The 113,596-nt window shown below is 42.1% G+C and overlaps 1 protein-coding gene and 1 non-coding gene across 3 annotated transcripts; one reads left to right on the top strand and one right to left on the bottom strand.

Annotated features, from left to right (window-relative positions):
* Positions 1-19,805: 19,805 nt before the first annotated feature.
* On the bottom strand, positions 19,806-98,637 carry SMIM14 (small integral membrane protein 14). Of its 2 annotated transcripts, none has more exons than XM_008017607.3 (5): positions 98,366-98,637; positions 64,770-64,879; positions 43,047-43,095; positions 24,984-25,126; positions 19,806-20,542 (listed from the first exon to the last, which is right to left on the bottom strand). In XM_008017607.3, exons 2-5 carry the CDS (start codon positions 64,842-64,844, stop codon positions 20,510-20,512), a joined length of 300 nt encoding a protein of 99 aa, XP_008015798.1. In that variant the 5' UTR covers positions 64,845-64,879; positions 98,366-98,637; the 3' UTR covers positions 19,806-20,509. The 2 variants fall into 2 exon arrangements, with proteins under 2 accessions (XP_008015798.1, XP_008015797.1); XM_008017606.3 differs by having other exon boundaries at positions 98,102-98,487.
* On the top strand, positions 80,570-80,632 carry LOC119627755 (U7 small nuclear RNA). The gene has a single exon (XR_005243990.1). It is a non-coding gene; the product is annotated as a U7 small nuclear RNA (small nuclear RNA).
* Positions 98,638-113,596: the final 14,959 nt, after the last annotated feature.

Genomic DNA, 113,596 nt, shown 5'->3' with positions numbered 1-113,596 from the left:
CAGAGGGAGGCTTTACCCTGCAAAGCCACAGGAGTGGAGCTGCCCAAGACCATGGGAATCCACCTCTTGCATCAGTGTGACCTGGATGTGAGACATGGAGTCAGAGGAGATCATTTTGAAGCTTTAAGATTTGACTGCCCTGCTGGATTTCAGACTTGCATGAGTCCTGTAGTCCCTTTGTTTTGGCCAATTTCTCCCATTTGGAATGGCTGTATTTACCCAATGCTTATACCACCATTGTATTTAGGAAGTAAATAACTTGCTTTTGATTTTACAGGCTCATAGGCAGAAGGGATTTGTCTTGTCTCAGATGAGACTTTGGACTGTGGACTTTTGAGTTAATGCCGAAATGAGTTAAGACTTCGGAGGACTATTGGGAAGGCATGATTGCTTTTGAAATGTGAAGACATGAGATTTGGGAGGGGCTGGGATGGAATGATATTGTTTGGCTCTGTGTCCCCACCCAAGTCTTATAGCTCCCATAACCCATGTGTCTTGGGAGGGACCTGGTAATTGAATCGTGGGCTGGACGCGGTTGCTCATACCTGTAATCCCAGCACACTGGGAGGCCAGGGCAGGAGATCTCTTGCGATCAGCAGTTGAGACCAGCCTAGCCAATGTGGTGAAACCCCATCTATACTAAAAATACAAAAACTAGCCAGGCGCGGTGGCGGGCACCTGTAATCCCAGCTACTTGGGAGGCTGAGGCATGAGAATCACTCGAACCTGGAGGTGGAGGTTGCAGTGAGCCCAGATCACACCACTGCACTCCAGCCTCGGCGTCAAAGTGAAACTTAGTCTCAAAAAAAAAAGAATCATGGGGGATGAGTCTTTCCCGTGCTGTTCTCATGTTAGTGGATAAGTCTTACAAGATCCGACGGTTTTAAAAATGGGAGTTACTTCTCTCTTCTCTTGTCTGTCGCCATGTGAGACATGCTTTTCACCTTCCACCAGGATTGTGAGGCCTCCCTAGCCACGTGGAACTGTAAGTCCAATAAACCTCTTTCTTTTCTTTTTTTTTTTTGGAGACAGAGTCTCGCTCTGTTGCCCAGGCTGGAGTGCAATGGCATGATCTCGGCTCACTGCAACCTCTGCCTCCCAGGTTCCCGCCATTCTCCTGCCTCAGCCTCCCGCATAGCTGGGACTATAGGCACCTGTCACCACACTTGGCTATTTTTTTGGTTTTTTTGGTTTTTTAGTAGAGATGGGTTTTCACCATGTTAGCCAGGATGGTCTCAATCTCCTGACCTCGTGATCCATCCACCTCGGCCTCCCAAAGTGTTGGGATTAAAGGCGTGAGCCACCACACCGGACAATAAACCTCTTTCTTTTGTAAATTGCCCAGGTATGTCTTTATCAGCAGCATGAAAATTGACTCATACAGTGATCCATTACCAAGGGTAAAATTCTCCTGAGTGCCGAACAAAGAGATAAACTACATTTGAGTTTTGGGTAAGTCCCCTATAATGATGAATCAAGAATCCTCAAATCTATCTTGCCACCCATTTAATATGTATGAGAAGTTCTGAATTCCAACAGAAGATGCCATGTAAATCAGCGAATTTGATTCTTTTAAAAGCAACTTATAAAATTTACAAGATTTATTCAATAAATCAGTTCAGCTTTGGTATATCAGACCTTATAATGAACCATTTTTCCCACTTCATCTTATGCAATCTTTAATATTTTCTATTTTTGTCAAGGATATTAAACCTACACCTGGAAACATATTAAATGCCAACTTAAAATGTGAGAAGCTTTGGCAGAACTCAGACCCATTTTCCCAAATTTCCAAGCTGTTTAATCACACTGATTTAGACACTCTGGATAGCAGCTGGGATTGTAGTTATCTTTATGCTTTGAGTTCTCTAGTTTTGTCTGCAAGTCTTATAAAATATCTTGTTGTTTCTGCATTGTGACATTGCTGTCACTAGTGGCTTTACCCAAAGATTTGTTTACAGATAGAGCCAAGTTAGTTTAGGTGAAAAGGTACAAATCAGAGTTTAGTTTCCCTTGTCTGATGTTTGTTTTTGCCAAATAGAGATAAAGCAGAATTAAATGGCACCAATGGTTTGATTAGTTGAGCAAATGATTAAAGTGGGAGGGACATATATGAATACTTGTTAATGGACAGCATCAAGATTGCTTTGCATTGCACTGCTAGAAAGGTAAAGAATTGTGTGAGGCAGTATGTAGTTTTTAAAAATTCTGGTAGAGGTATACAAGCAAGACCATTTGCAGTGGCTCACACCTGTAATTCCAGCACTTTGGGAGGCCAAGGCGGAAGGATTGCTTTAGGCCAGGAGTCCGAGACCAGCCTGGGAAACACAGTGAGACCCCTGTCTCTATATTTAAAAAAAAAAAAAAAAAAAAGTATACAAGCAAAAAAGAAATTATGGGCCTAAGGTAAGCCAGTGGGAGTGGATGCTGCAGTTGTATGGAAAACAAGATTATTGGAGGATAGGTCAGGGGACCGAGTATTGGAAGTATTACCTACTTAGATATTGATATCACCAAGAGTCACAACAGGAAGAGTATTGAAAAGAGAGGCAGAGTTCAGTGCTAAAATCTTCAAGGAATGAGGAAGACTGATACAGAGGTATACACAGTGGACCACTGAAAGATAGGATATCATGTGGAATACTCTGCCAGCATGAGCTCCAAACAAGTTGGAGAGTTTTAGGGAAGACAGAAGAATAGCAGCCTGGCAGCCAAAATAAGTAACAGATAATGCTTATGCTACCTCTACATTCTTTGTATAGCATTTGGGGAAAAAAAAAATAGCTCCCCTTTGAGAGGGCAGTGGGAGCATCAGTGCTGATAGGAGATGCCAGGTTTTGATGAAGAGAATATTCAGAGATTGCCTGTAATCTCAATAATTTGGGAGGTTGAGTTGGAAGGATCACTTGAGCCTCGGAGTTCCAGACTAGCCTGGGTAACATACTGAGACCTCCATATCTACAAAAAAAAAGAAAAAAGAATTAGTTTGGCATGGTGGTGTGCACCTGTGATCCCAGCTAGTTGGGAGGCTGAGGCAGGAGGTTCATTTGAGCCAAGGAGTTTGAGGCTGCAATGAGCTATGATGCCCCCACTGCACTCTAGCCTGGGTGACAGAGCAAGACCTTGTCTCAAACAACAACAATAAAAAGCTGTTCCCTCACCCTAGACCCATATCTCACTCAAGAGACTACCTCCATTTCTCTGCTCCTTTTCATTGTAAAACTTCCCATTACTTGTACTTTCTTTCCTTCCTTATCCTGATTTCTTTCATTAACTATCCTGGTGGATTTTCATGCCCATCACTCCACCAACACATTTTATTAAGTTCACCCACTAATAATTTCTGCCAAAATGTTCAATTTTCCGTCCCCACGATTTGACCTAGCAGCATTTGATGTTGAACCCCTGCTCTCGGAGATTTGCTTTCTTTTCTGGGCTTCGAAGACATTTTCTTCTTTCACTGGTTGCTGCTTCTCAGTCTACTTTGTTGGCTCCTCTTCCTCTACCAGAGCTCTAAGTATTGCATCACCCTAAGTCCCAGTCCTGTGACTTCTTTTCTGTATCTTCACTCTCTCCCTAAGTGATTTTACCTAGTCCCAAAGATTCAAATACCATCTACATTTAGTTGGCCTTTTTTTTTTTTTTTTCTGAGACAGGGTCTTGTTCTGTCTCCCAGGCTAGAGTGCAGTGGCGCCATTTCAGCTTACTGCAACCTCTGTCTCCCAGGTTCAAGCAATTCTTGTGCCTCAGCCACCTGAGTAGCTGGGATTACAGGCATCCCGGCTAATTTTTGCATTTAGTAGAGACGAGGTTTCTCCATGTTGGCCAGCCTGGTCTCAAACTGTTGGACTCAAGCCGTCTGCTTGCTGTGGCCTCCCAAAGTGTTGGGATTACAGGCATGAGACACCATGCCTGGCACTGATTGGCTCTTAGTTTATATTTCCTTTTATGATGAAACCTTAGCTCCACACATTTCCAACTCTCTACTAAAGATCTCCACTTGGCTGCCTAGCAGGCATCTCAAAATCATCACAGCCAAAAGCTGAATTACTGAGTTTCATCTGTGGCAGTGACTTTCAGCTGACCCCATGAGCCACATATGTTCTTTCTCTAGTAAAAGAATCCCCAAATTTTGCTGCGAAGATATTGTCCCAAATGAAGACTACATTGTGCAGCCTCCTTTGGGTATTGTCTTGTGACTAACTTCTGGCTAAGGGGATAAGAAATGGAAAGGATATGTACAGCTTCTATGACAAACACATTGCTTCTATGACAAAACATTTAAATAATGAGGCAGACCCTCCATATCTCCCTCCCCTCCTCATCCTCCTCTAGCTGGAACATTAACCCCATGGATGTGGTGGTGAACTATCTTTGACCCTGCAAAGAAGTGCAGCATTGGGTGGACCATGCACAACCAGTTTGAGAAGCACTGCTCTAGGGTTGGGGGAGCAGTAATAGAAAAGAGTGTAGGTTCTGAATACCTGAAGCATACATTTTAGCTCTAGACTGCTTATATTTTTGTTACGTGAAAGAGAACTTTTAATCTGGTTTAAACCACTGGATCTCTTTATTCCAGCCAGTGAATCTATATCCAACTAATATTTACTCCCAATCTGCTCTTTCCCACCCCTCATTCCCTTACTATAAACCTTTTCTATCTCAATTTATATCATTAGTTGCTTTGCCCCCAAACCAGATGTCACTTTTGTTTTCTCTTTTCCTTCCCCTTCATAGCCAGGCCGTCACAGTGACGTATTGGCTGTACCTCCAAAATATATCCCAGATCTGATCTCTTCTTATAATTTGTACTGCCACAACCTTAGTCAAAGCCACTAACATCTCTTATCTGAACTCCAATGGTTTACTAGTTTTCTGCCTCTCTTCTTGATACAATTCATCTTTCTACATAGCAGCCAGAGTAAGATAAAATCATAAATCAGATAATATAACTGCCACCCCCTGTACCAATGGCTATATTTTATACTCAGAATAAAATCCAAAATCTTTATTTGGCTTCCAAGATCCTACACCTTACTTCTGATCTCATCTTGTACCTGTCATTTGATCTTCAGTCCCTTGAAAATGCCAAGTCTATTTCCGTTTCAGGGCCTTTGTGCTTATTACTATTGTTTTTTTCTCTTGGAAAACTGCCCAGATCTTTGCTTAGCTGAATTATTCAGAACCCAACTCAAATATCATCTCTTTAGAAAATTCTTGGCCGGGCGCGGTGGCTCAAGCCTGTAATCCCAGCACTTTGGGAGGCCAAGACGGGCGGATCACGAGGTCAGGAGATCGAGACCATCCTGGCTAACACGGTGAAACCCCATCTCTACTAAAAAATACAAAAAAAAACTAGCTGGGCGAGGTGCTGGGCGCCTGTAGTCCCTCCCATCTACTCAGGAGGCTGAGCCAGGAGAATGGCGTGAACCCGGGAGGCAGAGCTTGCAGTGAGCTGAGATCATGCCACTGCACTCCAGCCTGGGTGAAAGAGCGAGACTGCATCTCAAAAAAAAAAAAAAAAGAAAAGAAAAAAAAATTCTTTCAGAGCCAGGTGTGGTGGTGCATACCTGTAATCTCAGCTACTCAGGTGGCTGAGGCTGATGGATCTCTTGAGCCCAGCAGTCTGAGGCCAGCCTGGGCAATATAGCAAGATCCTGTCAAAAAGAAAAAGTTACTTCACCATGATTATATTTTAATTTCCCTTCAGCAATTAGAAGTCACTGAAATTAATTTACCTTATTTGTTGGCATTTGTTGGCATTGTGCAAGTAATGCTTGCACCCAGGAGGCAGAGGTTACAGTAAACTGAGATCACACCACTGCACTCTAGCCTGGGCAATAGGGCGAGACTCAGTCTCAAAACAAATAAATACATAAAATAATTTTTGGAGACAGAGTCTTGCTCTATTACCCAGGCTGGAGTGAAGTGGCGTGATCTCGGCTTACTGCAATCTCCGCTTCCTGGGTTCAAGTGATTCTCCTGCTTCAGCCTCCTGAGTAGCTGGGATTACAGGTGTGCCACCACGTGTGGCTAAATTTTGTATTTTTAGTAGAGACGGGGTTTCGCCATGTTAGTCAGGCTGGTCTCTAACTCCTGACCTCTGATCCGCCCACCTTAGCCTCCCAGAGTGCTGGGATTACAGGCGTGAGCCACCATGGGCCCACAAAGCTATTTTACTTAGCATTTTTTTTCCCGATGCTAAATTGGGAACTACTGACAATACTATTGACAATACTAAATATATTTTTTAATTATTTTACTTATTTTTGAGACAGGGTCTCACTGTGTCACCCATGCTGTAGTGCAGTGAACCATCACCCCTCACTGCAGCCTCAACCTCCCCAAACTCAGGTGATCCTCCCACCTCAGTCTCCTGAGTAGCTGGGACTACACGCATGCACCACCATGCCTGGCTAATTTTTAAACTTTTTTGTAGAGACGGAGTTTCGCCACGTTGCCCAGGCTGGTCTCAAACTTTTGGGTTCAAGTGATGCAATTGCCTCAGCCTCCTAAAGTGCTAGGATTGCAGGCGTAAGCCACTGTGCCCAGCCCCTTTTTTTTTTTTTTTGAGACAGAGTCTTGCTGTGTTGCCCAGGCTGGAGTGCAGTGGCACAATCTCAGCTCACTGCAACCTCTGCCTCCCAGGTTCAAGCGATTATCATGTCTCAGCCTCCCTAGTAGCTGGGATTACAAGCATGCACCACACGTGGCTAATTTTTGTATTTTTTGTAGAGACAGGGTTTTATTATGTTGGCCAAGCTGGTCTTGAACTCCTGGCCTCAAGTGATCCACTCACCCCGGCCTCCCAAAGTGCTTAGATTACAGGTGTGAGCCACCATGCCCACCAACCTATTTTTTATTTTAAAAAATTGACAGCATACTAAATGTTTGTAATGCAAATGATAAAATTGCTACAATGAAAACAGAAGAAGGTGAGAATTAGATGAAGAGTTGATTAAGGCAACTATGAGTCACTGTGTTAGGGCATGTATATTATGAAAATTATAGCAGAAGTGATAAAGGGTGACAATTGTTAGCTATCTTCAGTGAAAAGCTCTTTGAATACTTTCTTTTTTTTAATTTTATGATTTTTTTTTTTTTTTTGACAGAGACAGGGTCTCACTGTATTGCCCAGGTTGGTCTCGAACTCCTGGGCTCAAGGGATCCTCTTGCCTTGGCCTCACAAAGTGCTTGGTTTACAGGCATGAGCCACAGTTCCTGGCCCTCTTTGAATATCTTTAGTGCTTTTAGAGATTAGCATCAGAGACTTATTAATACTAGAGGGCACAAGGAATTAGCCATTGCCAGTGGACACCTATATAGGTGTGACTATGTGACTCAGTTTTAAAAACATTTTGACGCAATGAAAAAATTCCTTGGATGTTATAGAGGACGAAAATTGTAAGTCCTATTCATTCTTTAATGGAGAAACTAAAATTTATAATATTACTTTATTTAGCCCAAGATTTTCTTAAGCTTTGCATTTTCTAATTCAGCTTTGGCTTGCAGAATCATGCTTGAAGTTTGAGACTGCCAGCTTTCAACAGGCAGTTACTAGTGAAACTCTGGAAAGATGAGAAGATGTTGACATAAGTGTAACGTGAGACAAAGCAAAGTAAAATGTAATTTTTAAGTAAACATTGCCGGGTGTGATGGTGGCTCATGTTGCTGTCGGTTGTTATGGGAGTGAACGAAGGGGGACGAATGCAGAAATGAAGACAAAGACAAAAAGAGAATTTTTGGAAGAAGGGGTCAGGGGGCTCCTTGCTTCTAGTGAGCAAGGGCCCTGAGCTTCTACAGCCATTCGTATTAGGTAGAAAGAGCAGGGAGGGAGAGGTAATGGTTGGTCAACTGCTTGATTTATCACAGGTACACATAATTGCTTTCTTTGTACAACAAGCTTCAGATGTTCCTGTAGATAATCACAAGGAACACTGCGCTTGGGGCATGACTGCCCTCAGCACCCCTTCTGGTGGCAGACACAGTTGTTAGTTTTCCAACATCCTGCTTTCATGAGAACAGTTTTCTGTTTGCTCATATGGCCTCCAGTGGTATACTGAGTTGGTCACAACCCACATTCTTTTGGCCTGTAACATCTCCCCCTTTTTGTTTTTTCATTATTCGAATAAAGGTAATTGCAGGTTGTGCAGCTCTCAATTGCCATTTCGTGGTCCAGCTGATTTTGCAGACTATGAACAAAAAACAAAAACATAATATTAATCCCATAGTTACAAAAAAGACATTGAGGTGCTATTTGAAGTAGGTCCAAGGGTTAAGGCTCTCTAAACCTTGCTGGAATTCTGCCTAAGCTTTTAAAGAGGACTGAAATGCTTCAGTCTACTTATTCAAGTTAAGGATTTTACTTTGTAAATCATTAATATCAAAAGTAACATTGGATGTGAAAGCTCCCTGTAAATGGGCTTTTACAAGGCTCCACGGATATTCACTTTGGTTATATACCAAATTGGTCACACAAATATGAGTATGATTAAAATGACAATGCAATTGCTGCTGCAACTGCAAATTTTGTACTTGTTCTCCTAGCCACAGAACAGTAGTCTTTACGTTGCCACTTCTATTTGTATTTCGGTGTTAATTTTATTTTGAAGCGTCCATGCCTGGTCGGCTGTGCATGTCCAGTTTGCCACATATTGAGCTGTTTGAATGGAGCTGTGCATTGCTATTGAGGACATCACAACAGAGGTTATTAATGTAACTAAGGAGACTACAGCAAAAATGATCATGCCTAAGGCTCTATGAGCACGATGAGTAAGCTGAGTAAAAAGGAGTTTCATAAGCTGTAAAGCGGGGGTGACTGCCCAAGGATTAGATAAATTTATAGGAATTCATAATCTGGAATGCAACCTAGAATTATTAGGGTGGATATGTCATATGTTTGTGTTGTGCTATAATTAAGGCGATATAGTTGACAGGAATCACAAGTGAATTGGGCATCATCTACCTGGAGTTGGTTCTTTTTTGCTGCTAAGAAAACATAAGGATTAGCAACACAAATTGTAAATTGAGTGGTAATATTTTCTACAAGGGTAACATTAAAACTGCATTTAGCACAATTACTATTATTGGATTGTGTCCCAATCCAAATGCTGCCATTCATAAATGGGAGTGCTGCTTTCCATATTGACTCCTGAATTGGACCTCTCTTTCCTTGATAATGCCATTGAGGCAAAGGTGGGCTAAAGCCTGTGCTGTGTCAAGCAATTTGGGCAGCAGATTGAGATTGAATCCCAATGTGATGTAGTGAGGAGATGTTAAAGTTTTGCCACCAGTGCCAGTAAAGTTCATGCCATGAGGTCTGATGCTCCTGTCTCCCAACCAAATGACCACAGGGACCCCAGTCAATAATGTCTGCCATCAACATGGACTGTTGTCTAGCTAGGGAGCCAAGACACTGGGTCCAAGAACGGGGGTTAGAATTATCAAAGGGAGCCCATTCTGTATAATTAACACAATTTGGGCGATGGGGCCGGGAGTGATTAGTAACTACACCAGTAATATTAATAGAGCTAAGGCCCAATAGGTACATATATTTTTCATGGTAACTCAACCATGCCTGGGATTGAATTGCAAGGCAACTGCAGTTGAGTGATGTATCCTGGGTGATGCATAAAGGAAGTCCCACCCATGGAGTGGTATAATTGATAGCATTGTTCTGAGAGTCTAATTGCTCTGTGTCAGGGGGAGTTAAGGGTCCTGGTGCCCATGCTCCTTGATCATGATATATATCAGGAGGAGTGTCACTCCAGAGTACCAGTTGTACTACTGGGGGGATTAGGAACGTATGCCCAGTATGTTTTTGCCTCTGCACAGGGAAAACATAGCACACAGGATATTACAGCTAGCATGGTCATAAACATGGAGTCAGGGGTTTTTGTCTGACCCTGATGCTCTAGCAGTTTCTCATCTTCTTGTGTGGTTTTCTTGATCTATAAAACACAAGCATACCCTTGTCCCCATGTCAGTAAATCTACCAGGCCTTTTCATTGTCCTTCTTCCAGGGATTTCCATAATACTTTTGGGTAAACTTTCCTTTTTCCCTCTAACATTTGCCAGTGTCATCCTACCGGATGTACCAGGAGTTACGTACCAGGAGTTAAAACATTTAAAGTAAATAATGTACCAGGAGTTAAAACATTTAAGTAAATAATGCTAAATGTAGTATTGTTTGAGGTGGTAACTGGTCTCCTATAACCCCTTTTGGTTTTTTCAACATAGGTTGTAACATTTGATGTGCTGCTCTATAATTCCTTGTCCTCGAGGGTTATGAGGAATTCTTGTTTTGTGAGTGATTGCCTATAACTAAAAAATTTTGAAAAGCGTGACTAACATAAGCAGGTCCATTGTCAGTTTTTAATTGTTTAGGGACCCCCATATGGGCAAATGACAACAGACAATGTCGTTGGACATGGCCAGCTGTTTCACCTGTTTGACATGTAGCATGCAGCATATGAGAGTAAGTGTCTATAGTCATATGAACATAGCTAAGTTTGCCAAAGGCTGCTATATGTGTTACATCCGTTTGCCGGATTTCATTTGGAGCTAAGCCTCGTGGGTTACATCCTTCTATGGGTATAACACCAGCGACATGCTGACAAGTGGGGCAGGCTTGCACAATAGCTAGAGGCTGGCTTCGAGGCATTTGAAGCATATGAATAAGGGCAGAGGTGTTTTAATGCAGTAATGAATGAGAGGCTTGAGCTTGCTGAAACACAGAACCAATCAATTTATCTGCTCTATCATTACCTAGAAATAGTAGTCCAGGAAGTTGTGTGTGAGAGCGAATATGAGAAATATGAAAAAGGAGCAGCATGAAAGCAAACAGCTTGCTGAAGTCTTGGAAACAAGTTAAACAGTTCTGCTTTTAATAGCGGCAGTCTCAATGTGACTGGTTACATTAACAACATAGGCTAAATCACAGACAATAGGAGAGGAAACAGTGAGCTGTAAAACCTGAATAACTGCCATTAATTCTGAGCGTTGAGCTGAAACACCAGGGGTTTTTATCATTTGAGTATGCTTAGGTCCATAAAATAGATGCTCAGCTTTGGAAGAGCCATCAGTGAAGTAAGTCCGGCCGCCTGGAATAGGCGGGTAAAAGGGTAAACTTTATAAAATTGCAAAACTTTGTCTGATGGATAATGATTATCTATAATTCCTTTGCTTCAGCCAACATTGTGGAGCGATGAAGCTCAGTTCCCACATCCTGACAAGCTTTGAGAAAATTTCCTAAGCTTTTTGTACATCTCACAGGTGCCAGTGCACGTTTACAATCCGTGTTTACATTTTCAAAAGCTAGTTAAGGTTAGCATTTCTGTAGCCATGGTATGAGGAATCTGACGCTTCACTGCCTCTTGTAATCTTGCAAGAAAATGTGCATAGGGCTCCTGTGACCCTTGCGTGATATGTAAAAAAGATTGTACTGGGACCCTTTCCTCTGGAATTGTGGCCCAGGCGTGTTTAGCAGCCAAGGCACACTGCTTATAAGCAGCGTCTAGGAGTGCCATTTGATGTTCCAGGTCTGAATAGGGGCCACTACCTGACAGCATCCTCTGTAATGTCTCCGTGTCCAGCAGCACGATTCTGTCTAGCCTGGTCTGCACACAGTTCTTGCCAATTTGAATTCCATGTCAGGTATGCACTAGCAGATAAACAAGTGCAAGCCAAATGCTTTACATCAAAGGGTGGAAGGCGCATAGCGCCAAATATAGATTCTAGCAATCCTAAAGTAAATGGGCTTTGTACTCCATTATTAACTACACTAGCTTTTAATTCCTTCAGCACCTTAAATTCTAGTGGGGTGTGTTCATGTATAAGCTGCTGTGGATTATTTGGATCGGGCCTTATGGAAACAGGAAAAGCGCAAGTTCCTAAGGGTTCTCCAGCTATAGCAGCAGAGTGTAAAATTCTTTGTATTGGGGTCTCTATTTCTGCTACTGAAGGAGGCAGTTTAGATGTTTCTGCTACTAGAGGGGACAACACAGGCCAATTTTCATCCTCCTGCTTCAGTTTATTATTTTTAATTGGTGCTGTTGGGGGAAAAGATTATTTCAAATTTTTAGACTCTGAACATGACTCCTGCTGTCTAGCAGAATAAGGAATGAATAATGGCAGAAGAATAGTATGAACTAAACTCCAAATATAAAAAAGAAAAGAAGTAGCCAGATTCTTCCCCCGTATTACCCTGATTCAGAAACTTCCCATTCCCAGTACCTCTTTAGGGCACTGACCTTGTATCAGCTGCCGGCAGACTCTTCCCAGTGTTTCTCGTTCTCATTCTTCTTGTCAGTTTCACTTTCTCTGCTCTAGCAGAACTTCACTTATGTCCCTGTCCCGGGGGTGACTTGTCGCTGTCGGTTGTTATGAGAGTGAACAAAGGGGGACGAATGCAGAAATGAAGACAAAGACAAAAAGAGAATTTTTGGAAGAAGGGGTCAGGGGGCTGCCTGCTTCTAGTGAGCAAGGGCTCTGAGCTTCTACAGCCCTTTGTATTTATTAGGTAGAAAGAGCAGGGAGGGAGAGGTAATGGTTGGTCAACTGCTTGATTTATCACAGGTACACATAATTGCTTTCTTTGTACAATAGGCTTCAGATGTTCCTGTAGATAATCACAACGAACACTACGCTTGGGGCGTGACTGCCCTCAGCACCCCTTCTGGTGGCAGATGCAGTTGTTAGTTTTCCAACATCCTGCTTTCATGAGAACAGTTTTCTGTTTGCTCATATAGAATCCAGTGGCATACTGAGTTGGTCACGACCCTCATTCTTTTGGCCTGTAACAGGCTCATGCCTGTAATGCCAGCACTTTTGGAGGCCGAGGCAAGAGGATCACTGGAGCTCAGGAGTTGGATGGAGACCAGCCTGGGCAACACGGTGAAACTCCACCTCTGCAAAATTAGCCTGGTGTGGTGGGGTACGCCTGTAGTCTCAGTTGCTCATGGGGCTGAGGCAGGAGAATAGCTTGAGCTCCAGAGGTCGAGGCTACAGTGAGCCATAATGGTGATGCTGCATTCCAGCCTGGGTGACAAAGTGAGACTCTATCTCAGGAAAAAAAAAAAAAAAAAAAAGGGCTGTTAGATGAAAATGAAGACAAACAACATTTTCAAGGATATAAATCTTAAACCATTTGTTGGGGGTATAGGCTTTGGTGTCAGATTTCGATCTGTCCTGTATTTTGTAACCACAAATTGTCCTGGCTGGATTAATTGTAAGGAAGCCCCTTTAAACACATCTAGACTTCCAAAGTTTGTTTACATACTAATTAGTTGTCATGAAAAGCTGCATTCAACCCAGGGTCTGAGATGCTTTTTGTATATAAAGTGCTTCTCTTTCTGACACTGACTGAATTACATACATAACAGATTCATTTATTTAAAAACAATTTAAGAGGCTTTTTCTATAATGCTGAACCTGCTGTATGGTATTTGTGTTTAATTCTGGTCAAAACTAATAAACACTGCAATTCAAAACCATTAATCATCAAGCATAGACCAACTATCTGAGGTTATGAGCACATATTTAAGAGGTTAGACTCTGGCATTCCAGATATTGCAAATAATACTTTTCTCATTTCTAAATTTCCTAGAAATAAGTGGAGATTTGTATAAGGAAATAATACTCTGTAAAAAATTCATTTTTGACTCAGGATCTGGCTCTGTTGCCCTGGCTAGAGTGCAGTGGTGCCATCACAGCTCACACAATAGCCTGGAACTACTGGGCTCAAGCCTCCCTCCCACCTCAGCCTCCCAAGTAGCTGGGACTACAGATGCAGGCCATCATGTCCCGCTAAGTTTTATTTTATTTTTGTAGAGACAGAGTCTGTGTTGCTCAGGCTGGTCCTGAACTCCTGGCATCAAGTAATCCTCCCACCTCCCAATAGAACATATACTGATGGTCGGGCATGGTGGCTCATGCCTGTAATCCCAGCACTTCGGGAGGCCAGGGCGGGCGGATCACGAGGTCAAGAGAGCAAAGACCATCCTGGCCAACATGGTGAAACCCTATCTCTACTAAAACTACAAAAATTAGCCAGGCATGGTGGTACGCACCTGTAGTCTCAGCTACTCGGGAGGCTGAGGCAGGAGAATTGCTTGAACCCTGGAGGTGGAGGTTGCAGTGAGCCAAGATCGGGCCACTGTACTCCAGCCTGGCGACAGAGCAAGACTCTGTCTCAAAAAAAAAACCCCAAAAAACCCCACAAAAACAAAAACAAAAACCATGTATTGATATGAAAGTTGTTTTATCCTGGCAGGGCACAGTGGCTCACGCCTGTAATCCCAGCACTTTGGGAGGCCGAGGCAGGTGGATCACGAGGTCAGGAGTTCAAGCCAAGATATCTGGCCAAGATAGTGAAGCCCCGTCTCTACTAAAAATACAAAAATTAGCCGGGTGCGGTGGCAGGTGCCTATAATCCCAGCTACTCGGGGAGGCTGAGGCAGGAGAATTGTTTGAACCCGGGAGGCGGAGCTTGCAGTGAGCCGAGATTGTGCCACTGCACTCCAGCCTGGGTGACAAGAGTGATACTATGTCTCAAAAAAAAAAAAAAAAAAAGTAAGTTGCTTTATCCTTAAAACGACATACATTGTTTTCACCCCTACATAATCCTTGCCTCCCAGACATCTCCCCACTAACTTCAGGAGACATCTTAATTTGGCATCTGATGGTTTGAAATAGTTTCTGTAATCAAATCCTGAATAAAATCCATTTTAAAGCCTACAGAAAATTAAGAAACAAGTCTAAAAATTTGTTGAAATGTTTATTGAACGAACATAATACATTTGTCTGAGAAGAGATATGCACACTAAAGTCCCCTACAAGCAACTAATGGGAAAAGATCACACTGGTAACTCCAATTTTTAAAAATATGGTCATGAAAGATAATTGTAGTTGGTGTTTATGAATCATCTTTTGGGGGGAAAAGCCCCCAACAACTCTACAAATTGAGATCCAGAACTGAGAAAATCATCAGGTGAAATACCAGGACCAAAAAACTTATTTTATTTGAATTCCACTTTCTGAGAAGAAAACTAGTATTGCGGCAGAGTCATTTAATGAAAACTTACAGTTTCACTGAGGATTCAGATACCCGTTGACATGTACATAACAATCTTTAGATTGAATCATAAAAAGTTGACTGTCTACAAGAAGTTATTTCACAAATTTATCTATTTTAAATAACACTTAAGTTATTACATACACACTGACATCAAAATCATGCCAGAGCAGTGTTACTAGTTTTACATGTTTATGAGTATTCATGATCTTTAATGTCTGGACACATTCTAGGTCACAGAACAGAAGCAAATTTTCACTTTTGTGTGTTTTTTGGTACAGTGACATGTCTAGCTCCTTTTCAGCAAGATATATCTGCTTAAATAATTAACACTATTGGATATTAGTCCCTCAAAGCAAATGTCTATTTTATCTGGTATTCTAGGAAGAGAGAGAGAGAGAGAGAAAGAAAATAACCAAAGAAATGTGACTGCAATCTAATTTCCAAGAGAGAAGCTCTACTTCTGAATACTGGCCCCATACTACATATTTTATAAATATTTTTCTCACAACTTTTCTTAAAACTTAAGTTCTCTCTTAGAAATGTCTTTAGTTAGGTCTTACAAAGAAACTGTTTAATATAGGATGTTAACACTTACTAAGCAAAAGATGCTTGCTTCTCTTCCCACAAAAGCCAAACAGAAAACAAAGAGTGTTACTAATATTTTCTATTTATTCATTAATAAAAAGTGCATAGTACAAGCCCTTTATCCCAATCCAAGTACTCAGAAAAAGATTAACAATAGACCCTGGATGGCACAGACATGATTTGTTTGGCATGACTGAAACATATAAAAACAGTAATTAACATTTAGCATATCACACGACCACTTTTGCTTTTAACAAAGCAATCTTCACACATTTAGAAATATAAGACTAAATTTACTATTGCAAGAACAAAAATTTAACCCATTAAACTGTAAACTCTTCATTTTTCCTTCTTCAAATTACTGTTTTGTGTCTTAAACTGAGCTGGTCAAATTTGAGCACATAATTCATGTAGAGTGACAGACTTTCATTTAGAGTGACAGACTTCCAAGGTTCCTTTGAAAATTTAAGATACTGGTAATTTCATAAACACTCCCACACCACATACCACAAAAACACTAAAAGTAACCATAGAATAGCTGTATTCAATAATTATTTTGTAAAAAATCCACATTGTAAAATATGACTTGCTGACCATGGGACAGTGCTTGGATAGATAACATGAAAAAAATGAAAAACATTTTTTTTTTTTTTTGAGATGGAGTTTCACTCTTGTTGCCCAGGCTGTAGTGCAATGGCATGACCTTGGCTCACTGCAACCTCCGCCTCCCAGGTTAAGTGATTCTCCTGCCTCAGCTTCCCAAGTAGGTGGGATTACAGGCATGTACCACCACACCCAGCTACTTTTGTATTTTTAGTAGAGACGGTGACCAGGCTGGTCTCAAACTCCTGACCTCAGGTTATCTGGCTGCCTCGGTCTCCCAAAGTGATGGGACTACAGGCATGAACCACCGTGCCCAGCCTGAAAAAAATCTTTTACTAGAAACAGTTCCAATGTTAACCTTTTCCACATGGAAAACAAAACAAACAAAAAACAAAACAACCTCCCACCATTATTGTGCATAAAACAAAAAAAGCTTTTTTACTTTTTTCTTTTTGGCAGAGACAGGGTCTTGCTATGTTGCCCAGGCTAGTCTCAAACTCCTGGGCTCAAGCAGTTCTCTTGCCTCAGCCTCCCAAATTGCTGGGATTACAGGCATGAGCCACCATGACTGGTCTAAAACAAAATAAATTCTTAATGACGTGTGTGGAAAATGTTTAAGAGCCAAAACTGTGAAAATGTAAGCTTTATATTTCTTTTTTCGCAGATTATTTAAAAAGGATTGTAGCCACAATTCAGGTGAATGTTTACAAGCCAAATAATGACTTAAGAGTGTGCTCAATAAAAAGGCCACAGGTAGAAGCTTTAAGAATTAAATAGAATAATATAAATTACTAGGTAAACAAGAATATTTCATGTATAGTACACTGTTTCAGGAATGCAGAGAAATTTTACAAGAAACCCAAGACTAAATACTTCATTAAGAACACTGGTTACCAAGTAAATAGACGGTTCATGTAGGAAAAAGCTAATACACATAGACGTAATGTCAACTAAGTGCATGTGACAGAAATGAAGAACTAGGAATAAGAATCTAGATTTTCCAGTCAGGCACGGTGGCTCACGTCTGTAATCCTGGCACTTTGGGAGGCCATAGTGGGTGGATCACCTGAGGTCAGGAGTTTGAGACCAGCCTGACCTACATGGCGAAACCCCGTCTCTAACTGAAGATACAAAAATTAGCCGGGCTTGGTGGTGGGCACTTACAATCCCAGCTACTCGGGAGGCTGAGGAAGGAGAATCGCTCGAACCCGGGGGTGGATGTTGCAGTGAGCCAAGATCGCACCATTTCACTTCAGCTTGGGCGAAAGAGCAAAATTCCATCTCAAAACAACAACAAAAAAGAATCCAGATTCTTAGGTGTAATACTAGACATTCTGTGTCCAAGTTTCAGCCACTTCTTCCAATAAAGCCTTCTAAAGTCTTTTTTTTTTTCTTTTTTTTTTTGAGACAAGGTCTCACTCTGTCACTCAAGCTGGAGTGCAGTGGCGTGATCTTGGCTTCCTGCAACCTCTGTCTCCCAGGCTCAAGCGATTCTCCTGCCTCAGCCTCCTGAGTAGCTAAGACTACAGGCTGTGTCACCAAACCCGGCTAATTTTTGTATTTTTTGTAGACAAGGAGTTTCACCATGTTGGCCAGGCTGGTCTCAAACTCCTGACCTCAAGTGATCCACCCGCCTCAGCCTCCCAAAGTGCTGGGATTATAGGTATAAGTCACTGCGCCCAGCCCCCAAAGCCAATTTTCAATTATTTGTGAGCCATAGATTCAGTGACTACATCAGTATCTCTTGCCAGGGATTGGCCTTCTAGCAGCTCAGAGAACAGATTGTTAGGATATATATATGGGCAAGCCTTCTAAGTTCAAGAGGCAAGAGCAGAAAATGGAATGCTATAGGGATTTGGCTCCATCTTAAGCCATTCTGGCCCTTTCTGCTCTACTTCACCAGCTGTAGAGTTAGGAAGGCTTCCAGTAGGCCACAAAAACCTTTATTCTGTGGGGCTCATTTATCCAGGATTTAACTTACCTGTGTTATGTTACCCATCTATTAACACACGTAATTCAGAGTTGGTTATATTATTTCAAGAAATTGAGCACAAAGCCAAGATGTGTACAAGGAGGAATTCAAACAATCAATATTGGATTATATAACGAAAAGATACCCTTACAATGTTTATGATCTAGAATGTAATCATAATAAAGGGGAAAAAATCTCTTATGAGTATCACAATTGTATCAGAGACTATTAAACAGTACAATGATACAGAGAATTTATTCAATGCATACAAGTAATTTACCAGATCTAAACAGTGAATAGACTGACCTAAGGGGAAAAAAATCCTTACATTGATAGCAAAATATCTTCTAGCCCCCATAAATAATCTGCAATCATTTGCTAGGAAAAAAACTTCATAACCACATGGGTCATGCAGACATTTTTTAAAATTTATTTATTTTTAGACAGAGTCTCACTCTGTTGCCCTGACTGGAGTGCAGTGGCACGATCTCAGCTTATTGCACCCTCCGTCTCCTGGGTTCAAGCAATTTCCTGCCTCAGCCTCCCTAGTAGCTGGGATTACAGGCACACACCACCATGCCTGGCTAATTTTTGCATTTTTAGTAGAGGCGAGGTTTTACCATGTTGGTCAGGCTGGTCTCGAACTCCTGACCTCAGGTGATTCGCCCGCCTCAGCCTCCCAAAGTGCTGGGATTACAGGCGTGAGCCACCGCGCCCGGCCCATGCAGACATTTTTAAGTGCTATTGGTATTCACTTTATTTCAAACTGAGCAAAACAATACAACCTTTTACTTTTTTATACATTTCAAAATTTCTCTCATATTAACATTCCTTCCTACCCCAATCCATCCCATCACCAAACAGGAATAAGATAAGGAGTGAAAAAAAGATGTTTGTTTCTCATTTTCCTTCTTTTCCCTTGAAGTAAACCTGTTACTTATCAAAATTTTTTATAGGTCAGAGGATAACAAAGGACTCAATGGAGTAAATAAGTAAATAGGCATTCAAATATCAGTAATCTAACAGGCCCTAATACAGCTTTAAAATTTTAATTTTATTTTTATTTTTATTTTTGTTTGAGAGAGAGTCTCACTCTGTCGCTCAGGCTGCAGTGCAGTGGTGCGATCTCGGCTCACTGCAACCTTTACCTCCTGGGTTCAAGCAATTCTCCTGCCTTGGCCTCCTGAGTAGCTGGGATTACAGGCACATGTACCACGCCTGGCTAATTTTTCTGTATTTTTAGTAGAGACAGGGTTTCACCATGTTGGCCAAGCTGGTCTCGAACTCCTGACCTCAAATGATCCACCCACCTCAGCCTCCCAAAGTGCTGGGATTACAGGTGTGAGCCACCGCACCAGCCTAAGATTTTCATTTTAACAGGCAGTGTTAGAACAGAAAAGAAACTTCCCAAGAGGCACTCATTTTAAAAATAAATTATAGCTTAAATTATTATGTGGATTATACCAGCAAAGGCAGAAAGAATTAATGTTTTCCTCCTTTCATGAACCTTGTAAGGCTAGTGTTGAGTGGCTTACAAATGTCATATAATGGACTGTAAATCATCTGCCATATTGATCAATCGTGTTTATTTAAGGTTTTCTTAACATTAGAGATTTTTAATGAGAGTATAAAATTAGTAAACAACCATTTCATTTTTTTCTCTTTTCCTATTCTAGCCACATAAGCCAGTTTAATCCATGACACAGATTTCAGCTGTAATTTGCAAAACAATCCAAGAGCTACCACAGTCCCCAAAACTACAGAAAACTGCCATCCACAAATTAACTACCAAGGTAAATGTAAATACAACGTGGTTCTAATTTTCTTTCATACAATCCCAGACAACCTCAAATAACTTTATAAATACCTCATGAAAAAAAGCAATTTAAAAAGCTATCAAATCTATTTAAAATATATAAATGCAGACCTCTCAAATTTCCTTCAATCAGGCCAGAAATTATCACAAACATTATAATCACAGTTACAAACAGAATGAGTGGAATGTTTGTAAGTTTAGGACAACCAAAAAAGCCCCATGTAACTTTTTAAAAATATAATCATTCACTCAAATATACTGTAAATAGGAATGGCAGTAACACAGGAAGCAAAAATAAACTTGCAAGTGAAATTTCTAGAAGCTCATGAAAACAATACCATCCCATATTGCAGATACAAAAGGAAAAACAGTTCTAATGGGGTTAAGAGTACTCTGGTCATCTTCGTTCGTTTGGTCGTGCAAGGTGTTAACTATTTTCACTTCCCGTATCACAAAGTTAGTCCACAGGAGGAGCTGGTGGATCTTGTCCCTGGCATTAGAAAGAAATAAATTATTTAACTGACTTTTAAAAAATTTAAAATTTTTTAAAATTTATTTTAGTACTTTTTAAAAAATTGACTTATTAAATCCCAGTGCAACCAATCTAACACATAGAGAAAGAACTGAGCAGCAATGCCCCCCACCATCCCATCCCAAATATATGCTTATTTGGACTTTTCATATGTTTTTACACGAGGGAACACTAGATTAAATAACACTGTGATTTTCCACCATTTGTCTTATTTTTCCCTGTAGAATGGAAGAGAGAGGGAATCTGTATAACAGTGATGTTATCATGCCTGCCAGCAACCACATTAGCTGACACACAGTCTGCATTGCATTAATATGGTAATTTTCAAAGTGTCACAGATATAATACTTGCAGGATTATGCATTGACATCTTGACTAGTTAACCAGGAGAATGTAATGGTAAAATTTCCAGGCTTGCTAAACAATTCCGGAATTTTTTTTTTTTTTTTCTTTTTTGAGACAGAGTCTCACTCAGTCGCCAGCCCCAGGAGTGATCTTCAAACTAATGAAAGTATCTTCATCCCTCTTGCTAAGGTTGATTGGCTAAGCGAAGTACTGTATATTTAAAATGAAGCTAGGGACTTTTGTTTCTCAATACTGAATGTCTACGAGGAAGCATATAACTGCAGTTGCTTCTGGCAGTCATCCTATGACCCTAAGGGGAGCCCATGTTGGAATGAAGTTGATAGTAAGAGGAAAGAAACTGGGTCTTTGATGACACTGTTAAACTTTCTTAACACTGACCCTACCTCTGAATTTTTTTGATGTGTAAATCAATGAAGCCACTTGTTTTAAACTGCTTTGGATTGACTTTTGCTAACTTGCAATAGAAAGCAAGTGAACTATAAAGGAAAGATCAGAGTTTTTAAGATTCTCAAGATTTTATTTATTTACCCTGAAATGATGTAGGAGGCCCGAGTTGGGGGTGATCAGTATTTCTACTTGGAATTAGTCTCAACACATTTTCTTACTTATTCCTAAGATAGTGGAACTACTATTCCTAGAAACACTGGTCTACAATGAATTAAGGTCCAGGAGAGTATAATCTTGCATTTCTGTCATTTTAATAGTTTCTTTTTTTTTTTCCTTGAGACAGTCTCACTCTATCGCCCAGGCTGGAGTACGGTGGTGCGATCTCGGCTCACTGCAGCCTCCACCTCCCGGGTTCAAGTGATTCGCCTGCCTCAGCTTCCCGAGTGCTGGGATTACAAGCCTGTGCCACCACGCCTGGTTAAATTTTTTTGTATTTTTAGTAGAGACGGGGTTTCACCATGTTGGTCAAGCTGGTCTCCAGCTCCTGACCTCAAATGATCCACCCGCCTCGGCCTCCCAAAGTGCTGGGATTACAGGTACGAGCCACCACACCCAGCCCATTTTAATGGTTTCTAAGTCAGATTATTGAGAATTCTATTTCTTTAGCTCCAAACATTGAGGAAGTTACTCTTTGATATGAAAGTAACAAAGCTATACAAAGAAAGTAAGAAAGACAGCTAAGGAATAAACACTTTATCAAGACAATATGCAAGCTGTTTTATAAATACTCTCTTCTCCAAGAAAAAACAAAAATAAATGGAAAGCTTTTTATATAGTGCTAATAATGCCTTCTTTCTTTCTTTCTTTCTTTTTCTTTTTTTGTTTTTGAGACGGAGTCTCGCTCTTGTTGCCCAGGCTGGAGTGCAATGGCGCGATCTCGCCTTACTGCAACCTCTGCCTTCTGGGTTCAAGCAATTCTCCTGCCGCAGCCTCCTGAGTAGCTGGGATTACAGGCATGAGCCACTGCCTCCGGCCTATAATGCCTTCTTTCTTAAAGTTAGCATGCTATGTATCTTTTTTGTGTATGTTTTTCTTTTCGATTTTTTTTTCTTTCTATACTACATATGTTCTACTCCTTTAAAAACAAAACAAAACACTGACCAATTAACACAGCATATTTGCTTTCTCTTATATAAAAAAATGAGTCTAACTGAACTTCTGATATTAACACCACAACATTGGAGAAAAACAATTATTTCAGGAATTCCACATGGTAAAGGTTGGAAAAGAGAATTAGTGGGATAATTTGGTATTCAACAAGTGAATCTGGTCAGGCACGGTGGCTCATGCCTGTAATCCCAGCACTTTGGGAGGCAAATGCAGGCAGAGTACCTGAGGTCAGGAGTTCGAGACCAGCCTGGCCAACATGGCAAAACCCCATCTTTACTAAAAATACAAAAATTAGCCAGTTGTGGTGACACACACCTGTAATGCCAGTACTTTGGAGGCCGAGGCAGGCAGATCACCTGAGGTCAGGAATTTGAGATCAGCCTGGCCAACATGGTGAAACCCCATCTCTACTAAAAATCCAAAAATTAGCCAGATGTGATGCGCACCTGTAATCCCAGCTACTCGGGAAGGGGAGGCAGGAGAATTGCTTGAACCCGGGAGGCAGAGGCTGCAGTGAGCCGAGATTGCACCACTGCACTCCAGCCTGGATGACAGAGTGAGACTCCATCTCAAAAACAAACAAACAAACAAAAAACGAGCAAATCTATCATGGAAATTTTCCCTTTTTTTTTTTTTTTGATGCTCTATCATCTTATAGTTTTTTTAATTATAAATTTTAACATTTTATTTATTTAAATTGACAAATAAAAATTGTATATATTTGTCATATACAACATGTTTTGAAATATGCATACATTTGTAGAATGGCTAAATTGAGGTAATTGGCATATTCATGGAAATTTGTTTTTGTTTTTGTTTTTTGGAGACGAAGTTTCACTCTTGTCGCCCAGGCTGGAGTGCAATGGCGCGATCTTGGCTCAGTGCAACCTCCACCTCCTGGGTTCAAGCAACTGTCTTGCCTTAGCCTCTCAAGTAGCTGGGATTACAGGCGCCCACCACCATGCCCAGCTAATTTTCGTATTTTTAGTAGAAACAGGGTTTCACCATGTTGGCCAGGATAGTCTCGAACTCCTAAACTCAGGTGATCTGCCCATCTCGGCCTCCCAAAGTGCTGGGCTTACAGGCGTGAGCCACCGTGCCCAGCCTCATGGAAATATTTTTAAAGAGATAATATTCAAATTCAATGTTAAAAAAAACACACACATAAATACTGGTTCTGAAAAGGATTAAAAGGAATCCTTTAACAGAGGTTCTTTTTTTTTGAGACACAGTCTCACTCTGTAGCCCAAGCTGGAGTGTGGTGGTGTGATCTTGGCTCACTGCAACCTCTGCCTCCTGAGCTCAAACGATTCTCAAGCCTCAGCTTCCTGAGTAGCTGGGACTACAGGCGCACACCACCGTGTCCGGCTAATTTTTTGTATTTTAGTAGAGACGGGGTTTCACCATGTTGCCCAGGGTACCATGTCCGGTTAATTTTTTGTATTTTAGTAGAGATGGGGTTTTACCATGTTGCCCAGGGTGGTCTTGAACACCTGAGCTCAGGCGATCTGCCCGCCTTGGCCTCCCAAAGTGCTGGGATTGCAGGCGTGAGCCACCGCGCCTGGCCAACGGAGTTTCTATCAAAGATAGTACTGAAAACTCCCTGTTGGGTCACTTTATCACAGTTTTAATTTAGAAGGTTCTAAAAATGGTTGTAATCATGACTATCAAGATTTATCAACATGAATGATTCTGACCTCTCCTTTTGCCAGCTCAGTTGATTTGTTGCGGTACAGAAATGGAAAATGGGTTTGAGAGACATAGGATGGGAAAATGAGGAAAATAAAATCAGACAGGCTCAGTGTCTCTACTGAATAGCTAGGACAGAAGGGGGTCAAACATTTGAGCTGAAGCTACTAAGAGTTTAGGGGCTAGAAGCATGAGAGGCAAGGGATCAACTGTGAGGTGGACAGAACTGAGTAGTGGAGGATTGAGATTTAAGCAATATTGCTGTGGATTATGAAATGGATTATTTCATAATGCTTCTCATGCGAGTAAAGATTGGAATTCAAGCCTGGGCAACCTGGCAAAACCCCATCTCTACAAAAAAAATACAAAAAACTAGCCAGGTGTGCTAGTACATGACTGTGGTCCCAGCTACTCAGAAGGTTGAGGTGGGAGGATCACCTGAGCCTGGGAGGTAGAGGCTACAGTGAGCTAAGATCGCACCAATGCACTCCAGCCTGGGCAGCTGAGCAAGACCCTGTCTGAACAACAACAACAAAAAAATTGGAATTCATTTTCAAATTAATTTTTGGCTTCTGGTCTGTGCTTCTTTCTGCATTTAACTCCACAAAGATTAAGCCATCAATTAAATCTTGGAATTGCAAGATTTAATAGAACTACATAGGTAGAATACTCTATGAGTTAAATGTAATTTAACTAATTTAGGTATTTTAGTCAAAACCAAGTCCTTCCCTGCCCCAGGTCACATACATTCCCTTACCCAAAAAGCATTTAAAATGTGCAATACTTACATTATGAGGACTGGTTGGCTTTCCAGGTAGGTTGGATCCTCTTAGATTCGGAGGTCTCAGTAAGAACAAGATCAATGCAATAACCATCCAGGCCACTAAGATCATAGTAACACTGATGCCATTATCACCAGAGGGTCCTGGTACTAAAGACAAACAAAAAATGTAGCATGTTCACAACATTGTTAAAAGTAAAAATAAATTCTAATGTTTAAATGTCAGTTTCAAATATTGTATTAATATAAAAATTGTATTGATAAATTAGAGAAGTACATATTATGCCTTCAATTTCCCTTTCCTCCAGTGAGAACATCTAAAAAGTAAATGATGTTAAATAGTCATAAACCAAAACCTAGTAAGTTTTTGTTGTTTTTGTTTTTTGAGACGGGGTCTTGCTCTATCAAACAGGCTGGAGTGCGGTGGCTCAATCGTAGCCCACTACAGCCTTAAACTTCTATGCTCATGGGATCCTCTCACCTCAGCCTCCTGAGTAGCTGCGACTACAGGTGTGTGCCACCATGCCCCATACCCCAAATTTTTAATTTTTGTTTTTAGGAGAAACACTTGTGTTGCCTGGGCTGGTCTCTAACAATTGTTTGTTTTTTTTTTAGATGGAGTCTCACTCTGTTGCCAAGGCCGGAGTACAGTGGGATGATCTTGGCTCACTGCAACCTCCACCTCCCAGGATCAAGCAATTCTGCCTCAGCCTCCTGAGTAGCTGGGATTACAGGCATGTGCCACCACGCCCAGCTAATTTTTGTATTTCTAGTAGAGACAGGGGTTCACCATGTTGGCCAGGCTGGTCTTGAACTCCTGACCTCAGGTGATCCACCCGCCTTGGCCTCCCAAAGTGCTCGGATTACAGGTGTGAGCCACTGTGTCCAGCCCCACACCCCTAATTTTTTTTTTTTAATTTTTAGTAGTGATGACGTATCACTATGTTGCTTGGACTAGTCTCTAATAAATTTTTTAATAGTACAATAATTCTTAATATTTTGGGGTAACAGAATCATGAGAATTTGATAAAAATTAAGAACTCTATTTTAAGAATTCATGGGGTCCTTCAACAGAGGCCTTGCAAGGCAAGCTGGCCGTGCCATGTTTGTAGATTAGTGAGGCTAGGGGCCCTAACTTCCCTAAGATCTACTTTTCTAGCTACCTCTGCCCTGTGTCTGGCACCTACATCCTTCATGATTGTTCTTTTTGATCCATTCTGGATTAAAAATAAATATGAAAAGCACTCATGTATACCAAATTCCACAATTTTGCATATAATTGTGGAAGGTTTAAGGACCCACAAAGCCACGAATCCATAGATTTGCTGAGATCTATGAATCTGAGTTAAGACCACAGAAAAAACACTCTCCTTTGGGGGGAAATCTGCATCTTAATTACAGAGACATCATGAAAAAGAAAGGGAACATCCGGGCTGCATAATATATACATTAAAAGATCCCTTTAATTACAGTCTCAACCAAAGAGATGACTTTGGCCTTCTTTTTCACACAAGGAAGTTGAATTCAGGTCTAGATATTTTAAAATTTAATCAGTTTTTATCTTCTATCAATTTTTTGTCTTCTATGTATCAAGAGAAAAAAGCTAGACAGGGATGTATGTAAGTATACAGGTATCAGTTTTTCCTGGCTCCTTGACATAGCCATGTCTTATTTAATTTGAAATAACAAGTGCCTAGCACAGTGCCTGATATGAGGTTAACAAATTTCTAATAAATGAAACATAGATTTTTTATTGAAGTATATTAGAGAACTCAATTTTCAGAAATAAAAATGGCCGGATGCGGTGACTCACGCCTATTATCCTAGCATTTTGGGAGGCCAAGATGGGCAGATTGCCTGAGCTCAGGAATTCGAGACCAGCCTGGGCAATATGGTGAAACCCCATCTCTGAGGGGAAAGAAAAGGAAAATCCGTTAGATAAACAGTTAAGGCTGGGCCCCGAGAAGTGCTTGCCTGAAAAATCACAGCTGCTGCAGCTGCACAGTTAAGTCTGGACAGATAAGGAGCCAGCAAAGCAAAGAAGCCTTTTTGTTCTTTGTATAATTAGTGAGCTCCCAGGAAAAAGTTTCCTCACCTTTTCAGGCATATACACAGTGGGCTCCGTGGGAACTTGTACAGGGAGGAGTGGGGCTTACCTAAAAAAACCCACAGTTATACAAACAAGAGAAGCTGTGCTTTGTGCTTAGAAACAATCCCACAGCTGGAAAAAGGGAGTTGCACAGACAGCTTTACTGATAAGAAAAATTACTCAATCAGTTACAAGGAGGAGAGCAGTTTCTTTTTTTTTTCTTCTTTCTTTTTTTTTTTTTTGAGACGGAGTCTCGCCCTGTTGCCCAAGTTGGAGTGCAGTGGCACGTCAGCTCACTGCAACCTCCACCTCCTGGGTTCAAGTGATTCTCCTGCCGCAGTCTCCCCAGTAGCTGGGATTACAGGTGCCGCCACCATGCCTGGCTAATTTTTTGTATCTTTAGTAGAGATGGGGTTTCACCATGTTGGCCAGGCTGGTCTCAAACTCCTGACCTCATGATCTGCCTGCCTCGGCCTCCCAAAGTGCTGGGATTACAGGCGTGAGCCACCGCGCCTGGCTGCAGTTTCTTATAAAAACATTTTGCATTCCGTTGTAACCACGCAATCCACTCGGACTCCCCTCTCTGCAGAGAGCTTTCTCTTGCTTATTACATTTTCGCTCAAACTTCACCCTTATGACCATGCTCCTTAATCATTTTGGAAGTGAGACAAAGAACTCAGGGTGATACCTCACAAGAGAAACTGTTATATTAAGGTGCATTAGTGAGACTGCAAAATCTCTACGAAAATTAGCCAGGTGTGGTGGCGTGTGCCTATAGTCCCAGCTACCCGGGAGGCTGAGGCACGAGAATTGCTTGAACCCAGGAGGCAGAGGTTGCAGTGAACTCAGATTACACCACTGCACTCCAGCCTGGCCGAGAGAGCAAGACCCTGTCTCAACCAAAACAAAACAAAACAAAAAGAAAACAACAACAACAACAAAATGAAAAGAAAAGAAAGAAAAAAAAATTATAGATTAGATTTCTAGAGGAAAATGTAGTATCCCTAGGTGATTACTAAAATAGGTTGTCAAGACTACAGCTGTTTGGTTTTGATCTCCTTGCCTCAGGAAAAAGTAAAAGAAATCCAGACAAGATGTTGAAACTAATCTGATACACTGCATTGGGGTCAGTGGGTCCAGGGCCCAATTCTATAAAAGGAAAGGAATTGGTGGCACTGCTGAGGCCAAAAGGCTAGTGATAAAAGGAGACAAAGTCAAGTTAAGAGTTGCACTGGCCCTGCTGCAAAGAAGTCTTATGGCAAACAAATTAGCACAAAATATACATTAAAAAGAGCTGAGCTGGCCCAAGGCAGGATGGACAGGAATGCTTGTAGCCTCTGTTCCAACCCGTCACTTCCCTAGAAACAGCTAAACAGGCTGGGCATGGCAGCTCATATCTGTAATCCCAGCACTTTGGGAGGCCAAGGCGGGCAGATCCCTTGAACTCAGGAGTTTGAGACCAGCCTGGGCAACATGACAAAAACCCATCTCTACAAAAAATATTTTAAAAAATTAGCCAGGTGTGCTGGTGTGCACCTGCGGTCCCAGCTACTCAGGAGGCTGAAGTGGGAGGATGGCTTGAGCCCAGGAGGTGGACGTTGCAGTGAGCTGTAATTGCACCGGTGCACTCCAGCCTGGGCAACAGAGCCAGACCCTGTCTCAAAACTGAAACAAAAACCAACCACTTTCTTCCATTGTCTTCTGTGTCATTCCCACTGTCTGATCTAACAGTTGGATACTCCTCCATCAATAATTCTCTATTTCTTTTTCTTTATATCAACAGTTCTTTTTCTCTCTCTCTCTCTCTCTTTTTTTTTCGAGATGGAGTCTCGCTCTGTCACCAGGCTGGAGTGCAGTGGCGCGATCTCGGCTCACTGCAACCTCTGCCTCCTGGGTTTTATTTGTAGTAGAGATGGGATTTCACCATGTTGTCCAGGCTGGTCTCAAACTCCTGACCTCAGGTGATCCACCTTCCTTGGCCTCCGAAAATGCTGGGATTACAGGCGTGAGCCACTGCAACTGGCCAACATCAAGAGTTCTTAAACAATGGTATACATCAGAGTCACCTGAAAACTTCTTAAAAATGCAGAAATCTGGGAAACACGAGGTCAAGAGATCACCTGGGAGGCAGAGGTTGCAGTGAGCCGAGATTGCGCCACCACACTCCAGCCTGGCGACAGAGCGAGACTCCGTCTCAAACAAAACAAAACAAAACAAAACAAAACAAAATGCAGAAATCCCACCTTTGCATTTAACATATTCAGTACTTTAGTATTCCAAACAAAAATCATGAGCATCTCCCCCTGCCCTACCCCTTTCCACCCCAACTACCAAACTGGATTTCCATTCATCCAGTTGCCCAGGGCAGAAACCTAAGAAAACACCTTTTTTTTCTCTCAACAACCCTGTATTTAATACATTATGAAGTTTCTTGCAATTTTTCCTCCTAAATATCACTTGTATCTGCCCACTTTTAGCTCCATGTCCCCTCCTGCTCAAGCTACCATCACCTCTTATCTGGTCTACTGCAGTGGCCTCTTAAGGGATCTCCCTATATCTACTCCTGCTTCCCCTGTGTTCTATATTGTCTCCAGAGTGATTTGTTTTTCTTTTTTTAAAAGCAAATACATGTTGAGTGTCCCTATGTGAAATGCTTGGGTATACAAGTGTTCCAGAATTGAGATTTTTTCAGATTTGGGGATATATGCAATATACTTATTGGTTCAGCAGCCCTAATCCTAAAATCCAAAATCTGAAATGTTCCAATGAGTATTTCCTTTGAGCATCACGTCAGCACTGAATAAGTTTCAGATTTTGGAGAATTTCAGATTTTCAGGTTAGGGATATTCAACCTATATTTACTATTATATAGTAATAGTACTTTTTTTTTTATTTTAAATAATTTTTTTTATTTTAAATAATAGTTCAGGCCAGACCTGATGCGGCTCATGCCTGTAATCCCAGCACTTTAGGAGGCCAAGGCAGGAACATCCCTTGAGCTCAGGAGCTCAAGACCAGCCTGGGCAAAATGGCTGGTGCTGAACTTCTGGCCTCATGCAATCCTCCTGCCTGGGTTTCCCAAAGAGCTGAGATTACAGGCGTCAGTCGGTAGTCATGCCCACCCATGACTTTCTAATATTCTTTGCAAGTAAAAAATTCTGAAGCTTAAGAGAGTTAAACCTCAGATTCCAAGTTTACTAATTCATATTTCTAGACAAACAATACCTGATCCTTTTTTAGAATCTCATGCCGGGCACCGTGGCTCACGCCTGTAGTCCCAGCACTTGGGAGGGTAAGGCGAGTGCATCAGCTGAGGTCTGGAGTTCAACACCAGCCTGGCCAACATGGTAAAAAACAAACAAACAAACAAAAAGTCTCTACTAAAAATACAAAAATTAGCCAGGCATGGTGGCGCACGCCTGTAATCCCAGCTACTCGGGGTGTTGTGGCAGAAGAATTGCTCGAACCTGGAAGACGGAGGTTGCAGTGAGCCAAGATCATGCCACTGCACTCCAGCCTGGGTAACATAGTGAGACTCCATTTCAACAACAACAAAATAGTAATGTCCACTTCTTTTTTAGAATCTCACAATAGTAATAAGACTCTTAGTTCCCTTAACTATCTCCTAGCTTGGTTCCTATTACAGGTTTTCCTACTTGCTTATCGCTGCCAGAAACGTCTGCTTAAAACTTCTTGGCTGGGTACAGTGGCTCATGGCTGTGATCTCAGCACTCTAGGAGGTTGAAGCAGGAGGATCCTTGGAGCCCAGGCATTTGAGACCAGCCTGGGCAACATAGTGACACTCCTGTCTCCACAAAAAAATTAAAAAATTAGCTGTGTGTGGTGGTGCAGGCCTGTAATCCCAGCTACTTGGGAGGCTGAGGTAGGAGGATCACTTAAGCCCAGGTGGTCAAGGCTGCAGTGAATTGTAATCACACAACTGCACTCCAGCCTGGGTGGCAGAGATAGACCCTGTCTCAACCCCAAAACAAACAACGAACAAACAAACAATCCCCTCTGTTTTTAACACATCTCTGCTGATCAACGTGATAACTGTTTCCACTGCCTACTGTTTCAACTCTGGGTTTTTGTTTTTGTTTTTATTGAGTCAGTGGCTCTCTCTCTCTCCCAGGCTGCAGTGCAGTGGCACAATCACAACCCACTGCAACCTTTGCCTCCCAGGCTCAAGCGATCCTCTCACCTCAGCCTTTTGAGTAGCTGGGACTATAGGAGTATGCCACCATGCCCGATTAATTTTTTAATATTTTTAAAACTATTTTTTTATTATTTAGAGACAGGGTCTCACTATGTTGCCCAGGCTGATCTCGAATTCCTGAGCTCAAGTGATCTGCCCACCTTGGCCTCCCAAAGTTCTGGGATTACAGGCATGAGCCACCCCACCTGGCCCTAATTTTTGTATTTTTAGTAGAGACGGCGTTTTGCCATGTTGCCAAGGCTTGTCTTGAACTCCTGAGCTCAAGCAATCCATGCACCTGAGCCTTGCAAAGTGCCAGGATTATAAGCATGAGCTACTGTGCCCAGCAATTCTAAATTCTGTAGCTCAGCCTTTCCTCATACGATTTGGCCTTACTCATCTAATCTTACCTCTTACCACTTCTCAGAAAATGCAGCCGCTGCTTTAGTCACCCCCCATACCCCTTCCTTCCTTCCTTCCTTCCTTCCTTCCTTCCTTCCTTCCTTCCTTCCTTCCTTCCTTCCTTCCTTCCTTCCTTCCTTCCTTCCTTCCTTCCTTCCTTCCTTCCTTCCTTCCTTCCTTCCTTCCTTCCTTCCCTCCCTCCCTCCCTCCCTCCCTCCCTCCCTCCCTCCTTCCTTCCTTCCTTCCTTCCTTTCATTTTGAGATAGAGTTTTACTCTTGCTGGCCAGGCTAGAGTGCAACGGCACGATCTCTGCTCACTGTAACCTCTGCCTCTCAGGTTCAAGTGATTCTCTTGCCTCAGCCTCCTGAGTAGCTGGGATTACAGGTGCTCACCACCACACCCAGCTAGTTTTTTGTATTTTTAGTAGAGACAAGGTTTCACCATGTTGACCAGGCTGGTCTCGAACTCCTGATCTCAGGTGATCCACCCACCTCAGCCTCCCAAAGTGATGGGATTACAGGCATAAGCCACCGCCCCTGGCCCCTCTTCTTTCTTTAGCCAATGATTCCCTGGCCTGGCTATGCATCAGAATAGCCTGTGACAGTATCAACACCACAGATTCTAAGGCACTGCCTAAGACCATCTGATTCAGGAGCAGCTTTGGGATGGGAACAGGAACCAACGATATTTTTTAAAAGCTTTCCAAATGAATCTGATGCAACAGTTGAATGCGAACTTGTCTGGCAGCATTTGCCAACTATGCAAATTCAGTCTTCCTGGGTTACTCATTATTTCCCTGTCTAGCATGTTCTTACAACTAACTCCATTTATCCACCTATATGCTATATCCCTCTTCCATAAAAATCTCCATTTCCTCCACCCACTTTTTCCTCTGCCTTCTCTGGACTAGTGTAGCATTTCTAGTTTGAAGGAAAGGTTTCCTGTCTCTCCTAATTAACTTTTTAACAACTGAAACCATCTCATAGCTGTTTGACTATACCACCCCTTAGATATATAATCCCTGAGCCTCAGTTTCTTTTTCTTCTTTCCTTCTTCCTTCCTTCCTTCTTCCTTCTTCTTCTTCCTCTTCTTTTACTCTTCCTCTTCTTCTATTATTATTATTATCATTTTGAGATGGAGTCTTGCTCTGTCACCAGGGTGGAGTGCAGTGGCACAATCTTGGCTCACTGCAACCTCCGCCTCCCAGTTTCAAGCGATTCCCCTGCCTCAGCCTCCCGAGTAGCTGGGACTACAGGTGTGTACCACCATGCCAGGCTAATTTTTTGAATTTTAGTAGAAACGGGTTTTCACCATGTTGGCCAGGATGGTCTCGATCTCCTGACCTCATGATTCACCCGCCTGGGCCTCCCAAAGTGCTGGGATTACAGGTGTGAGCTACTGTGCCCAGACGAGCCTCAGTTTCTTTACCAGTGAAGTGGAAGTATTTCCATCATCTCAGAGCAGCTACGACAATTGAAATGGTCAATACATGACAAGCAGTTAGTGAAGTACCTGGTACACAGCAGGTAGTCAATAAACATTATCCATTAACTTTGGGAGGCAGAGGCAGGCGGATCACCTGAGGTCAGGAGTTTGAGACCAGCCTGGCCAACATGGTGAAACCTCGTCTCTACTGAAAATATAAACCTTAGCGGGGTGTGGTGGCACGGGTCTGTAATTCCAGTTACTCAAGAGGCTGAGGCAGGAGAATCGCTTGAACCTGGGAGGTGGAGGTTGCAGTGAGCCGAGACTGCACCACTGCACTCCAGCCTGGGTGACAGAGTGAGATTCTGTCTCCACAAGAAAAACGAAAACAAAAAACACCGTATCCATTACCAGTATTAGGATCAATTAGAATACAGAAAAGTGATAATGGGATGGAAGGAGCACAACACTTGGTAACTAACTGGACTGGTGGGAGGAGGAGGAAGAAAAATTAGTGAAGGATGCCTCTAAAATTTTCTGAAGGGTAACAGTAAGTGGTAGAATTTCTCTACTTAAAAAGCTAAATGGAAACAGTTTTCCTGACCTCCAAGGTTTGATAACATCATTTTCTCCTATCCTCCAGTAATTCATGGCCCATCTCAGAATAGGATACTAGGTGAACCAATTAAAGTAGAACCTCTTGGTCACAGCCAGTCGTTTTCTGTTTACAACAGTCCCATGAAATTGAGATTGACTTTGGGATGTACTATCACATGGGCATAGCATGCAAGATTATTAACAAAAAACTGGAAACAAACCTAAACGTCTGCCAAGAGTGCCTGATTAATATATTATGGTACATCTATACAATGGAATTATTATAAAGCTGTAAACAATTTTTGAGAAAGTCTCTATGAGGTATGCTTTTTTTGACAAAAAAAAAAAAAAAAAGAAAGCAGGTGAGGAATGGTGTCTAAAAAGGGGAGACAAGGCTGGGCACAGTGGCTCAAGCCTGTAATCCCAGCACTTTGAGAGGCCGAGGTAGGCGGATCACTTGAGGTCAGGAGTTCAAGACCAGCTTGGCCAACATAATGAAACCCCCTCTGTACTAAAAATACAAAAACTAGCCGGGTGTAGTGGCTCATGCCTGTAATCCCAGCTACTCGGGAGGCTGAGGCATGAGAATCACTTGAATTTGGGAGGCAGAGGTTGCAGCGAGCCAGGATGGCACAATGGCACTCTAGCCTGGGCGACAGAGACAAATAATTTACAGTTGCTTGTACATGTACAAAGACACTCTGGAAAGATACAGAGAAGACCAATAATGCCTGGAGAAAGGATCTGCGTAGTTGGGAGAATATGAGGCAAGACAACTCTTCACTGTATACTAATTAACTTCTTGATTTTTGAACCTTATGTAAAAAGTTAATAGAATTAAACAAAAAAAGTAACCTAAAGTATCTTGGGGTTGAAAACACTAGGTATCTGAACTGACTTAGACTCCTTAAAATATTTAGGGACAGGAAATAAGAGGGTCACTATAGGTTTTCTGTGATTATTCACAGTCCCTCATGACAAGACCTACTCTTTAGAAAGTCTCAGAACACAGGAAAACGAGAGTTGGACTGGCCTCCTCACACTCTCTGACATTGCATGCAGCTGACAAATATGAACATCAGGAGCAGCTTTTTTTTCTTCTAAGACGGGGTCTCTAGGAACTCCCTATATATTATTTACTTTAAGAAGTTAAGTATTTTTCACTTTATGGCCTGGAAAGATATCAAATCATAAAAATGTAGAGGGACTTTATACACCAAAATATAGCATTTCCTATTTTGCTTATACATTAAGTTTTTGGTTACAAGCAAACATGAGTAGAGTTGATGGTCAGAGACCTCACAAATAAAATGCCAAATGGAATATTCACAATGCAGTCGTTAACTGAGCTGGACACCAAGAAGATGAAAAGGTAGAGACAGGCTCTAAGAGCTGACCCATCCCGAGAGATTATTTGTATAAACTTATATAGGTTTCCACTGGGGAAAGCAAAAACAGAATAGCAGTGAACGTGGACAATACACCGGTATGCTCTAACCCTGTAATTTTTGGTCCTATATAGTAATTACATTGTCCTAAGCAAAGCTACCAGTTTTCAAAAAGCTGAGTCAAGGGTGATCTCTATCATTCCCTAATGTAGACCTGTTATCCTACTACAGGCTGAGTATTCCTACTCTAAAAATCCAGAATGCTCCAAAATCCAAAACTTTTTGAGCTGACATCATGCTCAGAAGAAATGCTTATCAGAACATTTCACATTTTCAGCTTAGGGATGGTCAACTGGTAAATGAATCTGAAAAAATCTGAAACCGAATACCCTTCTGGCTCCAAGCATTTCAAATAAGGGATATTCAACCTATACTTTCATATTGTGTTCTGCGAGGGTGCCCCCTGGTGTTACTTCAGATTAGTGTTTTTTAGAGAAAGATAACCTGAATGGAAAGCATCCTCTCTTTTGTTTAAAGGATTCTATTAAAAAAGAAATACATGACATTTTAAGCAGGGGGCTAAGGGAAGCCTCACTAAGAAGGCACTCTGGAGTAAAGAAGTAAAGAAAGTGAGGGTGTCATTTGTGAGATTATCTGAAAGGAGCACATTTCAGGCAGAAGGAACAGCGAGAACTCCTGATTCAGGAGCCTGTGGGATGTTCATGGAGGCCAACATGGCTGAAGTGGAGTGACCTGGGATTGGTGGTATAGCGAGGTGGGATGTAAGAAAAAGATTAGGCTGGGTGCGGTGGCTCACGCCTGTAATCCCAGCACTTTGGGAAGCTGAGGTGGGAGAATCACTTGAGGCCAGGAGTTGAAGACCAGCCTGGGCAACATAATGAGATCCTATCTCTACAACATAAAAAACAAACAAACAAACAAAAATCAGCCAAGTGTGGTGCCACACACCTGTGGTCCCAGCTACTCAGAAGGCTGAGGTGGGAGGTCTGCTTGAGCCCAAGGGGTTGAGGTTATAGTAAGCCATGATTGCACCACTTCACTCCAGCCTGGGCAACAGAGTGAGACTCTGTCTCCAGAAAAGAAAATAAAAAGATTAAATCAAAAGAGTAACAGGATTCAGATCATGTTGGCCTTATAGGTCATAATAAGAACCTTGGCTTCTATTACATATTAAATAGAAAACCACTGAAGGGGCTTTTTTTTTTTCTTTTTTTTTTTTTTTGAGACAGGGTCTCACTCTGTCACCAGGTTAGAGTGCAGTGGCTCAATTACAGCTCACTGCAGCCTCAACCTCCCAGGCTCAAGTGATCCTCCCAACTCAGCATCCAGAGTAGCTGGGGCATAGGCACAGGCTACCATGCCTAGCTAAGTTTTATATCATTTCAACATGTTGCTCACGCTGGTCTTGAACTCCTGAGCCCAAGTAATCTGCCTGCTTTGGCCTCCTGAAATAGGATTATAAGTGTGAGCCACTGTGCCCAGCCACCTCTGAAGAGTTTTGAGCAAAATGCAGATGATATCTGACTCTCATTTTGACAGAACCACTCTATCTGTTGTGTCCTGAAGAAGGAGAAACAGAAAGACAGTGATCTGGTTTGGCTGTGTCCCCACCCAAATTTCATCTTGAATTGTAACTCCCACAATGCCCATATGTCGTGGGAGGAACCTGGTGGGAGGTGATTGAATTATGGGAGCAGGTCTTTCCTGCGCTGTTCTCATGATAGTAAGTCTCACGAGATCTCATGGTTTTAAAAAGGGGAGTTTCCCTGCACAAGCGCTCTTCTCTTGTCTGCCACCATGTGAGATGTGCCTTTCACCTTCCGCCGTGACTGTGAGGCCTCCTCAGACACGTGGAATTGTAAGCCCAATAAACCCTTTTCTTTTGTAAATTGCCCTGTCTTGGGTATGTCTTTATTAGCAGTGTGAAAACGGACTAATACAGACTAATTAGACAGACTAATACAACAGAACCTGTTGCAATAATCTGTTAACATATGAGATGATGATGGCCTAGAACAGGGAGGAGGCAGTGCGATAGTGAGAAGTGGTAGAATTTTGGATGTATCTTCAAGGTTGTGCTTGCTGAAAGGTGACTGAACAGTGTAAGAAAAAGGGAAGCCAAGGATGAGTCTCAGAAGGATAGAACTACCATTAACTGTTATAGGAAGGATCTCGAGAGGAGCAGAAATTCTTAAGATGTTGAGTTTGAGGCACCTTGTGAGACATCCCAGTGGAAATGCCCAAAAGACAGTCATCAGCATACACGTAATGAGTCATGAGATCAGATGAGATCACCAAGCGAGTGAGTGTCTAGAAAGGGAAATGATCCAGGGGCTGAGTCCTGGAGCATTCCAAAAATAAAAGCTAAGAGGTCAGGGGGACAGACAGAGGCACCAAGAAAGAAGACAGCAGGTAGAAAGACACAATGCAGCCAGGCACGGTGGCTCAGGCCTATAATCCCAGCACTTTGGGAGGACGAGGTGGGTGGATCACCTGAGGTCAGGAGTTCAAGACCAGTCTTGGCAACATAGGGAAACCTTGTCCCTACTAAAAAATACAAAAATTAGGCCAGGCGCAGTGGCTCACACCTGTAATCCCAGCATTTTAGGAGGCCGAGGCAGGTGGATCACGAGGTCAAGAGACCGAGACCATTCTGGCCAAAATGGTGAAACCCTGTCTCTACTAAAAGTATAAAAATTAGCTGGTGTGGTGGCGGGCGCCTGTAGTCCCAGGTACTCAGGAGGCTGAGGCAGGAGAATCGCTTGAACCCAGGAGGTGGAGGTTGCAGTGAGCTGAGATTGCACCACTACGCTCCAGCCTGGCGACAGTGTGAGACTGTCTCAAAAAAAAAAAAAAAAAAAAAGCTGGGGATGCTGGCACACGCCTGTAATCCCAGCTACTCAGGACGCTGAGGCAAGAGAACTGCTTGAATCCAGGAGGTGGAGGTTGCAGTGCGCTATCATGCCATTGGGCTCCAGCTTGGGCGACAAAAGCAAGACTCCATCTCAAAAGAAAGAAAGAAAAAAAAAATTAGCTGGGCATGGTGACATGCTCCTGTAGTCCCAGCTACTCAGGAGGCTGAAATGGGAGGTTTACTTGAACCTGTAAGGTTAAGGCTGCAGTGAGCCGTGTTTGCTCCACTACACTCAAGCCTGGGTGACAAAGTGAGACCCTGTCTCAGAACAAAACAAAAAAAAACAAAAACACCCCAAACCATATTCAGTGCCAAATGCTAACGCCCAAATAGACTGTATAAATAAGAACATACGGGCTGGGCAAGGTAGCGCACCTCTGTAATCCCAGCACTTTAGGAGGCAGAGGTGGGTGGGTCACTTGAGGTCAGGAGTTCGAGACCAGCCTGGCCAAAATGGCGAAACCCCGTCTCTACTAAAAATACAAAAAATTAGCCAGGTGTGTTAGTGCATTCCTGTAATCCTGGCTACTTGGGAGGCTGAGGCAGGAGAATAGCTTGAGCCTAGGAGGCGGAAGTTGCAGTGAGCTGAGATCACGCCACTACACTCCAGCCTGGGCAACAGAGCAAACTCCATCTCAAAAAAAAAAAAAAATATATATATATATATATACACACACACACACATACACACATACATTTATATATGTCTTCACCATTTACTCTTTGGTCTGTGTTTTAACAACGTTGAATCTACCTAGCAGCTGCTTCTAGGACTAAATGAATAAATGACATTTCTGATATCACAATGATTAAACACTGTTCTAAAACAATGGAATAACATCTGTGAAAAGGGGAAGAGTAAAAAAATAAGACAATGGAATGTATACAAAATAGAACTACAGAAATGAAGGGCAGAAGTGAACCAAAGTAACCAATGTAAAAACAAGTCAGGAGAAGAGAATAAAACATATATTTCTTCAAGGCTTATTTCAATTCTTATGAAGCCTCCAATTCCCACAAGCTTAAAACACATATTTAATTTTAAAAAATAACTTTTTCCAATTGAATAGTAACACATGTATCTAAATATAAAGATAGCTACAAAATATATGTTTTATTATTTTAAGAAAAAAGTATAAGCTCACTGGAGAAAATTTAGAATATAAGAAAAATAATTCTATCCCTCACAGTAAACTACTGTTTAACCATTTAAAAGCCTAGCTCTCAGAAAGGATTTTTACCAACTGCTAAAAGAATTGGAGGGAAAGAAAACCTTGCCGATATGCCTAAATGAACGTTCAAAGTTTCACCTTTCTTTTTAGAGTTAGGAAGTCACATTTTACCTACAGGAATGAATATATTTGGTTATAGGTGGGGCTGGTTCAAGAGTCACAAAAGCCGCACAGGTAATAAATACCTGTTTTCCCATGGGGAGGTTCAATAAAATTATTTTCAACTAGGAAAACAGGTTTTAGCTTTACCTGTTGAGGCAAATATTTGAGCTGTACACTGCAGGTTAATGAATGCTACTGGAGAAGTAACATAAAGAAGTCTGGAGGGAGGGAACCACCACCCATTGTCCTAACAATGCATGTTTCTATTGCTTTCTTGTCTTGAAGGCATATATGTCGCCCAAATGGACTAAGTTCTGACGAAAGTTCTGCTTTAGGCTAGGCACTGCACTAGCTCCCACTTCTCTAAGTTGTTATATCTGTGGAATTTGATGGGACACCCAGTTCACAAAGTGATAAAAATCATAATGTATACAAGTCTCTTTAAGATTACCTTACTATGTCTTGTTTTGGTTTCATATACATAATAAACTAGCAGCTCTGCTTCAGAGATGTTACATATCAGCAACTAACCTACTAATAAATGCAATTGGGCAATACGTAAATAGCCTTAAAATGTGTGAAGAAAACCAGAACGTATCACTCCAAAATATGCCTCTTTCACACAGAAATTATTTTTGAGAGGCCAGGCATGGTGGCTTATGCCTGTAATCCCAGCTACTTGGGAGGCTGAGGCACTAGAATTGCTTGAACCTGGGTGGTGGAGGTTGCAGTGAGCTGACACTGCGCCACTGCACTCCAGCCTGGGCAACAAAGCAAGACTCCGTCTCAAAAAAAAAAAGAAAAAAAGAAAGAAAGAATTATTTTTGAGCGGTAGGCAATTAGGAAGTAGCAAATAGAAGAAAAGCTCTCTCTATTCCCCTCTTTTCTGCCTAAAGGTAGGATACAAACTCTCCTTTATACACAACTCTACAGACTTAATAGCCCAGAGACAGCACCAGAGGAGTCTGCAGACAAACCTTACTCCATTAGTTTCCTCCCAAATATTTACTTTCCCAGTTTCTTTTTTTTTTTTTTTTTGAGACGGAGTCTCGCTCTGTCGCCCAGGCTAGAGTGCAGTGGCCGGATCTCAGCTCACTGCAAGCTCCGCCTCCCGGGTTCACGCCATTCTCCTGCCTCAGCCTCCCGAGTCGCTGGGACTACAGGCGCCCGCCACCTCGCCTGAGTAGTTTTTTGTATTTTTTAGTAGAGACGGGGTTTCACCGTGTTCGCCAGGATGGTCTCGATCTCCTGACCTCGTGATCTGCCCGTCTTGGCCTCCCAAAGTGCTGGGATGACAGGCTTGAGCCACCGCGCCCGGCCACTTTCCCAGTTTCTTATCCTTCAAAGCCTAAAATCTCTTTCCTATGTTCTGCCCTTTTTCCACAAATGTATTGTTCTTTGTTGAAGATGCTACATAAGCCAGAGTTCTGAGCCACTGCTTTGAGTTACTTTGCACTGAGGTTTCTCCCACGCCACACACATTAAACTTGCTTTTCCCTTGTTCATCTATCCTTTTTTTTTTTTTTTTGAGAGGGTCTTGCTCTGTCACCCAGCCTGGAGTGCAGTGGTGTGATCTCAGTTTACTGCAACCTGTGCCTCCTGGGTTCAAGTGATTCTGGTGCCTCAGCCTCCAGAGCAGCTGGGACTACAGGCACGTGCCACCACGCCCAGCTAATTTTTGTATTTTTAGTAGACACAGGGTTTCCATGTTGGCCAGGCTGGTCTCAAACTCCTGGCCTCAACTGATCTGCCTGCCTCTGCCTCCCAAAATTCTAGGATTATGGGCGTGAGCCACCGCGCCCAGCAATCTATCCTTTGTTATAGGGTGTCTCAGCAAAGAACTCTGAGGTTGAAGAAAAAATTATTTGTCCTCCCCAACATATGCACACAAAGAATGTTCAAGTGTTGTTTATAATAGCAAAAAATGTATCAGTAACCTAAGATTCTAGTAAAAGGAAATCATTTAAACACTGGTGCTTCCCCACGATGAATTATTATTTAATCAATAATTTTTTTCTTTTTGAGATGGGATCTCACTTTGTCATCCAGGCTGGAGTGCAGTAACATGATCATAGCTCACTGCAGCCTCAAACTCCTGGGCTCAAGTGATCCTTCTGCCTCAGTCTCCCAAGTAGCTGGGATTACAGGAGCACGCCACAATGCCTGGCTCAATAAATAGTAAGACAAATATATGTTGATATTTTATAAGTAGTGAAAAATAACACATACAATGTGATCCCATTTCTGTAAGTTTATATGAAATCTAATTATGCCAGGCTTCACCATCCTGTGAATGTCATACTTTTCTTCTTGCAGTCTTCTGGTACAAGACTGGATTGGTTTAAATACTATTTTACTAGTTCCCCTTAAAGCATCTCTCAAAATATTTCTGAGTATCCTGAAAAAAGATGTGTCATGTAATGGCCACCAAGTCTGTCACCTACATATACTGCCCATAAAGCCATGTGGAGAAACTTCTCCACTGCCAAATTCCCTGATACGCATGTGAATGTCATAGCCAAAGGAATGAACTCCACAGCCACCCAAAGTTTCCACACATGGAAAAGAATGGCCTCCTCCCCTAAGAAGTTCTCAGTGGCCGGGCATGCTGGCTTACACCTGTAATCCCAGCACTTTGGGAAGCTGAGGCAGAAGGATCACTTGATCCCAGGATTTCGAGACTCATGTGGGCAACATGGGAAGGCCTTGACTCTACAAAAAATTCTGAAAAATTAGCCATGCCTGGTGGTGCATCCCTGTAGTCCCACCTACTAGGGAGGCTGAGGTGGGAGGATCACTTGAGCCTGGAGGTCAAGGCTGCAGTGAGCCATAATCGCACCACCGCTCTCAGTGTGGGCGACAAAGTAAGACACTGTCTCTTAAAAAAAAAAAAAAAGAATTCTCAAGCCTGCCAACTGATGCAAATAGATGTTAGGAAGACAGTGAATGGTTTGCGCAAGCAGCTTTGATGCCCCAGTTACACCTGCCCACAGTGCCCTGTTATAGACGTATTTACCAAGAAAAAAGACTAGGATATACCCGAATTTGTCAACAGTGGTTATCATTAAGTATTCTGGAAGTTCTTTCTTTTCCTTTCTTCTTTTTTTTTTTTTTGAGAGAGGGTCTCACTACGTCACCCAGGTTGGTGTGCAGTGGTGCCATCACAGCTCACTGCAGCCTCAACCTCCCCCGGCTCAGGTGATCCTCCCACCTCAGCCTCAGGAGTAGCTGGGGCTGCAGTTGTGCACCGCTACACCCCACTAATTTTTGTATTTTTTGTAGAGACAGGGTTTCCCCATGTTGCCCAGGATGATCTCGAACTCCTGGACTCAAGCGATCCGCCTCAGCTTCCCAAAGTGCCAGGATTACAGGTGTGAGCCACTGCACCCAGCCATTTTTTTCCTCATACTTATTTATAATGTTCTGCAATAAATAGGGTTTTTGAGTCATGAAAACAAATTTTAAGTTAAAGAATGAAATAGACAAGTAGCAAATACATTACGGAGAACCATTTTCTTATTAAAGAGCAAACTATGAGAATAATTTCTTTCCTTTGTGTCAGTCTTTTTTTTTTTTTTTTTTTTTTTTTTTTGGTAACCACCAGAATAGGCAATGTAAGAATACATTCTGACAAATATTCACAGGCATCTGGCCTCTAATTCCGCCCCCAATGCCATCCTTCCTCCTGTCTCAGTGGTACTTACATTCCTGAAGACACTCTGTGTCTGTGCAGTAAGACTGGGACTGCCGTAACTACAATGAATAAGAAAGGGAAGTTAGCTATTAGACTTCAACAAAAGTGGACAATAATTATTAGAAAGATCATGTTTTGGCCGGGTGCAGTGGCTCACGCCTGTAATCCCACACTTTGGAGGCTGAGGCGGGTGGATTGTTTGAGCTCAGGCATTCAAGACCAGCCTGGGTCACACAGCAAAACCCTATGTCTACAAAAAATACAAAAATTAGCCAGGTGTGGTGGTGTGTGCCTGTAGTCCCAGCTATTCAGGAGGCTGAGGCAAGAGGATCACCTGAGTCTGGAGGTGAAGGTTGCAGTGAGCCAAGATGGCACCACTGCACTCCAGCCTGGGTGACACAGTGAGACCTTGCCTGAAAACAAACAAACAAAATTCATGTTTTGTTTTGTTTTGTTTTGTTTTTTGAGACAGGGTCTAGGCTGGAGTGCAGTGGTGCAATCCTGGGCTCAAGTGATCCTCCTGCCTCATCCTCCTGAGTAGCTGGCACTACAGGTGTGTACCACCACGCCTGGGTAATTTTTTAAAAATCATTTTGTAGAAATTTTTAGAAAATCATTTTGTAGGGTCTTACTATGTTGACCAGTCTAGTGACGAACCATGTTTTGGTTATTATTATTATTATTAGAGTTTCACTCTTGTTGCCCAGGCTGGAGGGCAATTGTGCGATCTCAGCTCACTGCAACCTCTGCCTCCCAGGTTCAAGCGATTCTCCTGCCACAGCCTCCTGAGTACCTGGGATTACAGGCACCCGCCCCCACACCCAGATAATTTTTTTGTATATTTAGTAGACATGGGCTTTCACCATGTTGTCCAGGCTGGTCTTGAACTCCTGACCAAAGGTGATCCACTTGCCTCAGCCTCCCAAAGTGCTGGAATTACAGGCGTGAGCCACCACACCTGCTCACCATGTTTTGGTTTTTAATGAATGCTGTCCAAGAGGGTATCTTCAAAATCATACACAAACACAGAATACTCTGAGGGACTGTCTACTTTTTTTCCTACCCAAAATAATTTTCAAATATACTGTGATCTGTTGCAACTGACCCATTTAAATTAAATAATTTTTTAAAAACCACCCATGACACAAATTCTTGCTACCAATATATAATTAGGCATCCCAAAGGGAAAGTGCTGAACCGTAGAGAACTAGAAGAGTAAAGCTTTGTTAAAGAGATTTTTCTCATTGACAATTAGAAGCAGATAAAGAAAAAAAACCAGATTCTATTTGTAGAAAATGCATCTTTGAAAGGAAGCATAAAGCATCAGTGGTTGGATAGATAAGAAACCAATAAAAGGAGTTATGAGTGAAGGTACAATGGAGGAGTAGAGAAGACTGACAGAAATAGAAGCTAAATTTTTCAATGTCTATCTTTTTATATAGTTTTAAAATCATGTGATTATCAGTTTTAAAAAGAAAGTTAAAAAAGAAAAGGCCCATCTATCTATATTATAAACCACCCTTTTATGAGCATACAAACTATGTTGAGAGCTTTTAGGATGTTTAAAAATGAAAATCTCATAAACCTTAAGATAGAGATGAATAAATAGTAAAGAGAATGAGGGGCATATAACTTTCCAAGTTAGTCTCATTACTAACTACGCCCTCTCCATTAGAGTAGTAAGCCACACTTGCAATTGTTTGCGATGGCAACTATGGTGCAGTAGTGCTTAGCTGGTTCAGCATGGCTCTGCAGAATGACAGGCCTAGATTTAAAGTCTGGTTCTGCGACCTTTTTTTTTTTTCCCCCTTTTAGAGATGGAGTCTCACTCTGTCGCCCAGGCTAGAGTGCAGTGGCATGACCGCAGCTCACTGCAACCTCCACCTCCCGGGTTCAAGCAATTCTCCTGCTTCAGCCTCCCTACAGGTGCATGCTGCCATGCCCAGCTAATTTCTTTTGTATTTTAGTAGAGACAGGGTTTCACTGTGTTAAGCCCAGGCTGGTGTCGAACTCCTGAGTTCAGGCAATCTGCCTGCCTCGGCCTCCCAAAGTGCTAGGATTACAGGTGCGAGCCACAGCACCTGGCCCTGCAAGTTTCTATGTTTCAAGACGTTCGGGCAAGTAATTTAACACCTCTAAGCTTCAGTTTCCTCGTCTGGTAAAATGGGGATATAATATCACCTATATCTAAGAGTACTAGTGAGAATTAAAATGGGTAACAGATGTGAAATGCAGTAACCACTCAAGAAATGTTAGCTTTTGGCCAGGCGCGGTGGCTCACGCCTGTAATCCCAGCACTTTGGGAGGCCGAGGCGGGCAGATCACAAGGTCAGGAGATCGAGACCATGGTGAAACCCCGTCTCTACTAAAAAATAGAAAAAAATTAGCCGGGCGCAGTGGCCGGCGCCTGTAGTCCCAGCTACTCGGGAGGCTGAGGCAGGAGAATGGCGTGAACCCAGGAGGTGGAGCTTGCAGTGAGCCGAGATTGAGCCACTGCACTCCAGCCTGAGCGACAGAGCGAGACTCTGTCTCAAAAAAAAAAAAAGAAATGTTAGCTTTTATTACTGTGCCATACAAATTATGACCTCAACTAAACAATTATTGGAATTAACAACTAAACGAATCATTTTGTAAATTATTCGATGTTTGGAGCCAGGGACGGTGGCTCGTGCCTGTAATCCTAGCACTTTGGGAAGCTGAGGTAGGAGGATCGCTTGAGCCTAGGAGTTTGAGACCAGCCTGGGCAACATGGCGAAACTCTCATCTCTACGAAATAGAAAAATTAGCCAGGCCTGGTGGCGGTAGACCTTGTTTCAAAACAAAAACAAAAACAAAAAAACTAGTTTCGTTTGAAAAAGAATGAGAAAGCAGATTTTTTTTTTTTTTTTTTTTTTTTTTTTTTTTTTTTAAAGAGTCTCACTTTGTTACTCAGGCTAGAGATGAGTGGCGTAATCACAGCTCAAAACAATCCTCCTGCCTCGGCCTCCCAAGTAGCTGGGACTACAGGTGCCACATTTTTGTACTTTTCGTAGAGATGGGATTTCATCATATTACCTAGGCTGGTCTTGAACTCCTGAGCTCAAGCGATCTGCCAGCCTCCACCTGCCCAAGTGCTGGGATTACAGGCATGTGCCACCAAGCCCAGTGAAGAAAATATTTTTTAAAAAATTAATTTTAATGAAATAGAAACAGGGTCTATGTTATCCAGGCTGGTCTCAAACTCCTAAGCTCAAGCAATCCACCCACCTCGGCCTCCCAAAGTGCTGGGATTACAAACAGAAATTAATGTGGATTTACTCACTGCCTTAATACAATTATCATTACTATGTATTCTTTTCTAGTCTTAAAATATGCAGACTTCCACATAATCGCAACTGTTGCAACAATTTTTAAAAATTATTTATTTATTTTTAGATACAGGGTCTCACTATGTTGCCCAGGCTAGTCTCAAATTCCTGGACTCAAGTGATCCTCCTGCCTCAGCCTCCTGAGTAACAGAACACAGGTGTGCACCACTGTGTTGGGCAATTGTAATAAATATTTCTGGGAACTTGCTATATGCTAAATACTATACTAACAACTTTAATTTATTATCTTATTTGGTCCTTACCATGTTGGTCAGGCTGGTCTCGAACTCCTTACCTGGTGACCTGCCCACATTGGCCTCCCAAAGTGCTGGGATTACAGGTGTGATCCACTGCACCCAGCCTGTCACTCAGTAGTCTTTTTTTTTTTTTTTTTGAGACTGAGTCTCGCTCTGTCGCCCAGGCTGGAGTGCAGTGGCACATCTCGGTTCACTGCAAGCTCTGCCTCCCAGGTTCATGCCATTCTCCTGCCTCAGACTCCCGAGTAGCTGGGACTACAGGTGCCTGCCACCACGCCCGGCTAATTTTTTCTATTTCTAGTAAAGACGGGGTTTCACCGTGTTAGCCAGGATGGTCTCGATCTCCTGACCTCGTGATCCACCCACCTCGGCCTTCCAAAGTGCTGGGATTACAGGCGTCAGCCACTGTACCCAGCCGTCACTCAGTAGTCTTTAAGATGAACATGACCAGTGTTTTTCTTCAGCACTAATCTCTCCTCCTTCTACCAGGAAGAGGAGGAGCCTTCCCTTTGATGCTAAAAAAAGAGTAATGTATCTATACTCTTTCCTGCTATATAAGTATCTATAGAACCAATTACTCACACAACATTGGTAATTAGAGAAATTATGCCAGTTTAATATGGAAAGTATGTTGGTTCTTAAGTATTTTTCCTAGGTAAAGGGAGCTGGAAAAGCAGGAGTCAAATTATGCCTTTCAGTAGAAAAGGATACAGTCTTTAGCTCACTGCTGGGTAGACAGGAGCCTTTTTAGCCTTTTTTTTTTTTTTTTCCTGAGACGGAGTCTGGCTCTGTGTCCCAGGCTGGGGTACGGTGGTGTAATCTTGGCTCACTACAACCTCCGCCTCCTGGATTCAAGTGATTCTCCTGCCTCAGCTTCCCAAGTAGCTGAGATTACAGATGTGCACCATCATGCCCGGCTAATTTTTGTATTTTTAGGAGAGACAGGGTTTCCCCATGTTGGCCAGGCTGGTCTTGAACTCATGATCTCAAGTGATCCTCCTTCCTCGGCCTCCCAAAGTGCTGGGATTTAGGTGTGAGCCACTGTGCTTGGCCTCCTTTCAGTTTTAAACGAAAAATGAGTGCCTGTGTACACATACTCACAAACACAATCAAGAATGAAAGAAATTATCAGGATCCTGGCTAAGAAAAGCAACTTCATCTTAGACCAAGCTACGGTGAGTCTTTGGGACATCTTGCCAAGAGCTGGTGTTGGATCCTTCTCTTCTGTGCTTGACAGCTACATTCCTCATATTCACAAACAGGCTATGCTCTAGGCTCTGAATAATGAAATGCCAAAGTATCACAGCCACATTCCTAGTCCAGGACTTAAGGTGTTTGGCAAAGCAAAGTGTGCTGGGATATATATTCAATATGTTGAATTCAAACACCTATGACAGGTAAATCGTAGTCTTTTAAAGCATTCAGAAACCATGTATCCAGTATCCAGTAAAACAGGAGAATTTTAGTTTTGGGGGGTTTTGTTTGTTTTCTAAGAGACAAGGTCTTGCTCTGGTGCCCAGGCTGGAGTGCAGCAGCACAATCACAGCTCACTGCAGCCTACACTTCCCCGGCTCAAGCAATCTTCCCGCCCCAGGCTCCCAAGTAGCTGGTACCACAGGTGTGTGCTACCACACCCAACTTGAGAATCTCACAGTTTTGATGCAACTCTTAAGCAGAGAGGCCTAATTTACAATGTATCTCAATTTTCTCTTGACTTACTTGGAGAAAACAGTGGTACTAGTGATGCTGATTTTGTCTATTCCAAAGGGAAACACTACCTTTAGTGTTCTCTTGTGAACTTTCTTTTTGTTATGTGGATAGGCTGAGAATTTTCCAAATCTTTAAGTTGTGGTTCCTTTTTGCTTAATAATTCCATCTTCGATTGGCTTCCCTCTTTTCAATTTTTGCTATAAACAATCAGGAGGAACCAAGCTATTCCTTCAACATTTTGCTTAGAAATCTCCTCAGCTAAATATCCAATTTCGTCACTCACAAGTTCTACCTCCCACCTAGAAAACACTAGAACACAAACATAATTCAGCTGAGTTCTTTGCTGCTTTGTAACAAAGATTGCCTTTTCTCCATTGTCCAGTAATGTTCTTCATTTCTAAGACCATATCAGAATGGCCTTTATTTTCTACTAAAATTCTGTACATGATTATTTATGTATTATGTAAGATGGAAGCTTCCTCTACCATTCTCCTCTCTTCTTGCTGAGCCCTCTCCAAAATCACCTTTAATGCCCTTATTTCTACCAACAGTCCCTCACAGCAAATATCAGCTTGTTCTAGCATACACTTAAAAACCCTTCCGGCCTATATCCATTACACAGTTGCAAAGTCGCTTCCCCATTTTTAGGTATTTGTTATAGTAGCATCCCACTTTTTAGTAACACTTTTTGTCTTAGTTCAGGCTGCAACAACAAATACTATGGGCCAGGTAGCTTACACACAAACATTTATTTCTGACAATTATGAAGGCTGGGAAATCCCAGATCGAAGTTCTAGCTGATTTGGTTCCTGGTACGGGTCCTCTTACAGGCTTGCAGATAGAGGTCTTCTTGCTCCATCCTCACATGGTAGAGAAGAGGATCATCTCTTTTCTGTCTCTTCTAATATGGGCACTAATCCTATCACAAGGCCTCTACCCTCATGAACTCATTACCTTCCAAAGGTCCCACCTCCAAATGCCAGCACGTTGGGAATTAGGGATTCAACATATGAATTTTGGGGGGTAGGTACACAAACATTTAGTCTATAGCATGTATATATACTATGATGCCTTCTATGTAAAACAAAAATATAAACTATATACATCGCATTTGCATATTAAATTTCTAGAAGGAGTTGGGCGCGGTGGTTCACGCCTGTAATCCCAGCACTTTGGGAGGCCGAGGTGGGTGGATCACGAGGTCAGGAGATGGAGACCATCCTGGCTAACACAGTAAAACCCCATCTCTACTAAAAATACAAAAAAAATTAGCCGGGCGTGGTGGCAGGCACCTGTGGTCCCAGCTACTTGGGAAGCTGAGGCAGGAGAATGGCATGAACCTGGGAGGTGGAGCTTGCAGTGAGCCGAGATCTCGCCACTGCGCTCCAGCCTAGGAGACAGAGCAAGACTCCATCTCAAAAAAAAAAAAAAAAAAAAAAGAAAATTCTAGAAAGATGTATGTGTCTATCTATATTTTCCAAAAACAGCCACAAAAAACAGACACAGAATTATTTTAAAGTCAAACATGCTCTTCTAGAATCTTGCCACTCCCCATTGAGAGGTGAAATCTAGCCAGACTCTGTGGCTCATGCCTGTAATCCCAACACTTTGGGAGGTCAAGGCAGGAGGAATGCTTGAGCCCAGGCTATGGTTAAGCCATTGCACTCCATCCTGGGTGACAGAGCAAGACCCTGTCAAAGAAAGAAGAAAGGAGGAAGAAGGAAGAAGAAAGGAAGCAGGGAGGAAGGAAGGAGAGAAATCTATTTGCCCTCCTCTTGAACCTGGACAGGCTCGTGACTGCTACACCAAGAATACAGGAAAGGTGTTGTGACTTCTTAGACTAAGTTCTCTCCCTCCCCCATCTCCTCTTAGGAGGGATGTTCTCCCTTGGAACCAAGCCACCATGCTGTGAGGAGGCCAAGCAGCCACATGAAAAGGCCCTATGTAGACATTCTGAGAATACCGGCTAAGGTTCCAGCCACTCACCAGCATCAACTATCAGACAGTGAGTCACCAAGCTTCCAGATACTTCCTGCCCTCAACTTCTATGTCTTCTAGCTAAGAGCACAAACAATGATCAGCAGACAAGCTGTGTGAATTCCAGACACAGTCTGTCAGCTTAGTGAACGAAGTTGGTTCATGAACTTAGTTCTATGGAATTAAGTTTTGGGGAAATTTGTTATACAATAATAATAATGGGAATAATACACAAGAAACTGTTGGCTGAGGGTGGTGACTCATGCCTGTAATCCCAGCACTTTGGGAGGTCAAGAAGGGAAGATTGCCTGAGGCCAGGAGTTTGAGACCAGCCTGGGCAACATAGAGAGACCCCATCTCTATTCTAAATAAATAAATAAAACATAACTTTACATCCTAAATACACAGTTCAAAATTGGTAAGACCAATTGTATTGCTAACCATAGAAGGCTATGTGCCTTCTATGTCTTCTAGTGCCTGGATATTGATTTTTAAAAATGATTAAGATTTGAAACAAAGTAGTCCACTGAAATTTCCTTATTGACTAAAATAAAACTCAAAAGTTATCACACGATTAAAAAAGCTATCACAGCAACATGAAAAATGCAAAATACTATTAAATTGAGGAAAATATACATATTCCATAGTATCTAAAAACATATTTCTTAAAAAGATCTGGGAAAATACAAACCAATTCATCTGGGAAAGTAGGAAATAAAAACTAAGTATGGAGAAGGGAGTTCAGCCTTACTTTTAAGGTACTGATATTTTTTGAAAGTACATGTTCATATATTATTTATATAATTAAATATTTTAAAAATAGAAACAAAAAGAAAGAAAGAAAAACAAATATTTTACAAAAGTTTTAACATAACTAGCAAAAATACATTTGCTGCATAGAGAAGTCTCTCAAAGAAACTTTCCAGACACAGATATTTTTCTTCCAGGAAAGGTCCAGCGGGCCTTGAAGTGACTTACGTAAGTGCAGTAGACATCACAATTTACAGGGCATTCAGGCCTATAAAAAGGAATCTGACCAAGGGTCTCCCAAATCACATGTTTTTACAGTACTTTAATACAGAAACAAATTTATTTTATTTTTCTTGAGACGGAGTCTCGCTCTGTCACCCAGGCTGGAGTACAATGGCGCAACCTCTGTAGAGTGTAACCCCTGCCTCTCGGGCTCAAGCAATTCTCCTGCTTCAGCCTCTCAAGTAACTGGGATTATAGGTGCCCACCACCACATCCGGCTAATTTTTGTATTTTTAGCAGGGATGGGTTTTCACCATGTTGACCAGGCTGGTTTCAAACTCCTGACCTCAAATGATTCGCCCACCTCAGCCTCCCACAGTGCCGGGATTACAGGCGTAAGCCACTGCGCCTGGCCCAGAAACAAATTTCAATAAAGATGTAGAAGTTTTAGTTATGCTGTTTAGATTAAGAGTTGAAATACAGAGCTCAACAATTAAAACATAAAAATAAAGAGGATTACTTGCATTCCAAAATCTTAGATTCCAACAGAACAGGAAAAACACATGAGCATAATCCAAGTTCACGTTTCTAAATCCATCTGCTCTCTCTTTCTAGAATTCCTATCATTAATAGAAGAAACTATATAGCAAGACAGCCAGTGAAGCAGAACAACAGGAGAAGAGGGCGAAGCCAGAAGCAAATTATTTCAATGGAAGAAAAATCTCCACTCCAGGTTGTTTTCACTGGTATAAGGATATGAATTACTTTTTAAAAAAGAATAGTAGGTAGCCAGGCACGGAGGCTCACGCCTGTAATCCTAGCACTTTGAGAGGCCGAGGTGGGTGGATCACAAGGTCAGGAGTTCAAGACCAATGTGGCCAACATAGTGAAACCCTGTCTCTACTAAAAATACAAAAAATTAGCTGGGTGTGGTGGCATGCACCTGTAATCCCAGCTACTTGGGAGGCTGAGACAGGAGAATCACGGGAATGCAGGAGGCAGAGGTTGCAGCGAGCCAAGATCGCGCCATTGTACTACAGCCCAGGTAACAGAGCGAGACTCCATTTCAAAAAAAAAAAAAAGAATACTAAAGTAGTTACAAGGAAATACCTGATTTTTTCTTTTTCTTGTTTTATAAAGAATACCAGACAACTTAAAAGAATAATTTATGCCAGGCATGGTGGCTCACACCTGTAATGCCAGCACTTTGTGGGGCCAAGGCGGGCAGATCACCTGAGGTTGGGAATTTGAGACCAGCCTGACCAACATGGTGAAACCCCACCTCTACTAAAAATACAAAATGAGATGGGTGTGGTGGCGCATGCCTGTAATCCCAGCTACTCAGGAGGCTGAGGCAGGAGAATTGCTTGAACCTGGGAGGCGGAAGTTATGGCGAGCCAAGATAACGCCGTTGCACTCCAGCCTGGGCAACAAGGGCAAAACTCTGACTCAAAAAATAAAAAAAGAATGATTTATGATTAGACAGGGGTTTTGTGTAGGCAACTTTCTATACATATACTAGTATTCTACTACTACATCACTAAAAATCCATAGTTATCAGCTGGGCATGGTGGCTCACACCTGTAATCTCAGCACTTTGGGAGGCTGAGGCAGGCAGATCACCTGATGTCAGGAGTTCAAGACCAGCATGACCAACAAGGCCAAACCCCATCTCTACTAAAAATACAAGAATTAGCTGGGCATGGTGGCAGGCGCCTGTAATCCCAGCTACTTGGGAGGCTGAGGCAGGAGAATTGCTTGAACCCAGGAGGCGTAGCTTGCTGTGAGCCCAGATAGCGCCATTGCACTCCAGCCTGGGAGACAGGGCGAGACTCTGCCTCAAAAAAAAAAAAAAAATTCCATAGTTATCACGGCGCATTTTCCCTATTAAATAACACAGAATTATATGTAACATGATGAAGATACCCAGACTGTCACTGAAAGAGACTCACCGTCTATCTATTCTTATCTACCTTTTTGAGTCCTTTTAGCCAGTATTATAAAGCACTAAATCTCTAATTAAAGTACAGTTATCCCTCGGCATCTACAGGGGCTTGGTTCCAGGAATCCCCCTCAGATTCCAAATCCAGACACTTGAATCCTTTATATAAAATTGTATAGTATTTACATACAATCTATGAACATCCTCCCATAGACAAATTGTCTCTAGGTTACTTATAATACTTAATACAATGTACAGGCTACGTAAACAGTGGTTATGCTATTGTTTTATTATTTGTATTATTATTTTAAAAATATTTTTGATTTACAGTTGACTAAATCCACAAATCCGGAGAGCACAGGTACGAAGGGCCAACTATATTAGATTAGGAAAGAAAAAAGTCCATGATGTGAGATAATACCTCAATTTTTTAAGTGTTTCTGAACATTCCTGAGACAAACAGAAGCATACACACACCTGGCAAAATACAACTGCATTAAGAATAGTCTAACACTCGCTGTAACTCAATGATGTAATTAAATCATAGGAAGGACCCATGCCAAGTGAGTAAAACCTTGTCACCAGCACCCCAAAACGGGCATTCTTTGTACTGCAATCATATCAGTCTTGAACTTAAACACTGTTAGTTTATAACATGTACTTTTTTTTAGACAGTCTCCCTGCCAGCCAGGATGGAGTGCAGTGGTGTGACAGCAGATCACTGCAACCTCCACCTCCCAGACTCAAGTGATTCTCATGTCTCAGCCTCCCAAGTAGCTGGGATTACAGGTACCTGCCACCATGCTCAGCTAAATTTTGTATTTTTAGTAGAGACTACTAACAACAGGGTTTCACCATGTTGGCCAGGCTGGTCTCAAACTCCTGGCCTCAAGTGATCTGCCTGCCTCAGCCTCCCAAAGTGCTGGGATTACAGGCATGAGCCACCCCACCTGGCCCTATAATGTGTACTTTAAAATACCCCTACAATAACATAGGCAGAGAAGCTTAGTGACGTGGCTCACAACTGTAATCTTAGCACCTAAGGAGGGTGGAACAGGAGGAAGCTTGAGGCTAGGTGTGTGAGACCAGCCTAGGCAACACAGTGAGACCCCATCTCTACAAAAAAAAAAAAAAAATACAAAAATTAGCCAGGCACAATGGTGTGTACCTGTAGAACCAGCTACTCCAGAGGCTGAGGTGGGAGGATGGATTGAGCCCAGGAGTTCAAGGCTGAGTGATCTACTGTCACACCACTTCACTCCAGCCTGGGTGACACAATGAGACCCTGTCTCTTAAAATAAAAATAAAGGAAAAATACAGATAGATCAGAAAGATAGTCATTTGCCTCCTTTTTTTTTTTTTTTTTTGAGACAGGGTGTCTCACTTTGTTGCCCAGGCTAGTTTCTAAATTCTGCCTTCAAACAATCCTCCAGCCTCTGCCTCCCAAAGTGCTGAGATTATGAGCGTGATGAACCCAGCTAGATTTATATTCTTTGTACTAAAACTCACATATAAGCAGTGATGAGTGAGTAGTAAGAGAAGTGTCAACTGCTGTTAGTGCCCATAAAGCTTCATGAGAGGATACTTTTTTTTATTTTTATATATTTTTAAAAACATTCTGATGAGAACAAATCCTACCAATGTATAAATCAAGGTAAGAAGTTTTATGAGAATTATTGAACAGCTATATTGTAGTGTACATATAACTATGGTACATTTAAAGATTTTTTTCTTCAGTGAAAAAGTTTTCTGTAATTACATTTTTTTTTTTTTTTAGACAGAGTCTCACTCTGTTGCCCAGGCTAGAGTGCAGTGGCACAGTCTTGGCTCACTGCAACCTCTGCCTCCTGGGTTCAAGCCATTTTCCCACCTCAGCCTCCTGAGTAGCTGGGACTACAGGCACATGTCATCACACCTGGCTAGTTTTTTTATTTTCTGTAGAGAAGGGGTTTTGCCATGTTGCCCAGGCTGGTTTCAAACTCCTAGACTCAAGCGATCTGCCTGCCTCTGCCTCCTTTGGGAAGAGTGCTGAGTTCACAGGCATGAGTCACCATGCCAGGCCTGTAATTACTAATTTTTGTATATATCTGTATGAGATGTTTAGGAAGTTTTATTTTTAGGTTAATTATTTCAGTGGGTAATGCATTCATATGGTTTTAAAATATAAAAATACAGTGAAGAGTATGCCTCCTGCTCCTTCCTCCTACTCCTCTACCCCACCATTGATTGCATGTATAGTGCTTTTTTTTGTTTGTTTTCTTTGAGTTTAGCTCTTATTGCCCAGACTGGAGTGCAATAGCGTGTTCTCAGCTCACCACAACCTCCGCCTCCCAGGACCAAGTGATTCTCTTGCCTCAGCCTCCTGAGTAGCTGGGATTATAGGCATGTGCCACCACACTTGGCTATTTTCTCCATGTTGGTCAGGCTGGTCTCGAACTCCCGACCTCAGGTGATCCGCCCACCTCAGCCTCCCAAAGTGCTGGAATTACAGGCGTGAGCCACCGGGCCCAAATGCATATATAGTGCTTTTTAAGGTGCTTAAAGGAGGTCAACCGAGAAGAACACGATGCTGAAGAAACAGCCTGAAGCTAAATGGTCAGGATTGAACATGTCTCTGCCACTCTCTGGTCAGTTCCAACACCTGGGAAAAGTAACTTACTTCAGTTTCCTCATCTGTAAAAAGAAATCCTAGTTCTTACATCAGAGGTTTTCAATGGACTACATCCCCTTCAAGCCCGCCCCACTGTAACCCCTGTCTGAGGTATAGCCCTTTGAACCTTTTTTATGTATTTACAAACACATTGTACTGACTTCAACAATACACAAGCCTGCAAAGGCTTTTTATGGCACTCGCTAGCATTTCTCTGATACTTCTAAAACATCAGTTTATCAAATTCTCTTTGTATTTCTAATAATAGTTTTGCATTCTCACTGTCACCCAGGCTGGAGTACAGTGGTGCAATCGCACCTCATTGCAGCCTTGCTTCCCAGGCTCAAGCAATCCTCCGACCTCAGCCTCTGAAGTCACTGTGACTACAGGTGTGTGCCAACATGCCCAGCTAATTTTTGTAATTTTTGTAGAAACAGGATTTTGCCATACTTCCCAGGCTGGTCTTGAACTCCTAGGCTCAAACAATCTGCTTTTCCTTGGCCTCCCAAAGTGCTGGGATTACAGGCATGAGCCACGGTGCCTTGCCGAGGTTTCCTTTTTTTTTTTTTTTTTTTTTTAGCCTGCTTCTCCTCTCATTGGTTCCCCTATGCATCCAAATGACTCCCTAACATATTCTGGACATCTGAGAAGCAGGTTTTTGGTGGTTGTGATTGGCTTGCATCCTCCATGGCTTAAAAATGTCCTACCAGACATTCACAAAAATGAAAACCCTGAGCCTATAATCTAACCTCATCTGACAGAAAAATATAAAGCAATTTTTAGATGGTATTGACTTTTCAAGGAATTTAACTGGACTTTAGCATTTAAATCAGGGAAAATTGTACTTAGCTTTATTTAAAGCTCTACCAAGACCTGTCCTCCATTTCAAAAAGTCATTGTCACTGGTGGTTTTTGTTTTTGTTTTTGAAACGGAGTCTTGCTCTGTTGCCCAGGCTGGAGTGTGCAGTGGCACCATCTAAGCTCACTGCAACCTCCGCCTCTGGGATTCAAGCAATTCTCCTGCCTCGGCCTCCCGAGTAGCTGGGGTTATAAGCGCCTGCCACCACACCCAGCTAATTTTTGTATTTTTAGTAGAGACAGGGTTTCACTATGTTGGCCAGACTGTCACTGGAGGTATTTAAACCCAACAAAACAAACATGTACGAGTCTGCATTTATAACCATAATGTTCATGATTTTTCCTGTTTGTAAGTATTTACTTCAGCTTGTCTTCTAATGTAGCTGTACCTCACTACATCATGGTCCTTTTATTGTCTTCAACTACTTTGCCTGTTTTTCTGCTCACATTAGTGAAGAACTAGCTCAATGAACAGTTAGGGTATACAAACAGCTTCCCTAATCAAGGAAGTACGCAGGCAGGCTAAAGAGCCTCTTAACTCTCAAAGTGAGGAAGACTTCATTACAAGACTTTATAGTACATTTCATTCCAAAACCAAGCGTTTTTTCTCTTCCTTCCTACTTTATTTACAACCACTGTAGAGAGTCTGGGGTTTCCTTGGTTTCCCTCTTGGTCCTTAACATACAACTAGGAGTCCTCCCCCAGAAAAGTTTTCTACTTGTCTTAGACAACAACTCTTGTGGTTTTAGCCTGGTAGCAAAGGCCTAAGCCAGTTACTTTATATTGCATAGAAGGGAAAAGAGGACAACAGATCCAGCTACTCAGTAGACCTATTCCTCCTTTTTGCACTCACTGAAAGGTTTTGCTTTCTGTTTTGTTTGGTAGTTTTAATTGTTTTAGTTATTCATGTACACAATTTAGAGTCAAACAGTTCTATAAGGTTTGTTCTGAAAAATAGTAATTTTTCATCCTCCTACCCACTTCTCCCTCCAGAAGCAACCATTTTCAACTTTTAGCTGATTGTTTTACTGCTTACCTCCATGTCTTTTATATATAAATATGCATTATTGCAACTTCTTGATTTTTCCATGTTAAACAATATCCACAGACGTACCAGTATAGAGTGTGAAGATCTACTTCTCCCTGACCTCGTGTATACTTTCCATCCCCTAATAATGGTTGTATCATAAAGTTGTTTAGTTCAATACTCAATTATCACATTATTATAACTATATAAATGTTCTTCACAGTTGAGCCACACAGTAAACTATACTGTAATTACTTTTTCTTTTCTGTACCACTTCATGTGTTTCTTTAAAGTTAGTAAATTTTTTTGCATGTTTCTATGACTTTTCAAAACTTGTTCACAGTTCCCTAGATCACGAGATGTCTAGACTCACCAGGTATTGTACCAATTCATCTTTCTAAAGAAGTCTCTCCCAGAGCCATGTGACCTCCCTCCCCCGACTCCCCCGCAACCAAGCCAGCTCCCTGTAGTCCTGATGCACAGCTGCCACCCTGGGATGTCCCTTCACCATTATCCTGAAAGGTACTTTGTATCTCATCTGTGCTAGATCTGCTTTCTACACTCAAACTCCTAGTCTTCTTTCTTGGCTTATGCCTTCATTTCGGTGAAGAATAGTTCATCCTCTAGGAACTTTCTACAAAAGCATACTCCCCCAACTTGATTGAGAGATTGGCTGGATACAGAATGCTGGCTTGGTAATGATTTCCCTTCAGGATTTTGAAGCCACTGTGCCAATGCCTTTTAGTTTCCAGTTTTGCTGTTGAGAAATCTAAAGTCATTTAGATTCTTGACCCTTAGTATGTGACCTGTTTTCCAGGAACCTAGTAAGGGGGCCAGAATTGTTAGAACAAAGTGGGCAAAGGAGAAGAGTAGGGTGGAAGGGGACAGATCACACAGGGCTATGTAAATTTCGTTTTTTTACTCTGAGTCTCATGGAAGATACTATAGGATTCTGAGCAAAGGAGAAACATTACTGACTTCACTAAAATGGATCACTTCAACTGCTGTAGTGAGACTAAACTTGAAGGTGCTTGGGGGTAGCAAGAAGGCAGAAATAAGGTGATCCATAAAGTGGCTAAATGCAGCAATCCAGGCAAGAGATGACGGTAGATTAGACCAAGGTGTTGCATTGGAGGTGTGAAAAATGGCTGGATTCTGGATGTATTTTTAAGGTTGACCCAAAGGATGATTCTGCATCAGATGTGGGTTGAAAGAAGAGGGTAGGCCAGGCATGGTGGCTCACACCTGTAATCCCAGCACTTTGGGAGGCTGAGGCAGGTGGATCACGACATCAAGAGATTAAGACCATCCTGGCCAATATGGTGAAACCCCGTCTCTACTAAAATTATAAAAATTACCTGGGTGTGGTGGCACACGCCACCACACCCAGCTGAGGCAGGAGAATCACTTGAACTCAGGAGGCGGAGATTGCAGTGAGCCAAGATCGTGCCACTGCACTCCAGCCTAAACAACAGAGTGAGACTCCGTCTCAAAAACAACAACAACAACAAAAAAAAAAAAAAAAAAAAAAAAAACAGAGAGAGGGTAAAAGATACTTGAACCGAAATTGTTACCTGAACATTCAGAATACTGAAATAAATAGGGAAGACATAGGAATGTAAGCTTAGGGGCAAGATAAATTTGGTTACACACATGTCAAATTTAAAATGCCTATTAGTTTCCAAATGGAAAAGATGTGTCAACATCTGGATACACAAAAATCTGGAATCCAGAAGCATAAGCATCTTAGCCCAGCTGGCATTGGGGCATGACTTTGGTTCTAGTTTTGATCACTTACCCTCCCTTTTGTCCTATTTCCCATGCCAGGCTCTCCAATGTGAGCTACAAAATATTCTTTATTAACTCCTTTCTCAAACTCCTGGTCTCAAGTGATCTACCCGCCTCAGCCTCCCAAAGTGCTGGGATTACAGGCATGAGCCACCGTGTCCAGCCTAATGATCCAGAATGTCTATTACTCATAATGAAGAACCTTAACTGGTAACACTATTAAATCAGGAAAAGGGCCAGGTGTGGTGGCTCAAACCTGTAGTCCCAGCACTTTGGGAGGCCTAGGTCGCTGGATCACCTGAGGTCAGGAATTCGAGACCAGCCTGGCTAACATGGTGAATCCCCATCTCTAGTAAAAACACAGAAACTAGGCCGGGCACAGTGGTTCACGCTTGTAATCCCAGCACTTTGGGAGGCCAAGGCGGGTGGATCACCTGACATTAGGAGTTTGGGACCAGCCTGGCCAACATGGCGAAACCCCGTCTCTACCAAACATACAAAAATTAGCCGAGTGTGGCGGCGCCTATAGTGGAGGCTGAGGCAGGAGAATCGCTTGAATGCCAGAGGCAGAAGTTGCAGTGAGCCGAGATGGCGCCATTGCACTCCAGCCTGGGAAACAAGAACAAAACTCCGTCTCAAGAAAAAAAACAAACTAGCCAGGTGTGGTGCCATGTGCCTGTAATCCCAGCTACTCGGGAGGCTGAGGCAGGAGAATCGCTTGAACCCGTGAGGCGGACATTGCAGTGAGCAGAGATCGTGCCATTGCACTCCAGACTGGGTGACAGAGCGAGACTCCATCTCAAAATAAATAAATAAATAAAGCAGAAAAAGAAGTTTTAAATTGTGAATAAATACAATTTTATTTTAAAAATAAAAAATAGGGAATGTATATTCAAGGCAACTTGAATGTATGCTCCCAGAAAACAAAAAAAAATTTATTAAAAAAATTTTAACTTAGGCCAGGCGCGGTGGCTCACGCCTGTAATCCCAGCACTTTGGGAGGCCGAGGCGGGTGGATCACAAGGTCATGAGATCGAGACCACGGTGAAACCTCGTCTCTACTAAAAATACAAAAAAAAACTAGCCGGGCGTGGTGGCGGGTGCCTGTAGTCCCAGCTACTCCGGAGGCTGAGGCAGGAGAATGGCGTGAACCCGGGAGGCGGAGCTTGCAGTGAGCTGAGATCGCGCCGCTGCACTCCAGCCTGGGGAACAGAGTGAGACTCCATCTCAAAAAAAAAAAAAAAAAAAAAATTTAACGTAAGAGATTTATGTATCATACTCTTTACTTGAGCATTATTTATAGTAGTATATAGTATACTTTATTATTTATGAAAAGGAACTAATAATAAAATCCTAACTGCTCCTAAGTCATATATATTCCTTGGCAAAGCTCATCCATTTCCACAGAATAGGCAAAACTAAACCACAGCCCAGCATACAACTAATGAGCTAATCTGTAAATAATCATTAAAATCCTCAAGTGTCTCCAGGTGTCTACTTGCTATAAGAACTTTAAATTCTTAAAAAGTGATGATACTCTGGCCTTCAAAAAAACCCAATTACATTACATGAGGTCAAATGAGGTCAACAAAAAAACCCCAAAATTCCAAACTAGAACTTGAAATAAGATGTTACTCTATTACAAAGATAAATTAAATGTCCATTTTCAGAAAATGAGAATAAATCTGTTCTGTCGTCATACTGTATCAGTAACTACATCTGTGAGTTTCCTAAGCACACAGGGATTTAAATTCTCGTAGTTATAACAAACGGCAAAAAAATTATAACCGCAGATAAATTGCTTTTAAAATACAGACTGCCATCCCGGCTAACACGGTGAAACCCTGTCTCTTCTAAAAAAATACAAAAAACTAGCCGGGCGAGGTGGCGGGAGCCTGTAGTCCCAGCTACTCGGGAGGCTGAGGCAGGAGAATGGCGTAAACCTGGGAGGCGGAGCTTGCAGTGAGCTGAGATCCGGCCACTGCACTCCAGCCTGGGCGACAGAGAGAGACGCCGTCTCAAAAACAAAAAAAAAAAAATTCAGACTGGGAGTTTAGAGTTCTATAGAGCTGTCAGACAACAGGTACTAAGAAAAAAGGCCCTCTGAAGTATAAAAGTAGAAGATAACGGGATGAGGTGGGGTGCAGTGGCTCATGCCTATAATCCCAACACTTTGGGAGGCTAAGGTGGGAAGATCACTTAAGGACAGGAGTTCGAGACCAGCCTAGGCAACCTGGGGAGATCCCATCTCTACCAAAATGTAAAAAATTAGTTGGGCATGGTGGTGCATGCCTGTAATCCTAGCTACCTGGGAGGCTAAAGTGGAAGGATTGCTTGAGCCCAGGAGTTCAAGGTTGCAGTCAGCTATGACCACACCACTGCACTCTAGCCTGGGGGAAAGAATAAGACCCTGTCTCCAAAAAAAAAAAAAAAAAAAAGGCTAGTGCGGGACTCAGGCCTGTAATCCCAGCACTTTGGGATGGGGAGGTAAGCAGATCAATTGAGCTCAGGAGTTCAAGACCAGCCCGGGCAACATGGTGGAACCCCACCGCCTCTACAAAAAAAAAAAAAAAAAAAAAAAAAAAATTAGCCAGGTGTGGTGGCTGGTGCCTGTGGTCCTAGCTACTCAGGAGACTGAGGTAGGAGGACTGCTTGAGCCCAAGAGACAGAGGTTGCAGTGAGCAGAGATCATGCCACTGCCCTACAGCCTGTGTGACAGCAAAATCATGTCTCAAAAAAAATGATGATAACGGATGTATGAGAGGTTGAAAAGCCTATCAGAAAAGAATATTGGCTGGGCACAGTGGCTCACGCCTGTAATCCCAGCACTTTGGGAGGCCAAGGCAGGCAGATCACCTGAGGTCAGGAGTTCGAGACCAGCCTGGCCAACATGGTAAAACCCTATCTCTACTAAAAATATAAAAAACAGCTCGGCGTGGTGGCAGGCACCTGTAATCCCAGCTGCTCGGGAGGCTGAGGCATGAGAATCATTTGAATGCAGGAGGCAGAGGTTGCAGTGAGCCAAGATTGGGTCATTGCACTCCAGCCTGGGCAACAGAGCGAGACTCCATGTCAAAAAACAAACAAACAAAAACTATCGGCTTGTTGCTTCATAAACAAATATTCTCTCCTTAGACTCATCTATTTTTACATAAAGTTATCAGTGCCATCACATTACCATTATATTTCTATGCCCTCAAGAGTCTGATGTAATGTATAAGTTCTTATTTTATTCCTTTCCTTCTGAGGCATTCTTAAGGATCCCAAGTTCTAGTGCATGCTGACTCTAAAAAAGTACCTCACTGACAAGAAACACATTTCTGATCACTACATGTAGCAACACTGAGCCAGCAGAACACCTGCTTATTAGTTACTGACAACTCAAATATTTGAGCAAATGTTTGTACCTACCTTTATTAACTGACATACAAGAGTATTCTAAAACAATAAAATGTCGTTCCAGGTTGAGTATCCCTAATCTGAAACCTTCAAAATGCTTCAAAATCTGAAATTTTTTGAGCACCAACATGATGCTCAAAGGAAATGCTCTTTGGAGCATTTTGGATTTTCAGATGAGGGATGTCAAACCAGTAAGTATAATGCAAATATTCCCAAATGCTTTAATCCAAAACACCTCTGGTCCCAAGCATTTCAGATAAGCGATACTCAACCAGTATAATGTATAATATAAGAATATACTTCACTGTAAATAATGGTCAAATTTTTCCTTTTGCACATAAAAAGTATAAAGTATAATATAAACGGCCCTGTATTTAAGCTTTTAGACTCCACTACAATCGACTCAATGAAACTATTCAAATCCTGTTGTTCTGAAATCTACCTCTGTCAAATAACTGATTTGTTTTCAGAAATGCTTTACATAGGCTGGGCTCAGTGGCTCATGCCTGTAATCCCAGCACTTTTGGGGGTCGAGGTTGGCAGATCACCTGAGGTCAGGAGTTCAAGACCTGACCAAAAAAGTGAAACCCGGTCTCTACTAAAAATACAAAAATTAGCTGGGCATGGTGGTGCGCACCTGCAATCCCACCTACTTGTGAAGCTGAGGCAGGAGAATCACTTGAACCCACGAGGTGGAGGTTACAGTGAGCCGAGATCGCACCACTGCATTCCAGCCTGGGTGACTCTGTCTCAAAAAAAAAAAAAAAAAAAAGAAATGCTTTACACAGAGATTTGTATTGTCATGCCGTATGTTGGTGTAGGATTTGAACTATATCATAACAGGAACTGTCAATAGCAGCTTAGCAGGCAAACAAGCTCCACACAGCTAAAAACAATTTTATTTATATTGATATAAAGTAGAAAAGGCAACATACGTATGTGTTATCTACCCATGATGGCAAATTTCACCAACATAAATCTGCCATAAAGACAGTAGTCTGGGCTGGGGAGGTGGATCACACCTGCATTCCCAGTACTTTGGGGGGCCAAGGCAGGCAGAACACTTGAGGTCAGGAGTTTGAGACCAGCCTGGGCAACATGGTGAAACCCAGTCTCTAGTAAAAATGCAAATATTAGCCAGGCGTGGTGGCACACTCCTATAGTCCCAGCTACTTGGGAGGCTGAGGCAGGAGAATCGCTTGAACTCAGGAGGTGGAGGCTGCAGTGAGCTGACATGGTACCACTACACTCCAGCCTGGGCAATAGAGCGAGACTCCATCTCAAAAAATAATAGTAATAATAAAGACGGTAGTCTGTTTTCATCTCTAATGAAATAATTGCTAGCAAATTTTTTTTTTTTTTTTTGAGACGCAGTCTCATTCTGTTGCCCAGGCTAGAGTGCAGTGGCATGATCTCAGCTCACTACAACCTCTGCCTCCTGGGTTCAAGCAATTCTTCTGCCTCAGCCTTCTGAGTAGCTGTGATTAAAAGTGTGTGCCACCATGCCTGGCAAATTTTTATATTTTTAGTAGAGATGGGATTTTGCTTTGTTGGCCAAGCTGGTCTCAAACTCCTGAGCTCAAGTGATCCGCCCACCTCGGCTTTCCAAAGTGCTAGGATTACAGGTGTGAGCCACTGTACCCGGCCACATTTTAATCATTACAACTTAAACAAATGTGGAATTTCAATTATGAAATACTTTTTAGTGACCATCAGATGAAAACCCTCCAATAACCAGTATTTTCATGCAAAGAGGATACAAGGGATACAGATCAGTTCGGAATAGGATTGTCCTATTCATCTCACCAGATTGATCAGTCTTCTCATTGCATGTTCATGAGAGCAAACACATTCACAGGGATCGAATCCACCTTCTGCCATGATTACCCAGCTTGATTTTACTTGACTGTTTAAATCTGGTAAGAAGGAAAAAATACTGTAAGTCTACTATTCAGAATTACTCTTTATCTTGAGCTGTGAAAAATCCTGACATTGTATACATTCACAATAGTTTTACTAAACTATGTATAGTTCGTATTTCTTAATGACCTGTATCAATTTATTAATCCTATATGAATTATGAATCTATACAGGTGATTGGCTACCCCTTCTGCCATCAGCCTATAAATACAAATGTCTTTAATGCTCTAAACTGGCCCCACCTTTGATGCTGATGATGCTAGAACATACTCTGCTTAATTATTCAGTTATTTGACTTTATTAGCTCCAGTATGCAAATAATTTAAACCAGCCTTTACGCCCACCAAGAAAGACATGTGAAAAGGTATCTAAAATGATACCAAGGTTTATGGGGGGAAATTAATGACATAGCTAAGAAATCGCTAGGTAGATTTCGAAAAATAAAGAGAAACAAATGAGAGGTCGAGATGGAGTATTGGCAACCAGATTTACTGTTCTGCCTAAAACAATTTTTTAAAAACTAGACAAAATACATGAAACAATTATTTTTATGCATATATATATATATATATATATTTTTTTTTTTTTTTAGACAGAGTCTCACTCTGTCACCCAGGCTGGAGTACAGTGGTGTGATCTCGGCTCACTGCAACCTCCACCTCCTGGGTTCAAGTGATTCTCCTGCCTCAGCTTCCTGAGTAGCTGGGATTACAGGCGCACACCACGCCCAGCTAATTTTCGTATTTTTAGTAGAGATGGGGTTTTCCCATGTTGGCCAGGGTGGTCTCAAACTCCTGACCTCAGGTGATCTGCCTGCCTCGGCCTCCCAAAGTGCTGGGATTACAAGTGTGAGCCACAATGCCTAGCCAGAAACAATTGTTTTTAAGACATTAAGGCCAGGCATGATAGCTCACTCCTGTAATTCCAGCACTTTGGGAGGCTGAGGAGGGAGGATCACCTGAGCCCAGGAGTTTGAGACCAACCTGAGAAACCTAGTGAGACCTCATCTCTAAAAATAATTTAAAAATTAGTCGGGCACTGTGGCAGTGGCACACACCTGGGGTCCCAGCTACTCAGAAGGCTGAGGTGGGAGGATTGTTTGAGCCCAGGCAGTCAAGGCTGCAATAAGCCATGATCATGCCACTGCATTCCAGCCTGGGCAACATAGTGAGTTCACATTTAAAAAAAAAAAAAAAAAAAAAAAAAAGGGCCAGGCACGGTGGCTCACACCTGTAATCCCAGCACTTTGGGATGCCGAGGTGGGTGGATCACAAGGTCAGGAGATAGAGGCCATCCTGGCCAACATGGTGAAACCCCATCTCTACTAAAACCACAAAAATTAGCCAGGCGTGGCAGTGGGTGCCTGTAGTCCCAGCTACTCAGGAGGCTGAGACAGGAGAATCGCTTGAACCCGGGAGGCAGAGGCTGCAGTGAGCCAAGATTGCGCCACTGCACTCCAGCCTGGCGACAGGGCAAGACTCCATCAAAAAAAAAAAAAAAAAAAAGACATCAAACATGAGGCTACAAAGAATAGTGATACCTCACAGACGGAAAAACAAATGAGGTGAGCCCTATCACTGGCCCAGTTTACTGCCTCAAGGAGACTCTAGGCCCAAGTACGGGGTGGGAAAACCCAGACCAGAGCCCAGTGGTATCCCTAAGTTGGGGAGAAGAAACTAGAAGAATGACTATATTAAGGAGAGACATTAAAGATAGTAAAATTATCCAATTGGACTTGTAGAGATTAAAACAATAGTGTCTGAGATGAAAAATATACCAGATGGGTTTAACAGCATATTAGACATTACAGAAGAAAAGATTACTGAACTTGAAGACATAATAACAGTAGCTATCAAAAATGAAATAACAGAAAAAAGGGTGGATAAACCAGTAGTCCCAGCTACTTGGGTGGGTGGGACAGGAGAACCATTTGAGCTCAGGAGTTCAAGGCCAGCCTGAGCAACAAAGTGAGAACCCATCTCTGAAAAAATAAACAAAACATACATAGGCCATTAGTGAGCTGTGGGACAACTTCAAATGGTCTAATATATGTGAATTGTGGCCACATCTATCAAAACTTATCAAATTGTATATTTAAATGTGCATAGTTTATTGTTTATCAATTATATCTCAATAACAAGTAAAATTAATGCTTATATACAGCATTAGTCACGGAAAACCATTCTGGTTAAAAGATGGAATAGGTAGATCAATAAAACAATTCATAAATTAACTTAAAGGAACTTAGTTCATTCACTCAAAAATATTTAGTGCTTGTGCTAGGCCTATTAGAAATTTAAAAGTAGGCTGAGCATGGTGGCTCATACCTGTATCCTAGCACTTGGGAGGCTGTGGCAAGAGGATCACTTGAGCTCAGGAGTTTGAGAATAGCCTGAGCAACATAGTGAGACCTCATCTCTATAAAAAGAAAAAAGAAATTTAAAGTAAGCAAAAACTGATAGTTCTTACCCTAATAGTGTTCACATTCTAGTAGTAAAGATACTAATCTAAATGTTATTAAAATTATAAATATAAACTGATAAATGCTATAAAAGATAAATGAAAGAGTGAAAAAGACAACTCCCAGAATGGATATTTGCAAATCATGTGTCCGATAAAGGTTTAATATTCACAATATATAAAGAATTCCTATAACTCAATAACAAAAGATAAGCATTTTAAAAATGGCAAATAACTTGAACAGACATTTATTCAAAGAAAATATACAAATGGCCATTAATTATATTAGAAATGCTTAAAGTCAGTAATCATTAGGGAGATGCAAATCAAAACCACAGTTAGATACCACTTCATACCTACTAGTATGGCCATAATCAAAATGGAAAATAAGTAATGTGGAAAAATTAGAACCCTCACATAACCCTCATGTAAAATGGTGGTGTGGCTGCTGTGGAAAATAGTTTGACAGTTCCTCAAAAGTTAAACACAGATTATCATAAGACTCAACAATTCTACTCATAGGTATATACCTAAAAGATTTGAAAACATGGACTCAAGATTGGGCATGGTGGCTCACGCCTGTAATCCCAGCACTTTTGAAAGCTGAGGTGGGAGGATCACTCGAGCCCAGGCAACACGGTAAGAAAGACCCTGTCTCTATTTATAAACAATAACAAAAAAAGAAAACATAAACTCCAACAGATACTTATTTACCAAATAGTCACAGCAGCATTGTTTGCAATAGGCAAGAGACAGAAACAACCCAAGTGCCCATCAACTGAAAAAATGGATAAACAAAATGTGGTGTACACATACAATGGGGATATTCAGCTGTAAAAAGGAATGAAGTTCTGATATGTGTTACAACATGAAGGAACTCTGAAAACATTCATCAACCTGAAATTAGCCAGACAAAAAATAATATGGTATGATTCAATTTATATGAAATATCTAGCTAGAATAGGCAAATTCATGGAGACAGGAAGTAGAATGGTGACTTCCAGGGACTTAAGGAAGAAAGAAATGGGGAGTTACTGCTTAACGAGTAGAGTTTGTATCTGTGGTAATAAAAAAGTTTTCAAAATGATGGTGATGATTGTACAACACTGTGAATGTAATTAATGTCATCAAATTGTACACTTTAAAACTGGTTAAAACTGCAAATTTTGTTATATTTTACCCCAATAAAAACAATCACTCTAGCTGCCTAGAGCTGGAAGTTTGCAGGGGAAATAGGGAGTGACTGCTAACGTGTATAGGCTCTTTTAGGGGCTGAAAAAAATGTTCTATGGTGATAATCACACAACTCTGTGAATATACTAAAAGCCACTGTACTGTACATTTTATTAATTTATTTTTTTGAGTTGGAGTCTTGCTCTGTCACCTGGGCTGGAGTGCAGTGACATGATCTCGGCTCACTGAAACCTCCACCTCCTGAGTTCAAGCAATTCTCCTGCCTCAGTCTCCCGAGTAGCTGGGACTACAGGCGCGTGCCACCATGCCTGGCTAATTTTTTGTATTTTTTTTTTTTAGTAGAGACAGTGTTTCACCATGTTAGCCAGGATGGTCTCGAACTCCTGACCTAGTGATTTGCCTGCCTCGGCCTCCCAAAGTGCTGGGATTACAGGCATGAGCCACCGTGCCCAGCCTGTATTGTACATTTTACATGGGTGCATTGTATGGTATGTGAATCATATCTCAAAAAAGCTGTTATATAAATGGTGCCTAGAGAGCACATACACATTCTAAACTCATCTGGAGTGTCAGAGATTTTACTGAAGAAATTAACTAGGAGTTGAGAATGGAGGAATGAGTTAAATACATTAGGGTGAGGTAGAGGTAGAAGGTGTGAGACTTGGGGGTGGAGGGCATTCTAGACACAAAGGGAAAGTAATACGAAGGTCCTTAATGAGTAAGAGTATGACACATTGGAGGAACTGAAAGAAAGCCACAATGTGCTAGAATCCAGAGAGCAGAGTGGTTTAACATGAGACAGGAGAGGTCAGAGGGAGTCATGCCACGAAGGGTCTTTCAGGCCATGTTCATGATTAGGTCGTTACCCCAAGAGTAATGTGAAGAACAACATGAAGCAATGTGCTTTCATCCTGGTATGTTCTAAAAAGACCACCTTAGCTGCACGATGGAAAACTGAGAAAAGGGAAGCCACAGTATGTAGAGGGAACCTAGTTAAAATGCTTTTTCAACAGATCAGTGACAATGGTGGGGCTCCCTGGAGAACGATATTTTAACGACAGCATATTGAATCACTGGAAGGAAGACAAGTTATTTCCTAAATCATGTTAGCTCCCTCCCTATTCTCATTCTTTATGCCAAAATAAATTCTAGACACATGAGTGATTTAACTTTTTATTTTGAGACAAGGTCTGGCTCTGTTGCCCAGGCTGGAGTGCAGTGGCATGAACACCCCTCACTGCAGCCTCAACCTCCCAGGCTCAAGTGATCCTTCCCTCTCAGCCTCCCAAGTAGCTAGGACCACAGGTACACACCCCACCTTGCTAGTTTTAAATTTTCTATAAAGATGGGGTCTCCCTATGTTGCCCAGGCTGGTCTTGAACTCTTGAGCTCAAGTGATCCTCCCTCCTTAGCCTCCCAAAGTGCTGAAATTACAGGTGTGAGCCACCACGCCTGGCCCAGTTTAACTTTTAAAAATGAAGTCACACATAAAATTAGTCAACTACAGCAACAGATTAGAATACAGTATTCACAAACTGACCCATGATTTTACTGAAATTTAGAATATGCAAAAGGTGCCATTTAAAAACATGGATTATTTAATAAATGGCAGGGTAACTGTCTTTTTTTTTTTTTTTAAGGTAAACTGTGACACACACATAAAGCACTGGAGGCCTGAGCAATATAGTAAGACCCCATTTCTACAAAAAAAAATTTTTTTTAATTAGCTGGGTGTGGTGGCGTGTACCTATAGTTCTAACTACTCTGGAGGCTGAAGTGGGAAGATCACTTGAGCCCAGGAGTTTGAGACCATTGTGAGCTATGATGACATCACTGCACTCCAGCCTGAGTGACAGAACTAGACCTAGTCTCTTAAAAAAAAAACAAAAACTGGCCGGGCGCGGTGGCTCAAGCCTGTAATCCCAGCACTTTGGGAGGCCGAGACGGGTGGATCACGAGGTCAGGAGATCGAGACCATCCTGGCTCACACGGTGAAACCCTGTCTCTACTAAAAAATACAAAAATTAGCCGGGCGCGGTGGCGGGCGCCTGTAGTCCCAGCTACTCAGGAGGCTGAGGCAGGAGAATGGCGTGAACCCGGGAGGTGGAGCTTGCAGTGAGCTGAGATCCGGCTACTGCACTCCAGCCTGGGCGACAGAGCGAGACTCCGCCTCAAAAAAAAAAAAAAAAACAAAAACAAAAACTGAAAGAACATACATCAGACTTAATATGTGAATAGCTCTGGGGAAGAGAATATAATTTGGGGGAACAGAGTTTCACTGTCAATTTTTACATTTCTTATGAGCATGTATTTATGTATTAAGACTTCTAAAATACAAATTTTAATTTTAAAAAGCCACACATATATAATTACAAGAAGATGACTGGGATACATATAGAATATAAGTCCAAGAAACCATGAAGGAAAGGACCAATAATTTTAACGACCAAAACCAATAAAAGTTTCTATAAAACCAAAAATATACCATAAAATGAAAAGACAACAAACTTGAAAAACCATGTGCAATATCAGGGCTAGTTTCCTTAATTTACAGAGAACTCTGAAAAAATCAGTATGAAAATGGCAACCTAGTAGAAAAGTGAGCGAAGATTACATTCACAGGATAATACAGAGCCAATAAGCAAATACAAAATGGAAGTGTAAATCAAAACAATCTTACACGTATCAGGAGATTGGTAAAATTAATTCATCCAGCCAGGCACAGTGGCTCAGGCCTGAAATCCCAGCACTTTGGCAGGCCAAGGCAGGCCTCACCTGAGGTCAGGAGTTCGAGACAAGCCTGGCCGACATGACAAAACCCCGTGTCTACTAAAAATACAAAAATTAGCTGGGCATGGTGGTGGGTGCCTGAAATCCCTGCTACTCGGGAGACTGAAGCAGGAGAATCACTTGAACTCAGGGGGTGGAGGTTGCAATGACCCAAGATAGTGCCAATTCACTCCAGCCTGAGCAACAGAGCAAGACTCCATCTCAAAAAAAAAAAAAAAAAAAAAAAATTAGCCATGCGTGGTGGTGTGCGCCTGTAATCCCAGCTACTCAGGAGGCTGACACAGGAGAATCGATGAACCCAGGAGGTGGAGGTTATAGTAAGCCAAGATTGCACCACTGCACTCCAGCCTGGGCAACAGAGCAAGACTCCATCTCAAAATAATAATAATAATTCAGCCTAGTTAATTTGAATATCCATATTCAAACAAGTATGCAAAATTTCTGTACAGCATGTTTACTGGAATACCATAACAGCAAAGAAAAAAGTAATGCAAAGTATTTATCAGTGTTGTTTCGATTAAATGATGCAATGAGCACATAAGATCCTATACAGCTGTTAGAAAAATTAAGGTAGATTTCTACGTGGTGATTTGGTGAAACAACCAACATATAGTGAGATGAAATCAAGCCATAAACAGGGCAAACCTTTCCATCTAATATCCTTCTAAATCTGCCTGCCTGAGCTGAAGGTAGAAGGGGAGGTGAGGATTGGAAGGGGAGATGGAGATGTGGCCTAAGCTGGAGAGGCCCGCTTTCTGGAAGGTAAGCAACACCATGTGTAAACTCTACTTCACAGTTTTGTCTGAGGCCACTCTGTCCACATCTTTAAAAAAAAAAAAAAAAAAAAAAAGGTGATTAGCCTTCACGTTTGATTGTATATATCCAACACAGAAAACTCTGACAGTAAATATAACCTACCCTTATATATAAAGTTCACCGGTATGCCGGGCGCGGTGGCTCATGCCTGTAATCCCAGCACTTTGGGAAGCCGAGGTGGGAGGATCACGAGGTCAGGAGATCAAGACCATCCTGGCTAACATGGTGAAACCCCGTCTCTACTAAAAATACAAAAAATATCATGCCACTGCATTCCAGCCTGGGCGACAGTGAGACCTGTCTCAAAAAAAAAAGTTCACCGGTAAATTCCTGTGTCTCAATTGTCTTTTCTTTTCTTTTTTTTTTTTTTTCTTTCTTGAGACAGAGTTTCGCTCTTGTTACCCCAGTTGGAGTGCAATGGCGCGATCTTGGCTCACTGCAACCTCCACCTCCCAGGTTCAAGCAATTCTCCTGCCTCAGCCTCCCAAGTAGCTGGGATTATAGGCATGTGCCACCACACCCGGCTAATTTTTTATTATTAGTAGATACTAGTAATACTGTGTTGGTTAAAATGAAGATATTTTACTAAGATTTTCTTATTTTTTAAAAATTTGAGACAGGGTCTCACTGTGTCACCAAGGCTGGAGTGCAGTGGCACAATCACAGCTCACTGCAGCCTCGACTTGCCAGGCTCCAGCTCTCCTTCCACTTCAGCCTCCCTAGTAGCTGGGACTGCAGGCACCTGCCAACATGCCTAACTAATTTTTGTATTTTTGGTAGAGACAGGGTTTTGCCATGTTTCCCAGGTTGGTCCTGAACTCCTGAGGTTAAGAAATCCACCTGCCTTGGCCTCCCATAGTGCCGGGATTATTGGCATGAGTCAACAAGCTGGCCTTTTACTAAGGTTTTTATAAAACAAATTCAAATACAGAAATGACGACCTCTGTAGCCTCTGAACACAGAACTTTAAGAAAGCACAAGCACACTGGCTTTCATAAAGAAAGGGAGACTTGTTTTTATCACTGTATTACCCACCAAAATTGTAAAACATGGCTATTTTAAAATCTCTTTTTAATTCATTAAATTAACAAAATCAGACTCTACCACCACCCCTAAAAAAAAACAGAGCTTCTGGAGGGCAGAAATCTTAGTCATCATCTCTGAACACCACCTATACTGCTTAGCCACAGCACTCACAGAATAAATATTTACTGAATTCTTGACAATGTTTATTTTCTCTACATCTATATGTGCCAGGAACAAGTAAATCAACTAGAATTTTAAATTATACTTCAGTCTTAATTAGCCTCCAGTAAAATGAGAAAGTATGTTTATAAATAGGACATTCCCCAATAGTGCTACACTTCTGTGGAACTTTCTTCCTGTAAACTTGAGCTGTTTTAAGTACTACTTGGTTTTCAGTTAACAGTTTCCATTTTAAAATCACTAGGGTTTTTTTTTTTTTTTTTTTTTTAAATAGGATGAACACAGTTCTCTTTTGATGAAGACCCAAAAACAAGTGTCAACACAAACCAGCAGCTAGGCACCAGAAGAAAAAAACTTAACCAGTCCCACCGCACATTTAAATCCCGTGGTCTCCAGAGACATTAAGCTGCTCTATCCTAGGCAAGACAGAACAGTGTTACTGAATCAGAACTTTAGTAAATCTGCCTCAATGAGGTCTTTGATAGAAAGTAATTTAAAACAGTGTTTCATCTTGTATGTTTCATAGACTTGGTCATCTCCCCAATATATATCCCTAATGTTAGAGAACAATGCCAATACCAAAGTCACGGGGGGCTTGATCCTTGAGGACAAGTAGCTTCAAGACTTGTTTCTCAAAAATGTGCAACAGGTTACAAAGGTCTAAGTCATGAAAACATAAATAGTTTACTAAGAAAATTCAAAATAGCCAGGCACGGTGGCTCACACTTGTAATTGCAGCATTTTGGGAGGCCAAGGAGGGTGGATCACCTGAGGTTAGGAGTTCAAGACCAGTGTGGCCAACATGGTGTGAAACCCAGTCTCTACTAAAAATACAAAAATGTGCTGGGCATGGTGGTGCAAACTCCTGTAATCCCAGCTGCTTGGGAGGCTGAAGCAGAATTGCTTGAACCTGGGAGGGTTATAGTGAGCCAAGATGGCACCATTACACTCTAGCCTGGGCAACAAGAGCAAAATTCAGTTACAAAATAAATAAATAAATAAAAGAAAATGCAATAGAATTGAGGAGCAGTAAGGGAAGCAAACATAGGCATAGATGAAATAAAAGAGACAATAAGTTGATAATTATTGAAGTTGCGTTATAGGTTCTGGGGAGTTCCTATGCTACCTTTTTTTTTTTTTGAGATGGAGTTTTACTCTTGTTGCCCAAGCTGGAGTGCAGTGGCGCGATCTTTGCTCACTGCAACCTCTACCTCCCGGGTTCAAGCGATTCTCCTGCCTCAGCCTCCAGAGTAGTTGGGATTACAGGTGTGCGCCACATGCCCGGCTAATTTTTTGTATTTTTAGTAGAGATGGAGTTTTGCCATGTTGGGTAGGCTGGTCTTGAACTCCCAACCTCAGGTGATCTGCCTGCCTCAGCCTCCCAAAGTGCTGGGATTACTGGCATAAGCCACTGCGCCTGGCCCCTATGCTACTTTTTAAAAATATTTTTATATTTCCATAATAGTCACTGAATTTGTATGTCAGCATTTTCCCATTTTTGTGATAGCAATCTGACTTCAGGTATATATTAAGCAACATGGTTTATAAGTGACTTTTTATGTAGCATTAAGGGCAAAATAAACAAACATGTCTGAAGCTCTCAAACAATTCTTAGCACAGAAAAGCAGGGAAATAACAGGAATGTTGAGAAGGCAAAAAGCAATTCCCCTTATTCTGCAGGCCCAGGTCACTTTCTCTCCTCTACAACTAACACAACCTTTCCTGGTAGAATTTGGCAGTAATAACTCAGCTGAGTCATACTGTTGCTACATGTGGTGAGGGAATTTTCCAGTGCTGTTAACCAGTTTATCATTGCTGTTAGAACCTTAAACACTCCAGCTCATGCAAGCTCATGAAAGAGACAGAGGGAGTTAAAATAGCCGATAGAGTCTCTAAAATGTTTTTTTTATTTTTTTAAATTTATTTATAGAGACAAGGTCTTGCCATGTTGCCCAGGCTGATCTTGAACTCCTGGGCTCAAGTGATCCTCCCACCTTGGCCTCCCGAAGCATTGGGATTACAGGCGTGAGGCACGACGTCCGGCCCAAAAGAAAGACATTAATATTAGGGGAAGCTGGGTGAGGAGTATACAGTAACTTTGTATTACCTTTGCAACTTTTCTGTAAGTCTAAATTTATCCCAAAATAAAAATATTTACTTAAAAAATGTCAAGTCCAACAGACCTTTAAAAAATAAATAAATGGATGGGGGGATTTTTAGGGCAATGAAAAAGTTCTGTATACTACTACAGTGGTAGATACATGTCATTATACATTTGTCAAACTCCATAGGATGTACAATACCAAGAGTGAACCCTAATGTAAACTATGACTTTAGGTAACAACGACTTTTCAATGTTTGGTTCGTTGACTATAACGAAAGTTACCACTCTGGTGTCTGATAGTAGGGAAGCTATGCATGTGTGGGGGCAGGGGATATATAAGAAGTCTATATTTTCTTTTTTTTTTTTTAATATGGAGTCTCTCTCTGTCACCCAGGCTGGAGTGCAGTAGCATGATCTCAGCTCACTGCAAGCTCCGCCTCCCGGGTTTACGCCATTCTCCTGCCTCAGCCTCCCATGTAGCTGGGACTACAGGCGCCCGCCACCTCGCCCGGCTAGTTTTTTTGTATTTTTAGTACAGACGGGGTTTCACCGTGTTAGCCAGGATGGTCTCGATCTCCTGACCTCGTGATCTGTCCGTCTCGGCCTCCCAAAGTGCTGGGATTACAGGCGTGAGCCACCGCGCCCAGCGAGAACTCTATACTTTCTGCTCAATTTTCCTGTGAACCTAAAACTGCTCTAAAAAAAAAGACATTAAAAAAAGTAAACTAAAAACCTGGATGTGGATCAATGAAACAAGACTGGCCAGGAGTTAAAGACCATTGAAACTGGATCATGGGTAACTGAAAATTGTTGAGCCCACTTTTGTGTATATTTTTTAAACCTATAATAAAAACTGTTTTTACAAAGCTTGTACCCTTAAGAATTACATTTCTATCACTCTGTCCTAAGGGACTGTCTGAATTGTGCTTTACTGAATATTCAAAAAATTATAAAGAACCCAAATGTTAGTAATTAAAGCTATGGTACATTCGAGCAATGAAACATACTATGTAGTAACATAGTACAGCTAGCAAAACTGGCCTCTTGCTAACAGCATCTCTATAGTAGATTTGGCTTATTCTGCTAGGCTATTCCATTGAAAACAAAGAAGGGACATCCCTGAAAAAGGTTAAACATTCCCAATTTTGTTGTTGTTGTTGTTGTTGTTCTGAGGCTGAGACTCGCTCTGTCACCCAGGCTGGAGTGCAGTGTCGCTATCTTGGCTCACTGCAACCTCCACCTCCCGAGTTCAAGTGATTCTCCTGCCTCAGACTCCCGAGTAGCTGGGAACACAGGTGTGTGCCACCACACCCAGCTAATTTTTATATTTTTAGTAAAGACAGAGTTTCACCATGTTGGCCAGGCTGGTCTCAAACTCCCGGCCTCTAGTGATCTGCTCCCTCAGACTCCCAAAGTGCTTGGATTACAGGAGTGAGCCACGGCGCCTGGCCACATTTTATAACTTGGGAGTTTCTGACTCTTGCTGCTCAGACTCCATTGTCATAATAGACAAAAACTGAATGCGTGACGTGGAAAGTTCTCTTTCCTTAAGTTAATCCTCCCTGGTACCCACATCAAAACATAACAGAAATGTGTAACCTGACTGTGAGCTTATCTTCTCTATACATCTTCCAATCCATTCCTTACATTTAAAAAAGAAAAAAGAAAAGCAGTATTCTAAGGACCCAGAATTACTGCAACTGGATTTTTTCCTTATTTTTCTCAAGGCTGTAGTATAAAAATATGCACCCTTATTAAACCTCTCTACTCTTTTTGCCAATCCCTGGTTTCCTCTCTCCTTCAAAAAGGTTAGTTCCCTACTCCTTTTCCAAAAGCAATAATACTAAGAGATTCATTTCCCTCCTAAGAAATGAGTCAGAATTCCAGTATGCTCAGTGTGAGATTCCTGTGATTAAGGTTTTTAAAAATATGTAGAATTACTACCTACCAAGAATTTAAACTTGGGGAAGAATTATTATATATTAAACTCATTACACCGGTTATTGTTAAGATGATCAGGTATTGATTTTTTTAATTTTCCTATGTTTCTATACATATTACTTTTTTAACCAAATTATATATTTGCAAATGTGTATTTACATATATGTACAAATTTGCATACATGTGTAAACAACAGATACTACCCAAAATAAAAATAAAATGCTGCTGTGGAAACTCCAATAACATTAGTAACTTAAGGCTAAGTGTTTATCAATGGAGAGATGTTTGTAAATAGTCCCAAACGTTTAGTATTTGAAAGAGGACCTACGTGGCCTGGAGACAGAAGTAGTAAGGAGACTTTTTGCTGCATACGATTGTGTTTTCTGAAATTATGCCATTTGAAGATTTAACTATTCAAAGAGTATTAACTTTGTAAAAGAATAATCTTGAAGTTTCTTGTTGTTCTCTCGACTATAACCATTAGCTCTAGGAATAAATAATTATATATCAATGTACTCGAACTGAATATGATAAATTGTCTTTCTATCATCACTGAAGTTGTTGGTTAGAGATAATATATCATAAAAGGGATTGTAACTCTGTGGGTAAATGTTACAAAATTAACCATATCCCATCATCAATGAAGATATTAAAAAGTATATAAACAGGCCCTATCATGGATACTTCTAAAGTCAGCCTTTGACCTAAATCTGAGGCAATCATTGTTTGCAAAAATCAGTTTTCAAAGTTTACTTTTCCCTTCCCTACTTTCTCTCTCTCTGGTGGAAGCTTTAACAGCTGAAGAGAATCTAAACAGTGAAACAGTGTATCTGAAACAGTGTATCTACCATAAACTACTAATGTTGGTATAGTACTTTGTTAAATTAAGTTTAAAATAAAAGCAAATGGAAATTCATTTTTAAATTCGTTTTAAAAACACATGTAAGACAGAAAAAAAATCAGGAAAATGACAATGCCTAGTTTTGTTTTTTATCTTTTCCCAAGGTGCATCTGCAATCAAATACATCATCTGGATGCTTACCATAGTTGAGATGACAAAGGAAAAAATGGTAGAGAAAGGAGAGAAGTAAGAGAATACTACTCCTGCCAAAGCAAGTACGCTTCTTCAGAAATAACAAGTGGAGCCAACATAGAAACCTAAAACTATCAGTGACATTAAATCCATGACCACTCAACTCTTGGCAAATACAGAAAAGGCCCCCAAAACATCAAGAGAGGAATTATCACCAGGGGCTGCTGAGGAGAACTTACACCATCAAGAAAAAGGAAAAATTCACTGAAGCCCAACTCATTTGAACACCTTGATACTGAACACTGCAACACGCATGGGAAAAACAATGATGAGCAAGATGTGATCACCTCCAGATAACCTCAGTCTAATAAAAATGGGGCTCCAGGAACTGCACTTAAAAGCCCCAGAGTATTGGGAGGCTGAGGCAGGTGGGTCACAGGGTCAGGAGTTCAAGACCAGCCTGGCCAAGATGGTGAAACCCCATCTCTACTAAAAATACAAAAATTAGTCAGGCATGGTGGCGGGTGCCTGTAATCCCAGCTACTCAGGAGACTGAGGTAGAGAACTGCTTGAACCCGGGAGGTGGAGGCTTCAGTGAGCCGAGATCATGCCACTGCACTCCAGCCTGGGCGACAAAGCGAGAGCGAGACTCCGTCTCAAAAAAAGAAAAGCCCCCAAGTAATAAAACTCACTCATTCTCATTCTCTTTTACCCACTGTCACTGATTACACTTCCCAAGCAGCAAGTATCATTGTATAATAGCTTTTATATTTTTTAGGTCTGGTAATTTACAGAAAGGACTGCACACTTTTTTCAACCTGCATGTTGGACCCTGAAGGGTTGTCAAGCCCCCCTGTTGAGAAGAAAGTGAGTGTGAATAGACTCAGTGGGAAGTAGCATTATGGAGTAGAGATTTGGGCATAAAATAGCAGCAGGGATGCATATATACCACATACCCACCTCTCCTGGCTGTCAGATCCTTTATAGTCCACAAGCCTGTCTTTGGAAAATATATGATATATTATCTCTAACCAACAAATTAAGTGATGATACAGGGTAAGACAGGGTTTAGACAATTTAGCATATTCAGTTCAAAAGAAAATTGAAATATAATTAAATATATATTTTGAGAAAAGTAAGATATAATTAAATATGTATTTTGAGAAAAGAGATAAACATTCTCAAAATATATATAAATATATATTTTAAATATATTTATATTTAATCTATAAATATTTAATACATTTATATATACTTTATATATACATATTTAATATAATGTATTTGTTTAATATATTTAATACATAAATATATATTTTAAAGAGAGAGATAGGGACTCACGCTCTGTTGCCCAGGCTGGAGTGCAATGGCAATCACAGCTCACTGCAGCCTCAAACTCATGGGGGCTCAAGTGATCCTCCCACGTCAGCCTCCTAAGGAGCTGAGACTACAGGCACAGGCCACCACACCCAGCTACTTAAAAAAATATTTTTGCTGGGCATGGTAGCTCATGCCTTTAATTCCAGCACTTCGGGAGGCTGATGTGGGAGGATTGCTTGAGCCCAGGAGTTTAAGACTGGCCTGAGAAACAGCAAGACCCCATCTCTATTAAGAAAAATATATATTTAAAAATAAAAATAAATTTTTTTGTAGAGACGGAGGTCTTGCTATGTTGCCCAGGATGGTTGACATAGCAAGGCCAGGCTGATCCTCTGGCCTCAGCCTCCCAAAGTGTTGGGATTATAGGCGTCAGCCATTGTGCCCAACCTGGAATATACTGAATATAAAAGTGCTTGTGAGCTGCTACGTACTATAGGAATGTAATGAAAATGATATTTTACTATTACTGTTTCTACAACAATCCACTTTTATGTGGGAAGTGGTGAGTGAGTCCTGATGACCCTGTGTTAAATTTTTAAGGCTAAATGTCTTCCTTGTCCTGGCAGGAATAAACAAGTTTTTAAAAAACAGTGTGCAAACACACACACGCAAACACACTTACAACCAGCAAATCAGATTTATAGAATTGTCTGAACAAATTCCCCTCAAAATATATTTATTTATATTTATATATCAAAATTGGAATCAAAATAAATGGGGAAGGGATTCCAATTTCAATAAATTCAGTGCTAGGAAAACCTACAGTGTTATAGCTCTTTCAGAATTTGTCTAGTAGACTTTCCAGTTTTTGCTGGAAAGATCCCCAGAAAAAATTCCAAAAAGAAAAAGAACACCTACTAGCAGTTAAGGAAGAAAAAAATCAGCAATTCTACCAGATAAGTAAGGTTAACATTTATTTGATGTTCAGGGAAGGACTTCCTACAGATACATACAAACTTTGCATCCATTAAAGTACAGAGAAAATGCAAAAAAGATAAATACAATGAAAAACATCAAATTTAGGACACAAGACTGTGCATTTAAAAAAAATCCCAAGTAAAATTTAAAAAGCAAAAGAATTAGGGGAAGAAAACTCCAAACATTCCATTAATATGGCTGGCAAAGACATTTTAAAAATAAAGAGCAGGCCGGGCGCGGTGGCTCAAGCCTGTAATCCCAGCACTTTGGGAGGCCGAGGCGGGTGGATCACGAGGTCAGGAGATTGAGACCATCCTGGCTAACATGGTGAAACCCCGTCTCTATTAAAAATACAAAAACCTAGCCGGGCGTGGTGGCAGGCGCCTGTAGTCCCAGCTACTCGGAGGCTGAGGCGGGAGAATGGCATGAACCCGGGAGGTGGAGCTTGCAGTGAGCCGACATCGCGCCACTACACTCCAGCCTGGGAGACACAGCGAGACTCTGTCTCAAAAAAAAAATAAAAATAAAGAGCAAATGCAAACCAATTCTTTAGTAAGATGGAGCCATTTATACACTGCATTGGAAATTACAAACGATGATAACTTTTCCGGCAATACAAATCCAGATGTTAAAAAACGTGCATGCCCTCTGAATAAGTCCAGTTCTAAGCCTATCAAGGAAAATAATCTGAAGTACAAAGATTTATATACAAAGACGGTTATCATGGCTTTAAAGTAGTGAAAAATGGGGATAATCTAAATATCCAGCTAAAAAGAAATATTTCAATTGTGATACACACTGTAAAGTATTATACAGTCAAATGTTTCTTTTTTTTTTCTTTTTTTTTTTTTTTTTTGAGAAAGGCTCTCGCTCTGTCACACAGGCTGGCATGCAGTAGAGCAATCATGGCTCACTGCATCCTTGACCTCCCAGGTTCAAGTGATCTGATCCCAAGTGGCTGGGACTATGGGGGCACATGTTATCATGCTTGGCTTTTTTTTTTTTTTTTAAGTAGAGACGGGGTCTTATCATGCTTCTCAGGCTAGTCTTGAACTCCCAGGCTCAAGCGATCTTCCTGCCTCAGCCTCCCAAAGTGCTGGGATTACAGGAATGAGCCACCACATTCAGCCTCATTTTCTTTCTTGATAATATGAAGGAATGATCACAACATAATGTTAAAAGCATATTAAAAAGGGCATAAAAATAAACATAGCAAATGCACGTTTTAATTTATTTTTATTAATTTATTTTTTGAGACAGAGTCTCCCTTTTTTGCCCAGGCTTGAGTGCAGTGGCACATCTTGGCTCACCGCAACCTCCGCCTCCTGTGTTCAAGTGATTCTCCTGCCTTGGTCTCCTAAGTAGCTGGGATTACAGGTGTGTGCCACCACATCCAGCTAATTTTTTTTTCATTTTTAGTAGAGACAGGGTTTCACCATTTTGGCCAGGCTGGTCTTGAACTCCTGACCTCAAGTGATCCGCCCGCCCCGGCCTCCCAAAGTGCTGGGATTACATGCATGAGTCATTGTTCCTGGCCTGCAAATGCACATGTTTTTAAAGGCATAGGAACACACATACAAATGAAAAGGCTGAAAGAAAACATAACACTTTAACATCTGTTATCTCTGGGTGGCAGGATTTTACTTTTCACTTTGTACAATTTTCAAATATCATATAATGGTTACATATTGACTTTCACAATCAGGAAAAAAAAATTTTGGATGCAGCAGCTAAATCCAGGGAATGTCACTCAGTTTCTTCAATAAATGGCAATAAATAAATACATCTTAAGAGATGGCAGGGGAATGGTTACAGATTAAAACAAAATTGAGAGACACCAATCCTGATTCAAACCAACCTAGTAAAAGGACATTTATGAACTATCAGGAACTCTGAACACTGTTGAAATGACATTGTTACATAAGTACAATGTCAATATGATCACATCCAAAAAGAGTCCTTATCTCTTAGGGATCTCACTAAGTATGTTCAGTTAAAGTGATACAATACCTGGGGTCTAGTTTAAAATAAACCTGCCAAGCAGGGAGAGGTATGGGTGAAACAAAACCAACATGAGTTTAACTGCTGAAGGTAAGTGATGGCTCCACAGAGATTCATTCCACCATTCTACCTTTTAGTGCTAAAAATTTCAAAGTATTAATACATAAAAGTTTTTTTAAAGATACATTTTTATAGAAAAACAATTATCTCCTCCCCTTCTCCCCCACTCCATGCAAACAGAGCTCTTCCTGAGAAGGCGGGGACAACACTGGCTAATTCAAGGCCAGAATATGAAAACTCTCTTTACTGTGATTTTAAAGAACGTGATTTATGATAAAGTTACTTTTCACACAGCCAGCCAAATCTTCACAGTGATGAAGAACAGTATCACAAGTCTTTCCATGTTAAAAATAGGCCGGGTGCAGTGGCTCACACCTGTAATCCCAGCACTTTGGGAGGCTGAGAAGGGCGGATCACCTGAGGCCAAGAGTTCAAGACCAGCCTGGCGAACACGGTGAAACTCCATCTCTACTAAAAATACAAAAAAAAAAATTAGCTGGGCATGGTGGCACACGCCTGCGGTCTCTGCTACTTGGGAGGCTGAGGCAGGAGAATCACTTGAACCCAGGAGGCAGAGGTTGCAGTGAGCGGAGATTGCGCCACTGTACTCCAGCCTGGGTGACAGAGCAAGACTCCATCTGAAAAAATGAAAAAATAAAAATAAAAACCCTCAGCAAGAAGAAAATGTAATAAATGCAATGCAATCTGATGTGCTAAAAGAGAAAAAAAAAAAGAAGAAGAAAATGTACAGTAACAATTTAGAAGGTATGCAATTATTCATAACCATTGCCTGCTCAGTAAAAAAGAAAAGAAAGGTTTAAAAAAATAGAATGTATGCAATTAGTTTTTATATAACAGAAAACAGAGATACTGGTCAATGAAATGGGAGGCCAGAGGAAGCATTCTATGCATTTTTATCTTAAAAAGCATCAATAAGTAGTTGGGATGACTTTTATCAGATTACTCAAAGTCTCAGTATAATAAGGTATTCAAACATACTCATACACAATACTTTTTACAAAATATTCAAAGCTGATTATTCTTTTAACACAAATGGCTCTCAAATATTGCCACACCTAGTTTATGTTCTAATGTAGCTTTACTACTTTCACATCTTAATAAGAGCCCTTCTGATAAAAATCAAAGCAGGAAAATTTTGTTTTTAAAATGAGGAACATAGCCCCAGCTAAGGTAGTAATTTCACCAAGATCACACATCTAGCATATGACAGATCTTATACAGGAAGTCACATTGTAAATTCCTGACCAGGACTCATTCACCATCTGCCAGATATGACCAATCATGCTAGTTATGTTTGTTTCACCCTTACAAAGACAACTTTAGGGCAGTACAGAAATTAGATAACTACCAATTAACTTCATATTAGTTCATCCGGGTGCAGTGGCTCATGCCTGTCATTCCAGCACTTTGGGAGGCCAAGGGAGGCGGATCACCTGAAGTAAGGAGTTCAAGACGAGTCTGGCCAATATGGTGAAATCCTGTCTCTACTAAAAACACAAAAATTAGCTGGGCATGGTGGCGCGCCCCTGTAATCCCAGCTACTTGGGAGGCTGAAGCAGAAGAATCGCTTGAACCCAGGAGGCAGAGGTTGTAGTGAGCTGAGATCACACCATTGCAATTGTACTCCAGCCCGGGCAACAGAGCAAGACTCCATCTCAAAAAAAAAAAAAAAAAAAAACAAACTTCCTATTAGTTCTTAGCAATAAAATACTTTTCCCTTAAACCACATTTGCATCTCTGATGGTAAGTAGGCAAGAAAAGGATGCGGACTCGGCTGGGCATGGTGGCTCACGCCTATAATCCTAGCACTTTGGAAGGCCAAGGAGGGCAAAAAAAAGACTGGTGTAGTGGCGCGTGCCTGTAATGCCACCTACTCGGGAGGCTGAGACAGGAGAATTGCTTGAACCTGAGAGGCGGAGGTTGCAGTGAGCTGAGATCACACCATTGCACTCCAGCCTGGGCAACAGGGAGAGACTCTGTCTCAAAAAAAAAAAGGATGCAGACTCAAGTTCAAATTGGTCAATCACTGTTTGCTAAAAATTATTCTAAAGCTATACTTGGGAGAAGTTAAAGACATACAAAATTTAAATGATTAAATAAACCCCTTATATGCCCTTAATATCACAATTCTCTGTGATCAAAACTCACTCAGGATTAAAATTCCCTTAAACTCATCATTACGAATTTTTGTTTTTCTTTTTTGAGACGGAGTCTTGCTCTGTTGCCCAGGCTGGAGTACAGTGGCACAATCTCGACTCACTGCAACGTCTACCTCCCGGGTTTGAGTGATTCTCTGCCTCAGTCTCTCGAGTAGTTGGCACTACAGGTGCGCGCCACCACACCCGCCTAATTTTTGTTTCTTTTAGTAGAGATGGAGTTTCACCACGTTGGCCAGGCTGGTCTCGAACTCCTGACCTCAGGTGATCAGCCTCCCAAAGTGCTGGGATGGCAGGCATGAGCCACTGCACCCAGCCCATCCCTGAAATTCTTATAAAATATTTTTACAAGAAAGCAAAAGCTTAAAGACACCCTTTTCAGAGGGCATACTATTCAAAAGGAAGAAACTAGAGCAGGCGAGAAGGGACAACAGAAGTTTATTTTCCACACAGTACAACAGGAATATATAGAATAAACTAGGTCAGCATGGCCAGAGGCCTGTGCAAGATATCACTGTATAGATCAGGTATAGATTAGTACAGGCATTCCCAAACCCCAGGCCATGGACTGGTACTTGTCTGTGGCCTGTTAGGAACCTGGCAGCACAGCAGGAGGTGAGGTGCAGGCCAGTGAGCATTACCACCTGGACTCTGCCTCCTATCAGATCAGCGGTGGCGTTAGATTTTCACTGGAGCGACTGCATGCGAAGGATCTAGGCTGCACGCTCCTTATGAGAATCTAATGTCTGATGATCTGAGGTAGAACAGATTCATCCCAAAACCATTCTCCCCCCTCCCCCCACCCTGGCCCACTGTCTGTGAAAAAACTGTCTTCTATGAAAATGGTCCCTGGTGCAAAAAAGGTTGGGGACCACTGGATGACAGTATACCAAGTCTTCATTTATTTATATTCAACAAATCACAACTTCAAAAGTGGCACTATGACAACTTTGGAGATACAGCAGTTCTCATCCACTCAATTAAAGAGGAAAGGACTGAGGCTCTGAAAGCTTCAGTAATTTGCCCAAAGTCACACAGCACAGGAGGTGGGATTCAGACGCCCTGTCTTCTCTCACTTCTCCTTTCTTGAAAAGGATGTATCTAACAAGTTCTCAGGGGACTAAGTAACCAGCAAGAGTTCAGAGGAGGATACAGAAGAAACAAAGGTAGCTTTTACCATCAAGAGCTTGCAATCAAGTTAACTGTTAATTTAAATAATAATTGCCTACCAATATATAATTAACAACTAAATAAAAGTTACAAATTACCTTTGTGATCACTACTCCAGAGAATGCTCAAAACTCAAGAAAAGGAGAACACTCTTCCCCTTAACCCTCTATTCCATCGCTACTATGCTTAACTCTTCAAGGTCAGAGAGAATTTCCTCATCTCCTTGATGTTTCCATTTCTCCGCAACACATGATTCTGTTAAAGATTCACCCCCCAGGGTGCCACCATTTTTCTAGAAATTCTCATTAAATGTGACCCTATTTTCTCAGGTGCCTTAGTCTACTAGGCTGCTTAAACAAAATAACACAGACTGGGTAGGTTACAAACAACAGAAATGTACTTCTCACAGTTCTAGAGGCTAAGAAGTCCAAGATCAAGGCACTGGTAGATTCAGAGTCTGCTGAGGACTTGCTCTCTGGTTGGTAGATGGTGCCTTCTCACTGTGTCTTACTATGGTGGAAGAGGGCAAGCAGCTCTCTGAGCCCTCTTTTATAAGGGCACTACTCCTCATCCTGAGGGCTCCACCCTCATGACTTAATCACTACCCAAAGGCCCACCTCCTCCTAATACTATCACACTGGGGGTTAGGATTTCAAATATGAATTGTGGGGAACACAAGCATTCAGACCAAAGGACTGTCTTAAACATTACCTTCTCTTTCCTTGGTGACCCTTTTTTCTTTACCTATATCTGACTCCTATTCTAGAATCACTTTAGACTACACTTGCCAAAACATCATGGGATAGCAGAAAGAACACCCTTAGACAAAGAACTTAAGGCAGTACTGAGAAATATTAATAGATAAATCACTTAGCCTCGCTGTGACTTCAGTTTATCCATAAAACAGGAGTGATCATTGAAACTATTCATTTTAAACAGTTGTGCAAAGATCAAGTGAGAATTTGTAACAGTACTTAATAAACTGAAAAAGTTTTAAAACTTGGGGTCAGTTGAAAACCAAAGTATCTTTAACCCTTAGCCAAAGTTCTCTGTATAGTGCTCTGGAGTGTGTGTGTTTCGCTGGGGCCAAAGCTATCACTCATCTGCATAAAAGGGAAAGAGAAGAAAGAGGTCTTCTATTCTTAATTTTGGTCTCTCACCTACTAATTTCCTGTCCTTTCCTGGCTCAGTTTACTCTTATACAATCCTAAGAATTCTCTTTGCCTGGTCAAGGTCTAGGGGTAAAACTGATCATAAATAGTCAAACAAAGGAAAGCTTTTCAATTAAATCATATTTGTTTGTATTCCATATTATAACCATAAGTTTCATAATTTGAAAACGTTTTCTAAAATTTCCACCCACGAGGGCACATGTCATCAGGACCTCCTGTGTCATGGAGAGAAAAATTTTAAATCCTAAAAAAAAAGCCAGGCGTGGGGGCTCACACCTGTAATCCCAGCAGTTTGGGGGGCCGAGGCGGGTGGATCACAAGGTCAGGAGTTCAAGAGACCAGCATGCCAATGTGGTAAAATGCTGTCTCAACTAAAAATATAAAAATTAGCCGGGTGTGGTGGTGCGCGCCTGTACTCCCAGCTACTCAGGAGGCTGAGGCAGGAGAACTGCTTGAACCCGGGAGGCAAAGGATGAAGTGAGCCAACACCACGCCATTGCACTCCAGCCTGGGCAACAGAGTGAGACTCCATCACAAAAAAAAAAAATATATATATATATATACCCAGGAATATTTACTAGTCATATTCTAAATTTTAACATTGTAAACTCAGGAAAATATGGGCGAGTGCCATGGCTCACACCTGTAATCCCAGCACTTTAGGAGGCTGAGACAGGCAGATCACAAGGTCAGGAAATCAAGACCAGCCTGGCCAACATGGTGAAACCCCGTCTCTACTAAAAATACAAAAAAAAAATTAGCGGGGCATAGTGGCGCACGCCGGTAGTCCCAGCAATTCGGGTGGCTGAGGCAGGAGAATCGCTTGAACCCGGGAGGCGGAGGTTGAAGAGAGCCGAGATTGCACTACTGCACTCCAGCCTGGGTGACAGGGCGAGACTCCATCTCAAAAAACAAACAAACAAATACTCAGGAAAATGTTTTTCTTTCTTTTTTTGAGCAGGAGTCTCCCTCTGTCGCCCAGGCTGGAGTGCAGCAGCACATTCTCAGCTCACTGCAACCTCCACCTCCTGGGTCCAAGTGATTCTCCCAAGTATCTGGGATTACAGGTGCCTATCATCACACCCAGCTAGTTTTTGTATGTTTAGTAGAGACAGAGTTTTGCCATGTTGGGCAGGCTGGTCTTGAATTCCTTACCTCAGATGATCCACCTGCCTCGACCTCTCAAAGTGCTGGGATTACAGGCGTGAGCCACTGTGCCCAGCTAGGAAAATGTTTTTCATAAATCAGAAACAGAAAAATTTAACAGCAAATATAAAAATTCCAGGCCAGGCCTGTAATCCAAGCACTTTAGGAGGCCAAGCTGGGTGGATCACCTGAAGTCAGGAGTTCAAGACCAGCCTGGGCAACATGGCGGAAACCTATCTCTACTAAAAATAGAAAAATTAGCTGGGCGTGGTGGTGCACATCTGTAATCCCAGTTACTTGGGAGGCTGAGGCAGAAGAATTGCTTGAACCCGGTAAGCAGAGGTCGCAGCAAGCCAAGATCGCGCCACTGCACTCCAGCCTGGGTGACAGAGCAAGACTCTGTCTCTTTAAAAAAAAAAAAAAAAAAAAAAAAAATCCATACTATGTTGATCCTACATAATAGTGGATACAAGTTACTTATAAATGATTTTTTTGTTTTTTTGTCTTTTTTTCGAGACAGGGTCTCTATTGCCCAGGCTGTAGTGCAGTGGCGTAATCATGGCTCATTGCATCCTTGACCACCTAAGCTAAAGCCATCTTCCCACCTCAGCCCCCCAAGTAGCTAGGACTACAGGCGTGTGCCACCACAATGGCCCCACTTATAAATGTTAAGAAAGCAGTAGGTTTTTGTTTTGAGATAGGGTCTCTGTTGCCTAGGCTGGAGTGCAGTGGTGTGATCACAGCTCCCTGCAGTCGCAACCTCCCCAGCTCAGGCAATCCTCCCACCTCAGGCTCTGGAGTAGCTGAGACCACAGGTGTGTGCCATCACACTCACCCAATTTTTTTACTTTTTTGTAGAGACGGGGTCTCGATGTGTTGCCCAGATAGGTCTTGAACTCCTGGGCTCAAGTGATCTCCCCACCTCAGCCTCCCAAATTGCTGGGATATAGGCACGAGCCACCATGCCTGGCCGGAATGCAGTTTTTAACAGCTGTATTACAAAATACTAGTGTGTTCTAAACTTGAGAGGTATATTACAAGCAATGGTACTAGTTTGTTAATGATGCATGTTATCTAAATAAATTACAACAGAATCAAGACTTTTCCTTAATATTTCATTCACATGTTTGTCTATATGATTTCTCTGAGCAGAAAGAAGCAGAGTGCTGAGGGCAGTGGCTCACACTTGTAAAACCAATACTCTGAGGGGCTGAGGCAGAATGGCTTGAGCCTAGGAGTTTGAGACTAGCCTACCAAGGTGGTGAGACCGTCTCTATGAAAAACTTTAAAAATTAGCCAGGCATGCTGGCATGTGCCTTCTTATATAGTAGTCCCAGTTACTCGGAAGGCTGAGAAGGATCACTTGAGCCTAGGAGTTCAAGACTACCGTGAGCTATGATCACACCACTGCACTCCAGCCTGTGTGACAGAGACCCCATTTCTAACTAAAATAAAAATGAAAGAAGCAGAGTATGGCTACTGCTCTCCAAACTATGTAACTCACAGCCTCTTTCTTCCATATCATAGCTGAGATGACACGTGCACAAAGACGTGCATAAACATCATTAGTCATATTGGGAAAAATGCTTAGAACTACCATGATAAAGAAAGCAATTTTGGGCCAGGCATGGTGGCTCACGCCTGTAATCCCAACACTTTGGGAGGCCAAGGCAGGCGAATCACCTGAGGCCAGGAGTTCAAGACCAGCCTGGCCAAAATGGTGAAACACTCTCTCTACTAAAAATACAAAAATTAGCTGGGCATAGTGGCGAATGCCTGTAGTCCCAGCTACTTGGGAGGCTGAGGCAGGAGAATCACTTAAACCCAGGAGGTGGAGGTTGCAGTGAGCCAAGACTATGCTCTGTGCCATTGCACTCCAGCATAGGCAACAAGAGTGAAACCCTGTCAAAAAAAAAAGAAAGAAAGAGATAGACAGAGAGAAAGAGAGACAGAGAGACAGAGAGAAAGAAAGAGAGAGAGAGAGAGAGAAAGAAAGAAAGAAAGAAAGAAAGAAAGAAAGAAAGAAAGGAAGGAAGGAAGGAAGGAAGGAAGGAAGGAAGGAAGGAAGGAAGGAAGGAAGGAAGGAAGGAAGGAAGGGCAAGCAATTGTTAACAAATAAAATGAAGAAACAGATTTTAAAAGTCTGTTCAAAATTTCAAGCAAGTCAGTTTCTTCTACATTACCTTTCCTAAGAGTAACAAAGCAGCAAAATATGTATTGTATAAAAAGCAAACTTGTTTTTGCAAGGGCATGGTAGCTGTAATCCCAGGACTTTGGGAGGCTGAGCTGGGCAGATCACTTGAGGTCAGGAGTTCGACACCAGCCTGGCCAACAGAGTGAAGCCCTGTCTCTACTAAAAATACAAAAATTAGCTGGGCATGGTGGCAGGTGCCTATAATCCCAACTACTTGGGAAGCTGAGGCACAAGAATCACTTGAACCTGGGAAGTGGAGGTTGCAGTGAGCTGAGATCGTGCTGCTGCACTCCAGCCTGGGTGACAGAGTGAGACTCCATCTCAAAGAAAAAAAAAAAAAAAAGAGTAAACTTGTTTATAAAAACTATATTGTCTTGGGGCGCAGTGGCTCACACCTGTAATCCCAGCACTTTGGGAGGCCAAGGCGGGCGGATCACAAGGTCAGGAGATCGAGACCATCCTGGCTAACACGGTGAAACCCCGTCTCTACTAAAAATACAAAAAAATTAGCCGGGCATGGTTGCGGGTGCCTGTAGTCCCAGCTACTCAGGAGGCTGAGGCAAGAGAATGGCATGAACCCCGGAGGCGGAGCTTGCAGTGAGCCGTGATCGTGCCACTGCACTCCAGCCTGGGCCACAGAGGGAGACTCCATCTCAAAACAAACAAGCAAGCAAACAAAGAAAAAAATCTATGTTGCAAGATAAAACATGATAGCAGCCAGAACATTGACCTCTAAGTCTGGTGCATATACCAGGAAGATGCTTACTGCATCCCTAATTTGATTTGAAACACCTTTATTAACCATTAAATTTTGAAAGCTCTGCACTTGTAATACTTGTCAATGAGTGCAGTCAAGCATAAACCAGCTTCATTCTGCCATTCTGTATTTTTACAAAGCTGAGACACATCTGTGCTTTGGCCTAAATTTAAAAGAAAAAAAAGGAAATGAAAATTCAATATGAAAATAAGCAATAAGAAAGTAACTTTCTCCAAAACAAAAGAACAGAAGTCTTAAATGTTATCAAATACATATAAGTCCTACTATACACCTAAAAATTGGTTTAGTTTAGAAAAATATACTTTCCCAAAGAGTTAATTTTTAAAAAATAAAATATACATTTATAATTTAAAATTTAAATACCAAAAGTTAAAAAAAAAATGGAAAAAAGGAGGTACTTTCCTCTCCTCAGAGACAGCTTCTGTTAAAAACCTTCATGTCGGCTGGGCGCAGTGGCTCATGCTTATAATCCCAGCACTTTGGGAGGCCGAGGTGGGCAGATCACATGGTCAAGAGATCAAGACCATCCTGGTCAACATGGTGAAACCCTGTCTCTACTAAAAATACAAAAATTAACTGGGCGTGGTGGCACGTGCCTGTAATCCCAGCTACTTGGGAGGCTGAGGCAGGAGAATCACTTGAACGCGGGAGGCGGAGGTCACAATGAGCTGAGATCGGGCCACTGTACTCCAGCCTGGCGAAAGAGCGAGACTCCGTCTCAAAAAAAAAAAAAAAAAAAAAAAAACCTTCATGTCTGACTGGCACGATGGTTCATGCCTGTAACCCAGCACTTTGGGAGGCCGAGCCAGGTGGACTGCATGAGCTCAGGAGTTTGAGAACACCCTGGGCAACATGGCAAAACCCCAACTCTACAAAAAAGACAAAAATTAGCCAAGCGTGGTCCCAGCTACTAGCGAGGCTGAGGTGGGAGGGTAGCTTGAACCTGGGAGGTAGAGGTTGCAATGAGCCGAGATCGCCCCACTGCACTTCAACCTGAGTGATAGAGTGAGACTCCCGTCTCAAAAAAAAAAAAAAAAAAAAAGAAAGAAAAGAAAAAAAGACAAATCTTTATGTCTCAGGAAGATTTTAGAATTCAAAAAATACCAAAAACAAACAAACAAATAAAAATGTTTAAAAACTTCATGTAACACTTTCTAAGCATATGCAAGTATATATATATATGCTGTATATACTGTTGAATTATGATTAAAATCATTTAAGAAGTCTCAGCCGGGAGCAGTGGCTCACACCTGTAATCCCAGCACTTTGGGAGGCCAAGGCGGGTGGATCACCTAAGGTCAGGAGTTCAAGACCAGCCTGGCCAACATGGTGAAACTCTGTCTCTACTAAATATACAAAAATTAGCCAGGCATGGTGGCGCATGGCTATAATCCCAGCTACTCAGGAGGCTGAGGCAGGAGAATTGCTTGAACCCGGAAGGCAGAGGTTGCAGTGAGCTGAGATCACTCCACTGCACTCCAGCTGGGCAACAAAGTAAGACTGTGTCTCAAAAAAGAAAAACATTATGAAGTCTTTAATATACCTTCCATTTGTAATTAGACTGGCTGCTGTAATTATTCAGTTTTTAGGTTAATTATTTAAAGCCATGGTTCACCATAATATTATTTATAATTGTGAAAAACTGGAAACCACATTCATGCCCAATATTAAAGGAAAACTTCAAGTAAATCTGTTTATTTAAAATATCTTTGGATGCAGTGGTTCACGCCTGTAATCCCAGCACTTTGGGAAGTCAAGGCAGAAGGATCATTTGAGCCTAGGAATTCCATACCAACCTAAGCCTGTCTCCACAAAAAACAAACAAACAAAAATTAGTGTGGTAGTATGCGCCTGTGGTCCTACCTACTCAGGAAGCTGAGGCAGGAGAATCGCATAAGCCCAGAAGGTTGAGGCTACAGTGAGCCATGGTCGCGCCACTCAATTCAATAGTAAAACACAAATCAAAGAAGAAAATGTAGGAAGAATTCTGATGATTTGATCAACACAAAGTAATATGTTTTGTGTGTGGGGAATGAGCAGGTAATACACAAGAAGAAAATGCTCCAAAATTACTTGAAGCCTGGTGGGCTCTCAGCACTCAATACAACAATGCAAGACCTAGGAGTCTTTGCAGAATGTTTTTTGTTTCTTTATTTTTTTGAGACGGAGTCTTGCTCTGTTACAAGACTGGAGTGCAGTGGTGCAATGGCTCACTGCAACCTCCGCCTTCTGAGTTCAAGTGATTCTCCTGCCTCAGCCTCCCGAGTAGCTGGGATTACAGGCGTGCATGACCACGCCCAGCTAATTTTTGTATTTTTAGTAGAGAAGGGGTTTCACCATGTTGACCAGGATGATCTCAATCTCTTGACCTCGTGATCCACCCGCCTTGGCCTCCCAAAGTGCTGGGATTACAGGCATGAGCCACCGCGCCATGCCACAGAATGTGTTTTAAGGTCATCTCCTGTTCGTGCAACTTCAGGCAAAAAGACCAACAAAACAATGGACTTCATTAAGGACAGGATTGGAAAAGGAACAGAAAACACTACCGTGTCCTGAACAAAAACACGGCCTCTCTTAATGTACTGAACACAAGTCTAAACTCTGTAGTTCTGAAGCAGTAGGGTACAGTGATTAAAAAGACTTGGGTTTCAAATTCAAGTTTCCGCCACTTACTGTGTCTCATTGTCTTCATTTGTATGATACCTACATATCTGAGTTGCTTTGCAGTTATATGAAAACATGTAATAGTAATTTTTAGCATAACATTTGACATATAAAGCAGTGTTCCAAAAAAATGGTAGCTATCATTACTACTATAAAGAATCAATCTTCCAAAGAAAAGCCACTAAAACATTGAGAGATTCTCAAAGCTTGATATGCATTAAAATCACCTGATGATTTATTGAAAATACAGATTCTAAAGACCCATTTCTCCCAGAAATTAATTCCACAGGTCTAAAGTAGAATATAAGTGTACTCTGACCCAAACACCAAAGAGAATACAGCACTACCCTATAAAAAAAGGCTGAAAATTAGAGTTTTTTCATGGGGAAAAAAAAAACAAAAAAAAAAACAAAAAAACGGCCTACGATAGACAGTATGTTCAAGAGGAATACAGACATTTCACTAAGTTCATTTATTCAACCAACATTCACTGAGTACCTACTATGCAGTGAAAAGGACAGACAAGGTCTCATATTCACAGAGCTTAATTTCCAGGATAGGAGACAGAACATTTTTTAAAAATTCCATATATTGATAAATGCTGTGAAGAAAATAAAATACAAGGGAGAGATTGGTCAGTCTCCTTGAAGAGGCAACATCTGACCTAACACCTGAATAACACAATGGTATCAACCACAGCAAGATCTGGGAGAAGAGTACTGAAGCCCCAGGGTGCAGCAAACGCAAAGGCCCTGAAGCAAGAACCGGCTTGGCAACTTCCAGGGACAGAAATGCAAGTGGGATTGATATACAGGAAGAAACTCACGTGGCCAGGCTCCAGGGTACTGAACTAAGTAGAAGGAAACAAGGTAAGGTAAGAGAGGAAGGCAGTGCCGAAACTTGTAGCGCCTGGCAAGCCTTGGTAGAGTTTAGATTTTATTCTGAATATGGACGGAAAACTTTCAACAAGGGGGTGTCAAGGTAATTTACATTTTAAAGGATCTCTTAGGCTGGTAAGGGAAATGCACAATAAAAAGCCAAAGTGGAAGCAGGGAGACCAGGAGTTCCTGCAATAGATCAGGTAAGAGACGACGATAACCTGGCAAAGCTGATGGCAGTAGGGATGGGAAGAAGTGGACAAACCTAGAATACATATTGAACACTATAAGCCAAATCAAAGAAAAAGAAACTAGGTTGTATAATGAGTAGTAAACATCTAGGACTACTCATCCAAGCACTGCAAAATGAAAATAGAGATTTAAAGATTTCAGGTAAGTTTATGAGGCTCAAACTCAAAATAAGTTATTAGCAGATTTAGGATGGTTCATGGCATGTACTTATCCTTCGAAGTTGAGATGAAGAGGACATTTCCTTCCCTAGCAGGCTCTTTTGGTGCCAACTGGTAACTCAATGTATATTAAGTGTGATGTGGGCCAGGCGAAGTGGCTCATGCCTGTAATCCCAACACTGTGGGAGGCCGAGGTGGGCAGATCATTTCAGGTCAGGAGTTTGACACCAGCCTGGCCAACATGGTAAAACCCCGTCTCTACTAAAAATACAAAAATTAGTCGGGCGTGATGGTGTGCACCTGTAGTCCCAGCTACTCAGGAGGCTGAGGTTGGAGAATTGCTTGAACCCAGGAGGCAGAGGTTGCAGTGAGCTGAGATCCACCACTGCACTCCAGCCTGTACAATAGAGCAAGACTCCATCTCCCCCCCAAAAAACAAAATGTGTGATGTGTAAAGTTAAAATCTTCCAGGACCTTACTGCCTGGATCCTGAACATCTGATCAACATTTGGAACAGGGTGTAACTACGGAATAGAACTAAATCTTTACCCAAATCAAACCACTGAGTTAGCAAAAACTACTTAAACTTTCATATTATCCTCAGGCTGTGCTTTCTTTCCCAAGAACCAAACAAGTGAGGCCTTACTTTGCCACACAATGCATATTAATTTCTTAAATCGTACATTATCATAGAGATTTGTCAGGAAACCTTTTAAAACCATGCTTTTAATAATTATGGTTTGCCAAACATAGAAGTCCTCCATTATCCACAAGGGATACATTCAAAGAAACCCCAGTGGGCTGGACCTGGTGGCTCAGCATGCCTGTAATCCTGGCATTTTGGGAGGCTGAGGCCGGAAGATCACTTGAGATCAGGAGTTTGAGACCAGCCTGGACAACACAGTGAGATCTCATCTCTATTAAATTTTAAAATTAAAAAATTATAAAACAACCCCCCCGTGGATGCCTAAAGCCCATATAATGAACCCTATATATGGACTGTTTTTTTCCTATACACATCTATGATAAAATTTATAAATTAGGCACAGTAAGAGATTGACAATAGTTAATAATAAAATAAAACAGTTATAACAATATACTATAATAAAAGTAATGTGAATGTGGTCTCTGAAAATATGATCGTATTTTCGAACTGTGGTTGACCACAGAAACTGAAACTCGGGAAACCCCTGAAAGTGAAACCATGGATAAGCGGGCACTACTGTACAGTGAATACTCCCTAAAATTTAAGGTCCGAAGTCCATGTCTGAAAACTTTAAATTATTACTCAAAAAAGAAGTATTAGAATGTGAAAAAGCAGGTTACGTACTGAAAAGCATATGTGGTATGATACCACATTTGTATAAAATATATAAATGCAAAAAAGTAGTTTAGAAGGGTATAAACTAACATTTTGGTGATCTTTGGGTGGCAGGATTATTGATTTTTTTTCCCATCTGCTTTTATCAACATTTTCTCTATTACACAAAGTATTTCGTATAACCAAAAATATTAGTTATAGGCTAGCATAAAAGGTAAAAAGCTGAAAAAGAACTTCAAGAAATTTTTCCTTCTTCTAAATCAGAAGGATTCCAACTGCAGTAGTAAGAAAAAAAGATCTCAATGGCAAACACTGAAGAAAAGATTGGTTAAGAGGTTCATGTTATACCACAAGGACATACCCTTCAAGGAAATAATCTAAACTCGTAACTCTTACTGGTTTGATACGGAGCAATTAACTATCGCGTAGTGTTGTTCTTTCTTGCCGTTAACCACACAAACACCTCAATTAATGAGTTCTCGGGGGCGGGGGTGAAGCGGTGTTCTTTTTAAAAACCATGTTGGAAAAAAGAGGAAAAAAAAGTTAGGACAAAAAGGTTTGGTTTTCTGGTCGCAGTGCTGTGGAGGGCCGCGGAGAGCGGCAAGTTCGGAGCAGGCTACACTAAAGGAATCTGCGCGGCCAGCCACCCTAAGTGGAAGGGAATGCAAAGCCTCCTGCAACCTCCACAGCGCCGGGCGGCGAGAATGCCTCCTAAGCGTCGCAAGACTCCAACACCTGGAAGGTCTTACGCTTTCCAAGTTATGTGTACAGCTGCTAACTGTTTCTGACAATAACACACAAGAACTGGAAGGACTCTTCTGCAATTGGAGCTATTACGTGTGTGAAGCTCAACCAACTCTCTCGATGCAAAAGTAAGACATTCTATTAAGGCCACAGCCTCGGTTTTGCCAACTGGGGTAACTGAAAACATCCTACCGACTCTCTACAGCTAACAAACCGTCTCTGCTAAAATCCTGGCACATATAAACAGCCACTTTGGTGAAGTCTGCCTTTAAACAGCAACACGGGACTTCGGGTACAGCTGGTAATCAGTTTATCACACACTATTAGTTCCAGTAAAAGGTGCTGCTACCTCTTCACTGTCAGCCTTGGTTCCACCTACTGAACAAACAGAAAAAGGGGATCCTTTAAATTCGCGACACAATAGGAGCTAAAAAGCTCTCGCTCTCAGGGTGGCAGCTTTCTTGTCTCACTTATCACAACAAAGGATGCATCCTAGTGACTTCACCGTACCCAGAAAGGGCTAAGGGAGACGGTAAACAAGATAGTGTGGATTTCGGGATTTGTGAGTTTTTCCTTCCAGCTACGACTCTCTTTTTACTCCATTATACGTCTCCACCCGTGTCGACAATCTGATCCTAAAAATAAAACCATCCGTGGCTACCTTGCCCTTTCCTGCCAAGCACCGACTCTGACATCCTGCAGAGAAAGCCCAATTGCAGACTCTGCCGGGGGCGCGGGTTCGGCAGCAGCGGAGCTTCTCCCAGTGCAGAATCGCCAGCCCGGCCGGGGAATCACTAAGCCCGAGAAACAGCCCCGTTCTGCCGCAGCCGCCGCAGTCCCCGAGAGCCTGGGGAGCCCCCAGGAAAAACTGGGGCGAGGGGAGGGTGAGCCAGCAAACGCTGGTGGGAGAGGGGGAGACACTCACCCGCCCAGACAACAACCGATGGGGCGGGGAGGATGGGGGCCGGGACCGAGGCTCGGCAGAAAGACCGCCTGGAGCTTCCAGAAGGCTGCGGCTGCTCCGGACGCTGCTGCCGCTGCCGCTCCTGGCTGCCGGCTTCCTCCCCCTCCTCTGTTTTGATTCGAGTGACCACGTCACTCTTAGCCACAAGACCCGGATCTGATGGCTCCCGCGGGCGGCAGTGCAACAGATTGCAGCGCCTGGAGACTCCAGCGACCCCGCCTGCCGAGCATGCGCACGCCCAGCGCCTGCCTTGTGCGTCCCGGGAAGCCGGGCCGGAGCCTGCGGCTTCAGACGCCTACGACACGCTGTGCGTGGGGGCGCGGAGCGCGGGGGATGTAGTTCCGGTTGGGAGGGGTGTGGCTGAGGACTGTGAAGCAATCGGGGCGAGGCCGGTTGTGTGTTGAACTCTTCCGTGTAGCCTGTTTCGTCGGCGGCTGACAGTGTTTTCTAATGTGTCTCCCTTTGCCCGAGCTAAAGGTTTTCCTCAACGGAGTCTTTAGAATACCGTGGTAGATGTAGACGTGGTTACAGATTGATGTTTGTTGAGGCAGTCTACCCCTGTAGAGTGTTTTTGGTTACTCAGGCCCGGATGGAAATTGGAGATGGGGATTACAAAAATACATCAAATGTGGCAGTTATTGGTTCCCTTTACCCTAACATGCTTGCACCGGAAACGACCAAAATTAAGTTCAACAGGAATATTAGTAAAGGGAATATGTAGTCGGGCTTGGTGGCTCATGCCTGTAATCCCAGCACTTCGGGAGGCCGAGGTGGGCGGATTACTTGAGGTCAGGAGTCCGAGACCAGCCTGGCTAACATGGTGAAAACCCATCTCTACTAAAAACACAAAAATTAACCAGGCGTGGTGGTGCCCGCTTGTTGTCCCAGCTACTCGGGGTGCTGAGGTGGAAGAATCGCTTAAACCCGAGAGGCGGAGGTTGCAGTGAGCCGAGATCGCGCCACTGCACTCCAGCCTGGGTGATAGTGAGACTGTCTCAAACTACATAATTAAAGATATGTGACCAAAGATGACTTGCTAGTCAGGAGATAGTGGGGAAGTAAGAGGGAATGCTGTGGCTAGGCAGCCAGCCGGCCCAAGTCTTCGTTGGTTTGGTTGTAGAGCTGGAATAAGGGTGCTGTTTTTACCCAATTTTCTTTTTAGAGCAAGTTGGTGCTTCCTACTCTCCCATTCTAGCCTCTGAGTCTCCCCGCTAAATTTTGGGGACCCTGGAAATTAACCAATTTGGCAAAATGCAGAACTACATTGTTTTCTTAGGTCCTTCAGTTGGCAAACTTTAATTAAAATGGGACAAGTGACGAAGTAAAAGTGAGTCCCAAACAAAGATTTCACAAAAGTGCCTCTTTGCCAGTCTTGACGGAGAGGTGAAAGCTGCAAGCTTTCTTAACTCAGATTTGATGACTTTTTCACCTACCCAGACTTCCACCTCAGTTGTTTGGTTAATTACCCCTCAACAAGCTGAATCACCTTCCCCAAATTAGTATAATTTACAAGAGATTTTTAATTAAAGTGGATCTTGAACACAGGTAAAGGTTTCTAGAAAATTAGAGGTTTCTGGTAAAACTTGAAGTGTTTCCCAGTTAACTAACTACAAAGTAGGTATAAAGAATAAAGATTTGGGTCCTTAATCTGCAATCTTGAACTCTGCTTACTCAAATTCAGAGTTTGAGATGGAATCTGGTGCCCTAATAAGCTGACACTGTACCAAAGGGTCTTTAATTTGTGGAACTCCAAACATAATCTGTTATGCTGGAGTGCACCCATGTCCACGTATGTGTTTGAGAACACAGCTGTGTTTAAGAGAATAGTATGGTACAAAGTAGAATTGTATTGGTTGTTGCAACATTCTCAGTACTTGCTTTTTTTTTTTTTTTTTTTTTGAGATGGCATCTTGCTCTGTTGCCCAGGCTGGAATGCAATGGTGTGATCATAGCTCACAACAGTCTCGAACTCCTGGGCTCAGAGTGATCCTCCCATCTTAGCCTCCTGAGTAGCTAAGACTACAGACACATGCCACCACACTGAGCTATTTTTTTTTATTATTTATTATAGAGATAGGGTCTTGCTATATTGTTTAGGCTGGTCTTGAACTCCTGGTCTCAAGTGATCCTCCTGTTTCAGCCTCCCAAAGTATTGGGATTACAGGCATGGGTCACTGTGCACACCCAGTACTAGCTTTATAAAGTAAATTACAGGAAAACCAAGATGTTAGGATTAGCCTGGCGGGGTGCTGTATGCCTGTAGTCCCAACTACTCAGAAGGCAGAGACAGGAGAACTGCTTGAACCCTAGAGTTAGAGGCTTTGATTAGCCACTGCACTCCACCCTGGGCAACATAGCAATACCTTGTCTCAGGAAAAAAAGAAAAAAAAAAGATTTTGGGATCCTTGGTAGTCAGCCTCTAAGATGACCCCTAATGATTGTCACTTCTGGTGGTCTGCATCAGCCCTTTGAATCAGGACTGCTGTGTTTTACCAATAGAATACAGCTGAATGTGTGTGACTTCTGAGGCTGGGTCACAAAGGCACTGATTGCAGTTTTCCCTCTCATTCTCTTTGATTGCTTGCTCTGGGGGAAGGCAGTCTCCACACCACTCTGCTCGAATAGCTCTATTAACAGGCCTATGTGGAGAGGAGAAAAAGCCTCCACTAACAGCCAGCACCAACTTGCCAGCCATGTGAGTGAACTAACTTGATTGATCCTTCAGCCCTAATCAAGCATTCAGATGACTGCATCCCTGCCCAACATTTGATTGCAAGTTCATGAGAGCTAGAAGAGGCTGGCTCTTACCCACAGACACTGATATGGGATATCATGTGCTTTTTTTGTTCTGATCTTTAAGTGCAGTTTTTCCTTTTTTTTTTTTTTTTTTTTCTGAGTCTCTGTTGCCCAGGCTGGAGTGCAGCAGTGCAATCTCGGCTCACTGCAACCTCCACCTCCTGGGTTCAAGCGATTTCCTGCCTCAGCCTCCCTAGTAGCTGGGATTACAGGTGCACGCCACCACGCCTGGCTAATTTTTGTATTTTTAGTAGAGACAGGGTTTCACCATGTTGGCCAGGCTGGTCTCAAACTCTTGATCTCAGGCGATCTCCCCACCTTGGCCTCCCAGAGTTATGGGATTACAGGCGTGAGCCACTGTGCCCGGCCCATAAGTGCAGTTTTTCAAAACTAAACGATGGAAGAACTAAAAAGTGCGTAATTCTATATGTAAAGAACATCATAGAATTCCTACCATACAACCAAGAGCGTAGTAAACATTGGATAAATATTTGTTGAATGGACACAGAATTAAAAAAGAAACACCAATTGGAAAATTTGGAATAAATACTGATAGATAAAGGAGAAATACCATAATATATAAAGGATTCATACAAATCAATGGGGAAAATTAATGCCTGCCACACATGTATAGGTTTATAGTATGAACGGATTTATATACTTTATAGTATGAACAGATGGTTCACACACACAAAGGAAATACAAATGCTTGAAAATCTTCTAGTAATCAAAAGTAATTACAGTCTCACTAGTAATCAAAAATTGCAAATTAAAATGATTTTCTTTTTTGGCTACTACATTAAGGAAACATATTTATTTACTTATTTTAGAGATGGGGTCTTGCTCTGTCACCCAGGCCGAAGTTCAGTGGCTATTCACAGATGTGACCATAGCACATTGCAGCCTTGAACTCCTGGGCTTAAGCAATCCTCCTACCTCAGCCTCCTGAGTAGCTGGGACTACAGGAATGCGCCACCCAGCCTTTTTTCTCTTTTAATAGACAGGATTCTCACTATGTTCACAGGCCAGGCTGTTCTCCACCTCCTGGCCTCAAGGGAAATGCAAACTACTGCACCCAGCCTGGGTAACATGGCAAAACCTTGTCTCTACAAAAATAAATAAATAAATAAATAGATAAATAAATAAATAATAATTAACCAGACCTGGTGGCGAAACTTTGTCTCTTAAAAAAAAAAAAATTAACCAGGCGTGGTGGTGGTGCCTGTAGTCCCAGCTACTCAGGAGGCTGAGGTGGGAGGGAATGGCTTAAGCCCAGGCAGTGGAGGTTGCAGTGAGTCAGGATCACGCCACTGTATTCCAGCCTGGGCGATAGAGCCAGACCTTATCTTGAAAAAAATTTTCTTTTTTTCGTATTTGAAAATAGAGATAGGGTCTCACTATGTTGCCTAGACTGGTCTCGAACTCCTGGGCTCAAGTGATCCTCCCGCCTTGGCCTCTCAAAGTACTGGGATTATAGGCATGAACCATCACACCCAGCCTATTTTATTCTTTTTGATGATATTATAAATGGAATTGCTTGCTTTTTGTTTTTGAGACAGTCTTGCTCTGTCACCCAGGCTGGAGTGCTATGACATAATCTCAGCTCACTGCAACCTCTACCTCCCAGGTTCAATCAATTCTCATGCCCCAGCCTCCTGAGAACCTGAGACTACAGGTGCGTGCCACCACCCTGGCTAATTTTTGTATTTTTAGTGGAGACAGGGTTTCACTATGGGCTTGAACTCCTGGGTCTTGAATGCCAGGGTCTTGAACTCCTGGCCTCAAGTGATCTGCCCACGTCGACCTCCCAAAGTGCTGGGACTACAGGCATTGAGCCACATTGCCTGGTCGCTTTCTTAATTTCCTTTTTAGAGTGTTCATTGTTAGGATGTAGAAATGCAGGTGATTTTTGAGTGTTGCTTTTGTAGCCTGCAACTTGGCTGAATTTATTAGTTCTAAATTTTTTTTTGGTGGATCTTTAGAGTTTTTTACATATAAGATCATGTGATCTGCAGAGATAGCTTTACTTCTTCCCTTCCAATTTGAATGCTTTTTTCTTCTTCTTTTTCTCTTTATTTCCTTCTTTCTCTTTCTCTCTCTCTGTCCCTCTCCCTCCCTTCCTGCCTCTCCCTCACTCCCTCCCTGCCTCCCTTCTTTCTTTCTTTTTCTTTTCTTTTCTTCTTTCCCTCTTTCCTGCCTAATTTATCTGGCTAGGAACTCCATGGATATGTCGAACAGAAATAGTAATTACTCCGTGTTGATTAGTAGTACGATCACACCAATGAATGGCCGCTGCACTCCAACCTGGGCAACATAGCAACACCCTGTCTCTTAAAAAAAAAAAAAAAAAAAAATCATTAAATAATTTGAAATTACAAATACCCTACAGCATATGGAGAAATGTTATGGACATATTGTTAAGGGGGAAAATGATACAACTTGCACACTATGATTACATCTGGGTAAAAAATATTTTGCAGGCTGGGTGCGGTGGCTCACGCCTGTAATCCCAGCACTTTGGGAGGCCAAAGTAGGTGGATCACCTGAGGTCAGGAGTTCGAGACCAGCCTTACCAACATGGAGAACCCCTGTCTCTACTAAAAATACAAAATTAGCCAGGCGTGGTGGCACATTCCTGTAATCCCAACTACTCAGTAGGCTGAGGCAGGAGAATCACTTGAACCGGGAGGCAGAGGTTGTGGTGAGTCGAGATTGTGTCACTGCACTCCAGCCTGGGCAACAGACTGAGACTCTGTCTCAAAAATATATATATATATATACACACACACATATATATTATATATACACATATAATATATATCATCTATCATATCTATTGTGTATATATAATATATAGAATACATATTATATATAGTATATATAATATATAGAATACATATTATATATAGTATATATATTATATATAGTATATGTATATTGCAGATGGATAAATGCTAAAGAAGGCAAGTGAAAAATAGGCAATGAGATACATCTTCATTTTATCATGTTTGGATTATTTTGTTTTGGTTTGGTTTTTTTTTTTGAGACAGAGTCTCACTCTATCACCAGGCTGGAGTGCAGTGGCACCATCTCGGCTCACCACAACCTCCACTTTCCAGGTTCAAGCGATTCTCCTGCCTCAGCCTCCCGAGTAGCTGGGACTACAGGCGTGCGCCACCATGCCCAGCTAATTTTTTGTATTTTTAATAGAGACAGGGTTTCACCATGTTGTCCAGGATGGTCTGATCTCCTGACCTTGTAATCCACCCACCTCAGTCTCCCAAAATGCTGGGATTACAGGTGTGAGCCACCGTGCCTGGCCGGATTTTTTTTTTAACTTTTAGTTTGGGAGTCCATGTGAAGGTTTGTCACATAGGTAAACACATGTTACAGGGGTTTATTGTACATATTATTTAATCACCCAGGTTTTTTGTTTGTTTGTTTGGTTTGGTTTTTTTTCATATGGAGTCTCACTCTGTCACCCAGGCTGGAGTGCAGTGGAGCAATCTCAGCTCAGTGCAACCTATGCCTCCCAGGTTTAAGAGATTCTCCTACTTCAGCCCCTCAACCACCCGAGTAGCTGGGATTACAGGTGCGCGCCACCACGCCTGGCTAATTTTTTTTGTATTTTTAGTAGAGACAGGGTTTCCCCAGGCTGGTCTTGAACTCCTGACCTCAGGTGATCCACCTGCCTCAGCCTTCCAAAGTGCTGGGATTACAAGCGTGAGCCACAGCACCCGGCTCATCACCCAGCTATTAAGTCCAGTACCCAATAGTTATCTTTTCTGCTCCTCTCCCTCCTCCCACCCTCCCCTTGGAATTTTAAAAATATTTCAGTTGCTGAACTATAGTTGGGACTTAGCATATTAAGAATTACTGTGTTTTGACCGGGCGTGGTGGCTCATGCCTGTAATCCCAGCACTTTGGGATGCCGAGACGGGCAGATGACAAGGTCAGGAGATCGAGAACATCCTGGCTAACACAGTGAAACCCCGTCTCTACTAAAAAAATACAAAAGACTAGCCGGGCGAGGTGGCGGGCGCCTCTAGTCCCAGCTGCTCGGGAGGCTGAGGCAGGAGAATGGCGTGAACCCAGGAGACGGAGCTTGCAGTGAGCTGAGATCCGGCCACTGCACTCCAGCCCGGGCAACAGAGCGAGACTCCGTCTCAAAAAAAAAAAAAAAAAAAAAAAAAAAGAATACTGTGTTTTTAATAGTAATGTTCTATGGTATTGGTTATCATTCTTAAAATTAATCCCCTCTGTTCCAAAGAGTATATGAGACTGATGTTTTATCTCAGACCTAAAGGATTTTTCTTGTTGTTGTTTAGAGATGGGGTCCTGTTATGTTGTTCGGGCTGGACTCAAACTCCTGACCTCCAATTATCCGCCCACCTTGGCCTCCCAAAGTGCTGGGATTACAGGCATAAGCCACTGCACCCGGCCATAAGACTTTATATATTCATTGTTTGCTGTATAATAATAGACGTTATTGTTTACCAACTTTTTAGAAAGTAATAAAATTAAGCTAAACCAGTAATAGAATAATTCTTCAAGCTTTTTTATAATAGAAGTTGAAGGGCCAGGCGCGGTGGCTCACACCTGTAATCCCTGCACTTTGGGAGGCCGAGGTGGGTGGATCACTTGAGGTCAGGAGTTCGAGACCAGCCTGGCCTACATGGTGAAACCTCGTCTCTTCTAAAAATACAAAACTTAGAAGGGCATGGTGGCATGTCCCTGTAGTCCCAGCTATTCGGGAAGCTGAGGCAGAAGAATTGCTTGAATCTGGGAGACAGAGGTTTCAGTGAGCCGAGACAGCACCACTACACTCCAGCTGGGGCAACAGAGCGAGACTCCATCTCAAAAAAACGAAAGTGAAGGAGACAGGACCTAATGAGGGAAAACAGGGAAGACACCAGTGGTTTTATGGGGAAAATTTTTTTTTTTTTTTTTTGAGACTGAGTCTCGCTCTGTCACCCGGGCTGGAGTGCAGTGGCCGGATCTCAGCTCACTGCAAGCTCCGCCTCCCGGGTTTACGTCATTCTCCTGCCTCAGCCTCCGGAGTAGCTGGGACTACAGGCGCCCGCCACCTCGCCCGGCTAGTTTTTTGTATTTTTTAGTAGGGACAGAGTTTCACCGTGTTAGCCAGGATGGTCTTGATCTCCTGACCTCGTCATCCGCCCGTCTCGGCCTCCCAAAGTGCTGGGATTACAGGCTTGAGCCACCGCGCCTGGCCAAAATATTTGAAAAAGAAAGACACTTAGGATGAGAAAAATAAAAGACAAACTATTTGTCCCCTGACTTTGGGGATCATGTTTAATATGTAAGTGTGGAGAAGTAGGTATGATAGCTTCAGTATAGTTCCCGTCTGCTCTTCAGCATTTCTTTCTTTTCACACACACACACTCACACATGCAATTTGGGATTATTGAGTTCTGGCATTCACTAAGATACATCACTTTCCCCATTTCCCACCTGACACTCCACAAAGATATTCCTGTCTCTTTCTCTAAAGTTTAAAAGGCATCACTTCTGCTGTTGGAATATTCTCTTATTCTCTTTTCTAATGCGATATTTAGGATTGTGAATCTTGAAGATGCCCCAAGCATTGTAGAAGGACTTTAAGTGCTCCTCTCCTGTTCTAGCTGTTATAGTATGTCTTCATCTGATTAAATCTATAAACCTTTTAGCTTCAGCCGCAATTCAAAATATCATACTAGCAAAGATTTTAAAGTTAAAAAGAGAAGGAAATAAGCCAGGGAGGTGCTGAGAAGTGCAGGAATTCCACTGGGCCCCTTCTGTGGACTCCTCTATGGACTGCCTATCTGTCTTACTCTTAGTAGTGGAAACCAGCAGCTCTATGATTTGGAAACCAGCTATAAATTCTAAGATGCACACTGTTCTTTTTTCTTTTTCTTTTTCTCTTTTTCTTTTTTTCTTTTTTTTTTTTTTTTTTTTTTTTTGAAGCTTACCCACAGCTGACACACTTTTAAAAAATCATGTAACCAAGATAAAGGTAGGTATGCAGATGGTACAAAGTCCTGTAGTAGATTCCAAATGCAATTGTTAAAAAGAATCTAAGGCCAGGCGCGGTGGCTCACACCTGTAATCCCAGCACTTTGGGAGGGCCAGGTGGGCGGATCATGAGCTCAAGAGTTCGAGACCAGCCTGGCCAACATAGTGAAGCCCTGTCTCTACTAAAAATAAAAAAATTAGCCAGGCATGGTGGCACACACCTGTAGTCCCAACTACTCGGGAGGCTGAGGCGGAAGAATCACTTGAACCCGGGAGGCGGAGGTTGTGGTAAGCCGAGATCACACCACTGCACTGCAGCCTGGGTGACAAAGTGAGACTCCGTCTCCAAAAAAAAAAAAAAAGAAAAGAATCTAAATGCCAAATTAATGGAATATTGAAATAGATGAAGAGATGTTCCTTTTCTCAATGGGTTATAATCTAGGATTAACTCTGAATAGAGGTACTTTGGTTCTCAAAAGAAGCTATGCATCTTAAAGAGGTTAATTGGAAAGTAATGCCCTAGAAGGTTTCAATGTACCCTCTGGATAGGATCATGGGTCAGCAACAGACCAGGCATTCAGTTAAGTGACACAGTATGAAAATGCTTTGCAAACAGTAATGAACTAGAAAGAACACAACCAATTCTGAGACATTTGTAAAATTTGTCTGATACACATATTTGCAAGTCTCTACCACAAAACATGTACTTATGCTTCTAATTATATGAAATAGTGTGGATAAATTCAGCTCATATCATTTTCTATGTCAGAGATTGTTTCACTTTATTTATATATTTTTTATTTGTTTATTTATTTGTTTATTTTGGACAGAGTCTCGCTGTCGCCCAGACTGGAGTGCAATGGGGAGATCTTGGCTCATTACAACCTCCACCTCCCGGGTTCAAGTGGTTCTCCTGCCTCAGCCTCCTGAGTAGCTGGGAGTACAGGTGTGCACCACCACATCCAACTAATTTTTGTATTTTTACTGGAAACGGGGTTTCACCATGTTGGCCAGGCTGGTCTTGAATTCCTGACCTCAGATGATCTGCCTGCCTCAGCCTCCCAAAGTGCTGGGATTACAGGCGTGAGCCACCATGCTTGGCTTCACTTTAAATAGGATCCTGCGCCAGGCACAGTGGCTCACACCTGTAACTCCAGCACTTTGGGAGGCAGAGGCAGGCAGATCACCTGAGCTCAGGAGTTTGAGACCAGCCTGGCCAAAATCATGAAACCCCATCTCTACAAAAAATACAAAAATTAGCCAAGTGTGGTGGTGTGCACTTGTACTCCTAGCTACATGGGAGGCTGAGGTGGAGGTTGCAATGAGCCAAGATCGTGCCACTGCACTCCAGCCTTGGCAACAGAGTTTCTCCAAAATAAAAAGATTAAATGGGTTGGCTAGCTACTTTCATAATTTCTAATTCATTTTAAAAACCCGAATAAGTCCAGGCAAGATGGCTCACACCTGTAATCCCAACACTTTGGAAGGCCGAGGCAGGAGGATCATTTGAGGCCAAGAGTTTGAGACCAGCTTAAGCAACATAGCAAGACCCCATCTCTACAAAAATTTATTTAAAATTTAGCTGAGCATGGTGGTGTGTGCCTATAGTCCTAGTTACTCAGGAGACTGAGGCTGGAGAATTGTTTAAGCCCAGGAGTTTGAGGCTGCAGTGAGCTGTGATCGTACCACTGTACACCAGCCTGAGTGACAGACTAAGACCTTGTCTAAAAAATATGTCAGAAAAGAAAACCAAATAGATCAGAGGAGTTAAAGCTAATTGTGATTATCATAAGTTTTTATGCATCTCAAGGCTAAGATGATCATACTTGTTAGATAACATAATCTAGCCGGGCGCAGTGGCTCACGCCTGTAATCCCAGCACTTTGGGAGGCCAAGGTGGCTGGATCACGAGGTCAAGAGATGGAGACCATCCTGGTCAACATGGTGAAACTCCGTCTCTACTAAAAATACAAAAATTAGCTAGGTCTGGTGGCGGGCACCTATAGTCCAAGCTACTCAGGAGGCTGAAGCAAGAGAATCGCTTGAACCCAGGAGACAGAGGTTGCAGTGAGCAGAGATCGTGCCACTGCGCTCCAGCCTGGTAACAGAGAGAGACTCCATCTCAAAAAAAAAAAAAAAGAAAAGAAAAGAAAGATAACATAATCTTTAAATTTTTACATTTTATAGCCAGATCCCTAATTTCCTTATTTTATTTTTATATATTGGAGACAGAGTCTCACTATGTTGCCCAGACTGGTCTCGAATTTGTAGGCTCAAGCAATCCTCCTCCTCAGCCCCACAAAGTGCTGGGATTACAGGCATAAACTACCTTGCCCAGATCCCTAATTTCTACCTCTTTTATTTAAACTGAATCTTTTTGCTCAGACTTTCTTTCCATTACACACTAATGGACCTGAACCTGAACAGTGACTTGTAGACCACTGAACAAACTTAGAAACAGTAATCAACTCAGTGGTGATAAGCACTCCAATCACCCTGATTATGGTCTCTGAAGATGATTTCCCACTGAATTCCTTGCAAGCTTAGGGAAGGAAATGTGCAAGATGGGCCCAAAACATTTTATTATACCATGAAGCTATCAAAGCTGTCAAGATCATGTTAAAAGGACATAAGGTCCAACTTGAAGGGACTCACATTGACCAAAGATTTGTCAATTTGAGAATTAAAAAGCAGAATAACTTTTGGCCAGGCTTGGTGGCTCACGCCTGTAATCCAACACTTTGGGAGGCTGAGGCAGAAGAATTGCTTCAGCCCACAAGTTCAAGACTAGCCTGGGCAACATAGTAAGACTCCATCTCTACCAAAGAATACAAAAATTAGCCAGGTGTGGTGGTGCACTCCTGTAGTCGCTGCACTTTCAGAGACTGAGGTGGGAATATTGCTTGAACCCAAGAGTTGAAGGCTGCAGTGAGCTTTTTTTTTTTTTTTTTTTTTTTGAGATGGAGTTTCACTCTTTGTTGCCCAGGCTGGAGTGCAATGGCGCGCTCTTGGCTCACTGCAACCTCCGCCTCCCGGGTTCAAGTGATTCTCCTGCCTCAGCCTCCCAAGTCCCGAGTAGCGGGGATTACAGGCACGCGCCACCATGCCCGGCTAATTTTGTATTTTTAGTGGAGACGGAGTTTCCCCATGTTGGTCAGACTGGTCTCAAACTCCTGACCTCAGGTGATCCGCCCGCCTCGGCCTCCCAAAGTGCTGGGATTACAAGCGCGAGCCACCGTGCCCAGCCTGCAGTGAGTTATTATCACACCACAGCACTCCTATTTGGGTGACAAAGTGAGGCCCTGTTTCAAAAAATAAAAATAAAAAAGGCATGAGATTTTTCAGCATTGGTTTAAAAAAAAAAAAAAAAAGCGGACAAAATAATTTTTTTGGATTGCAACATATATATTAAACTCTGTGTGTTCCTAATATTAAAACATTTCAAAAACTTTTTTGGTTGCCTTTGTGAGGGACCAGGGAACAAACCCATTCTGAAATTTAAATAAATGTAAACAATCAAGTATTTGTCCTGACTTTCCTGTATTAACTACACCCCAGAATAAATGTTGGTAAAGGAAAGTAATTCCGGCTTAAAAAATAAAGAAGAAATGACAGAGTTGGAATGTTGTCATTTTGCAACCCCTAATGAAATAATGGAGCCAGACAATGGTTATGGATGACTGCTAACACACTTACCTAAAAAGCTGATGGGGGGCTGGGCACAGTGGCTCATGCCTATAATCCCAGCACTTTGGGAGGCCGAGGTGGGTGGATCACTTGAGGTCAGGAGTTTGCAACCAGCCTGGGTATCATGGTGAAACCCCATCTCTACAAAAATACAAAAATTAGCTGGCTGTGGTGACACATGCCTGTAGTCCTAGTTACTCGGGAGGCGGATGCAGGAGAATCGCTTGAATCCAGGATGTGGAGGTTTTAGTAAGCCAAGATCACACCACTGTGCTCCAGACTGAATGATGGAGTAAGACTCTGGAGGGCTTTTTTTTTTTTTTTTTTTGAGATGAAGTCTCAAAAAAAAAAAAAAAAAAAAGACATATCTTACACCAGACAGGGTGGCATGCACCTGTAGTCCAAGCTACTTGGGAGGGTGACATGGCAGGATGGCTTCAGCACAGGAGTTTGAGACTAACCTGGACAACATAGCAAGATCCCCATCTCTAAAAATAAAAATAAAAATTTAAAAACAACATCTTATGTTTCTTATACATTTTGTGTACATTATTATTTTCCTCATTTTTAGTTTATTTTATTTGGGACAGTCTTGCTCTGTCACCCGGGCTGGAGTACAGTGGCGCAATCATAGCTCACTATAACCTTGAACTCCTGGGCTCACATGATCCTCCCCCCTCAACTTTCCAAGTTGCTAGGACTACAGGCATGTGCCACTATGTCCAGCTAACTAAAAAAAAATGTGTAGGGGTGAGGTCTCACCGTGTTGCTCAGACTGGTCTTGAACTCTTGGTCTCAAGTGATCCTCCTACCTCAGCTTCCCAAAGTGCTGGGATTACTGGCATGAGCCACTACATCCAGCCCTATTTCTAGTAGTTTTAATTACATATAGTTTTTAAACACTCAGTAACCTTAGTGAAACTGCCTTTGCAAAGATGACAGAGAAGTCTAACATGGTTGACTCCATCTTGTTGCTAGCCTTGCTGGCTATCTTTGCTCATTCCTGGGCAAAAGTCAAGCTAACTATGGGAGGAATTTAGTTTATAGTTTAACATGGATGTCCAGATCTCTATCACTCAGGATTACATAAAGCTGTGCCCTGAGGCAACATGGCTCTAACTGGGCCACAGGATCCCCTTGTCAGGTTGCTGGTTTGGCTGGCTGCTTGGTGGGAACCATGGAGGGGGAGCACCAGGAGTGTGGAGCCTGTCTGGTGGCACTACTGTTGCAGCAGTTTCAGTGGAACTCCAGGCTCCTCAGGTGCCAGCTGGTTCTTTGGCTCTGGGTGAAGAGTGTGTCTGCTTCTTTTGTGGACACCCTGGGCATATCAAGAGGCACTGCTATGGATGTCAGCCACGGCTGAGATTGAATCCTGGCGAGGCTTGTCCACCTGGACCTTTACAGTGGCTGTGGAGCTGCTCTGGGAAAATTCTGTGGACATTTCTTGTACTTGGAGCTGGTCCTTTGGGAGAGCTGGAGGTTGCTGTCGTTGATGAGACTGTGCAGTTTTAGAGGTGGCTGACAACCACCGTTTATGGCGGATGGTCATTGCTGCAGGGGGCTGCTCCTTTCTTCGTGCATTTGTTTAAGAACAGCGCAGTCTGAACGCTTAGATGTCTTTATGGCAGGTGTACTGTGAAGGCACTATGCAGCCCAGTGTCGTGGTGTTTCCCTCTTTTGGGGGACTTGGGATTCAGTATAGGGATAAAGTCCTTGATTTTTAAAGGCCTGGATGTTCTGCCTTTCAACTGTTACTATTTTTCACATATTTGGATTGCTGGGCCCTAAAAGCTCCAAGTACTTAATTGGCCCTGTTCCTTAATGGGTTCTGTCTGGAGCTCAGCGGTCCAGTTGGAGAAACAGGCTGAATTAAAAGCTATTTATCTAAATGAAGTTGGTCTCCTTGTAGAGTCCTGTGGTGAATTTCTGTGAGTTGTGTTGCCTTGGCGTCCTTCCTTAGTCTTCCACTAGCACACCCAGACTCCTTCTCAAAGACACTTGGATTCTTTCTCTCCCTCTGTGCTTTGAGATGTGGATTGTGCCTGGGCATGATGGCTCATGCCTGTAAATCCAGCATTTTGGGAGGCTGAGTTGGAAGATCTCTTGAGGCCAGGAATTCAAGACCAGACTGGGCAATAGGACCAGACTAGGCAATAGAGACCTTGTCTCTACAAAATGATAATAAAAAGAAGAGATGTGGATTGCTATTCTGATTTCTCTGGGGCTCAGTGAGGACTTGGGCTGTGTGGGACAAGTGAACTTTGACTTGTTCTATTTGCAGGGGCATAGTTTGAATCCAACTGACCTTTTGGACTAGTGAGTTTTGCCAGTCTCATGGCTAGAGTTTTGAAATCAAGGCTGTAGAGTCTTTGCTTGCATCTCTCTGTATCCTTTTCTTCTTTCCCCTCACGCAGGACACAACTGTTTGTATCTTTATGTGTATATGTGTGTATGTCTGTTTGTATATTGTCTATGGTACCAAATGGGCTTATAAATAAAGAAGTGCTCATAAATTAAGCAAATAAGCCCAAATGCTTTTCAAGTGTGATTTTAGCAATCTTTGGTAAATAAACATAGTTTTGTTTTCTCTTTTTTTTTTATTTATTTTTCATAAATATGAACTCTCGCTATGTTACCTAGGCTAGTCTCAAACTCCTGGGCTCAAGAGATCCTCCCACTTCAGCCTCCCAAAGTCAG

This window comes from Chlorocebus sabaeus, chromosome 27, assembly GCF_047675955.1.
Source record: "Chlorocebus sabaeus isolate Y175 chromosome 27, mChlSab1.0.hap1, whole genome shotgun sequence".
NCBI lineage: Eukaryota > Metazoa > Chordata > Mammalia > Primates > Cercopithecidae > Chlorocebus > Chlorocebus sabaeus.
The sequence above is the reverse complement of the archived record's forward strand: the minus strand, read 5'-3'. Positions and strand labels throughout refer to the sequence as shown.

Coding starts and splice junctions, on each gene's coding strand:
- SMIM14 (XM_008017606.3), bottom strand. CDS start 98,135: ATGTCAGAGTCGGTGCTTGGCAGGAAAGGGCAAG. Junction 43,096..64,769: donor TGAGAAGACTGATCAATCTG/GTGAGATGAATA, acceptor TATTCATTGTAG/TTACGGCAGTCCCAGTCTTA. Junction 25,127..43,046: donor CACAGAGTGTCTTCAGGAAT/GTAAGTACCACT, acceptor GTTTGTCTTTAG/TACCAGGACCCTCTGGTGAT.